Here is a 144,179-nt window from a genome sequence, read left to right as displayed (position 1 = left end):
TGTTCAGACACATCCTGGTTGGCTAATTTTGATTATAAATAAGTGTCAAGTAGAAATATAGCAGTATTACAAACATGTCAGATGTTGTAAAGAACGCTGTAACTATTAATGAAAACTCGATTTTTCTGTTTGAAACCTTAACTTCTTTATTTAATCTTTTAAGTTTGACTAAGAGTTATTTTTTTAAAATTAAAATTTGAATAAAGATAACAATAAATAACTGGACAGACCTAAAATGACATCATGATGGCTTCAGCAGCATTTTTAACATGCATAGCGTCGGTTTGATTAAGATGTGGTTGGCATTAATTCAGTAAATACCTTGGTATATAGCACAACTAATGTAAGGAATTGATTATTGATGATATGTGAGATAAATATGCAGTTCATAAGAAATTCCTTGCCTAACCCTCCAATAATCACCTATTTCGTATCGTACGTGGGTTATTGTGAGATGATGTTTGTAGACTGGGCTACAGAAGATCATTAATGATTCAAAAGTTACAAGCCTCGCTGTCCCTAGGCTATATTAATAACGTAAGAAAAAGGCATTATTATTTTTGGTAACAGAAGCAAGAGTTATTCTTGTTGTTGTTGTTGTAGGGTTTAACGCCATTTCCCAGCACACGATAGGCTATACATGGCCGCCAGTATTAATGTAGTAGGTAGAACCCGCGAAAAACCCAGAAAGAACCACCGACCCACGGGAATGCTACTGGCAAGCTTTCTCACATACCCACATTGGCTGCATCCGAGACATGAACCCACGCAGAGAGAGGTGAGATGGCAATGATTCGTAACGGAGAGCGCTTTAGACCACTCGGCCACTCGGGGCCGCAGAAGCAATAGTTGATTTGTTTAACTTATTTGGATATTTAAGGGAATTGATGAATTTTGAAATATTTGGACAAGAGATGAGAAGCGAAAGATGACGTTTGATTTGTTGTTGTTGTAGGGTTAAAACGCACATTTTTCAGCACAAGATAAGATAAATAGATAAAATAAGGTAAAAGACAGTTCACTCCAGCACTCCTCAGTCACATAATATGTCATTGTAATAAGATAATAGTTCACTCCACCACTCCTCAATCACACAATATGCTATCACACATACCGGTTTCATTGAAATAAGATAATTGACAGTTCACTCCACTACTCCTCAGCCACACAATACCTGTTGAAGTGAGACCCGCATACATGATACAGGATATAAAAACGAAACAACATGGTTAAGCTAGAAACATGATTTAAAAAAGAACTCAATTTCGTTATTGTGCATGTTTTGATGAAAATCAGACTCGAAACAAGACTCATATCTGACCTACATTTTTGTTCCTTTTTAACTCAGATATTAAGTGTTACTTAGTTCCTTAGCATTATGCAGTGTTATAATTGAAAGAGTTATGTTCCACTTAGATTTATTTCCCCTTGATATGACTCTCCACCTGGTTTTAGTGAACCATCTGTAACAATACGTGTGATTCATATAAAATATTATTAAACGTTTTAACACCATGTCAAACAAAATAAATTTATTTTGCGTACATTATTCATGACACGCATTGAATCATTTTCACAAAGACCTCTTCAAAATCATGACATATTTTAAGAAATACATTTTGGTGCTAAAGTTCTTGTGGCATCTTGACCTACAAGACGTCAGACAGCAATTCAAATGAAGTTAGCAAGGGTCTATGGTGTCGTTGGAAATTATCTACAAACTCTTTTTAGAAGAGTATTTTAATGCTTATATATCGAACCAAAGCAATAGCTACTCCTAAATACATGGTATACAATTTTTTCGCATTTCTCCTAACTTCAAAAATATAAAATATCATCATTTACAAGTATGCACATTTTCATAACAGCTGGAGATACATGTACATTAAGTTTATATTAACATCATTGTGTCAAACAAATAGTTTAAAACCCATTGATCATAACACCAGCATGGAATTTTTTCAAACTTTATGAGACAGTAACTGCGACATAAATAGAATTTTGCCATTTGTTGAACAGAAAAGTTAATTTCCAAAAGGTTATGCTTGACTTCTAGCGAAAATGAATTAAAGGCTTAATCTGTAAAATTTGGCAAGGCCAATCATAGAAAGTAAAGACGTTAGCCTCGAAAACAAGTTTCAATTAGATGATACATCTATTGTAGTTAAAGAACGTAAGTTTCATTTATTATATGGATACAAAATCAGTAATCAACATGTATCTGGTGCATCTTACATTAATTCCCTTTCTCAAAAAACAACTTCAACAAAAATAACTTTTGTTGAACTGCTGTTCTTAGTTGTTGTTATACATGCAAGGGAGTAAAACTGCCATTGAATAACGATGTCAATGGGTAATACAGCTTTTGCTATACAAATATTGTATTCAAGTAAGCGATTAATTCACTATGAACGAACGTTTAATTTTTTCACAGCCGAAACCCCCCAAATTCCTAATAAAGACAAAAATATCTGAATTGTAACGCAGATGTCGTTATAAATCATCATAATCTGGGGTACTGACCTAAATTCTCAATGTAAACAACAAAGTGTGTTAACGTACTTTCAAAATATATTCTACCACAGGCAGAATAAATGAAGTTGATCACACTCGGCTGAAGTAATGGGAAATTGATTACCAGCTCTATTTAAATAAATACTCTAGGGATATGTGGGTACATTGCTGATGATGATATGCATAAGAAATCCATTGGGTGAAATTTGATGTACATTTGGAGACTGGTTGCCTGTGACAGAGACTTTTATCGTACCTGTTAAGAGCTACACCACAGGGATTCTTCATATCATTAGAACTGTACATGAATCTTTCTTTGCCTGTTAAATCTAAGCAAAAGAAGCCACTCTGCACAGAAATATAGACAAAGGTATTAGACGGATCCACAGCGATACAGTCATAAACCGACACATTTCCTACAGTAAAATTGCACGAATCCTCTTTTCCTTCAAATGACATCATGCTCCAGTATGCGTCTTTGTAATGGATAGAACCGCACATGATAAGATCACCATTCCTATAGGTGCAAGACCTGGGCACTCATATCTGGTTTGAACTTTCCTTGTGATGTTGATCGTATCCTCTTTGACAGACAAAAATATGATTATGCTTTCCAACGGTGTATTAATTAACACTTCATCCTCGCCAATCGCACTTATGCATGGTGTAACTTAGTTTGTAGTTGTACAAGGAATCCAGCAGCCACACTCGACTATTGTCACCATTGTCTGCTAGCATTATTTAGCCTGAAGGTAGGTAAATGGCGCTTGAGTACCGAGGGACATTATTATATGCATATTTTAATTTTATAGTTTCAGTTTTCTGTACCAGACGTTTACTCATTGGCCATCTCACTCCTGTCAAGTCTAGACATTTTGTTTCTTTTATCGCTAAAAACTTTGTGAGTGTATCTTTGGATAAAGACAGCAAGGATATATATTTTTCATTTTCTGTTGTTGTTGGTACTTTATTTAATATAAAATTTCAAGTTTTTAGTAAAATCCCGTTCTATATAGAAATTAGACCAAAGTTGAATATATCTGCAAATAATTTGTACAAATTTATTGTCAAATTAGGAGAAATAATTTAGCCATATTGAAAACCATTAAGCTTCTTTGCATCATGCATTGAATTTATTGACGGCTCTTACAGCCTCCTTGTATCATGCATTGAATTTATTGAAGGCCCTTACAGCGTCTCTGTATCATGCACTGAATTTATTGAAGGCCCTTACAGCGTCTCTGTATCATGCATTGAATTTATTGAAGGCCCTTACAGCGTCTCTGTATCATGCATTGAATTTATTGAAAACCCTTACAGCGTCTCTGTATCATGCATTGAATTTATTGAAGGCCCTTACAGCGTCTCTGTATCATGCATTGAATTTACTGAAGGCCCTTACAGCGTCTCTGTATCACGCATTTAATTTACTGAAGGCCATTATAACCTCCTTAAATGGCCAAATATAGCTAGATTACTTGACAAAATAGGATAGCAGTAATGAACTGTCTTTGCCATTGTACAATTATGTAAATTTAACTTCATTACATCGATAAATATATAGATAAAGGTTTATCGTCAAGATGTTTATTCTAAAAAAGAATTCATTACTGAAATATGTCTTTCTTAATAACAATGGTAAAACTTGCTATATGCTATGCATTCAATTTACTTTTACACGCATACTTCCATTATTTACTCGATGAACATTCATCCATATTGCTAATGTTCAAGAATTCTCATTAAGACAATACACAATATATAAACGCACCGACCCACCCCCTCCACTATCATTCAACAGGTCCAGTGGTGTAGATCAGTTAGACAATAATTGCCTTCCAAAATTTAAAGAGTTAATTTTTGTGTTAGCCAAAACTTACAAAATGATCTACTGTACTTGTATTAGACATGTCCAATTATATAGTCCACGTTTCAAACTACGTTTTACACAGAATATGACTAACTGATCAGAAACATGTCCAAAGGTTCTTTGTCTCCCCTAAACAATAACGATTTAAAGAACTATCGCCCATTTTCTAATCTCCCATTCATATCAAATATCTTAGAAAAGGTTGTTCTATCCCAGCTTGTATCTCACATGAATTTAAACAGTCTTTTTAGTAATGTACAATCTGAATCTCGCCCTTGCCACAGTACTGAAACTACTCTTCTAAAAGTAGCTAATGACATTCTCTCTGCGTTGGATAGCGGGAAGAGTACAGTCCTCACAATCCTTGATTTGTCATGCAGCATTTGACACAATAGACCATGACATATTACTTCACCGTCTCCAGCATGTATTTGGCATTCATGATACAGCCTTACTGTGGTTCAAGTCCTACTTGGTCCACAGGACACAAATTGTGTCTGCAAATGGAATACTCTCCAGCCCAGTTGATCTATGTTGTGGTGTTCCACAGGGGTTTGTTTTTGGACCTGTTCTCTTCATTCTATACACTCAGCCGCTCTCAGCTGCAGACATGTGGCACGATGTCCCACCCAGTCACATTATCCTGACACCAGGCCGACCAGTCCTAACACTAACATGTTAATGCATGGCGCCAAGCGAGGCAGCGTTAATATCATTTTTGTAAGTCTTTGGTACGACTTGGCCAGGGATCGAACCCACAACCCCCCCGCATCCGAGGCGGACGCTCTAATCACTATGCCATCGGAGAAATCCCAGTCAAGAGTTACACCACAGGGATTCTTCAAATCATCTGAACTGTACATAAACCTTCTTTACCTTTTAGATTATAGCAAAAGAGGCCATTCTGCACAGAAGTACAGGTATAACGCGAATCTACAGCGATACAGGAATACGATGATACTCTTGGAAGATAGTGGCGTGACTCCTCTTCACCTTCAACTGAAATGATGCTCCAATATTTTTGATTGTAATCAAATGAACCACATACAATAAGATCACCGTTATTTTGCAGGTGCACGATCTGGGCATTCATATCTGGTGAACGTTCTTTGTGAGGGTGATGGAGTCCTTTTTGACTGACAAACATATGATTATCCTTTCCCCCGATGCATTTACTGCCTCTTCCTCCTCACCAATCACGCAGATATTCAATGGGCCTTCTGGTATGGTGTAACTTGATTTGTAGTTGTACGAGGAGTTCAGCAGGCACATCGGATTATTATCGCCACTGTCTACTAGCACTGAATGGCCCGAAGGTAGGTAAACGGCGCTTGAGTATCGAGGATCCTTTTCGTAAGTATATTTTTATTTCAAAGTTTCCGTTTTCTGTACCAAACGTTTACTCATTGTTTGCTGTCTCACTCCTGTTAAGTCAAGACATTTTGTTTCTTTTATCGCTACCAACTTTGCGAGTATATCATTGCATTTTGTATTGATGTGCGTTTTAGTGAGATGAATTATGTTTGTCCATACTTATCTTTGATGGCTTCATATTATGAGGTAAACTGTGCCCTCATCTTGTCTGCCATAATAAACATTTTCGTGTCGTCGAAATTCGTTTGACTACCTCCATCAGAGTATGAGAATTTCTTATGGCATTTAAGAGTGAATGCCATTTTTGATTTTCGTCCTGTCTCCTGATCATCTCTTCCTTGTAGATTATATCTCCTTCCAGTTTCATCCTTTTCTAAAACTCATCCAGAACAGACCTCAATTTCTTTTCAATTCTCTAATCCTATTGGCGATATCTTTCGCCTGGGATTCAAGGTGAATGATATTAGACTCATTAGCCTTAGTCGACGTTTAAACATGAATCTCCAGTTTCTTCAAACGATCAACGATCTGTTCGGGGTCTTTTTGTTTCCAGAAGACTGGAAAATTCTTTCTTTGGATCAGACACAGTCACACGGTTTATGTGGTTTACAATGCACCACATCCCACAGAAAACACTATTATGATCCTTACATTAAGGTTTCATTTCGTTCCCATCGTAATATGGGCAGTAGAATCCTCTGCAAATGTCATTATGGTTTTCGCATTACCTACGAATTCTTTTACTGTAATTATGGAGCGATTTCTATATAGCTTTCGTCAACACATCCTCTCTTCGCAAGCAACAAGGAAACCTTTTGTTCGCCTCAATATACCCCCAGCGTTGCACGTGTCTTAGGGTGGGTTTAACATTTCTTTCTTTCCACTCAGAAAACATTCTAAGATTGTGTTGTACGGAAAAAAGGATGCCCAAGCACTCCTTGGTTGATTTTGTGATGAAGGGCGCGAAGGATTCCTCTTCATTGGGCACATGATCTATTTTACTTGCGTTTCCTGTTTCGCATTTGCTGATATATAATCTTGATGCCATTTCTGACAAAATGTGTGCATACAATGCAATTCTCTGAGGACATCGAATTCCTCCAGCTATATCGAACAATATGAATATTCTTCGTTTGTCATATCCGGCACAGAATTTGCCATTGTTAGGAAAATTAAAATACATTGCCTGTAGTGAAATCATGTCTCGCAACTATGCCCACCACGACATACTATTCGACGACATTCTCAAGAGTTTGCTTTAGTGACTGATATACATTGCTGGCAGAAAATCAATAATATGGGGCAACTATTAAATATCTTTCAGCATCCGCAACAAGTCATAGTCATGTAAAGTTTTATAAAGACAATGGTTTGTCTGTTTTATTTGTTTGTCTTGTCTATGTTTTGTATTTGCCTTTGAAAAAGACAGTACGAGTCGAAAGCGTTTAGTCTAGCTAGATACTACTTTTGCACTGTTCGTAGTTAGTTTATATATATATATATATATATATATATATATATATATATATATATATATATATATATATATATATATATATATATATCACGCTTTAAGTATCTTCTCTATCTATCTATCTTTATATATATATATATATATATATATATATATATATATATATATATATATATATAAGTATACACACAGTCAGACAGACAGACAGACATAAACAGATAGATAGATAGATAGATAGATACCTGTACCAAAATTCATATCTTAAATCTATTCATGGCTGCAGACAATTTATCTATGTGTACCACGTTTTGCTTTTCTTATTTAAAACGTCATCTGTTTCGGAGCCATTGATCACAGTGCAACTAGCGGCCTTCGTTATAGTAAAGATTAGTTTTGATGAGAGAGGTTAAACAAATGTGTACCATGACAATCACAGAACTTTTACATAAAGCATTGATTTTCATTATTTTATGAATGCTCTTTACAAACAGAACAGGAACAATTGGTATAAACTGTTTCTAAGTATTACAAACTCTCAAAACACGCATCTTTATCAAAGAGAAAAAGCGCACCTTTCCATAACTTTTTATATTGTCACTAAATTATCGATCAAAGGTGCAAGAGATGACCGTCTATATGAAAAGTAAAATATTTATATACATCCTGTTTGGCATAATTTTGAGTATGTGTATGATTCAATTAATAATAATATAGTTATATTCATGTCTTATGACCAATAGTTGTCCTGACTTTTCTGTCGCGTAGAAAAAACACAGCAATATCTTAAACCTGTCAAATCCTGTAATGAAAGGTGTTACTGTTAAATGAAAACGCGATTATTCTATATTAAACTTTAATCAGACATTTAACTGCCCTTTCTAATTACATGATCCAGTATGAGTGTTTGCCTAATGTATATAGATGTGGGATGATTATACCGATATGCAAACAAAATGGTAAAGATAGAATGGCTCCGGTGAATTATCGTGGTATAACATTTACATCTTTTCTGGGAAAATTGTTTGAGACAATATTGATGACCAGAATTCAAAAGCATTTAGACAAAATAAGCTTTCCACATCCTTATCAATTTGGATTTCGTAAGGAGGCTGGAGCTATCTCCTATGCATTTACTCATCAAGAATGTTTGATGAACTTAAATAATCATAATTCTAACGTATATGCTGTTTTTCTGGATAATGAAAAGGCGTTCGATAGACTATGGCATTGTGGACTACTAAGAAAACTAAAAATATTAGGAATTAATGCAAAAATATTGGAGAATAATCGCCCATTCCTACACACAGTCAACTGCCTGTGTAGCGGATATATATCGAACACATTTACATTACGGAGAGGAGTTGGTCAACGGCGTGTAATGTCGGCTTTTTTATTTCTCGTGTACATAAATGACCTATTGAATGAACTAGTAATGACTAATTGCGGGATAACAGTGAATCAGATGAACATACATGGCATGCTTTTGGCAGACGACACTACTCTACTAAGCTCTACGCTGAATGGATTACAAATAACGTGAATAAAGCTTATAAGTATGCACAGAAGTGGAAATTTAAATATAACTCTAACAAGAGTAATTGGAACCATTATAAATGTAAACCAAGCCTGTGGTGCAGAAGGTAGAGACATACAGAATAATATTCTGAACATTAAAACAATTATAGACTATATAAACGAAACAGAGCAAAAAGGTGCCATGGTACATTTTTGATCAAGAAAAGCGTTTGACAGATTATAACACAACATTATACAAAAAGTGCGAGATAGGTTTAGTTTTGGAAACAACTTCCAAAAGTGGAATAAAATCCTGTATAGTAAAATAACCTCAAGGATACAGGTAAACGGAGCCATGACAGATAAATCTGATATTGAAAGATCAGTGAGGCAAGGCTGCCCACTATCTATGTTATTATATGTAATAGCAATTGAAACCCTAAGCATTAGTATAAAACTGAATAAAAACATTGAAGGTATTAAAGTTCCAAATATAAAAGAAGAGGTAAAAATGTTACAACACGCAGATGATTGCACCAATTTCATAAAGGACCCGAGCTCCTTTAAACACCTGACAAAAGAATTTGGAAAGTTTGGGAAAGCATCAGAATCTCAAATTAACCGTGAGAAAACCGAAATCCTTAATATATGTAACTGGCGGGGAAATCACTCTGGATTGCCCCCACACTTAATCCGAGACAAAGTAAAAGCCCTAGGGGTTTATTTTGGACAAGAAGAGGAAAATGAAAACTGTAAAAAATTTAAAGAAGGAATCGAGAAAAATGTGAAAATCTGGGCTCTAACGCCACTATGCCTCATGGAACGAGCCCAAGTGGCCAAATACTATATGTACACCCATATAAATTACTTTCTCAAATCTATAGAGATTAGTAACAACACGTTAAATAAAATTGATAATAGGGTAATATATTATATCTGGGATTTTAAGACACACTATGTCAATAAAGAAACTCTATATAGGACCAGAGAAGGGGGGGGGGTAGCCATAACTAGTCTGATACTTTTAAAATGTTCGAATATTCTAAATAGGTTCAAAAAAGTAAATGCAGAGCCAAAGGTACAGTGGGAAGGGATTTACGTCTACTGGTTTGGGTTTAGTCTAAGAAACAGACCAGAAATAAACAAAAAAAGACAGATTAATTAAAAAATTGGAAGTACCACGAAAATTTAAAAGCATAAAAGATTTGTTAAATAAATATAGAGATAAAAAAAAGAATTGTGGGACCTAGATGTCAAACTATCATATAAATGGATAAGAGAAGAGATCACAATGAAGATTAAAAGCAAAATTGAAGAAGAAAATATACACATTAATTGGAAAAGAGCATGGGGGCACTGGGTGAAACTAGGGTCCCTAAAAATTCAAAGCCTCTGCTTCAAATACATGCACAATGTGTGGTTGACAGGAGAGGTAGCAGTGAGACGGCACATGGTCAGAGTACCGCCAAAGTGTCCACTGTGTAAAATAGGTCCTTTTAGCAAACTACACACGATGACGCAATGCGAAAAATCGAAAGGAAATAGGTTGAAAATCATACAAGTAATATGCAAAAACGATAGATATAAGAAAGAAAACATTTTGTTTCTTTATGGAAACTTTACCAAAAATACCCTTTATATGATAACAAGATACATCGCAGTAACAATGAGAGCATGTGGACAAATTATAACAATAGGGAGATAGTAAAAGAAGGAAAAGGAGGTGAAGCTATGATTATATCCCGTTGGGATAATACCTTAAAAGGACAGAGCCGAGCCTCCTAAAGGTTTCTTCCCCCTTTGAGAGTCCTTTTTGTTTTCCTTTTTTTTTTCTTCTTCTTTTTTTCCAATTAACATCTCTTTCTCTCTCTGCACCAATTAGTAGCACAACAATAGAACGTCACTATACATATTAACTACATGGGAAAGTACAAGACGAGGAATTCCTGGGGCTATAATATTAACTACATGGGAAAGTACAAGACGAGGAATTCCTGGGGCTATACCACATGGTACTACGCGAAGTGGAAAGGTTCAGGAAAGAGTCTTGGAAATACCTCATGTAGGACATGCGCAGACCAAGCACATATACAAAAAACCAAACACTATTATCCAAATCTCTAACTATGTCTCTCTATCTAAACATCCATACAGCTCCAACTGTATTTTGAAGTAGTTCACGCTATAAGTGGCAAGTAACAAAACTCTTTAGACTTTCTGGACAATATTAACTAAATAAAGGGAGGTCTAGTTCGATCCATGTAAAACACAGCTAAATAAAAAGAGTGTGGATCCTGACTCGAATACAACCTACCAAACTGCTTGCAATACGTTATAACGATGAAACGACACACCTGAACACGCATTAAAAAAAATAGGATGTGTTTTTTTCTTTAAAAATAGTGCACCGTTTCATCGGCAAAATTTAAAACAGAAGCAAAATAACTATTTTTAAAAAAAATTAAAAAAGGAAAAGAAAAAGGGAGAAAAAAACTGGACAAAATTTGGAATAGAAGGCTATCCCAACAAATATGCCATTTAGCATACAAACAATATAGCATCATACATAATAGCATACACGGGATGTAGGAGACCTCCAGCCAAGGTCAACTAGAAAATCGGGGATGAAATTTCGAAGACGATGAATGAAACCGATTAGGAAAATCTAACCTGTAGAAAACACTTGGACTAAAGAACAAATACCCCGATAAAAATACTCCCCAAAAAAAATTTGCTCGGAATCCTTTTCGAAAGAATACAAACAACATATCAGGGGGTTAAATCACATACATAAAACAACTTTATTATTTTGGTTAAGTGGGGGGGTGATCCGTCTGGTGCCCCCCCCCCCCAAAAAAAAATAACAAGAGTAATTAGATGATATTTAGTTTTAAAAATCAGGTGCACTCATCAAATGGAATTACTCTGGGATCACAGAATATTCCTAAAGCAAAGAAAGTGAAATATGCAGGAGTTACCTTTTCACAACCAATGAAAACTAATGATCGTATAGTTTATTCCTACGATAAAGCTAAACGTGTAACAAACTCACTATACTCAATTGGATTAAATGCAAATGTGATGAATCATTTAGTTTCTGTCAAAGTCTGGGAAAGAATTATATTACCGTCTGCTTTGTATGGCTCAGAACTCTGGTTTAATATGTCATATCAGGGCACTGAATCAAAGGAGAAAATACAACGATGTTTCGCCCCGAGAGTACAAGGTTTCCTTCAAAGATCGCCTATTGGATCTACGACATCATGCTTGGGGATGATATCAATGATAAGCAAAAACTCGTATTCCTTGGTCGCATGTGTAGAACATCAGCAAACTTAACTGCTAAAAAAGTTTTCCTCTGGGTTGTTGGAAATTAGATTTTTGACCCACAACGTAGCTACAATTCTTTTATATCATATAAATATTGTACTCAAAAAGTATGATTTAGAAGACTATCTCAACGACTTTATTTTCGCTGGAAATTTTCAGACAAAATAACATTGTACAACTTAATTGGGACAAGAATACGGATATTTGAGGAGAGAAAACATGAAATGAATATCATAAATCCATCAGAGGGATTCGGTAGATTTTTAAAAATTAATCCAGGACTAAAAATGGAAAATAGCTTACACTGACTCAAGCAGAAAAATAGAATATGGGACATTAATTCGTATTGGAGGAATGCAAGCAAGACCTGGACTGTGTCCCCTATGTGGCAAAATGAGTCACGACCGTATTTTGCACATTTCGATGAATTGTGCCTTAACCTTAGACGACAGAAACCACTTGATGGAAAGTCTATTTTCGTATATGCCTCCAGTGAGTTACCGTGATTTATCTGATCAGGTCGATGATGTTATATTGATTATACTAATTGGTGGTTTAAATGACATATCAGAACGTTTAGAACTTGAGGCATGGATAAATATGATCAGACTATCTACCAAGTATTTCATTAAGATAAAGGATATTATACATTCGATTCAATAGAGAACTCACACAGAATATAAGGAAAGAAATAATTGTACTGGATTGCAAAGCGATTAGGACACTAACTATTTTGTTGTGAGGATACATTTTCATATTTTCTATCGTATATATATATATATAGGTTAGTAATGATAATAATATATTTATTCGTTAGCTATTGGAAATAAGTCAGAGGACTTCATAAGTAACGAATCCACTATTTTTGTGATTTTATGTATTTCATTGCATTTCTATACTTTGTCTTAAAATCTTCAGAAAATGGGGGAATAAAAGAATATCGTCATTATCTCTCTCTCTGTTTCTCGTGTTAGTATAACACTTCGAGAAACTGTATCCATCAAAATTATGTTTGATAAATAATAATCAACTGAAACTGTTCATTTCTATTTGTGATAAAAGAACTTAACACTCAGTTTGTATTGCCAGGTTACTATTTACTGTTACGTAAACCCTATTTTTGGCACGTAACAAACATGTAACAAAAAATTTATTGTGCTAGGTGAATTGCAACTGCGGGATGAAAACCATAAACGTCTTCGGTATAACAAAAGGTAGTATACAATAATGGACTAATTGCATCGAATCTCCTTAAGATTTTTAAAAACAATATTTCCCAATATTATACAGCACTCTGACAATGAGTGTACCATGCCTGATGTGGATGGGAACATGAGATGCCTAACATAATACACTGAAGTGTCAATCATAATATCAGCATGGAATGTTTTCAAACTTTATGAGATATTAACAGCGAACAGTTTGCGAGTTTTGCCATTTTTTGCACAAACAAATTAGTTTATTATCCAAAATGTTATGTTTGATTTCTAAAGAAAATTAATGCATGGCCTATTCCGTAAAATATGGCAATACCAATCATCGAATGTAAAGATGTTACCTGCGGAAATACCTTCGAATCAGATGATATGGCTTTTGTAATTAAAGTAAATTTTTGTTGTTGCTGTGGGGTTTAACGCCATTTTTCAGCACACGATAGGCTATGCATGGCGGCCAGTACTAATGGTGGAGGAAGAACCCGGGAAAACCCCGGGAAGAACCACCGACCCACGAGAAGCTACTGGCGAGCTTTCTCACATACCCACATTAGCCGAATCCTAGACTCGAACCCACGAAGAAAGAGGTGAGATGGCAGTGATCCGTAACGGAGAGCGCTTTAGACCACTCGGCCACTCGGGGCCCCAATTAAAGTAAAAGATTCGTTTTTTTATTATATGGATACGAACACGATGATAAACATGCTGTGTCTGGTGTATCCTACGGTAATTGCCTTTCTCAACGAACAAGTTTAATAATAAATATTTGTTGAATTGCTATGTTTAGTTGTTGTTGATGCATATAAACGAGTAGAACTGTCATTGCATAATGATGTTAAAGGATGATACATCTTTTGTTTTAATGAGTATTAAAGTAAACAATGAATTTACTATGAAGGTGTTAGTACTAAATTTGTCACGATCAAGCATACATAAAAGCCTCTAAGTACATAATCAAGAAAATAATATCCAAAGTGTTATACCGTTTTCAGTATGAATCACCACAAATTGGAGCAATGATCAAACATAACAGTGTAACAAAGAATGTATACTAACTTCTTATGTAAGTATATTCTACCACAAGCAGTATAAATGAAGTTGATCACTCTCAGATGAAATGATCAGAAATTGATTACCATCCCTACAGAAACAAATGCTCAAGGGATTTGGGGGTACTTTGCTGATGATGCTTATAAGACACCCATCTGGTGAAATTTGATGTATATTTTGAGACTGGTTACCTACGACATACACGTTGTCATAACGGTCAAGAGCTACGCCACAGGGATTCTTCATATCATCTGAACTGTACATAAACCTTTCTTTGCCCTTTAGATCTGAGCAAAATAGGCCATTCTCCACAGAAATATAGACATAGGTATTAGACGAATCCACAGCGATAAAGCAATCAGCCAACACATTCCCTGGAAGACGATGGCATGACTCTTCTTTGCCTTCAACTGAGATGATGCTCCAATATGCGTCATCATAATGGGTAGAACCGCACACGATAAGATTACCATTTCTTGTAGATGCAAGACCTGGACACTCATATCTGGTGCGAATACTTCTTGTGAAGGTAATGGTGTCGTCTTTGACAGACAAAAATATGATTATATGTTCCCAAGGTGCATTTACTGCCACTTCATCCTCACCAATTGCGCAGAGTTTCCATGGGCCTTCTGGTATGGTGTAACCTGCTTCGTAGTTGTACGAGGAATCCAGCAGGCACACTAGACTATTATCGCCACTGTCTGTTAGCATTACTTGGCCTGAAGGTAGGTAAATGGCGCTTGAGTACCGGGGAACATTCTCCTGCGCATAATTTAATTTCATAGTTTCAGTTTTCTGTACTAGACGTTTACTCATTGGCCATCTCACTCCTGTCAGGTCTAAACATTTTGTTTCTTTTGTCGCTACCAACTTTGCGAGTGTATCATTGGATAAAGACAGTAATGCCGAGAACTTTGTATTGATGTTCAGTTTAAGTGAGATGAATTCTGTTTGTCCGTACTTATCTCTTATCTCGTCATAATATGACGTAACCTGTATCCTCATCTTCTCCGCCATTATAAACATCTGCGTGTCGTTGCCGTATTCTTTGACTGCCTCCATCTGAGTACGGGAATTCCTGATGGCATTTATGAGTGACTGACATTTTTGATTTTCTTCCTGTTTTCTGATCATCTCTTCCTTATACAGTTTATCTCCTTCCATTTTTACCCTTTTCTCTAGCTCATCAAGGACAGAATTCAATTTCTTTCTCAATTCTCTGATCCGATTGGAGACATCTTTCACCTGGGATTCAAGGAGACTGACATTCGAGTCATTGGCCTCGGTCAACGTTTCAACATGAACCTGCAATGTCTTCAAGCGATCAATGATCTCTTCTGGGTCTATTTCTTTCAGGAGACTGGGTAATTCATTCTTTAGATCAGACACGTGATCACAGTTTCTGTGGTTTACAATGCAGCAGATTCCACAGCAGGCGATGCTATGATCCTTACAGTAAAATTTAATTTCTTCCGCATTATGATCTGGGCAGGAGAATCCCTCTGCAAACTTCACAATGCATTGCCGATTACCGACGAATTCATCTCCTGTAATTATGGCGTGATTCCTGGATACCTTTTGTCGGTGATGAAAGCTTAAGCATTCTTCACACATCCTCTCTTCACAAGTAGTACAGAAACCCTGGGCTGTTCTCATCGTGCCCCCAGCGTTGCACGTGTCGCAGGGTTGGTCTAACCTTGCTTCATTTCCTTTTAGAAAAGATTGCAAAATTGTAGTCAACGGAAACAAGGTTGCCCAGACACTTGTGGGTTGATTTGGTAATGAAGGGCGCGAAGGTTTCCTACATATCGGGCACGCGATGTGTGTTAGTTGTTTCTCCTGTTTCGCTTTTGTTGAGATATAGTCCTGAAGACATTTCTGGCAAAAGGCGTGCATACAATGTAATTGTCTAGGCATATTGAATTCCTGCAAACATATCGGACAATAAAGATAGTCTTTGCTCATTTCACCATGCACACAATTTGCCATATTTATGGAAAATAAAATGAATTGTCTAGAATGAGCTGTCTGAAAGCAATGGCCTGCGTTGTTCACAGGAACGCCCTCCAAACCACGATAATGTACGTCATGCCTTATCCTGATAAAGGTGTTATCTGTTTGTGCTACTTCATGTTTAACCGTCTGATAAGGGCAGAGAGCTTATAGCACAGTAAGACCTTGAAAGATCAATAATCTTGAATTACTAGCTCGTGTGGTGTATGAGCTTGCTTTTGTCTTAGATGTCCAGAAATGGTTTATTTTATCAATGGTGAGCCTTTCTTCTTTACTTACAAACTGAGGGTTCCTTTTTGCAGAAATGAATAGGCAATAAATACATGGCTTTGAACGTCGTTATTTGTAATTTCTGGGTGAGACTGAGAATTTAGCTTGAAAAAAGAAGTAGTAGGAACATGGCAGCTGATGAGCTGGTCGAGATTTACAAAGTTTTATAATAACTGACATAACTGAGATGAAACTTTGTTAGTTAAGTTTTGTTTGTGCGTCTAACATTAATAAAAGAGATAAAAAGGTTCGATCCTTGAAGTATGCATTTCTTGTACAGTCCCACAAAAGATATTGTCCGATTCTGTATATATTTTTAATCGTTCCGTGTGTTCGTTTCCATGACATTCAGAATAAATAGTTACGTTCTTTACGAGACTTATATCGGTCAAGGTGCATGATGCCCCTCACCAGCCTTGCTGGCCTGAACATTATACCATGTGAAGTGTATCTCTGATCTTTGTCCAAACTGACCTAGATTCATTTGGATGCACTTGCCATTTGACTTGTATCAAGCACGGCAGGTATGGACTTGCCATTTGGACCCCATCGGTGACCTAGTGGTTAGAACGTCTACCGCTCCTTAGAGAGGACACGGGTTTGAACCCCGGCCGAGTCATACCAAAGACTAATACAAAATTGGTACCAACAGCTGCCTTGCTTGGCGCTCGGCATCAGGAGGTTAATGTTATGACTGATCAGCCTGGTGTCAGGATAATGTGACTATGCTAGATATCACTATCAACTGCTACACTGCAGAGTAGTTAAGTGGGGCACCCTAGGGACAATGGGACTTAGCATTAAAAAGACCCCTGGGCAACTCTAGGGACAATGGAAATTTAACATGGAGAAAAATCGTGGGCAACTCTAGGGACAATGGGAATTTAACATAGAGTTTGGGCTTGTCTAGGGACAAGGGAAATTGAACATGGGGGGAATAGAGTTTGGGCTTGTCTAGGGACAAGGGGAATTTAACATGGGAATAAATCGTGGGACTGTCTAGCGTCAAGGGGAATTGAATATGGAGAAAAATCGTGGGACTGTCTAGCGTCAAGGGAAATTGAACATGGTGGGATTGTCTAGGGACAATGATGGTAGAGGGTCAAACACAACAGAGACAGAGACATACATACACTAGTACAAGCGTGAGATTTATATATAAAGCATTACCAAGACCTGAAATCTTGCTGGGGTGTTCAAAAATTTGCATAATTGTAATGATGCTATAAATAGCTATAATCAAGGAAATGCTCAACGACAAAATGGATGTGACTAAAAGTAACGCTAAAATGACGAAATTGTCCCAGAATTTAAAGGAAAATAAACATATCCCCGAAAATTAAGTTACAATGGTTTAGACTAAAATGGATAAAATTAGTAACTACTTACAATATCAACTTCTGTGACGATCGTGAATAAATACCTATGTATCTATAATCAGCTGAAATTCCTATGAAATCCCACTATCTATTTATAGCTCCAACTTGTGGGTTTTTCCTTTGGAAAATCCCACTATCTTTTTATAGCCTCAGCTTGAGTGACGTTCCTGTTTATGAATTCTAGTATATATGTATAGCTACAAAATGTGGAAATCCCCAAGTCGATATTTATAGTCTCAAAATTTCCAGCGTCAGTGACGTCACTGTACTGAACACTAGGGGATAAATGTCAACAGTGTTGCAAGTGGCTGACCTGAATACACGCTACTGCAGGTAGGTAGGTAGAGTGTATCTGATAGGGATAAAGTGAGTTTTTATAGGGACAAACAGAGACCAATACACACACACACACACACAACGTACGCGCGCAGACATACGCACACACACACACATACACACACACACACACACACACACACACACACACACACAGAGGGAAGAGGAAAAAACAAACCCCAAATATACTATCAATACAGAAGGGAGATAACACAAACCCCAAATAAACTATCCACACAAACGTACGCGAACGCATACAAACCCCAAATATACTATTCACACAACGTCGCTAACGCATACAAACCCCAAATATGCTATCCACACTCGGGAGGAAGAAGAAAAAACAACCAAATATACGATCTACACAACGTACGCGAACACACACACACACACACACAAACACACACACACACACACACACACAGAGGGAAGAGGAAAAAACAAACCCCAAATATACTATCAACACAGAAGGGAGATAATACAAACCCCAAATAAACTATCCACACAAACGTACGCGAACGCATACAAACCCCAAATATACTATTCACACAACGTGGCTAACGCATACAAACCCCAAATATGCTATCCACACTCGGGAGGAAGAAGAAAAAAACAACCAAATATACGATCTACACAACGTACGCGAACAAACACACACACACATACACACACACACACACAGAGGGAAGAGTCAAAAACAAACCCCAAATATACTATCAACATAGAAGGGAGAAAATACAAACCCCAAATAAACTATCAACACAAACGGACGCGAACGCATACAAACCCCAAATATACCATTCACACACCGTCGCTAACGCATACAAACCCCAAATATGCTATCCACACTCGGGAGGAAGAAGAAAAAACAACCAAATATACGATCTACACAACGTACGCGAACACACACACACACACACACACACACACAGAGGGAAGAGGAAAAAACAAACCCCAAATATACTATCAACACAGAAGGGAGATAATACAAACCCCAAATAAACTATCTACACAAACGTACGCGAACGCATACAAACCCCAAATACACTATCAACACAGAAGGGAGATAATACAAACCCCAAATAAACTATCCACACAAACGTACGCGAACGCATACAAACCCCAAATATACTATCAACACAGAAGGCAGATAATATAAACCCCAAATAAACTATCCACACAAAAGTACGCGAACGCATACAAACCCCAAATATGCTATCCACACTCGGGAGGAAGAAGAAAAAAAACAACCAAATATACGATCTACACAACGTACGCGAACAAATACACACACACACACATACACACACACACAGAGGGAAGAGTCAAAAACAAACCCCAAATATACTATCAACACAGAAGGGAGATAATACAAACCCCAAATAAACTATCCACACAAACGTACGCGAACGCATACAAACCCCAAATATACTATTCACATAACGTCGCTAACGCATACAAACCCCAAATATGCTATCCACACTCGGGAGGAAGAAGAAAAAACACAACCAAATATACGATCTACACAACGTACGCGAACAAACACACACACACACACACATACACACACACACAGAGGGAAGAGGAAAAAACAAACCCCAAATATACTATCAACACAGAAGGGAGATAATACAAACCCCAAATAAACTATCCACACAAACGTACGCGAACGCATACAAACCCCAAATATACTATCAACACAGAGTGAAGAAGAAAAAGTTTTTTGAAAGCACCTAAGCCCTCACCTGCAATGACCAACTCTGCCAAACACCTACACCCCACCCCCACTCCCAACACTACAAAACCCATTTAACCCGTTATTTTATGGCATCAGTGTGTGATTTAGGAAACATCAAGACACAAAATGATGGATGAATAGACTGACTATTGTTTACCGACTTGCATGCCTAAAGAGCGTGCGTGAAGGAAAACATCCTTCCATTTCAATTCTAACTAAAACATGATCCAGAGGGATAGAGAGAGGTGAAAGAGCACAATTTCATAAAGTGTGAGTAAAAACAAAACACGCCATCCTTATTATACAATGTCAAGACCAAGAGACACTTACGTTTTCTTTCTGGTCTATTCTCTTTTAGAAGGTAGTATGAAATTTCACATCAGGGCCAACGCATCGGCTCACATTGTCAATTTTTCCATTTCCATGTCTTTACTGGCACAAGTTCTTCATCATCTTCAATTTCTTCTTCTTCTGAATCCCTCTTCTCTGTTTCGTCTTGTTTTTGTTTCTTCTCTTTTCTCGTAGGGCACTCTGAATTCCAGTGTCCTTTCTCCTGACAACGATATTAGGTATCTTGACTTTTGTCTCTCTTTCTTAGACGAAGCAGGTATTCTGGAGACAAATACCCATTTACCTTTGCAGATATAGCAAACTTCGTTAGCACTTACACACTTTCGTATGACTCTCATCAAATCAACGATCAAAAGAGTAAGTTTTGTTGCCACTTTCGCATGTGAATTATGCTTTCGTATGACTTTTAGCAAATATTTGACCAGCAGGTCGATCTGTGCTGACTCTTCCATCTTCTTGATCGTTTGAGAGCGGAATGAATACTCTGACGCTAAGACACTCTCCTTATATACAGAGACCTGCTGCGTATGAAACCTAGTCAAATGTAATTTTGCAATAAGATGAAACGATTTCATTGAGGAAGTAAAATGCAATGATGTACCGTATCGCCTCACACAAAACCTGAAGTGTTAGTTCAAATCCGTGTCAGCGATTTCGAAGACGACATAACTGAGCTTTAATCAATGCTCTCCAATTATGCCACAAAACCACGAGTCCTGATTCACGCCAAAAGAAATTTCGTTCGGTCCATAAAAAATAGTATCATATCTGAGAAACGCAAAAAGGAACTTCCAGAAAACTGAGAAAGACGGCTTACACCTACAACGTAAATGTATGAGTTCAAGTAGTGCGTAAAACTTAGTCAAATTAAATTTTTATAGTCAAGACGAAACGATCTCTTTTCGAAGAAGAAAGCAGACACCAAGCGACAATGGCGATCCGTGTCACACAACACTTTCAAAATGTATATTATCAGAGGTTTGTTCTAGCGATCTGCACGGTTAAATTAAATGTTGATGTATTTTGCAATAAGACGGACACAATTTCCATGGGATCGCCCATGGTACGAATGTTCGTGCATTAGTTTAATTTTTAAAAATATTTTTTTTATATAAATCGCCTATAGGATAGACCCAGTAAAGCATGGCCATTCTCGTCACTGTCTGAATAGCTACTCAAGTCAATTCGAAGCGAACGCGGTAAGAAAATAAGTATAGCCAATGAAATGGCTTACAACGGGTGATGCATTGTTTTGTTCTAGGACTGTGTGGCATAATAATCCCTATGTTCTTGCGTTGTTACCATTACAGTGCAGACAGACTGAAATGTGAACTTACAAGCCCTCTTTGTGTGTGTTGTACCATTTCCTCTTACCACATCAAAATACTGAGCGTCACAGTATTGGTTCGCGTTTTCAAACTGACCATTTTTTTTATATCTCACTTAAACATTTCGACATAAACACTCACACTCACATCGGTAGAGTCAGAACAGACGTGTTACAGTATTGAGGGGCATGTTATCTTTTCGTTTTCAAACTAATACATTTGGGGCTTGTATGAAGTAAAGAACCGAAAGTACAGTGAAACTCAAGGATGATGACCCAATCTGTCTGTCTATTGATGCGTGTATTTACTTAAGAAGAAATATGACCTCTAAAACACAAAGAGATACGGCAAGCATGATTAGATCAAACACAACGATGTTTTCCTTCACGCCCGTGTAATTTAGAGTTTCAATCGTCTTTGAAGACAAACTTGGTCTCCTTTTGTAGGGCTTGAAATAATAAAAGAAACTGAAAAATCTTAAGCACTTTGCTATAGATAATTTCATCAACAGACTAAACAACATAAATACCGTTACAACAATAGAAAGCCTTAAATCTTCTATCAAAAAGAAATGCATGAAAAAAATTAAAGATTAACGATAACTAACCAATGAAACCGAATTTAACAAAGGCAATGACATGTGAAGAAATGCCTCTCACTTTGGAAAGGTAGGCGAATGTACTCTGTCATGCACCATCAACTTGAAAAAAATTATAAACATAGATAAACCTGAATTCAAAATTCAGTTGTTTCTTTTTCTTCAAAATTGTTTCGTTTCTTTTTTCTTTTTTTTGTGGAACAAATCTAAGCACTAATATAGAGTGGAAAAGGGAAAATGCACATACAAGCTTTGATATTTCTGAAAAAATGAGGGGATATTCCTAACGTTCATAACCACCTATATATGCATGGACTTTGCTGTGACTTATCCACAAAACAAGATGTACATATTTCTGGTCAAGCTGCAAGTGTGTGCGTGTTTTTGAAAATGGTAAAAATGGGATATACAATTTTCTCGTGACACTTATAAAGTGAAGAGTCTGTGCAAGTGTCAAAAGCCAAAGTCATATAAGTTTTTACCATTTTCAAAAACACGCACACACTTGCAGCTTGACCAGAAATATGTACATCTTGTTTTGTGGATAAGTCACAGACAAGTCCAAGCATATATAGGTGGTTATGAACGTTAGGAATATCCCCTCATTTTTTCAGAAATATCAAAGCTTGTATGTGCATTTTCCCTTTTCCACTCTATATTAGTGCTTAGATTTGTTCCAAAAAAAAAGAAAAAAGAAACGAAACAATTTTGAAGAAAAAGAAACAACTGAATTTAGAATTCAGGTTTCTCTCTGTTTATAATTTTTTTCAAGTTGATGGTGCATGACAGAGTACATTCGCCTACCTTTCCAAAGTGAGAGGCATTTCTTCACATGTCATTGCCTTTGTTAAATTCGGTTTCATTGGTTAGTTATCGTTAATCTTTAATTTTTTTCATGCATTTCTTTTTGATAGAAGATTTAAGGCTTTCTATTGTTGTAACGGTATTTATGTTGTTTAGTCTGTTGATGAAATTATCTATAGCAAAGTGCTTAAGATTTTTCAGTTTCTTTTATTATTTCAAGCCCTACAAAAGGAGACCAAGTTTGTCTTCAAAGACGATTGAAACTCTAAATTACACGGGCGTGAAGGAAAACATCGTTGTGTTTGATCTAATCATGCTTGCCGTATCTCTTTGTGTTTTAGAGGTCATATTTCTTCTTAAGTAAATACACGCATCAATAGACAGACAGATTGGGTCATCATCCTTGAGTTTCACTGTACTTTCGGTTCTTTACTTCATACAAGCCCCAAATGTATTAGTTTGAAAACGAAAAGATAACATGCCCCTCAATACTGTAACACGTCTGTTCTGACTCTACCGATGTGAGTGTGAGTGTTTATGTCGAAATGTTTAAGTGAGATATAAAAAAAATGGTCAGTTTGAAAACGCGAACCAATACTGTGACGCTCAGTATTTTGATGTGGTAAGAGGAAATGGTACAACACACACAAAGAGGGCTTGTAAGTTCACATTTCAGTCTGTCTGCACTGTAATGGTAACAACGCAAGAACATAGGGATTATTATGCCACACAGTCCTAGAACAAAACAATGCATCACCCGTTGTAAGCCATTTCATTGGCTATACTTATTTTCTTACCGCGTTCGCTTCGAATTGACTTGAGTAGCTATTCAGACAGTGACGAGAATGGCCATGCTTTACTGGGTCTATCCTATAGGCGATTTATATAAAAAAAATATTTTTAAAAATTAAACTAATGCACGAACATTCGTACCATGGGCGATCCCATGGAAATTGTGTCCGTCTTATTGCAAAATACATCAACATTTAATTTAACCGTGCAGATCGCTAGAACAAACCTCTGATAATATACATTTTGAAAGTGTTGTGTGACACGGATCGCCATTGTCGCTTGGTGTCTGCTTTCTTCTTCGAAAAGAGATCGTTTCGTCTTGACTATAAAAATTTAATTTGACTAAGTTTTACGCACTACTTGAACTCATACATTTACGTTGTAGGTGTAAGCCGTCTTTCTCAGTTTTCTGGAAGTTCCTTTTTGCGTTTCTCAGATATGATACTATTTTTTATGGACCGAACGAAATTTCTTTTGGCGTGAATCAGGACTCGTGGTTTTGTGGCATAATTGGAGAGCATTGATTAAAGCTCAGTTATGTCGTCTTCGAAATCGCTGACACGGATTTGAACTAACACTTCAGGTTTTGTGTGAGGCGATACGGTACATCATTGCATTTTACTTCCTCAATGAAATCGTTTCATCTTATTGCAAAATTACATTTGACTAGGTTTCATACGCAGCAGGTCTCTGTATATAAGGAGAGTGTCTTAGCGTCAGAGTATTCATTCCGCTCTCAAACGATCAAGAAGATGGAAGAGTCAGCACAGATCGACCTGCTGGTCAAATATTTGCTAAAAGTCATACGAAAGCATAATTCACATGCGAAAGTGGCAACAAAACTTACTCTTTTGATCGTTGATTTGATGAGAGTCATACGAAAGTGTGTAAGTGCTAACGAAGTTTGCTATATCTGCAAAGGTAAATGGGTATTTGTCTCCAGAATACCTGCTTCGTCTAAGAAAGAGAGACAAAAGTCAAGATACCTAATATCGTTGTCAGGAGAAAGGACACTGGAATTCAGAGTGCCCTACGAGAAAAGAGAAGAAACAAAAACAAGACGAAACAGAGAAGAGGGATTCAGAAGAAGAAGAAATTGAAGATGATGAAGAACTTGTGCCAGTAAAGACATGGAAATGGAAAAATTGACAATGTGAGCCGATGCGTTGGCCCTGATGTGAAATTTCATACTACCTTCTAAAAGAGAATAGACCAGAAAGAAAACGTAAGTGTCTCTTGGTCTTGACATTGTATAATAAGGATGGCGTGTTTTGTTTTTACTCACACTTTATGAAATTGTGCTCTTTCACCTCTCTCTATCCCTCTGGATCATGTTTTAGTTAGAATTGAAATGGAAGGATGTTTTCCTTCACGCACGCTCTTTAGGCATGCAAGTCGGTAAACAATAGTCAGTCTATTCATCCATCATTTTGTGTCTTGATGTTTCCTAAATCACACACTGATGCCATAAAATAACGGGTTAAATGGGTTTTGTAGTGTTGGGAGTGGGGGTGGGGTGTAGGTGTTTGGCAGAGTTGGTCATTGCAGGTGAGGGCTTAGGTGCTTTCAAAAAACTTTTTCTTCTTCACTCTGTGTTGATAGTATATTTGGGGTTTGTATGCGTTCGCGTACGTTTGTGTGGATAGTTTATTTGGGGTTTGTATTATCTCCCTTCTGTGTTGATAGTATATTTGGGGTTTGTTTTTGCCTCTTCCCTCTGTGTGTGTGTGTATCTGTGTGTGTGTGTGTTTGTTCGCGTACGTTGTGTAGATCGTATATTTGGTGGTTTTTTTTCTTCTTCCTCCCGAGTGTGGATAGCATATTTGGGGTTTGTATGCGTTAGCGACGTTGTGTGAATAGTATATTTGGAGTTTGTATGCGTTCGCGTACGTTTGTGTGGATAGTTTATTTGGGGTTTGTATTATCTCCCTTCTGTGTTGATAGTATATTTGTGGTTTGTATGCGTTCGCGTACGTTTGTGTGGATAGTTTATTTGGGGTTTGTATTATCTCCCTTCTGTGTTGATAGTATATTTGGGGTTTGCATGCGTTCGCGTACGTTTGTGTGGATAGTTTATTTGGGGTTTGTATTATCTCCCTTCTGTGTTGATAGTATATTTGTGGTTTGTATGCGTTCGCGTACTTTTATGTGGATAGTTTATTTGGGGTTTGTATTATCTCCCTTCTGTGTTGATAGTATATTTGGGGTTTGTTTTTGACTCTTCCCTCTGTGTGTGTGTGTGTATGTGTGTGTGTGTTTGTTCGCGTACGTTGTGTAGATAGTATATTTGGTTGTTTTTTTCTTCTTCCTCCCGAGTGTGGATAGCATATTTGGGGTTTGTATGCGTTCGCGTACGTTTGTGTGGATAGTTTATTTGGGGTTTGTATTATCTCCCTTCTGTGTTGATAGTATATTTGGGGTTTGCATGCGTTCGCGTACGTTTGTGTGGATAGTTTATTTGGGGTTTGTATTATCTCCCTTCTGTGTTGATAGTATATTTGTGGTTTGTATGCGTTCGCGTACTTTTATGTGGATAGTTTATTTGGGGTTTGTATTATCTCCCTTCTGTGTTGATAGTATATTTGGGGTTTGTTTTTCCTCTTCCCTCTGTGTGTGAGTGTGTGTGTGTGTGTGTGTGTGTGTGTTCGCGTACGTTGTGTAGATCGTATATTTGGTTGTTTTTTTCTTCTTCCTCCCGAGTGTGGATTGCATATTTGGGGTTTGTATGCGTTCGCGTACGTTTGTGTGGATAGTTTATTTGGGGTTTGTATTATCTCCCTTCTGTATTGATAGTATATTTGGGGTTTGTTTTTTCCTCTTCCCTCTGTGTGTGTGTGTGTGTGTGTGTGCGTATGTCTGCGCGCGTACGTTGTGTGTGTGTGTGTATTGGTCTCTGTTTGTCCCTATAAAAACTCACTTTATCCCTGTCAGATACACTCTACCTACCTACCTGCAGTAGCGTGTATTCAGGTCAGCCACTTGCAACACTGTTGACATTTATCCCCTAGTGTTCAGTACAGTGACGTCACTGACGCTGGAAATTTTGAGACTATAAATATCGACTTGGGGATTTCCACATTTTGTAGCTATACATATATACTAGAATTCATAAACAGGAACGTCACTCAAGCTGAGGCTATAAAAAGATAGTGGGATTTTCCAAAGGAAAAACCCACAAGTTGGAGCTATAAATAGATAGTGGGATTTCATAGGAATTTCAGCTGATTATAGATACATAGGTATTTATTCACGATCGTCACAGAAGTTGATATTGTAAGTAGTTACTAATTTTATCCATTTTAGTCTAAACCATTGTAACTTAATTTTCGGGGATATGTTTATTTTCCTTTAAATTCTGGGACAATTTCGTCATTTTAGCGTTACTTTTAGTCACATCCATTTTGTCGTTGAGCATTTCCTTGATTATAGCTATTTATAGCATCATTACAATTATGCAAATTTTTGAACACCCCAGCAAGATTTCAGGTCTTGGTAATGCTTTATATATAAATCTCACGCTTGTACTAGTGTATGTATGTCTCTGTCTCTGTTGTGTTTGACCCTCTACCATCATTGTCCCTAGACAATCCCACCATGTTCAATTTCCCTTGACGCTAGACAGTCCCACGATTTTTCTCCATATTCAATTCCCCTTGACGCTAGACAGTCCCACGATTTATTCCCATGTTAAATTCCCCTTGTCCCTAGACAAGCCCAAACTCTATTCCCCCCATGTTCAATTTCCCTTGTCCCTAGACAAGCCCAAACTCTATGTTAAATTCCCATTGTCCCTAGAGTTGCCCACGATTTTTCTCCATGTTAAATTTCCATTGTCCCTAGAGTTGCCCAGGGGTCTTTTTAATGCTAAGTCCCATTGTCCCTAGGGTGCCCCACTTAACTACTCTGCAGTCATCGTAGCGATATGACAGGAAAATTAATAAAGCTACGTTAAAAATCCAAAACATGCACATACATACACAGATACACGCTCACTAAAAAACTTGCTATTTGAATGATATCAAACTCCTCAAATATTACAACAAATTGTTTATTCTTATCGGGATGATCAACCATTTAAATTTCTCTAGAAGATATAAACGATTCTACCAATGTTGGAGGCGGGGTAGTGGATAAATGTTAAGGATAAATGCAGTGTTTCCCTTTACGCACATTTGTGCGTCAGGGACGCACGCTAGAGAAAATGTACCCACACATTTTGTTACCGTGCGTTTTTTTTTTTTTGTTTTTTTTTTGACGCCAAGGATTTTCATAATATGATCATCATTTATTTAATATCCAATACATTGGATGATGGATGGCATCGTATATACTTCGCGTATAGGCATTGACTGGTTCCCCACTGTGTTTGCTCCCTGCCTTGCGCTCCTCTCTTCGTATAGCAAAGTGCAACGCAGGGAACATATAAAACAATGAACCAGACTAGCATATGCAATGTTATAACGGAGTAGCTTCCCCTAATCTCGCGAGCTTCTCGCGATTTCCATCGAGCTCAGGAAGCTGTTCTAGATATTTAACATCAAGGCTCGTTGCACTAGAAAGTGATCGCCAGATTAAAACGTCATGCACTAAAAAGCATTAGCGGAGAAAGTGAAAGAAGCAGAACACAAAAGAGTAACTGTGGATCTAACTTTAATGAAAAATGGAGAAAATTATTCCCTTGACTGGAATATTCATTATGATTACCGGTGTGACTTCTGATCGCGTGATTGCAAAGACTGCAAAAGTGAATAATCCTTTCCTGACAGGATTTTATAATTTTTAAAAATAGGCCCTCGTTCGCCATATGATATCTGGAGAACACATTATAACCTAAGACATTATTTCACAACATAGAAATCAGTACACTTGCAGAGACAAATGCGTTATTTGGATTACAAAGTCAGCGGGTCATTGCAGATTTTGTTGGTTTTTAACTTTTACTGCAATGAAAGAAAGATCTTAAAGTTCAAGTGTAACTTATTAGAAAGAAGATGAGTCAGTATCTTCCTTGATATTTGGATAAATGTGTTCTAGGACGAAGTACAATGAAACCTATGATAGTATACATTTGATGAAAGGCATTAAATTAACTCCCATTTGGTTAAAAAGATTTATTTGGCTTTTTGTATTGGCTTATATGTAATGTGTTGGGCTATAATGTTGTTGAGGAGACTGTTAAAAGTACGACTTTAAAAGAAACATGAGCTAATAAAATTATTCTTTGAACGGACAATGAATTTGTCTGTTAATTGTGCATGTTGGTGTATTTGTATGTTTAGAGAGAGAGAGAGAGAGAGAGAGAGAGTATGTTGTGCAAGTTGCAATATCCTATTTCAAGCTGAAAAAGTACGAGTCGTATGAAAATTTCTCAGTACATTTTTGACCCCCACATTTTTTATTTGACCCCTAGTTTTGACACCTAGGGGTTTTTTGTACCCTCAATTTTACACCCCTGAGGGATACACTGGATAAATGTTAACCACTTTATATTACAAAACTTGTCCTAAAATTGTTTTAAAAATAAGTCAGACTCACATTTTACATTAAGTGCATCGTAAGCCACAAACAAATGACAGATCTAAATTCACCAGTTTATTTTCGTTTCATCCTCTATTCAGTAATATTGTGGCCTAGAGGTTAGAGCGTCCGTCTTGGATGCGGGAGGTCGTGGGTTCGATCACCGGCTGAGTCATACCATCGACTTGCAAAAATGGTACTAACAGCTTCATCGCTTGGCGCTCAGCATTAAGGGGTTAGTATTATGACTGATTTTTAGATCTTGAGAAAATCAAGTGCATACTGACTTTTATTGAACCTTTATACTTTATTGAGGCCTTGGATTTACAGGTCTTAATTATGTGGAGTATCAACCTTAATCGAATTAGTAATCCAACATAAAATGTTATTATCAAATTGCTAGCTTTTTCTAACCAAACAAACATGTTTCATACTGATTAAAATAAATGTATACACTAAATTTATATGACATGTATAGATGGAGTGTAACGCTGTGAGTAGGAGCAATAAATATTTACTGCCTGATAGTAAGACTACATTATGTACATTTCGCTGTGCATTTTAATGGCGTTTTGATGAATTATCTTCCTGAGGAAATGGGAAGTAGCAGTTTTTTTTAAGGACATGCCAAGGCATCTGACCTGTGCAGGTTGTTGTTGTGTTTAATGCCATTTTTCAGCACACAATATGCTATATATGGCAACTGGTTGAGAATGAAACCGGAAAAAGCCACTGACCCGCAGGAAGCTACTGACAAGTTTTCTCACATATTCTTCATGCGGACAAAGGTGACGTGTCAGCGATCTGTATTGGTGAGCACCTTACACCAGCTGGTCAAGCTGGTCAACTGGGGACCCATCTTTGCAGGAATAAAAAAATATGATCATTGAATTATGAATCAGATGCTCTTTGAGCTGAGATACCACAGTTCCTTCATAAAGTACGCTGTACATACACTTTTAATGCTACATGGTGAGATGGGTCAAAAGGCTGCATTTTGAAATATTAAAAGCTTCCTTGACCACATATTGAAGTTTTTCCTTAAACATGTTATTTCATGGCCTTTAAATCATTTACTGCATTGCTCTAAATATATGAAAATGAATAAAGTGTACTTAATCCTGGTGTTTATCAGATATCAGAAATATCTTTGTTGAAAAGTAAACCAGGAAGTTCTAGCTGATATAATAAATGCCTGTGTCACCTGAACACTTACCTGTGGCTCACACCTGACCTCACCTATAGGAGTAGAAAGATAATAACTAACATAGCAAATAGCTTAGGTTTTATTCTTACATACAGTTATTATTTCGTTGTACTTGTGAATGCCTAAGTGAAATTAAATTTTTCATTTTGGTAAAAGGAAATTCCACATCTGCACATGAGCAATATATCACAGCCGGGTTTGAAGGTTTAATTCTTTATACAGTTTCCAGATTACAGGAGGGGCTGTAAATCTTTAAAGAAAATGTTTAAAAATGTATGTCACATATACATAATTTTAATTTTTATAACCATTAAGTAGACATTTCAGGCTATATGTCATTAACTTAGTTAAAACTGTAGTAACTATGTAGGTGGCATTAGTGGTTAGAGTATCTGCATCGGATGTGAGTAGTGAAGGGGGGCATTATAGGGACAATGGGAATTAGCATTACAGACCCCCCCCCCCCGGGTCACTATATGGACTATGTAAATTTAACATGGGGAAAATTCCTGGGTCACTATAGGGACAAGGGAATTTAACAAAGGGAATAGAGTTTGGGTTTGTTTAGGGACAAGGGGAATTTAACATGGGGAATAGAGTTTGTGTTTGTTTAGGGACAAGGGGAATTTAACATGGGAGAAAAAAAACTACTTTAAGGACAAGGGGAATTTAACATGGGATTTTTTTTTAAAAAAAAATTAAAAAAAAGGGGTAGGCAATGGAAAGTCAATCTCTTTTCGAGACCTATGAGTGGCCCTGAAAAGGGCCTTTGGGTTTCTTCTGCTTCTAATTTCTTCTATTTCTCCACCAATTTCTTATTTTCTGTCCTACACTCTTTCTCTTCTTTTCTTTCTTTTCTTCCTTTTTTTCTCTTCTTTCTTCTTCTCCTCCTCTTCTTTCTTCCTCTTCTCATTTTCTTCTTCTTTTTCAATTTTTTCATTCCATGCTCTTATCCTTATCCTTTCCTCTTCATCCTCCTTCTTCTCCTGTATTTCTTTCATCACAGCACTTATCATTTCCTTTGCTTTTCTTAAGTTGTTAATCTCCATCTTCACTCGATGTGGGCTATAAGAATAGTGATCCTCGTTTAACCTCACTAACATTTGCTCCATCATACCCAAATTGTCCAGGACGTCTTGCAATGTTTTCATTTTATCAAGCTGGTTCGAAGCCATCTTCTTTTTTATTCTTTGTAGAATGGTTTGAACGACGAATACTGTGGGTTCTTATAGTGAAAGCGCGGACGTGATGGAAAACATCCCCCTAAAACATAAAATTGATATTACCTAGATCATAACCGAACAACGCACGGACGTGAAGGAAAACATCCCCTACTTTTCTCATTTCATATGATCTACTATCCACATACGTGAAGCATCAATAAACTAACCCCTAATCTACTATTTACACACGCAAAGCATTAAAATGAAACCCAAATCTACTATCCACACAAACCTACGTCAGCGCTTACAAACACAAACACAAACACTATAAAAAAAGAGTCAGTGTTTATATTCACACTACTCTACCTACACACATTGGCAAATCGATTGTTATTTCGTTTCTAAAGGTTTGGGTAGCCCTGAAAAGGGCTGTTTGTTTTGAACTCCAGGGCACCTGGCTAATGATGGCACCTTCCAGGCCTGGCACCACACACACATTTTCTTCCCCAGTCTTTTTTCACTTTTTTGGGGGGAAAGAGCAGAGGCGGGATAAGTGGCTTCAGAATCCCAATTTTCTGTCTCTGGGATTCTGAAATTTCCTCTCTCCTCTTCTTTGTTTCTTCTCTCCTCCTCTTCTTTGTTTCTTCTCTCCTCCTCTTTCATCCTTCCCTCTTCTACTAGGGCCTCTGCAGCCAGCTCATTCACTATTCGCCTGGCATATTCCAGGTGTACATGAAGTTCAAGCAGTTTTGCTAGTCTGGTGTTCATTCTCTTGATCAATCAACAAGGGTAGCTAGACTGCCGAACGAGTTTCAATTTATACTAAAAGCGCGGACGTGATGGAAAACATCCCCTAAAATAAAATTGATCTTACCTAGATCATAACCGAACAAACGCGCGGACCTAAAAGAAACATTCACTCACTTTTTTATACTGCCCATCACTATTCTAAAAAAAAAATTATTAAACTAATAATATACTATTCACATACGCAAAGCAATCCAATCAAACCCCAAATCTACTCTCCCCACACCTCAAACAGCAAAACAACATGATCTTAATCTACTATCCACACAAACTTACGTGAGCACTTACAAACACACAATCCTATACACAAACACATACACTCACACTATAAAAAAGAGTCAGTGTTTATATTCACACTACTCTACCTACACACATTGGCAAATCGATTGTTATTTCTTTTCTAGAGTTGGCAATCTTTTAGTTTCTACGAATGCGACGTCCTCTGAGGATAGACTTTCTAACAATAGGTCTGCTTCTTCGGAAAGAGAAGAAGAACTCTTTGGTGACGATACGACAATCGACAAAGCCTCTGTCAGGTTCAGGTTCCTGCTGCTGCTGCTGCTGCTGCTGCTGTTGCTGTTGCTGCTGCTGCTGTCTCTGAAGCTTGTACTTCTCTGTCCATTCTTCTTTCTCCCTGTTCACTTCTTCTCTGAAGAGCTCTTCTATCAGGTATTCAGTGACTTTTAACATTCTCACATTCTCTATCTCTTCTGGCTTCGGTATCAGACTGTGTCTGACCCTATGCAAATTCACGTAGGCTTCGTTTAGCTTCGCTAGTTTGGAGCACATCTTCGTAGGAGGATGAGTCGACAATGGATGGTTAGACTGGAAACTACCCCCGGTTCTTAAATTCAAAGCGCGGACGTGAAGGAAAACATCCTTCTACGGTTTTCGAGCCGGAACGTTCAATGAGTGTCATGAGAGGGATAGTAAGAAGTCAAAGAGCATGAATCAACATTCTTATAGTCAAACAAACCACAAAGGCATTTTTTCAAAACACAACATTTTTTATTCAAAAATCACTTAACACTAACAAACAACTCTAACATTTTTAACACTAATCCAACAATATAACATCAAACATTTTTTTTCAAATGACAAACAATTTTTTCAATTCACACTCTATTTTAAACAGGGTTGACAACGTTGTGAATGAAATTGTGATTTCCATTGTTGGAAGTCATTAGGCCATTGATGGACACTACGTTTCCTAGCTTGAGACAAAAGATAAGCATAATGGTCACAAAATCATCGATCTACTTTCACATCGTTTCTAGAAGAAGAACGAGGATCAAAATGAGTCACTAAATATTCTAAGGAATAGCCCAGGCTGCGATGATGCAGAAAATACCCACAATATTGTCCACACACCAAGGAATCTGTGCCTTGTAATTTCACATTATTGAATCGGGTGGTCTGAGCATTTCTTCGCATAAAGTCGATGATATCGTCTTCCAAAGGGGGCAATCCGTACGAATCGAAATATTCCACACATTCTTCTTGAGGAAAGTAGACGGTTACCCAGTGGGTTCCTGGGAGATGACTGTCGTCCGTGTTGATGACATAAGCTTGATGGTCTTGAGGTTTGCGATGAGGGAGTTCATCTTTAGCACAGACGACAGGATTCCAAGAAGCCGTGTACGAACTGTGGTTCAAAAGGTAATAAAGTTCCTAGGTATCCATTGATTTGTGTGGGTTTTTTTTTTCTTCTTCACAGGTAATAATAAGTCATCAATTCGATCCTGACTTTTTGCTTGAAAATGTCTGACAAATAACCGTTTCTTCGTTTCGTCTCCTCACTCTGATTCAGGAGAGCTTCGATACGATCGATCTCTTGAGTGGTTAATGGTGGACAAGAATGTTCACGCAAGTCTTTATACCACTGATGCAACACGACTTCGTCCGAGATGAGACTCCAAGCTTCGTCCAGATACTCGTTCAATTTTTTTTCTTGACTCAGCATCAGGCATTTATCGTGTTGAATTTGACTGGGATGATCGTTTTGACATCCATAGCAATCTTTCTTGATCAGTTCCGTCATTTTTTCGACCAAGTGTCTGGCAAAACAGGAGACTAAATGGGCTTCTTGTTCTGGCCATCGGGACTTCATCATTATAACTTCTTCTTTTTCCACGGTCTCCTCACATTCCATGTCCAACGTTTCTCCACTAGGTAAAGAGGGATAACAGTCTTCCATGGCTTCTAATAGTCTAGAATGACTTCTCTCAAACTGTTGATTTCTATCATATTATCGAATTCTGCATACAGGATGACGTTCAACGTTACATCAGGGTCTCGGTCTTTAAACTGAATTTTCACACGAATCTGGCCGGATTTTATAGGGTGGAAATGTCCCTCGTCGCTGCCTTGGTCTGGAGTGAAATCAAAAGCCCACAAAGCATAACCTCCTGCATAATCCTCGTACGTAATACCGTGACTGGTGTTGGTTCCTAACTGACCGGTTGCTTCGTACAAGGACAAGTACGATCTCAAGTAATTCTTCTTGTCAAGGTTGGGTTCGAAAGGTCGGGTACACAAGGTCTTGCCATCGCGACTGACTTCGACCTTGGACACGCCAAAGTGTCGAAAGTAGAAAGGATTTTTAGCGATAGCTCCGTTGAAGGCTTCATTCTCGACCATACCAACGATTAAACGTTTGGGTAGTTGTCCTTTTAACAGATGATCTTCGATCATGGATCGTTGCCCCTTGGGAATAGTGAAAGTTTTCACTTCCACGCGTCGGATCGGATACTTGGCGGTCGTTCTGCTCAACGTCTGACTGATGTCGTTTCCCACTTTAGGTAACACTTCCACGCGTCGTACGTAGAGTCTAGCTTCTTGGATTTCGGTTTTGTAATCGTCAGCACCAGCCATTAAATGGAAAGCGGTACTGCTACGATTCAGTCTCAGGCGGACATCCACCCCGTTCAGCAAATACTTTTCTTGCAACCACATGTCCATGCAAACGATCCATCAGTTCTAAACTTGTGTCGACTCCCATGATTCTGTTTCTTCGTTCTAGAAATCCCTCATTTGTTGATTGATTTTTATCCTTTGTATCAGTTTCGAATGCTTCAAACTCGTTAGCTTCGTCAGCTTCCCATACCACAGAGGCATTGAGATGAGTGTTCTTGGCGTCTATTCCGTACGTCAAGAGATTTTCCAGGTAGGCGCGATAAGGGTAAGTGTCCATGCTGCTACTGACTAGTTTGTTATTCAAGTACAAGTCCACTCCACTAAACAAGGAATGCATGAAATTGTTGACGGGAGCTACAGCTTCAGTGTCTATATCACCTCCTGTCTTATCTAGAACTTTGACATTCAGGTACAAGTAACTGCTATTCAGATCGATGTAATCTTCGGGCTGTCCTCTGATTTCAAACTCGATGGGAGCGGAATCCGTCAATGAGGAGACGGGATGAAATTCCACCCATTGGGATTCTTGCATGGTCATCATGGTGGGTGGCATGGCAAACAGATCCAGTTCCGACTTGGAACAGGCGCAAGACTCTCGGTGCATCATTTTTGTCTCTTTCTCAATAATCGAAAACGTCTAAGTCTCGAACGGTTCTTCTTTTCTTTGCCTTTCTAGCTTTAGACGTGTGAAATCTGGTGAAAGGGTGTTTTCTTCGTCGTCTCCTTCTGCCTTGTCCTTGCTGAATACCTGACTCGTTAGCATGCAGGGCATTTGTAGGTGTTTCTCGTCGACCCAAAATGTCTTTGCCCGTTTGCAGCAAGACATTTTTGCCTGCCCTCATGAAGGCTTCTTTAGGATTTTGTTTGTCGATGATGACATTTTGGAGAAATTCTTTGCCTTCTGTCAGTGCCGCATCTTTCAAGGCGTGCAATCCGCGTGTCACCATCGGTTTCAACACCGGGGCCACCGAACGAAAGGCAGATTTTAATATATCTCCTAAACTGTCTCCTCGCTATCGAGCAACCCCTCGGTACACTGGATACATGACTTACGAGTCGTGAGAGAACCGTTTTCGAAAATGGAGTTTCACCGTGACTTTTCCTTTGGTGAATGGAATATTTTGTACCAGATCTCCTTTTATAGCAATGTTGACCGTGTCCAAATACGACTTACTGACGGGCAAATAGTGAGGATGTACAAATTCGCGATGGACGTGATTGGTGTTTCCACCTTCCTGGTCACTGGTCGTGGTACTATCCACTTTGAAAGGAATGACACGCAGTAACGGCACAGAGGTGTGTCCCACCACGTTGTACTCCACCACATCGGAATACACAAAGATCAAATTCAGTCCTTGGTTCAGCTCTACAGGGAATCGAAAAAACTTGTAAAATTCCGTATTGCTGTTGATCCTCGGTTTAAAATTTAGAGCCATCTTTGTGTCTCCACCTAAAATATCAAACAAGTCACGAATAAAACTGATGGACAACGTTTGGGTATCCTGAAATTTCATCAGTAAGCGACGAGCCACTTTATGGTACTCCAGGGTGACACTTCTTTTGATTCTGTTCAGGGCTTTGCCAAAGGCTAACTCGAACCTGGAAGCAATGGTGTCCACCAAATGTTGGCCACTAAAATAAAACCCTGACGAAATTTTCAAGGTGTAGATACTGAAGAGTGGATTGTTGGCTGGTTTTACGTCGCCTGAAAACCCGATGTCATTCATGGTTTCTTGCAATTGTTGGTTCAGGATTTCGACCTCAAAAGTGTTTTGCTGTTCAGTGATGTTTTGGATTTGTGTATGGTGAATCATTTCTACGAAAGCCACTTCCCAATGGGCTTCGTGATCTAATGGGATGGCCTGAGGTAATTTGGCCGTGTAACAGCACAACGTGTTGTGGGGAAACACCTCCATGGAACTGTCACTGGGTAAGGTTAAGTAAAATTGGTTTTGGTGATTCATAATTCCAGAGTTATGTGGCTGTCCGAGGGGTTACTGGACGTCAGAGGCGTGTCTCCGCCCAAAATGGGGTTCTGGTTGTGGTTGGAGTGGTGACTGGCACTGGCACTGGCAATGGACACAAGGTTCCCGTGGTTCCCGTTCGAGGTGAATTTCAGGGAGGGATTGGGAAGCAGGTAACCGATGCAACTGCTCAATAAAATGGTCCACAATTGTTTGTCTCCTTGTTGCAAACTCAAATTGGCAATGGCTGCCCCGATGACACAATACACCACGAAGATTTGGCAGAAAAAGACGATTTGCGTTTTAGGCACACGTTCTCCACACCACACCCACAAGGGTTGTTTTTGTAAATCTTGCACAGAAGAACTAGGTGAAGGAGTGGTCGACGTAGCTGCGTCTGTGTGAAAGGGCATGATGGTCACTTCTTTTTATAGTCGATGACTTGCGAAGCGTCGATCCAAGAATCAAAACTGCGTGGATATCCTTTCCAACGTACTTTGACTTCTTTGACACGTCGTTTGCCCACTTTACGGGTTCTGCGTTCGAGAATGCTTTCGATGTCGTACACGTCGTCTTCTTTTTTGGTGACACGTTGTAACTCGGGCAAGTAAAACGTTCCTTTGAGCACTTCTCCGTTCATGTCTTCCAATTTATAGACGGCAGGATGACGGCCATGCACTCGTCCAGTGACACGAAACAATTCGGTCGACCAGTTAGGTAAGTAACCTTTGTCGAAAGTGCGTTTGGTTTTGCCAATGCGCACCCAATCTCCTACGACCAACACTCCACTTTTCTTGGGGACAGCCCTCGTCGGGGACGTACCAAACAGACGCTCAAACACTAGCACTTCGTTGTCGGGAGTCACTTCTTGCGGGGCACGTCCAATGCTTCGATGGTAAGATTGGATGTACGCTTGCACCAGGTGCGGTAAGATGTCGATGTACTTCAGAGTGTGGTGATGCGCAAAATATTTCCACATGCGTTCTTTCAAAGTGCGTTGAAAACGTTCCACGATGCTGGCTTTGGTTTCGGGATTCTCGGTGGTAAAAAAAAATGAATGTCACGTTTCTTTAATTCGTTTTGGAAAGCTTGGTTCAGAAATTCGGTGCCTTTATCCGTTTGCCATCGAAGAGGGTGACGACCGCTTTGTTTCAACACTCGTTGCAGGGCTCGCACTAACTCACTGCTCGATTTGGAAGTCAAGGGCACGACCCAGGCAAATTTGGAAAAGACGTCGATGACACAAAACAAATATTTGTAGCCACGATTGTAGCTGGCCAAATGAGAGACATCGGCTAAATCGGCTTGCCATTGATGATCGATGCCTTCCACTCGGGTGCGACTTCTGGAAAACTTGCGTCGAATGGGTTTGTGTAAAGTGTAGGTAGTTTGTTCCTGTAACCATCGTTGCACTTGAGGTAAACGGAGACTTTTCACTCGAGTTTTGGCAGCACGATACAACCTGCAGGATGGGAGGGATCGTACTAAATGCTGCCTAAGACTTTTTCCATTTTTTGTGTTTGCGTGTTAATAAGTCACCCACTCTTCGGTGATGCTACTTTGGGTGGGTCGAAAGGGTGGTTTAGAAACGGATTTACGTGTTCGATGGGCTACGGGAGTAGAAGTCGAAGGTAGTGGTGGTGGAGGTGGCAATGGAATGGCTTTGGTCTTCTTTCCTTTTTTTACTTCTGGTTTCCCTTCTTTCTTTTTCACTTCTGTCGAAGGAGGAGTGGACATCATCTTTTTAACCCAAGCTTTCATTTCTTCTCGTTGGGATGTGGGGGACGGGGTCAACAGGGATGCTGCAATCTTACTTGAAATGGGAGCTGCTGACGGTGTTTGAAACACTTCTCTCATCTCTTCTTCCTCAGGTCTTCGTGGAGTAGCATCTCTGGTGCCCCTGGGGATGGTAGTAGTAGTGGTGGTGGTACTGGTGTTGGTGCTGAACTTTTCATCAAGGTCTTAAAATCTTTCAGAGTGGGTAGAGCTGTTTCGTCTGAGGCTTTTTGGTGAAAGAGTTGCAGTCGTTGCAAGAGTTGACCGTACTTTTGTGATTTTTCTGTTTCGGACAAATCTTGGTGATCCATCAAGGACTGCAATTCGTGTTGTAACTGGGACATCTCGCTTAAATTGGGATTGGGAGGTAAATGCGGGGTGCGTTGTTCTTGCCAACGATGGTATTCCATCCATCGTTTGTAAGGCACTAAAGCTAGTTTTCGTCCTTCCATGGGGTTGTCAGGGGTCGATTCTGAGATCGTGGGACTTCCGAGGGCCTTTTTATCTTGCTCCCACCAGTCCTCCCAACATGGTTCCCAAGACTCCTTTCAGTAAGGGGCCTAACAAGAGGGGTAAAATGCCTCCACGTTGGACCAACATCTTCTTCTTTTGACGAATGGGAATTTTCTTTTGAACCATTTGGCGCAGAACGTGACGATGTTTGTCTAAGCATTGCTTCTGGTGTTTGGACAAAGGGATCGTGCCTTTCAAGACGTTCAAAAAACATTAGCACACGGTATCGATGACCTCTTTGGAGGCTGATTGAATGAGTTTTTTTCGTAGAGGTGGAGAAGCTTTGGACAGGACAGATAACATGTCCCCATGTTTGACTAAACGATGAGGCAGTCCTTTTCTTTTCTTTCCTTGAGGCTGTTTAGAAGAGGGATGTTTTCTGGAGGGTGACATCTTTGAGTCTTCAGCACCAAAAACACTGATACCCCCGACTTGGTCACAGGCCTTTTTTATACTGGAACGCGTCGCCACTGATTGTCTTTACGTCGTATCAGCTTCAGGACAGGCATGACACGTCGTGTAGGGGTAGGTAACGGACTAAATCGAGCCAGTTCTTGCTTGGACAAATCCAGTAAACTTTGTAACATGCCCGATCTTTCTTGGACTTTGATTTTGGGAGAAGGTACTTTGTGAGCAGCAGCCACTGCCACTACATTGGAGGGTCCTGCCACTGGGAAAGTTCTTGGGGTCATCAACAGAGAAGTTCTTGGTGTGATCAACGTCTCCAAGTACTCTTCAGTTCTTGGTGTCATCAACGGAGAAGTGGATGAACGTGAGGCTGCCGGAGACGCAGTCACCGTCGTGGCAGGTCGTGGTTCGCGAGTGTAAGGTTGCGTCCTGGCCGAAGTGCCTCTCTTGCGACTATTTTTTTGTGGACTTTTCTTTTTCTGGGGACTTTTTCTCCGTTTCTTTTTCTGGGGGCTTCTTTCCTTTTTCCGGGGTGGTGTCTGGTAAGAGGAGGGTCCCGCCACTGGAGAAGTTCTCCTTGGGGACCTGGTCTTTCTCATCTTCTTGGAGCTTCGTTTGACTTTTTTCTTGGGGAGAAGTTTGGGGGCATTAGGATCCCATCTTAAGAGAGAGCGAATGATGACCCCTCCTAGAGTACCGCTCCCTCCAGGTTTCAAAATGATTTGTTTTTTGGTTTGAGTGTCGATGCGGGGATCGGCCAGTTGGGTCAAAGCGACGTTGTTTCGATCAAAAAAGCGTTTGGTTTGATGAGGAATCTGAATGATCCCTTGGAGTAATTGACGTGCCGTCACCGTGAACCATCGTAAGACTTCTTTGAGACTAGCTTCTAAGACACGAGCTCGTGTTTGTGGATTTTTTTCTCGACTGATGCCATACAAGGCACGAATCAATTTGACGGGAAGATGCGACTGAAAGGACGTCATGTTGACGTTGTGTGAGACAGACGAAAAGGGTCTAAGGTTTATATAGATTTTTTTGTGGAGTGAAATTAAGTCGAGGACGGAGACGTGTACAGGACAGGCCCTCCGTCTTGGCACCAGTGGTGAAACAAGTGGGTACGAAATCGCAAATCATCGGGGGTGGTATGTTTCAAATCGACGAGTAAATAGGCGTGTGGAGTTTGAGTGGCATCGTCGTACGCCTGAGTCAGCCAAGGCGTTCCTAACTGTTTGGCTAAGACTTGCACTTGCGATTTATCTCGAGGGCTTTTAAACAAGACCACGTAATGCGCATTGAGACTGATGGTGCGATGGGCTTTACTTTGTTGAAACAAATTTTGGGTGATGTAAACGACACTGGCATTACGGTGATGCCCTTTGCGCGTGAACCACAGTTTAATTTCTTCTTCGTCCTCTCCTAGCATGTCGTCAACAATGACCAAATGGGTTTGACGGGAGTCAGAGACGATGCCGTCGTCTTCTTTAGGAATGCCTTCCACAAACACAATGGAATCGCCTTGACTTTCTCGCAAGAGGCTGTACGCTGATTGCCACTCTTTGTAACACCACATGATCCGCTGAGGTGACCGATCGATCAAATGATGTTTATGTTCGATCAAACGTTTGACGAATTCGGTTTTTCCTGAACCGCTAGGTCCAGCAATGAGCATGTTAAAGGGATGGCGAAGATACAAAGCCTCCGAACTGGCACGATCTAAGTGTTCGTCGATGACTTTGACAGTAGAGGAAGAGGGAGCAGAGACAGCAGAGGTAGCCATAGTGTTTGGAATGTCACTTGTGACACGAAAACAAACAAGACAAGAGTTTATATACTCTTTTTCAGAACACGTTTATTGAATGTTTTAAACATGAATACGAAAGACAAAAATACATAAAAGCCAAAGGCTTAAGTACAAGGATAAAAGGCACATGATAACCATTAACGTGGAATAAAAACAAGTGTCTGTACAACATGTTTTGGGTAAAGTTCAGACCAGTTCTATAGGGGGTAAGGTCACACAAGTGTCCTCCCGAAAGTGTCTTTCAGGCCTGTCCACGACAGTCCTGTCCTGGGTGACAGGTTCTTCTGGAACCGTCACTAACACAGTTTGAAAAGTAACTTTTTTCCTTGAACAACTCTCGTGCATACTGGGCCACTTCTTGGGTCCAAGCCTCAAAATCCCATTCTTTCCAGGCACGGACATCTGTCCAATGGGGGTGTAAGTGACAAGCTACACACACATCGTCATACACGTCTTGGGTAGCTAAAAGTTGACGAATCTTTTTTTTCCCGTAGAGGTCGAGAAGTATCCAGATGAAACCGCAAGGCTTTGAGCAAAATGAGTCTTTCGTGACCATTTAAGGCCATGGGTGTGTGGTAAGTACTGATCGTAAAGAGTCCACAAGGAATCGGCTGGTAAACTAAATCCTAGAAAACAAGTCACTAAAACACACACCACTTGTCGACCCAAATTGAATGGATACAGTTCTTGTAATAATCGATGGCAATGATCCACGGTTTGAATATGGTCATTGAGTTCCTTCCACGGAATCTGTTGGATTACATGCGATAAAAGTCGTGGCATGGCAGCCTGTTTTTATAGTCTCTTTGTTTCGGAAACAATACACGTACTTTCTAGCCAGAGATCTTCGTTCTCCAGTGGGGAATTTAAATGTTGCATACTGTAACCGAAACGTCAGACTTCGTTTAGAAGTTTCCTCTTCCGCTAAGTAGATTCCACGTAAAATATGTCGGTAATCCTTTACCTTGTCTTCCTCAATGTGTTGTACTAGGTGAATCTCGAAGTAACCAAAATGATCAACACGTTGATCATCGGGGGCTTGGAAGTATTGAACAAGGTCTGACCACTGAAACAATTTCTGACGAATCAGTTCTCTTATACCATTCAGGTACCAGTGGTTACAGATCTGGTAACGTAACGGATGCAACTGTACTTTACGTTTGACTTGTATTTTCACCAGCTCTCGATAAATGCGTTCTCTCAACTCCACAGGCAAAGCACGAATGTTCTCTTGTAAAGTATCCATAAATAGGTCATACTAAATCCTCTTTTGTCTGACAGAAGAAATGTACCGTTTTCACAGACATGGTTTTACTTCAGTGCCAAATTTAAATCTTTTAGTCACTAATTTACACATTGCAATTCGTTCAGAAGTTTCCTCTTTCACTAAGTTGACATTGTGTAAAAGATGTCGGTAATTCGTTAACTCTTCCTCTGGAATTCGATGCAGTACGTTTACATTGTAGTAGATAGAATCGTCAATAACAAACCAATCCTTTTTAAAACCAGGGGGTTGTTGATCAATGTCTGTCCAATGGAACACTTTCAATTGAATCAGTCCTTTTATAGCATTCAGGTACCAGTGATTAAACATCTGGTGACGTAACGGATGCAATTGTTCTTTACGTTTGACTTGTATTTTGACCAGCTCTCGGTAAATGCGTTCTCTCAACTCCACAGGCAAAGCACGAATGTTCTCGTGCAAAGTATCCATGAACAGATTATGGTAAGTTACTTCAATGTCTCGGTCCCACTAAGGGTAAGTAATGACAATTCGGTGACCATCGAGCATGTTCTACGTAGGCCGAATCTTGCGGTTCCCAGTGGTGAAGTGACACACCGCAACTGAAGCACTTGACTTTATCTCCTTCGCCCAAGTAGAAAAATCCGGCTCTGGCTAATTCTTCGGGGGTCGGGCCTCCCAGATACTTAGGCCATTTTCCTTTGAACGATTGAAGAAGATTTTCAAAGTCGCAGTATTCCGACAAACGCACAGGAAACGTATATTCGTCTTTCACAGGTTCGTTTCGATGAGGGTTGAGTGACATGGGCAGGAGTTTGCTCAGGGCTGGATGATATCCGTAGCGGGGTAGACGTGAAGGTGAACATCCACCTTTAAAACGAAACCCAGTAAAATGTCCAAGAGGACGAGTGGCATCGCTTTCGCATCCCTCAGGTTTGACACGCACAGCATCACTTTCCATGATAGGGGTAGTGAGAACAAAGTTCCCATGATGCTTTACGGCATCGCTAAGGTCACAACGTACAGCATCGTACCCATCGCAAGGCTTACAATCGCATTCTACTTCCGAAGCCCCACACTTGAATTGTGCCTGTCTAAACTTGTTTTGTGTTTCTCTGAAAGTATTCATCTTGTTCGCTCGGTCTTGGTAGTCCCAATGAATTATCGATCTTGACCATAGCCCCTTTTTATACTAGTCGCAATGCAGTCTCAAGGTTGTACATCGTTCCCTTTTTATGTTTTTTATGTCTTGTTTTGAAAGGTACCGTCTCTAAGGTACCGTCATCATTGTACCGTAATGTCATGGGTGGAAAGGCCATAGAAAGGAAATGGCAGTGCGGAGACCATCGAGTATGTTCCAGAATAGCTGAATCTTTATAGATACATAGATCCATTCGTAACTTCAGGCCACAAGCGAAACATTGTACTTCATATCCCAATCCTGACTCAGGTCCCAAGTAGACAAATCCTGTTCTAGCTAAAATATGCGAAGAAGGTAATCCTTTCCTATCCGTAGGCCATGCTTGAAACGTGTCCAATCGACGGGCACAATCACAATAGTCAGGCAAGAAAACCGGAAAATGGTACGGTTTGAACTTGGAGTTCTCATCGGGTTTCTCACTCGATTTTGCTGTGGCGAAGTCATCCTTCTGGTGGGTGGCTATCCGCTTACAACCAAAGTTTTATACCAACATGTCCATACGGCAAAGTGAAATGATTGGGAAGTCGCACTCGCTTCTGGTACACGATTTGATAGACTTTTTCCAAGGGTCGACTGACGATGTGGTGAGTGGGTAAACGTACAATCTTGTTCGGTTGATAGATGGTCACTTTAAAATGTTCATCCTCTCCGGATTGCAAGGCTTCTTTCAATACCCCAAAGTTGACCACACGACTGGTACGATAATTCAGAGTCAATCCTTTCACTTTGCACGTCGTGCGCACTTCTCCTTGTGGGTCCCGGTATTCGTAGCCGTAAGTTTTGGGACCGCCACTGGCGAAACTTAGAATCTTTTCGTCGGATGCACGTCTGTCCAGGCTCCTAAACGGTCTCCTTCGATGTCTGGGTGCTGCTGACTCAGGTGATGGATGTAAATGCAACTGTCCGTGTCAAAGTACAGGACGCGTTCCCCTAACAGTTCTAAAGCTTCGTACAATTTTAAGCGAGCATGGGCTGTCACGTAAGCTGCAATGATGACATTTCCAAAGGGGTCGTCTTGTACAAAGTCCAGATCTTCTTCGTAATTGACCAAGATCAAATCCTCGCGAACGACGTCCACGTGTTTCATGTATTTGGTTTTGTCGTGAATCATCTGGAAGTAGCGGGAAGGTTCTGTCAAATAGCCCGTCTTTGGTAAACACCGACATTGTGCTATTTTACCCCACAAGCAATTTAACATCACTTTGGCAAACGATCGCCTGCCTTCGTTTTTCTCGATGTGATCTAAAGAGATGCCTTCTTGTTCATAGTATTTCTCTTTGAATTTTATTTGGTCTTCGGGAGTGTGACACCAGGAAGGATAGCCACTGGCTTCTTGCTTCAGTTTCAAAAAGGCATCCACGTAGTCGGCGAAAATGCCTTTCTGACTGGGGTCACCCTTGTGGTATTGTTGTGTCTTGGGAAATTGGCAAATTTCGTACACTTCTAACAGTTGGTATCCCATGTCCAGAGCTTTGAACAATTTTACGCTGACCCAGGTTCCCGTCAAGGCCCGTTCTTCCTGGGTGTGCTGACAAGGTTGGTCTTGGTTGCACGTTTCGGCACAAGTACGGCACAAAGGAAACATCAGTTTTCTTGGCTATGGTGAGGTAAGACGGGATGGTACAAGTCCTTGGGAGGCAAAACTTTGCACTTGATCAGACCTTCGTATTGTCGAATGTTTTTCAGGTCAATGTGTTCCGTCAACAACTGTGGGTGCCCTACAGGAAAGCGACAATATTTGCACACGTAGGGATACAGCGAACACACGTCCAAGTATTTGATTTCTTCTCCTTTCTCTTCGTCGGCTTGGTACAGCAAACAGGTGGCATTGGTCCTTCCTCCGTGCAAACTGTCCCTCGGGTTCAGTGGGTCCATGAACTGGTAACTTTCCACGAGGCGTTTAAACTCGGGATCCGTTTTCAAACGGTGATCGTACTCGTGTTCCCACATTTCCACCACTTGGTATCCTTGCTGTTCTAACTTTAGGCCTCGCTGACAAGTGTCCTGGTACAAGTCTTCCATGGTCCGTTATACCAACTGATTTTTAGTGCCACGGTCAGGGTAACAGACGGGACATCCGTGAAATAAGCAACCGTTAAACTCGTACACGATCTTGGGGTTTTCTAAGTCCCAGCCATCGACCGAATGCGTTCCGATGGTCTTTTCGCCTCCTCCGTTGCGGGCATGCTGAATCCATTTGTCTTCCTTGTCGCACAAGTAATGTAACCAACGTAGGGCTTTGACCGAGTATTCACGTTTGACATAGTTGGTCGTTTGAGGACTGATGACAGCCACGGTGTTTTCAGGCATGAATCGTTGTCGATACACTAAGGAACACGCTTTGGCAATGGTGCAAGCTTCTTTCAAAGGATCGACCCCTCCGTGTTCCATGAACAGTTCTCGAAATTTTCCACAGCAACGCCGTAAAATGTCCACGTCGGAAGGACAATACTTTAACATTTCTTCCTGAAAGTCGAAGGGGTCGGAGGCATGAGCCTGGTACCATGTGTAGAAAGCTTCTCGTTGTTCGGTACGCATGTTGTCGGGGTCGTAATAGTGAGCCTCAGGTAAATGGGGTAGAACGGCGTGTTGATTGGCTTCCGTATTGAAAAAGTGTGGAAAGTACCCTTTAGCCATTTCTGTCATTCCAAACGTTTTAGGCATTCGACTCAAAGGCATGGCCAAGTAAATGATCGAATCTTTAAACTGCACTTGTCCCACTTGCATGAAAATGATTTTGGCTCCGTTCAAAGTGACTTTAGGACGTTCGGTGCCTTGTTCCGTATAGTATCTCAAAAGAAACTGTCCATCGTATCCGGAGAAATTGTGAGCCATCACCGTGGCATGACGATGACAATCTCCGTAACGTTCGATGTCCTCTTGGCTCCACGTCTTGTCGATGGGGTCTAAGACCCATTGGACAAAATCGGCTAACGTGTTCGGTCCTCGAAAGGTTTTTTCACGCCCCCCGGGAATCTTACTGCAGTGAGGGCAATGACTGAAGATAGGTTCTTGAATGCACTTCTCGCACGCTCGATGAGCCACGAAGAAATTAGGAATGTGAATACCGGTCTCTTGCATGCACTCGAAATCAAAAAAGATGAAATTGCCTTTCTTCTTGCGACCGTCCTCTTTCTCTGGTGGGGGTTGGTATTTTTGCACGTAGCATTGGTGTTCCAAGTCCACGATGTGGTGACAAATGTGACATTTTTTCTTTCCTGAACATACGTGTGCCTTGGCATTATTCGCACAATCTCAGCAGTTGACAAGCACATTTCTGCTGTGAACCTTGCGTCTTCAAATGTTGTTGGTAACAGGTAGGGCTGACAAACGTGCGCAGACAAGTTGAACAATGCACTGGTCCTTCGCTCAGACAGGGTGGAGAGGCCAAACATCCTGAGCATTTCAATCCGCAATGCTTGTGTTGCTCTCGATTATTATAACCATGGTCACATTTCTCACAATAATAAACATATCCCAGGAATCCGGTGATACTGGTAATGGTATCGAAATGGTCATCGTAATAATAGACATGAATGTATTTTCCATCCTTAAAGTCTTTCCCTCGAAACAACAGAGGCCCGCGCACTTCTTGAGGGTACCCCTTTAAGGTGTATCGTGGAGCTAGGACATCTTGCAATTTTTGCATCTCAGGAATGCCACAGGGTGTGTCTTTGGACAGTCCGGCTTGTTGCAACAGGAGTTCTGCTTCACTTCGCTGTTGGCTCGGTCCGATTTTCGAATATTCTCCCAGGTTCTTTTCCATTCTACCGTGTCGTTTTTGTTGGCATAGGTTCGTCCCACCACGATAGCCCTGGCTAAACACATCTGGTCTTGAGGGTTGTAAATTTGGACGAGGCTACGCTTAATGCTGCGAAGCTCGTTCACCAATAACATCTTTCTGCGTCCAGTCCCTTGAGGAGGAGAGACGTGGGTCATGTCCAGTGTGGCTTTTCCATCGGTGATGTCAAACTGGTCATTGGATTGTTGTACGTGTTGAATTTTGTCCATGACTTTGGAAGCGGTCAATTCTGCAGGGGTGCTAAACTCGATCCAAACAAGGGATTTCAAACCGTCGTGTTGTATAGAAAGTCTCAAGCGATCGTCTTCTTTGGGTTGACATTGTCGCTTGAGTGCGGTGAGCAAAGAATCTCACACCCCGGTGATGAACCCTTCTGCTTTCTCTAACGGTACTTCAGCCTTGAAATCTTTAAACTTCACCGTGTATTTGTAAGCCGTGGTTCTAAATTTTCTAGAGGAGCGCTTTTCCGTCTCTCGAATGGAATAGTACTTTTCAGGGTTGACTAAGGGTGGTGAACTTTGTTTAGAGGGTTAGGATTCTGGTTCACTCATGTCCTCTTCAAAATCACTGGCATGAATTTGTGCCAAGACTTCAGCCCTGGTACGAGGCGATAGATCACGTTTCTGCCTCTTACTTTCTTCTTCTTTCTTCTCGAATGAATAGGATCGTTTCATCTTAAGTGAAAAACGTCAAATGACTAAAGCTTAAACACCATGGGCTAATTTATAGTCATGGCAGACCAGCGTATATAAAAGGGTGTGTGTCTTGTCCTTTCACTATTCATTTCACTCTCTAACCGAGCACAACGATGAAAGAGACTAGCCAAATCGAACGTTTCATCAGAGCTTTGCGAGGGGTCATTAGAAAATTCTCTTCAGACCAGCCGACGGACTACTCTCCTCCCTTTCGAGATAAAAGTCAAGATACTTGCTATATCTGTCAGAAGAAAGGGCATTGGTCTTCAGAGTGTCCAGACCATCAAAAAAGAAAAAAGGGGCTAGAAAAGACAAAAGTCAAGACACCTATTATTATTGCAAAGAAAAAGGACATTGGTCTCCAGATTGCCCAAAAAAGAAACAAGAGAAGTCAGAAGAAAAGAGGGATTCTTCAGAAGAAGAGAGGGATTCTTCAGAGAAAGAGAGGGATTCTTCAGAGGAAGAAAGCAGCCAGGTAAAGAAAAAAAAACAGGAGAAGAAAAGAAGAAGGAAAGAAAGTGAGGAGGAAGATGTGGAGGAAAAGACTGTGACGGTGAAGAAATTTAAAAAACAGAGAGACTAAACAATGAGACAGAAGGAGTGTAAGAACTTTTTAAAGTGCTCTGTTGTGAATTGTGAATTGGATTGTAACTATTGATAAAAGAATACATTAATTATATAAGGTAAGTGTCTTTGAGTTTTGATTTTAAAATAAGAACGTACACTCACGCACTCATATACACGTACTATAGGGGGAAAATGTTTTTATTTTTTTGGGGTTATTTTTGTTGAGTTATTGGCAATTGAAAGTCTATCTCTTTTCGAGAGACCTGGGTGGCCCTGAAAAGGGCCTTTTTGGCGTAGGGGTGAGTTTAAGCAATCAACTTTAACTGCCATAAGCCTTTGCCACGGCCGAGGCCTACTTCTGGACTGCGTACTGTTGATGATGATGATTTGGTTGAAATCACTAAGGGTGGTACGGTAGGCTTAGTGACAGGGTTGACGTGTTTAGCTCGGGAAGGTCGTATTCTCTTCGGTCATGATAAAGAAGTCTGATACATTTGTTTCAGACTTCTTAACTCCGCTAAAATGTCCAACAGTACCGTGACCGTTTGATTTTCACCCTCTTGTTTCTTTGCTGCTACTTCTTCTTGTTGTTGTGTTTTTCTTACCTCTTCTTCTTGCTGCTGTTGCTGTAGGAGAAAAGCTTGTTCCGCTTCCTTTTGTCATTGTATAAATTTCTCCAATTCTTCTTTCTGTCTCTGTCTAAAATTCTCCAATTGCGGTAATGAATGTGACGAAGGTTCCGGAACAAATTCTTGCGAGGTAAGAAAATCCACAAAATCCCAATTTACCTCTTCTGAAAGTAAGTCCGGGTTCCCTTGGGCGGTCTCCACTGCTGGTGCACCCCAATGGATCGTTTTCTGAGTTTCCTTCATGTTGAATCACTGTCGCATAGACTGACTGCACACAGGCGCTAGCGAATCTATATAGACCACGTGACGTCACAGACTGCTCTCTTCGGATTGGATGCGGGCTGACTGAATTTTGTAACGCGTGTTTGTATTGGTCAACAAACTCAATCCGTTTCAATCCTACCTCTACCTATAAATAAGTGCAGTTCACTGCATTGATTCACTTGTTCTCGGTGCCTCAAGATGTGGACCGATGTGCAATCTTCTACGCTTGTGTCTTCAATGATGTTCCGGACGGACATACCCATGTATGTCCGATCCAAGTGGACAGTTGTCCACAGGACAGACACCAGTCTGTGGATACGTAGGATCTACGTAGAAAGACAAGGATGCCTCAAAAGAGTCCTGATTTACGGTCCTACAGTGAGACGCAGCCTAAGGACAAGAAGACCAATGCGGTGCCCTTTATGTTAATGGATACATTAACATAAACCCAAAGGCCCTTTTCAGGGCCACTCATAGGTCTCGAAAAGAGATTGACTTTCCATTGCCTACCCCTTTTTTAATTTTTTTTTAAAAAAAATCCCATGTTAAATTCCCCTTGTCCCTAAAGTAGTTTTTTTTTCTCCCATGTTAAATTCCCCTTGTCCCTAAACAAACCCAAACTCTATTCCCCATGTTAAATTCCCCTTGTCCCTAAACAAACCCAAACTCTATTCCCCATGTTAAATTCCCTTGTCCCTATGGTGACCCAGCAATTTTCCCCATGTTAAATTTACATAGTCCCTATAGTGACCCGGGGGGGGGGATCTGTAATGCTAATTCCCATTGTCCCAATAATGTCCCCCTTCACTACTGATGTGTGAGGTCTCGGGTTCATAGCCTGGCTGAAGACTTATAAAAATAGTACTAGCAGCTCTCTCATTTGGCACTCAGCACTAAGAGGTTTGTGTTCGGACTGGTCAGCCTGGTGTCAGGATAATGTGACTGGATGGGACATCATGCTACATGTCTGCGGCATGATGCCTCAGTGCTAGACATCACTATAAACTACCACACTAGAGACGTCGTACCGATATGACTGCAACATTGTTAAAACTTCGTTAAATATCCAAATCACACACACACACTTTTCAGTGATATCAATCTTTCATTAAAATGTCTAGAGAAAGAAATACAAGATCGTCTTTCTGACAATGTCGAAGTCGTTTGTATTGTTGCCATGAGTAACTCCACACGTGTAATCACGATAGAAATGCCTTCTTTGCATTTATGGCATATGTAATCACAATATTCATAAGCACGTTCTCGCATATCAATGTACGTGCGCTTAAATGCAAGTATAGGACCACCCTTTATTTCCCAACTGCAAAACAATTCTTCTGGTGGGGGATATAACAAACAGGGTACTTAATATACATTTCCTCAATTATATATTTCAAAAACTTAAATCTTAGTTCTTTGACTAACAATAAAATATTTGTGTGGGTGTGTGGTTTAGATTTTAAACGTATCTTAAACAATACGTTTTTGTATCCTGTATCTGATTTCCTACTGAAAGATAGCAGATGGACTTTTTGGTGCGGAGCCATGTTTTTGGGTGCATACCATGGAGCCCCCGTTCTTTAGCAGCATTCATTCAGATCACAATTACTTTTCTTATATAATATCTATATTTGTGTCTTAGTACCAAATGTTCCATTGTGTCCAAATCCCAACCAATCATATGTTAATCTAAAATACCTTCAAAGATGAACTCAAGGTAAAGTTCTTGCCATAGGTTATTGAGTTTGTTTGAGAGGCTGGACTGTAAACAAGGAACTGTGCAATGGGCCACAGATTTCACTTCCGAATCATCATTAATACCTGGTTACTCATTGTGCGCTGTTGCCGAAATACACACAGCGAACGATACCATTATGCTCATATTCTGACCAATAACCAATGACTTTTAAATCAATACACAGAATGATTAAATCTTGTATCACCACCAAAATGAGAGTGAAAAAAAGGGTTCAAATAATAGACCGGGTCTACATTTGCCGTAACTAGACCGGAAGTAATAATTGTGACCTAAGTCCATGAGGCCTAACAAATACTCATGATAGCACTTTCTGATTTAGTCAGAGTTGATTTCGATATGTTATGACTGTTTCTTAACATTGGTAACAGAAAGAAAGTGAAACCAACAATTTAAGCATCATCAACAAGTTATTTTTCGAAACTAATGCTCCATCTGTAGTCCAGTATTATGGGTTGTTCCGTGTGAATCCCAATAGTGACGAATGTTCTGAAGTTCCGAATTAATTCATATATTCAAGAATGTCCTGATGTGCCACAATGAGGTAATGAGTCTTCAATATCAACATTAAGTAGTGTGCATAAACCCAAGTGGTGAAAGAGCACTTTGTAATTCCAAGGAATATTTCAATAATTCATAGGCACTTTTGTAGTTTCAAAGAATGATGAAAAGTATTCGTCTCGAATTATATTTTATCAAGACGACAAAAGATTTTATAGACCGGTCATAAAACGGGAATACATATTTGTTTGTAAAACATCTTTTTTATACAGTCGCAATAGAATGTTCTGGAATTACCTAGATGTGGGTCATTTTAAATTGCAAACGTTCACCATATTATTTATAGAATATTCTGAACTCGTAAAGTTATATCAAAATCTCTTTTACAAATTATTATCATTGACAAAAGTTAGGTATATAAACATGTCCACAAATGAACATTAGCCCAAAGTACAATCTATACTCATGGACAAAAAGTAAGCATACAATATAGATATATGAAATAAAGAAATGAATGGGAAGCTTAATATAATAGTTGAAGTTTAACATAATGACTCATTTCTAAATTAAAACTTATTATTAGTAGATAAATATGAGCTGGAAGAGTATGCCGGGTCGACCAAAAGGTCTTACTGACAAGGCCGGTTCGTCCAAAAGACGTCATTGACAACTCATTAACCAGACTGGTTTGTGCAAGAGGACCTATTAACAATACACAATGTTTTAGGTCTGTTAACAGCACTTTGACATTGATAGTAGCCTAGCTTCACTAATGTTAAAACACTTCAAGTTATTTTTAACTAGTGAATCGTTTTCAAACTGGTAAACGTTGAGCATTATTTACCCTAAGGCGTCTACGCTCCGTAAAAGGTCAGCAAAATTGTACTAAAATCAAAATAAACATAATACGTAGACTAGTCAGATTAGTCTGAGAATAAGAGTTGGATTAATTTCATTTAATGTTACTTATCTATTTCATAGCTTTATGTAGCCCCAGAATTTTCTCACCTCACCACTGCGCGAGCCAATATCGAACATTACCAACAAGCGTCCACGCAAGAGAACAGAAGACTTCAGCTTAGATCAAAGAAACCTCTCTATCAATATACTACTATCTTTTGATTGCGGAATCATACGAGTGTTTATTAAGGTTCAAAAGCCTGAACCATAATTGCACTGGCACACATGCAAACATTTACTCGATATTTACTTCCTTTAAATCAGCTATACCCTTGTTGTATATATGTGATCAGATTCTTCGATGGTTTTCCAGTTCCGACAACATGGTGTCGACCTCAGCACGCCAATCGTATTATCTTCGATAGGCATCGAGTACAGTTTACTTATCCTACTGAGACTGATTTGTTCTGCTGCGAGAATTTCTGAATAGACACGCATTCGTGAACGCAGCCGCAGCGAAATTACTTCAAAGCATTTACTGAGACACCAGTTGCTATTACTATGACTCGGACAATAAGTCATATTCGTGCACCTACGATAATTGCTGTGGTCAGAATTCCCGCAACACCAAGACCAATAGTGGTCGCATGTGTGATTCCGCAAAACATATCAGCAATCAAGCACACACAAACAAAACATACATACACAAACACGTATGTACTTACGAGCTGAGCGGATCTCAGTGATTTCATCTAGCAGTTTCTTGCTCTTGTTAAATTATTTTACTCATTGTCATAGTTTTTTTATTACTGGTCTAAAGATGAATCCGCAAAAACACACGTCAAACCAAGCATTTTCTTCACTTGAACAACACTCGTGCCATCATAAAATATATATTCTTGAAACATATTTAAAATTCATCAATTGCCCGTTCCTGGGACATGTGTGACAAAGCTTGCGCACAAAACTTTCAAGATTTAAGTGTAATGATTATATCGTCTTTAGTAAGTGTGTTTCGCAAAGATATCCATAGAAACGTTTCGTAGGTACACGAACAAATTTTTACTATAGCTAGTATTTTGTATCGGAGGTAGATCATAGTTGGGTAAAATATGACAGTGTATATGGAAAATACTTTTAGGAAACTGCGATGAAGATGATGACAAAAACAGTAGCAGCAAAACAGTGACCAAAATATATCAGGATAAAATAGTCGTTATCTATGAGGTTAATCGCCTAAGAACCTTTGGCAGATTAATTTCCTGGAGGAGAATTCATTAAAAGCCTTAATTCCGTTTGGAAACACACGCACCCTTGTTTAGATTATCCAATCAGGAGTACTTTCTTTACCCGCCAAAATTTGTATCGCTCCCATCGAAATCAGAATCGTCATCCCTAGTCCGCATTAGTAATAACTATCCTGGAAAATGTAATTGTATGACGCGTGTTTCAATTGACCCAAGACTTTCTAAAATCCCCTGGTTTGTCTCAACTGTTGTCATTTTCCGCTATTACCTTGGCATCTTCCATGTATCTCACCGCTATCGATCTGACCCTAATTAAAATTTAACTCATGCCTCCAAGTAGAAGAGGTTTAAATATTACATGCTGCCAAGGTATTGAGAGCCTACCTAATACATCAATCAATGGTTTCTTGTTACGCTGACCACGACAGAAACATCTACGTGAGGGTAGTGCTTTGTAAATAAATATTTCGTTGATTATAATCACGCTGCCTATTCTTATCCCGTATACATGTTATTCTTACCATTCACTCACGTGTCGAATCAATATCAATTCCGGCTGTTTGAATTTGCTCAGATGAATCCCTAGCGTGCCAAAGGACAGACTAGAAAGACTGAGGTTGTTTCAAAGCAAATTTTGTCTCAATGAAGGACGTGTCATAGTTCTTGTAATTGGCAGCTACCTTACGTCGTCTGATTGACCTTCATTTTCATGAACCACCAACCTAACCTTCGACATTTGGTCGACTTTTATTAAAATATTTTTTCAACCGCTAATGCTTTTTGAACCAGCAGTGTCAAAAGTATATCACTGGTACTGACTAGCCCACTGATACATTCAAAAAGTAAATGAAAGCACTCATACTTGAAGTTAACTGGCTTTTAAAGAGACATGCTGCCACACCACCTCAGCCAATGTGAAACTAAGCCATTTTGAATTACAACTCTATAACATTTTATATGGCCCAGTGTAATGGAATACCAATTATAGATTCTCAGGTGCTGATTTCACCTCCATCAGCAACAAATGGCTAACACATTGGCAGTTATCAATTTTGCCGAATGTTTGATCAAGAAATAAAAAACATACAGTTTGTGCTGAGAAATAGGCATGCCAGAATTCTCCATTTCATGGTAAAGTCAAGAAACATTTATTTCTCTTTGAGATGCTGAAAGGCAAGCGTAAGAAAAACAATCGTGTATATGTTCATGTACGTGAACGTGCTTGTGATTGTGTACGTGCTGGCTTCTGGTCTAGGTTGAAGTATTCTAGACTTCATGACAATCCTATTGCATGGGCACCTGTTGGTAACATTAGGGCTCGCTTACGTGTGTCTATATTGTGAGGAAGGCTTTGACCTAGAGAAATAACATTAATTCAAAATTACCTAACCCATCCCCCGATCCTCATACTACTGTCACGGTAGGAAAGACACGTTTAATTAAATTACATCAAAATATTTGCATAATATAAATCAATAAACACAAGACAGTTACAAAGCGTTCCTTAACATTTTAGACTAAAACACTATTTTGGGATTATTGTGAATTCATTAAAAGGCATTTTGGATTATATCATTGTGACACATCATGACTGCTAGCATATCGACACTATCAAGACAATGGACACATCAGCACATTCTTATCTATATAGAAAGTTGTATATACATAAAGATTAAAAAGGCTGTGCTTCCGTCAAATAATGATAGCGCTGTTTCAGTATATATATATATATATAAATTAGTTTAACCTTCAAATTAAATTTGCATACGTAAGTAAATTGTCCCTAATCCCTTAGTAAGCTTATTTGGGTTTGGAATTTAAGTATCTTGCGTACCTGTGCCAGATCTGTATTCTTATTCTTTTTATATTTCATTATGCTTCAAAGCAAATCAAACAAATACTAACAAGGAAGCTGTTCAATGCCACACAAATATTACTATTGAATCGGTAGATGCAGTTACATTCTTGCAGAATCCCATTTAGACTTTTCTTGAAGTTTGCGATAAGAAGGTTTTTTCCTCGAATAATATCACCATTTGGAGAACATTGCTGTATGCAAAGGTAGCGTGTGTGTGTGTTTGTGTGTGTGTGTGTGAAGTTTGTCTGTAATAATCACTGCATCACCTGCTAGAGTTGCTGTGAGTTATAGACCTGTTACTGGCTTGCACAAATATGTGCAACAAGAGATCGTTTATCTAACCGCAATCAACATCTCACGCTCACAATCTGCATGTGCCAGCTACTTCCTCTTTGCATTTGCCGATATCGACACACTTGACACGTCAAACTAAGAGCATCTGTTCTTTGTATTCAAGATAATCCGAGGCCCAGATAGTGTCTTCGTGCGATGTTACTGAGCTTGACATTAAAGTGGTATCAATAGGCCTAGATATTTCCTGCATTAAACAAGAACGACTTTTCTTCGCCCAACACATCTCAGACTAGAACCCTGCAATGAAGCAATGGCATTATTCATTAAAGCTCTACGTCCCAGATTCTAATTTTGTATGGCTTTGTTTGTTTGCCAAAATATTAAATGCATAGTTGTAGGAAAATAAACATGTTTACGGGCCAGTACACCAATGAGACAGACAGGATGAAGACTCGGTCTGAGAGTCTGTTAAAGCTGCCTTCAGATTATTGATCAATACTTTCTCTACTTGAACATATCACAGGCTACAACCTCCACCCCATTCCCAAAGGCAATTTATACCAGCCCAGAGCTTCACCCCATTCCCAAAGACAATTTATACCAGCCCAGACCTCCACCCCATTCCCAAAGGCAATTTATACCAGCCCAGAGCTCCACCTCATTCCCAAAAGCAATGTATAAAATTCCAGTCTCTTTCTCGAAAACTTGCTACGGAAAGTTTCTTACGCATAAGCAGTAAAAAATATTATTGAATTTTCTGGCAAAGCAGCAAAATACATTGTTTCTCTGCCTATGTGTGTGAGTGTGTGTGTGTGTGTGTGTGTGTGTGTGATTTGGATTTTTAACGTAGCTTTTAACAATTTTTTCAGTCATACTGCTACAATGTCTGCAGTGTGACAGTTTATAGTGATGTCTAGCACTGGGACATCATGCTGCAGACATGTAGCATGATGTTCCACCCAGTCACATTATCCTGACATCAGGCCGACCAGTCCGAATACTAACCTCTTAATGCTGAGCGCCAAGCGAGGCAGCTGTTAGTACCATTTTGATAAGTCTGTAGTATGACTGGGCCGAAGATCGAACCCACGACCTCCCTCATCCGCAGCGTACGCTCTAACCACTAGGCCACCGGAGCGGTACTTTTCTCTGCCTATTCGATACCGACTATCGGAAGGGTGGTTCTATTAGCCACGTTTCAATAAGACAGATTAAAATTATGGGATGGATATGCACATGTAAAATCACCCAGTTATTTCCATATGTTTAAACTCGCTATTTTCAAAGTACAAGAGGATTTGTCCGTCATGAAGCACGGGCTGTTGCGCGCAGGGACAAAGGTCAAGTTCACACAATCATGACGAATTCTTCCAAAACCAAGAGCTCATCAATGTAACCTGCTCATACATGATAACCAAATCCCCTTTCTCTCGACATTATTGCGATTTGCTTGATGTACCAGCCTTGCATTTTGCTTTTGGACATTTGTAAAAGAAATTAATATATAATTCAATTGTTCCAATTATTAGACGTTGTACTTTTAAAATTTATGAATATATCACAACAAATGCTTCCTTCAAATAATGTATCTTTATGAATTAACGATGTATGGAACTCTTAGGAAAGAATTACCGGTATATGACACTGTTTGGAACGAATTAACATTACATGACAGTATTATGAAAGAATTAACGGTACGTGGTACTGTTAGGAAATAGTTAACAGTACAAGGCACTGTTAGGAAAGAATTAACGGTACATGGCACTGGTAGGAAAGAACTAACGGTACTTGGCACAGTTAGGGAATAAATACAAAGTACGGTCGGTTTCACGAGCGTCGAATCACAATGTAGTTCAATGAAGCTGTTCTCTCTAATAGAACTCTACAAAATCATTGAAAAATTATTCCCAAAAGCATTTTTCAAGCTCTAACTGAAGTAAGGAAACGGTTAATCCTGTTTCAAAAACGAACCTTCCTAACCTAGTCTCTCAGTGAATTACGTGGATAGAGCGTCCGTCTTGAATACGGGAGGTCGCGGGTTCGAACACCTACCGGACATTTCAAAGACTTATTTTACAAAAATGGTATTAACAGCTGTCTCGCTTTGTGCTCAGCATTACGAGGCTAGTGCTAGGACTGGTCGGCCTCGTATCAAGATAATGTTACTGGATGGGTCACCATGCTACTTGTCTGCCACATGGTTCCCCAGTGCTAGACATCACTATAAACTGCCACACTGCAGACGTTGCAGCGATATGACAGAAAAGGTTTTAAAGCAACGTTAAAATTCCATATCACACACACACACACACACACACACACACACACACATAACTTTCAGTAACCTTGTAGCAACGGGGTTTCTCTACAACTTCGTCTTGGTAATGACAAGCCAAAATGATTCCTGCAATTGTCTGAGAATACATTTATTAATACAGACAAGCTACAATATTTTAAACATTTCAATTTATGAAAATCAACATACCATATTTTGCAATGCGCATTATTACCTGATGATAATATTTCACTTCCTTTCTACATACTAATTCAAAACCAACGACAAAATTTAAAAATTTGTTTAGAATATACATCTTATTTATTTTAATTAAATATTTTTCAGACTTATTTTGAGGCACTCCATAACATAGTGTTTTAACAATGCTAACATCCAGCTTTTATTCCCAAATAATATTGCTCATTATACCGCAAAATGTGTGATGTGAACAACATCAGTGAAAAGATACGCAATGAAATATGTAGACCTCCCATTGGTCCTTTTCAACCAGTGGAATTAAGGAGTAAAGAGACGTACAGCTCAGTGTACTCCTTAAACAGGGAAAGCATAGAAAAATGCTTAGACTATAATATGTTCTAAAAATACCATTCCACTGCCTTAGCCACCTACACTAACGTACGATAAGTCATGATTTTCGTGTGGAAAAGTTTTGTGATTTCGATTATAGTCTGCACAGAATAAAAAAATTACCATATTCAAAACTTCAGTTTGATATCCTCGTTATTGATTCCTATCAGAGGTAATTAGTTTGATAGTATATATGCATAAAATAGACTATTCGAAGCAAACATACATTAAATTTAAATTTAATAGCTTTGTTTCATAATCCGGATTTAGATTTCTTTCAACGTTGGATCACAATATCGTTAGAAATGCATTTTGTGGGCCACATTTACGCCATGTACTGCACTGGATCACTTTAGAATGATAATAAGCTGGGTGTGATGTACACGACTGAGATATTGTATTAACAGCAAGATCAAAGTCTACTGAATTAAATGGCTAATAACGACAGAGGTACCCAGAAGTTGGAGGGATGTGCCAGCACGTGCTTGGTATGTTATAATTAGGTCATCGTCTACCCAGATTAAAGTTATCATGAGTGATACACGATTACTTTACCCTACGATATTGAGTTATTTGCTTTTTTGTCAAGTTGTTGGTTACAATACAGGTTATTAAATAACGTCTAGTACACTTGCTAATCAATTTGTATTATTTACGTCAATTAACATAACATATTATATATATATATATATATATATATATATATATATATATATATATATATATATATATATATATAAAGAACTAAACATGGTCACGACTGAGCACAGTTCACCGTGCTAAATCTTCGCTTCCCTGCTTATGTTTCCCTCCACCGGCCACAAATGTCGGTGGGGCGCTATGAAAACGTGTACTTTCACATTCCTGTCTCTATCTTGACTGCTTTATATTCTCGTAACACATCGATGTATGTATGACAGCTTGCTTTCCACGTAGCACGGGCATCTTGCAGGAACACGGTTATCCTTAAAATCGCAACGTCATTGCATCTTATGAGTATAACCTCTGTTCACTTTTGGCAACATGTTTTGCCCAAACTGTTAATTTGACTGGTTTGTTTGACAGTGTATGCACTATTGCAATAAAGTTCTCATTTTATTTTCACTGTAGAATTTGCCTTCATGACTGGTTGAATGTGCAACTAAAACAAGTCGGGATTGTAGGCGTGTCCCAAAACAATAGTACGAACTCAAGCATTTGATGACTCGCTTGTGTAGTTCACTGTAACACATTTCTAGTCAAACGAAACATAACTTTTTATTCATGCCATCAATGAACATTGAACTCAGCACAGAACCACTTAAAGCACCTCAAATGCATCGATGTTCAAAATTTTACCTTGTTTTCATTATCTCTGTTTCATTCAAAATGTCGAAAGGGTTCGTAATTACGGGCTACTAGTAATGTACAATTCAACGTAGATGTGTGGGGGGGACGGTACTATGTGAATAAATGGCTACAACTTAAGGTAATAGTCTAATTCTTTCTTAAAAAAAAAGTATCAAGCACCATTTAGCAGTGCGTGTGTGAAATAATATTTTCTAATAAAATGTCCACATACATTGATGCAGTGTACAACAATATGGAGAATGTACGTGGTGAAAATGAAATGTCAGTGACACTTATGAATAATCCGTTTAGTGGCAAAAAGAAGTTTATTTTGCATAAAACGTAAAGAAATTAAACATGCACTCTTTTTCTGTACCCTATGTTTGTAAATAAGCATCATTTTCTGGTGAAAACCATAGCACCCTTCTTCATGTATTTCGATGATGATGATGATGATGATGATGATGATGCTTAAGCTCATCATCATCATCATCATCATCATCTAATTGTAGTCAAGAACATTATGATGTTCCCAAAAATCAAGAGTCTGGAATATTCATATTCTCTGCAGATATGTCTTTCTGTCCATGCTTATCTATCCCTTGCACGGCAATTGGTAATTCAGTTTTCCAAATTCATTAATTAATGAATTTTGAGTTTAAATCTCTAACCACTTTCTTGGCATCCTAATAACGGGTTCAAGGCAAAATGTACGAAATCTAAAACTTTTGTCGAATATTTTCCATTTATTTATACCACCGGCTAGATTAAACTGACTCGTCGTATCATGGTTTATGAAGCAGCCATGTCGTTGGAAGTGGCTACAATGTACAACGATAAAAGCTAGTTTATCCAGGCCAGTGATCAAATGAGATACAACAAACAAAACAAATAACTTGTTATTCAAAATACTACAAAATAAATCAACACTATGTAAACATAATTGTACATATAAGTGTAAACTGCTTTCCTATACGTGGCCCATTGGACACACCGTACAAAATAATGTAAAAACAAAAAAAATAATTAGCAATTGGTTATATTCATGTTCATGAATACAAGTCAAAATTCACCGTCATTAAATATGTTGCATTATACTTCGTGTAACCTTAACGATTAATTATAAAACTGACAGCCACAAGAACTGAACGAAATCACATTTTGCAAAGTATGCAGCTGTTGATATATCTTACCTGATCAGTTTGTAAATTTGTTTAAAGTTGTCTTTATCTTAATTTGATTCACACTCTTTTTTTAAGGAAAGTGCCATCTGACACTGTCAGTCAAGGGATCGGGTTGAATCCGTGAAGACCAATATGGCAGACCCCATTTCTTGGCATCTTGATTTTTGCCACGTGCATTGTTCGTAATGCCCAGTGTAAACGAAAACTGTAACGCTCGTTGCGTCTTGATTAGGCTTCATGCAACAATATAATTACAATGATAATTAGAAAGATAATTACAAAGCAATATCTCAATAGTATCTTAATGTCTTGATGTATTGTGTGAATAATGCAGTATCATATTTCCTATTTTAGCTCAAACAAATACATTTTCTGCATAACCGACTGTGCCTGAACATTTACATAACATTTTGTTTAAATTAATAATATATAACTTTAAACTCAGTACGTATGATACGTAATTGTTACTATATCACACCCACCCAACCGTTAAACCAGTTCGTATGGCCAATAGCTCTTAAGCCTGTGTTCAATCTACTAAGGCTGAGAATTGTATTATAGACGAACAAAGTTGGACATACTTAGGGCCATACTCGTCTAAAAATAGAGCTTGACAATACAAGGATGATTAGATGAAAATTATATGTAGTACACTAAGAAGTAAACAGCGAGAGGATGGATGTTGATGCTTTCACATTAATGCATGTCATATTGTAAGACTATACACTACTGTAGTCGATACGATGAATTAGTTTTGCGCTTTATAATGTACTCCCATTGAATTAAATCAGTTTCATGTATAGTGTTAGATCAGTGAATGAAGCGATTGAAAGTTTACGTTATTATCTCTCTCTCTCTCTCTCTCTCTCTCTCTCTCTCTCTTAAAATAAGTGCATATAAGGATGAGCCTTCGATCTTTTTTGTATGGTATACTCACATACCCATCCCGATTTCCAATTTAATCCATTTTGTAAGTTTAATTTTATTGCGTGAAGATATTTTTAACAAGTCATAACTCTTGACTCCTTTCCAAAAAACTAAAGTGAATTATCAAGGGATCAAATAAACATTCCTTAAAAGAACAGGATATCGCACACTGGGCTTAGACTGAAATAACTTTAAATATAATAGTATTCTGCAGGTCACACTTGGTTCTGATATTTGTTATCCTGGTTTCATTCAGCTCATGGACTCCCAATTTAATTTTTTTTTTTGGGGGGGGGGGGCTGGGATGCTTGAACCCCCAAGCTACAACTTTACAACCTTCAGATAATGTTTAAAAATCTCGCTCTAATTTGTTTTAGAAAACATATTTTATATAATTATATTAGCTTAATAGACATAAGAATATTGGGGTAATAGAGAATACAATACTTCTGATTTGTAATTAAATCTAAGGTGCCCCTCTCCCACTGCCAAACTAATTGGTTGATCTCTTAGCGGATAATTTCTAGTTCTCCATACGTATACATCCGCTTGCCCTCTGATCGCTCCGGTAGCCTAGTGGTTATAGCGTCCGCCTCGGATGCGAGAGGTAGTGGGTTCGATCCCCGGCTAAGTCATACCAAACACTTACAAAAATGGTACTAACAGCTTCCTCGCTTGGCGCTCAGCATTATGAGGTTAGTGTTAGGACTGGTCGGCCTGGTCTCAGGAAAATGTGACATGATGCCTCAGTGCATGACATCACTATAAACTGCCACACTGCAGACATAGTAGTGATATGACTGAAAAATTGTTAAAGCTACGTTAAAAGTCCAAATCACACACACACACACACACACTCACACACACACACACACACACACACACACTCACACACACACACACACACACACACACACACACACCGCTTGCCCTCTGAGCTGACATAAACGCATCAACATTTTACATTCTTCCAAAGTCAAGCCTACTTTGTTAGTGTTTTATTCCTTCCGAGTAACATGCTTTACATTTGCCAGATGCTCGGTACTTACACTTAATATACATATATTACAGAATTGTACAGTATCTTAAAACAACTAATAGGTTTTCAATCAAATTAAGTATGTGAATAGTCAATCAAATTAAGTATGTGAATAGGCAATCTAATTCACTATATGAATAGGCAATCAAATTTAGTATGTGAATAGGCAATCAAATTTAGTATGTGAATAGGCAATCTAATTCAGTATATGAATAGTCGTTTTAAGAAATACAATAGTCTTTTAACTCTTTTAAGTCTTTTAATATTTGTCGAGTATTTATTACAATACTGTTGTGAAAGGGGGGGGGGGGTATAAAGCTACGTAACTCGTGCATCGTTTTTAATCTCTCAAAAGGTTCTCTCCCATTCATTTTAACTGCTAAGCGTAGGTAAGAAGTCGGTCAGGCCCAATATACCGTAATATCTGCCATCGTTTTTGTTTACGACCAATAACCTGTATGGATAAATCTTGATTTAATGGACCGCTCATGTGGCCTAATGGTTAGTGTCCGCCTCGGAAGCGTAAGTTAGTGGGTTCGATCCCCGGCCGAGTCAAACCAAAGACTTACAAAAATGCCAATAACAGCTGTCTCGCTTGGCGCTCTGTATTAAGAGGTTAGTGTTAGGACTGGTCGGCCTGGTGTCAGGATAATGTGATTTGATGTGATTTTGATTTTTAACGTAGCTTTAACAATTTTTCAGTCATATCGCTACGATGTCTGCAGTGTGGCAGTTTATAGTGATGTCTAGCACTGGGGCATCATGCCGCAGACATGTGGCATGATGTCCCACCCATTCACATTATCCTGACACCTGGCCGACCAGTCCTAACACTAACCTCTTAATGCTGAGCGCCAAGCGAGGCAGCTGTTAGTACCATTTTTGTAGGGCTCAGTCTCTCTGCTGCTTCTTTGGTATGACTCGGCCGGGGATCGAACCCACGAACTCCCGCATCAAGGCGGACGCTGTAACCACTAGGCCACCGGAGCGGTGGTCAGGATAATGTGACAGGAGTGGGACATCATGCTACATGTCTGCGGCATGATGCCCCAGTGCTAGGCATAACTATAAACTGCCACACTGTAGACATTGTAGTGATATGACTGAAAACTTGTTAAAGCTGCGTTAAAGTTCCACATCACAATCACAACCACACACAAGATAGGATAGAAATGAAACTTAACGCAATTGTGATAACCAATAATTATGTTAAAAATGATATACGTTGAGGGGGGAGTTGCAATGATAATTAGAAATAGGAGAGGTATAGTTTGGGAGAGGAATGAAAAATTATTTAAAGAGAGAATGATTCATATAATAGTTGAAAAATATCATTTTATAAGTATATACCTCCCAGCTAAAAGAAATAAGAAAAAACGTTTAATAGAAAACCTGAATAAGTACTTAACTATTCAATGGAAAATTTAATAATAGGCGGGGACTTCAAGGGGGTGGGAGATAATGTAGACAGAAAAATGGAGCTAACACCCAGTGATAAAGATGCTAAACTGGAGATGGAAAACCTTCTAACAAAAAATAAATTAGTCGACATATATAGAAAATTGAATATGCTAAGAACAGAGTTTACGTACGAGTACAAGAAAAAACAGACCAGTAGACTGCACAGGTTCTATGTGATTGATAATCTGTATCAAAACGCAGAAATAACCGACGTTAAAATTTCAGACCATAAATTAATAAACAGAAATAAATATAAAAAGTTGAAATAAACGGGTAACAGGAAAATGGAAACTTAATAACAGGATCTTGAAGGAATCGGAGTTTACAGATATGATAAAAAGAGACATTTTTGAAATTTAAGGATGAGAATAGGAGCATTGTTAAAGAATGGGATATTTTTAAAAATAAAATAAAACAGGCGATCAATTACTATAGGAAGAGGAAAGAATTACAAAAAGTGGCAAAACTGGCATTAATACAGCAACTTGAAAAGAAAATACACAAGAAAGAAGGGAGGAAATAAAGAAACGTTTAAGCCAAATAAAGGAAGACGAATTAAAAGGAAGACAGAGAAGAGCGGGACAATTTACTGAACTGTATTTTAAAAAAAAGCTGAAGGCCTATACAAGAGGGAGGAGATTAGGAAAGGAGGAAACAAGATATTGAACAAAATAAGGGATAAAAATAAGGAACTAACAGAGACACAAGAAATCATGGAGTGTATTTTCGACTTTTACAAAGAATTATATATATCTCAAAGAATAGAAGAGAATACCATAAATATACATTTAGAGGACGTACAGTGCGAGATGATATCGACAGAACATAGGAACATATGTGACGGTTTCATCTCGACAGACGAAAGTAAAATAACTATTAAACAGTTAGCCAAAGAGAAATCGCCAGGCGGAGATGGACTCACCGCTGAATTCTATAAAAAGTTCAGTGGTGAGATAGCCCCGATCCTTGAGTTATTTATCTTACAATATCATTTTATTAAAAAAAAAAGAAACTATGCCGACATCAATGTGGGAGGGAATAATCACATTAATATATAAAGGGAAGAGAGATAGGGAAGAACTAAAAAAAACTGGAGACCCATCTCCTTCCTCAATATTGATTACAAGGTACTGAGCAGAATTTTAGCTAATAGGGTTAAAAAGGAATTAGAGCAATAATAAGCGTAAATCAAACTTGTGGGGGCAAAGAGAGGGACACTCAGAGCAATATATTAAACACAAGAACAATAATTGCCTTGTTAAATGAAACAAGTCAAAAACGTGCTGTGGTACTCTTCGACCAAGAAAAAGCATTTGACAAATTAGAATACAACCATACCCTGAAAGTATTAGAAAAATTTGGCTTTGGAAATAATTTCCGCAGCTGGACCGAAATCATGTAAAACAAAATATCTTCGAGAGTACATGTAAATGGTGGGTACACGAAAGAAATTGAAATACAGAGATCAGCGAGGCCAGGGTGCCCACTATATATGCTATTATATGTAACAGCAATCGAAATCTTAAGTCATAAGTTAAGAAACATCCAGAATATAGAGGGGATAAAAAGTCTCCAGCTTAAGGCAAGAAATTAAAATGCTCCAACATACCGATGATTGTACAAACTTTATAAATGATACGGGATCTTTTAAGCGTCTGGAGAAAGAATTTAATAGTTTTGGAAAAGCCTCCGGATCCCAAATTAATCATGACAAAAGAGAGATATTACAGATAGTAAAATGGCGAGGGAATCACCCGGGTATTCCACCACACCTAGTACAAAATAGGGTCAAAGCGCTAGGGATTTATTTTGGAAAGAATGCGATAGAAAACTATAAAAGCATGATTAAAAAAATCAAAGATAATGTCAATATCTGGGTACTAACGCCACTTTGTATTATAAAGCAGGTCCATGTGGCCAAAACTTATCATCTATATTCGAATATTAATTATTTACTAAAATCAGTAGATATGGACAATACAAGGATAGCAAAAATTGACAATGAGATTATAGATTATATTTGGGGTTTTAAAACGCATTATATAGTAAAAGAAACTTTGTATATAACCAATACAAAGGGAGGACTAGCACTGTTTAGCCCATTACTTCTAAAATGTTCTAATATAATTAATATAATTAAGACATTAAATTTAGAGCCAAAACACCTGGGGGATCTCTTTATATATATTGGTTTGATTTTATAAATACAAAGAAACCGGGCATATATAAGAACAACATGCTAACTAAAAATCTAGAACTATCTAGAAAATTCAACACCATAAAAGACATACTGGTAAAATACAGAGATAAAAAAAAGAGTTATGGGAAAAACCAAGGGGTGGGACATATGATTGGATAAGGGAGGAAGTAACGAACTGCACAAGGTGCAAAGGAAAGCAAGAAAACTAGGGGATAAACTGTAGAGAACATGGGGGTACTGGTCCCAAATGAAATAATAAAAATACAACGTTTTATTTTGAAGTATTTACTCAACGTTTGGTTACCGGGAAAAGTGGCTATAAGAAGGTACATGATAATAATATTGCCCAAATGCCCGTTATGCAAAAATGCGAACGTTACAAAAAGCCATGTCATCGCCCAGTGCGATAAAATGAAAAATGCGAGGTTAAGACTGATTATGGAAATAAGTAGGGGGAATAAGTACCGAAGGAACAACATACTCTTCTTGGATGGAGACTTTGATAAGAACCTACTTATGAATATTATAGATTATATTATAAAAATCATGATGGCCTGTGGACAGGTTATACAGACAAGCAAAACTAAAGTTCCAATAACAACATACTAATACTCTATGAAATCTTCGTGTAGCTTTTATCTTTTATCTCTAATAGGGCCCGGGGTGGAGATGGGGGTGGAGATCCGGTTTACCTCCCGCATATGGGAGTGTACCGTCAAGCACGGGCTGGATCTGTGACCGCATCTCTCACCTCATGGAGAAAGAAGAAGAAAAAAATGTACATTTTAGCGCTAATCTTCAATAGTGACCGGGGGTGGGGGTGAGGTGGAGATCCGGTTTACATCCCACATAATGGGGTGTACCGTCAAAAACGGGCTGGATTTTTGACCTGATCTCTCACCTCATAAAGAAAGAGAAAAAGAACATACAGAGTTAAGCAAACCCCTCCGGTGCCTCGAAATTACCCAACGACCTGGAATCATTAATAACAATCCCACTCCCTTTTTTTTATAAAGATGGAACAGTGAACCTGCTTGTTAGCAAAGTATGGGGAACATACATCCCGGGGCTATGTCACAAGGCGCTATGCGAAGTGAACAGGTCTGGGAAAGAGTCCCAGAAAACCTCACATGCAGAACATGGACAGACAATACATAAACACGGGGATAAGAATCTAAATACTATGTTCAACCTACCCGTCAATAATAGAGAATTACCCTTTCACTTCCGTCTACCTCTTTGCTTTTCTTTTTATTAAATAAACCCATCTGGAACATTTATCTTTGGCGATAATAATTAAAATAAGGAAATGGCATAAGCTTATGGCAAGAGAAGCATATTTTAATAACGAAAATGCGGCTACTTACTCAGATGAGCCCACCGTACATTTCAATACTAAAATTAAATGAGAAACGACACACATGATCACACACTTAAAACACTAAGGATTTATTTAACTTTTATACAACACACCGTTTCTCAGCCAAATTCAAAATTGGCAAATAAATAAAATCAAGCTGGACAGTGTAAAGAGTCCTTATATAATATTATGACAGGACAACTGGGGATCTATTTTGGGCGAACATGCCGTCCTTACACACAAATCTATAGCACACATACAACATAGCATAGACACAGATAGCACACATTGCACATAGGAGACCCTCTTCAAAAGTCACTAATAAAAACAAGGGTAGATGGCCTGACTAGGAATAAAACCTAGATCAGAGGAATTACCCTTTAGATAACACTAGGGCATACATGCCCCACAAAACAATACAGACATACACACATACGAGGGATACAAACACATTAAAAACACTTTTATTTCTTTTGGCAATGTGGTGGTGGTGGGGGTGATGTGATGTGATGTGATGTGATTTTTATTTTTAACGTAGCTTTAACAATTTTTTTAGTCATATCGCTACGATGTCTGCAATGTGGCAGTTTATAGTGATGTCTAGCACTGGGGCATCATGCCGCAGACATGTAACATGATGTCCCACCCAGTCACATTATACTGACACCAGGCCGACCAGTCCTAACACTAATCTCTTAATGCTGAACGCCAAGCGAGGCAGCTGTTAGTACCATTTTTTAAGTCTCTGGTATGACTCGGCCGGGGATCGAAGTGGGGAGGGGGTCTGTCTAGTGCCCCTCAAGAAAATGTAAAAGATAGATAGTTGATATGGTGGCTATAATGAACCATTTACTAAAAGACATCAGATGAAACATTTCCTGAAAGTTTGAAAACATTAAACAATGTGTTTTTGTATTGTTGTTGTTGTTGTTGTTGTAGGGTTTGAAGATGTAAAAATTATGTTTCTCACTTGGCTTTCATTGAGACCAAAATGACGCACATTAATTTGTTTATTATGTCATGATAAATATTTCCTTCAATTCTTTGTTTACAATTTTACCGGTACATTTGCTCGAGATGTAAAAAGGTGTTTCTAAATGATTGCTATGGAGCTAGAATGGTTCTAATGGTAGCCATCAAAAACAAAATTTTCCTAAAAATAATCCTGGAGAGTTTGACCAAATATGGCTCCTTTTTAGATTTCAAAATATATGTTTGATCTGGTTGTTATGGGAATTAAGATTCTGTCACTCCCTAAGTTCATGCAGGTAAGATAATAAATGAATATCATATAATATTGTTTGTGTTATTTATCACTTTCTATGAAGTTACTTGAAGCTAAAACAACGATCGTCATCTTAACCTAAATATGTTCATGTGAGGAATAAATATTTCAGACTGTATGTATTATAGACCATGTAAGGTATCATAATATCACGTCGTCAGAAGTCTGAACTTTATATAAATGCACTGTATATGTAGGCAGAACGCTAATATATGTCATCCTTGTGGGAAGAACACTATGTATAGTATTTCGTATTCAGTATTCAAAGGTCAAATCTGCCCACAATATGTATATATCTGCCCACTAAGTAAAATATTAATAGGGTTACAAAATAAGTATATATACTGAATTTGAACATATATATAGTCACTATATGAGAAAAGACACTTATATAAATAACTTTTGATTTTGAAATGTATGCTAGATCACTGCCTTCCCGTAACCCCACCTTAGGGATGAAATCCCACAACCCACGTAAAACTAGTATATATATATATATATATATATATATATATATATATATATATATATATATATATATATATATATATATATATATATATATATATATATAAAACGTGTGTGTGTGTGTGTGTGTGTGTGTGTGTTTGTGTGTGTGTGTGTCTTGTCACAGATTGGAATCCCCTAACAGGAATTGTACAAGTTCGTTTTATGACCTTTCTTGTTCCAAACTGCGAAAAAGGTCAACTGGAGCAATTCTGCAAACATGTTTTCGGACGTTTATCCTTCAGTGTAACATATCTGTCCGACTCTGAAGGATCTCAGACAAACCCGTCAGGACTGCATCCCAATGCCGGCCATGCATTGTTGGACGAAGATCCATTTTTCACAAACTTTACTGCAGGAAGTCTAACCATGATAAGAGCTAGAAAATATTTCTAAGCTGATCTTTATTTTCATTCCCATATATCACGTCTATTTAATCATTTCTACATATCATGTCTATGTGATCATGTCTATATATAATGTCTATTTGATCATGTCTATATATCATGTCTATCTGATCATGTATATATGATCATGTATATTTGATCATGTCTATATGATCATGTATATTTGATCATGTCTAGATATCATGTCTATATGATCATGTCTATATGATCATGTCTATATATAATGTCCATATATCATGTATGTATGATCATTTATATATATCGTGTCTATTTTATTGTCTATATGATCATGTCTCTATATCATGTCTATATGATCATGTATATTTGATCGTCTATATGATCATGTATATTTGATTATGTCTATATGATCATGTATATTTGATCATGTCTAGATATCATGTCTATATGATCATGTATATATGATCACATGGCTATATATAATGTCCATATATCATGTCTATATGATCATTTATATATATCATGTCTATTTGATTGACTATATGATCATTTCTATATATCATGTCTATTTGATCATGTCTATATGATCATTTCTATATATCATGTCTATATGATCATGTATATATGATTCATGTCTATATGACTGTTTCTATATATCATGTCTATATGATCATGTCTATATCATTTCTATATATCATGTCTATTTGATCATGTATATATCATGTCTATATGATCATGTATATGATCATGTCTATATATCATGTCTATATGATCATTTCTATATATCATATCTGTATGATCATGTATATATATCATGTCTATCTGATCATGTCTATATGATCATTTCTATATATCATGTTTATATGATCATGCATATATCATGTCTATATAATCATGTCTATATGATCATTTCTATGTATCATATCTATATGATCATTTCTATATATCATGTCTATATGATCATGTCTATATGATAATTTCTATATATCATGTTTATATAATGTCTAAATATCATGTATATGATCATGTCTATATATCATGTCCGGGGGGGGGGGGCAGGGATTTGTATGAATTTAAATCCCAAATATAAGTACTGATATTATTCTTATGTTGTAGTCTTGAAATTTTTCTAATGTAGCATCATAAAATTGTGATTTTAACAGACTACCAGGATTGTTAACCTGTTTAGCTGTTGGTGAGGTATCTCAGTGCCATCTACTTATCTTCGATTATCTACAGTCCGACTGTAACTCTCTACCTGGAATCATACATGCATCTAAATTGTACTGTTTACATTCCTCCTGTAGGTGTTTAAAAAAGGTTGAAACAAGAGTTGTCAGAATTACATTGCGTTCATCAGAAACTTCATAGTTTTACGACTCTTGTGATCATAAACTAGTAATAGAAAGAATCAAAACCAACAAAATGTTTTTGTAAAACTTAACAAATCATCTAATTATCAAAGTTGTAAATGAAAATGTGAGAAAAACTTACAGTATTATGAAGAGTATCCAAAATAACCCTGAGAAGGTTATATTGAAGTCCAAAAGAATGTAAAGTTCCGTATTAACTTCAAAACCGGAAATGTACTGGTTCGCCAAGAACCTCGACGTTGTCAAAATGACATCTTCCAGAACTCCTCCGAATAATTCACAATAGTTCCAGAATAATAGTATAGTTAAAAAATGAGCACTTTCTATTTCCACTGAACAGTCAAAACAAATACTTTTCCTCTCGAATAATATCGAGGTACAACATTAAACACGTCAGCATCATTGATGTTACAGCAAAAACACAATAATAAGAATTACTCCGAAATAGGAATGAAATTTGATTGCTCAATTGTCTCCTTATAGACACCTACTATTAGGACTGTATTTCACAAAATACCTCCACGTGACAGATCATCCTACCCATTCTAATATTTCAAAATAACTATTTATGCGACCTACTTCATCCAGTAAGAATTAACTTAATTTTCCTAAGACACCACCTGACCGATCTGTCCAATGGAAAAAAGGCCGAATCTCATAAACATGATTACTAGTAATTTTATTATTAGTAACTGTCAATATGTGCATACTCATCTATTTATAGATCCTATGCAATTCTGCGTTCTTTATATAGCTAAAACAGACCTCAATATATTTAGGCAAATTCCAAGCAAAGTAAATCAAGACAATTTATAGCTATGAAAACATTTACAACATTTAGATAAAATTAGGTAGCAGGAGTTAGAAAAATACATAAATATGCCTAACAATAATTTGAATCATACTTGTAATCGAAAAGGATTTCCCACACCGATTTTTGACTGTCCTAACTGTGCCGTGTTTTAGAGAACAAGCAAAGTCGCTTAATTTCTCTTCATTAGCTTTTCTTAAGCTTTCAGGCTTGGAACCAAAATCAAAGGGTCCGTTCTTCTTTGTATGATGAGCATTTTGTATCAGTGACTTCGCTTGGATCTGTGTTGTCTCCCTTTGCTTTCTTCCATTCGCATGGTTTAGCTGCAGTACTGAATTATATCCAAACTCAGTGTTCATCTAACGCAAGCAGTACGGCTGCAACGTTACCATATTATCAAAGTGTTGATCCTAGACAAGTACAGATTGCATTTTGCACAGTTCCACTAATGGATGATAATGTACATTGAAGCCCCTCCACTTTAATTCGGTGACCCAAGGACAGTGGCGTCACGGGGGGGGGGGGGGGGGGGGGCAGGAGAGAGCGGGGACCGCATCGAATGACACCATCAGAGGGGGTGACACCAAAATGACTGTCTGTACAATTTTTGAATTTTTGTGCAGGAAGGAGGTTCATGGGGGTTACACAATGACTTACCGCACATGACTGTCTATAAAACGTTTTAAGTTTAGTGCAGGATGGAGGTCCATGGGGGTGACACCATCCCCAGTGACGCCACATCCCAAGGAAATAACCACGCCTTTTTAAAACCCAAGATACACATTCACATAGACGTATAATCGTATGTAATAGTTATATACATCCACGACAGTACGTTCATTTGTCCCCTTTTCAATCCGTTTGACCTTGGCTTGTTGACATCAACATTCGACAAAGATGTATTTTCTAATTTATATTTTGGCTAACACAAGTCGAGTCACGTTTTACGTTAATACTTCCTTGACACACTGTTGTGAACTGACCGATTGAGACTGAATTTATGTCGCGTGCGGCCATTCAGCAATATGTAACTAGATTAGTTGATAGTCTGTCGGTCATTTCAATATTTGTTACACCTCTCTTTCAACTGCCAATCTTTGACTTAATCAGTGATTACTTAGTTCAGTCAAGGTCTATTGACATAGGACGTTGGCTTTACTCTGTACTTACTGGCCTTTGCAGTAAGTCAGACCGATTTCCAACTTTCTAAAATCGGTCAATTCTAACCATCTTAGGTAGTCATCAAATTCATCAGTGATGATTTTAGTACGCGGAACAGCTTCACAAGTTAAATTAATTGCTTGGAAAGCTTGAGTGGACACTATAGATTTGTTCGTACGAGGCGGGGTCACATGACACAAATATGAGTAATCAGGAGATCACTGTGACGTAACGTTCTACCCGGGATATTTATTTAGTGGTTGCAAAGTTTGTGTCTTTTCTTAGATGGTACAGGTTTCATCGAATGTGACACTCAGTCCCCATGTGGGTCGTATTTTCCGGTAGCCAAATATTAGTCGTACACCTGCCAGTCGCTGTCTAGCATTCCTGAATCTGAAGTACGTGCCATGCGGCGGAGCGATATCGTTGGAAAAGGATATGCCCTAATTTACAGTGAGATACATGTATGTAGGCATTTGCAGTTAATTTCATTCACTGGTTGAACAAGCTTGAAAGCAACTTCCGGGAGTGGAGAGCAGCCCGTTAAAATTAAATCTACCATATAGGTAAGTACAATAGTGTATGACAATTATTAGTACTAAGTTTAGTACCCCTACTCCTACCTCGCGGACGGGATACTAACATGAGCATATACGAGTCAATGGAGCATGCCAGTTGTGATTCACACCCGGCGTTCTTTAAGCCTAATATCAATAGTTTGAATGTATTCCTTGCATATAGTGCAATAAATTGAGTAGTCCTCTTATTCAATGACGGAAGTATCGCAAATTGTTTTAGAAATAGTTGTAAAATCTCGTTTACCTTTTTTATCCGATATTTTCGTTTAGATCGTCCGCCATATTAGTTCAAATAATTACTTCCGTTCTCAGACTCGTTTTTTTGTGTGCCATATAAGGACATTAGGGCCTTATTTGGAAACATAAACAAAATCGTAGTAAAAATATGGCGCGGTTTGAATCAGAAATTATGTGCATTAAAAGTAAATATGGTTTATCGGTAACTTTGAAATTCCACCATGTAGCCATTATTCGCCACTTGATTGATAATAACATAGTATAGAATATCCAAATATGGTCTGGCAAGCCTTATATAGAAAAGGGGTCGCAGCGAGAGTCTCGCGTTGTCTGTCATAGCGGACACTGTGAGGTTAGTGTAACCATGCCAGTTTATTTTACCGTGTAAGTGCTTAATAAATTCAAAATAAGCGAAACTTCTTTCACAGCATGATTATACTTATGTAGTAGATTTCTACACTATTTGTTTTTCTGACTTTAGTGATGATTTTTTTTCTTCCTCTATTACATAATATGGGATCAGTTCGTAACCTCAACCCCAACCAATCAAGCTGAGGCTACGACATCGACAATGGTTTGCTGTGACTATAACCAGCGCTCCTTAATACACTCATGCCTAGTCCTACTGCATAAGACATATCGCATGATAATTTTGTTTTGGTTCGACAAAACAGATATAACAGGTGCTAGGTCTTACATTGTAGGCGTAATGCATGTCGTAATCTGACAATGGCTTAGTCCTACATGTAAGACCTCGACGCTGATAAGCACTAAAACAAAACTAACATGTGCTATGTCTTATATTGTAGGACTAACAATGGTTCAACCGGTAAGACAATACAGGTACATTGTAGAGGTACTGGTAATTTATGAAAGACGGCTTAAAAGATGTGCCGAAATCCTTGATAATGCAAGTATTTGTATTTATATATAAAAAAAGTAATTTTTTTTTAAATTGATTTAAAGGGAAAGCTGGAAAATAGTTTTAATTGCCTTTCGGAATAGTATCCTGATATAGAACTTTTTATATAGGAGAAATCTTGTGACATATTGGAGTCTGTCAATATATACATTAGAACTTGCGTCTGAAATGTTAACATTACATGTATGTTCGAATTTATCGTAGACGACACGGTTCGTATAGTTTTACTTTAATTTAGAATAGTTATCGATGCCAAATATAAATGCAGAAGTTAAGAGCACCTCACGATTGGGGCTTCTTTTCTGAAGGCTTAGTGTCGCTGTTTTTCAATATCTTTAGTTTGTTTTGTTGTTTTATGGTTTAGCGCCATTTTTCAGTAGGCCTACAAGATAGGCTATACATGGCGGCCAGCATAACTGGTGGAGGAAGAACCCTGGAAAACTCGGGGAAAAAACACCAACCCACGATAAGCTACAGGCGGGCTTTCCCACGTACCTACACTGAGACTCGAACCCACGCAGACAGAGGTGAGATGGCAGTGATCCGGAACGGTGAGCGCTCTAGACCACTCGGCCACTCTGGACCCCCATAGTTTGTTACAAACTGTGTCATGTTTTCCTGAAAGAAAGCTTCAAGCAGACTAGATAAGTTAACAATCACACTGTTGAAAGCATGCAGATTAATTACTAAAATAGCTCTCAGATAAATGGATGGATGGATGTTACTCTTTATCTTTTATGATTTGTTGTCATCAATGCGAATAAATAGCGATTTACAAATATTCGACATTTTTTTGTTCTGCACTCCCTACTACTATGAATACGTATCGGTGTCACCGCGGATACAATAAATGTTGGGAAGAACCTCTGTTTTTCAGGAAACGTTGTTCTTGGTGAATAAAGTATGAACCAAGAGACTAAAACACATCAGCGCCAGATGGCCGCGTGGTCTAATGTAAGCGCTCGCCTTTACCGATCACTGCTATCTCATTTGCGCGCGTGTTTAGTCTTCGGTTCGGCCAATGTGGATAGGTAATAAAGCTTGGTAGTAGCTTCCCGTGTGTTGGTAGTTCTTGCCGGGGTTTTCCCGGAGGCATTCTCCACCCGTTATACTGGCCGCCATGTATTGCTTAGCTTGGGTGGACAATGACTTTAAATCCCAAACAACAACAACAACGAAAGACCGATTTGAATTATTGCACGACTTTTGTACTGTTACATATGTTGTCTATATTATTATGTGTAAAAATATACATTGTTAGTAAAAAAATAAAGTCAGTATTAAAATTCCAGTCCGTTTAATGTTTTATTCCTCTTCGTACTTCACAGTAGGCCTACTATGGTACCCCACTTTCATACACTATTTTTTACCGACGTGTACCGAATGAATCTGTTGGTGGCTGCGTGGCAGGTTTAAGCTCGACCAAGGAAAGATAAGCAAATCAGCACAAATTTCATTGAAACCAGAAAGGTATTTTATTACCTGAAAAGTCTCGTTGCGATCAAATCAAGGATGTGAAAGACATTATCAAGACACAGTCCTAGCTAGTAAAGATAAGGACACACAGATCGCATACACGATACAAGTAAATCCTCAACACGATGGTGCACGTGCCGCATATCTGAGATGTTCGTTTCTCTCGGATTGCCCCCGTTTGTGATACACGTGCATCGGTACTTTGCATTTTGTTTTACGTCTTTGCAAATCTGTTACTGTTTAGGTCTGTCCGAGTAACATGCTTTATTTAAGTTAGCTGTTTGGTACTTACACTTATAGTAAACGGATATTTCTCATTGGACCTTTCAATGGTATGTTTTCAGTTGAATTTAGTTTGACGATAAACATTTTAAGAAATGTCTAAAATGGTCCTGTAATTTTCCTTATTATGTAACAATGCACCACATGTATAGCTTTGTGAACAGATATAGAGATATGGAAGCAGAAACTATATAGACAAAGCGATCGATCGTTGCTGAGGAAAGCATATTTCGTTACTATTTATTACAGTACCGTTGTGTGTGTGTGTGAAGAGAGAGAGAGAGAGAGAGAGAGAGAGAGTTAGTCGACTATCGTTAATAACTCTTCCAGAGTATGAGGGCTCTAAAGGTTGCCTTCCATCTTTTTCAGAAGCAGAGTGGGTACTTAACTTTTTTAGTGAACAACAAAGGCAGCCTATACAGACAAATATACAAATGCATATCTGATTTTTGAGGGTCAAGGGTAATAATAGTGAAACGTCAGCACAACTGCATTGTACTGTTTTGGCGCAAATAATAGAACAGGAAATTTAAGCTACCATTTGTTCGTTAATTCTTCAACGAAGACCATACATGTGCAGATCAGTTTATGAATCAGAATAAAACAGGTTTTCATTGGTTTTATTTTCATAAGGAATGATTGTTGTTGTTTTGTGCTGAACGCCATTTCTCAGAGGAGCATAGGCTGTACATTGTATAACTGATGGAGGAGGAACTCGGGAAAACACCGGGAAGAACCAACAACCCATGGGAAGCTACGGACAGCTTTCGCACATAGCACCATTGTTCGAGCCTGAGACTTGAACCCACGTAGACAGAGGTTATAAGGAATGATACCGGTTTCTATAAGCATATAACCAGTTCATACAGCTATTTGTTCACGCATATACGTGTATAAATAGATCACGTGTGTATGTGTGGTTTTTTTTTTTTTTAACGTAGCTTTAACAATTTGAGACATCTCTACGATGGCTGCAGTGTGAATATATATATATATATATATATATATATATATATATATATATATATATATATATATATATATATAAAAGGAAAAACGATGACGAAGATAAAACCGGGAACCATCAACAGCTCTCGCCACAAGCCAGACATTTCTCTACAGCCTCTGTGGACGGACGTGCATGTCACGTATTGGGCTCTTCAGCCACCAGCGCACGTGCAATAAACGTGGAGATTCTCCTTCCTAAATCTTCGCAATCGAAAGCGCTCTCCGTTACGGATCACTGCCATCTCACCTCTGTCTGCGCCGGTTCGAGTCTAGGATTCAGCTAGTGTGGGTATGTGAGAAAGCTTGCCGGTGGCTTCTCGTGGGTCGGTGGTTCTTTCCACTGTTTTCCCGGGTTCTTCCTCCGCCATTAATACTGGCCGCCATTTATAGCCTATCGTGTGCTGAAAAAATGGCGTTAAACCTCACAACAACAACAATATATATAATAATAATAAATAAAATACAAAGAAATGCATGTTAGGTTGATTTTATTTTGAACTATGTATACTTATGAATCATATATAAGTATACATAGTTCATAATAAAAGCACCCTACCATGCATTTCTTTGTATTTTATTTTTAGTGCAGAATTTTTTTTAATCTCGCACGTCTCATTCAGGTCGTCAAAAATGCAGCATATTTACATCAATATTTACCTGGATACACTTTTCCCTTCGTGGGTTGTTTATCAAGCGCGTAGCTGCCCATACGTAAATATGAAATTTTTGACACGAAAAAAGTAATGCACATAAAACCAATTGTTTTGATGATTTGTTAATATTGCAAACAACCTTGATATGAGAAAAATCCCTCCATGATTTCATGAACAGTATTTAGATTGAATATACGCAACCACCCTGAACCGCCACTAGCGGGAGGACCTAACTGATTCCCAGGGGCCCCGAGTGGCCAAGTGGTCTAAAGCGCTCTTCGTTACGGATCAATGCCATCTCACCTCTGTCTGCGTGGGTTAGAGTCTCGGATTCGGCTAATGTGGATATGTGAGACAGCTTGCCAGTAGCTTCTCGTGGGTCGGTGGTTCTTTCCGGGGTTTTCGTGGGTTCTTCCTCCACCATTAATACTGGCCGCCATGTATAGCCTAGCGCGTGCTGAAAAATGGCGTTAAACCCTACAACAACAACGATTCCCACACTCTCAGACTTCCGTCGCTACTCTGCGAGGGAATGCCTTCGTCATTACATAATCGCGTATGACGATACTTGGCCTAGCTACCCACCGGTTTATTGTCGCACTTGGCCGACTTTTCGTCTTGGACATGGCTGTTGTCGAACATTCCCGAATCTAAAGTACATTTCACGTGGGAGAATGATATCATTTGGGATAGATTACGGCTTCGTTTACAAAGGCATATTACCTGTAGGTATGTTTGTTTTCAGTTCAACTAGTTTGAAAACAACATCCTGGTGTGAAGTGCAACCAGTTGAATTCCCTATTTAGATGTGTACAATCGTGTATGGCAGTTATTTGCGTTAACTTCTTGTGAATGCATATTATAATCTGATCGGGACGTCTCCATTAAAATAACGCATACGGGTCTTCGCTATTAAAATAACGCAGACGGTACTTCGCTATTAAAATAACACAGAAACGGCATGAAGGTACTGCTAATTTATGAAAAATAGTTGGGACAAAATTGTGGAAAAATTATAGCAATGCAAGTACCGGCAATATATAAAATATTCATTCTGGGAAAATTTGGAGAAAGAAGTTTAATTATCTTTACGGAATGATAATTTGATATTGATTTTTTTTATTTTAAACTTGGGGGAAGTGATGTAACAGATTACACATTTATATAAACATCAGCGTCATTGATTTAAATATTTACGGTATGCGTTCATAGACGACACGGCTCGCACATTCTTAAGTTGGACAAGTTATTGTACTTGGACTGTTGTTGTTGTTGTTGTAGGGTTTAACGCCATTTTTCAGCACACAATAGGCTATACATGGCGGCCAGTATTAATGGTGGAGGAAGAACCCGGGAAAAACCCCGGAAAGAACCACCGACCCAAGCGAAGCCACTGGCAGGCTTTCTCACATACCCACATTGGCCGAATCTGAGACTCGAACCCACGCAGACAGATAAGATGGCAGTGATCCGTAACGGAGAGCGCTTTAGACCACTCGGCCACTCGTGGCCCCGTACTTGGACAGAATGTATAGAAGCAAGTTCTGAACACAAAGTGCTCATTTCCTAACCGTTTTTTAAACTCGTAATTTTCTTGTATGTGAGACGCACATGAAAATGAGCACATGTTGATATACTATCATAAATAATCGTTGTAAGTTTCCTTTGCATAGTTGATATACTATCTTAAATAATCGGTGTATGTTTTTTTTGCATAGTTGATATACTATCTTAAATAATCGCTGTAAGTTTCCTTTGCATAGTTGATATACTATCGTAAATAATCGGTGTATGTTTTCTTTGCATAGTTGATATACCATCTTAAATAATCGGTGTATGTTTTCTTTGCATAGTTGATATACTATCTTAAATAATCGCTGTAAGTTTCCTTTGCATAGTTGATATACTATCGTAAATAATCGGTGTATGTTTTCTTTGCATAGTTGATATACTATCTTAAATAATCGGTGTATGTTTTCTTTGCGTTGTTGATATACTATCTTAAATAATCGGTGTATGTTTCCTTTGCATAGTTGATATACTATCTTAAATAATCGGTGTATGTTTTCTTTGCATAGTTGATATACTATCTTAAATAATCGGTGTATGTTTTCTTTGCGTAGTTGATATACTATCTTAAATAATCGGTGTATGTTTCCTTTGCATAGTTGATATACTATCTTAAATAATCGGTGTATGTTTTTTTTGCATAGTTGATATACTATCTTAAATAATCGGTGTATGTTTTCTTTGCATAGTTACTTAATTATTAGCATTAACTGCGGTTAGGAGATTTTTAAGTCACAAAAATAGTGTATGTACTTACAGGTGTGATAGAAGCAACGTTTAAAAGATAGATGTATCCATTAAATAGGAAAAAGATAGAATTGTGATAAATAAAGCACATGTGTAACTATCTTCAATATAAGATTATGTGTTCAGATCAGATTTGTCATGGGAAACTGTATATATATATATATATATATATATATATATATATATATATATATATATATATATATATATATACATATATGTGTGTGTATTTGTGTGTGTGTGTGTTCCAAAGAAATTAGTAAATGTTCCATCTACATTTTGCAATCCCGAAACTATGACACACTCTCTTTTGGAGTACTATCAGTAATTTCAAATCCATTTAGTAATTTAAATTGATTTTCTAACCAGAAATTAACGCTAACATGAATGTCTAAAATTCAGTGTCGATATAATAGAGCTGTGTCTCATATGACAGGAAACATACATGAGATGGCCCACGCCATTTACCAGTATATTGCATGTCACACCTCCGTTGTTATTTTCTTCTACTAACACATGTGAAGTTCGACTTAATCACAGTTTAGAATCAGTTCAGACATAATGTGAATCTTAATCACAGTTCAGAATCAGTTTAGACATAATTTGACTCTTAATCAGTTTAGAATCATTTTGACATAATTTGAATTTTAATCAGTTTAGAATCAGTTTAGACATAATATGAATCTTAATCAGTTTAGAATCAGTTTAGACATAATTTGACTCTTAATCACAGTTTAGAATCATTTTGACATAATTTGAATCTTAATCACAGTTTAGAATCATTTAGACATAATTTGAATCTTAATCACAGTTTAGAATCATTTTGACATAATTTTAATTTTAATCACAGTTTAGAATCACTTTAGACATATTTGAATCTTAATCACAGTTTAGAATCATTTTGACATAATTTGAATCTTAATCACAGTTTAGAATCATTTTGACATAATTTGAATCTTAATCACAGTTTAGAATCATTTTGACATAATTTGAATTTTAATCACAGTTTAGAATCACTTTAAACGTATTTGACTCTTAATTACAGTTTAGAATCATTTTGACATAATTTGAATCTTAATCACAGTTTAGAATCAGTTTAGACATAATTTGGTTATCTGTAGTCAAGAAGTGAATTAAACTCTAGTATATTCGCAGTAATTAACAAATAGACACAAACACGTGTATGTTTACATTTTGGATGTCGATGTTAACAACAGCCCGATATTTAACAACACCCCAGGAATTATGCAATTTTTCTTTGTTCGACTGTTCTTCGTTCTTCTGAAAAACTTAAAGCATGGACAAGAAAAGTAAATAACCACACTGTTGTTAACACAATTATAAAAAAGCATACTTTTAATTAAAATGTATGCATAACGGGTCCTACATATGAAGAACACCAATGACCTCGATTAAAATATACATCATAGATACAAATATTGGTCTTTGTTGTAACCATTTTCAGACATAAATGCGGATAAACGTCGATTTGCAAATATCGGGAATGTTTTTCTCTAATAATATGCATATATATCCGCGTTACTGATTATAAAATAACCTGTACAGACATTACCGCGGTATTCTCCGTCTTTTTTATATATAAAAATACGTTTTTGTTTTTATATTTTAGAGTCATGTCTTGGAAGGATATATTCTTCCCCAGTAAAAAAGGAAAAGGAGAAGAAATCGCTAGATTGAGTGGCAAACTATATGTCCTTGTGGACAACTGTTTCTTGACGACAAACAAGATAGTTGATTGCATCCAAAAGTATCTACCAAGACAGAAATATGACAAACTTGAATTAGATACATCCAAAAGCATCCGAGACAATTGCAACCTGATCATTCAAAGGCTTGGCGAACTGGAGAGTTACCTAGAAGAAACAAAACTAAATGTTGAAAAGCAAATGAACCCTGAAATCTTCAGGAAGCTTGTATCGCCTGGTACGAGTTTTATGGAGAAAATCAAGATTGCTAAATTATCTTCCACAACTATTATTGGTATTACTGGATCTGTGGAAGGGATCGTGTTATGTGGAGTGTTAAATTCGGGAAATGTATTTGTTAATATCACTAGAGCACTACGTGTTATTGAAAACTCTGCAATCGGAAATATTTCTTTGCGAAATCTTTCTCTTGGACTGTACAAGACTACGTCTGTCGTCCTAGAGCCTTTGAATGATTATGACCTAGCCGTGGCAGGAGTCGTTTTATACGGGGCGATATTTGCTGTACACGTGTTTGCTAGTGTCACGAGAGTCCTAGATGACCCCCAATCCCATGCCGTGACAACGAGTTTTATCGGAGTTCTTGCCGTTGGGCTTTATGTTTTCGCGTCTTCCGCCATTAAAAGAACAACTGAAAGGGACCGACAGGAAAGGGTTTTTAATGATTGTCAACGCGTAGTGCAAGAGCTCCAACCACCAATAGATGAGTTATATGACAACATCAGTGTATTAAGAGCAAGGATAGAGTTGACGGTATAGATAAAGTGTTCATTGTTGTTGGAAGAAAGAAAAAGGAGGTGTGCATTTTACAAAAAAAACCAAATCTTTACAGAGATCTGATATCTTTCAAAGAGCTGTAGAAAGCGTAGAAATCTTCGCATTTTGAAAATACTTAACATTCAAAATCTCAATAAAGTAATCCCTTAACTCTATGATAATTTTCATTACATACACGTTCTCGTATTTTGTGATAACCATCTCCATCGTATGCCAATAAGGAACACTTTGTACTAAAACTTGACGAGTTCATGAAACGAGCCATAAATATACATCATAGCCAAACTGGAATGTAATATTTGTAAATAAATTAAATACATCTTTGTACATATGTCAAATTAAAAACTAATATTATAAGAAGTACGTTATATATACTACTTCTTATAATATATATATATATATATATATATATATATATATATATATATATATATATATAACGTACTTCTTATAATAATAGTTTTAGTTATAGTAGTTATTATAATAGAAACCCCGAGACCCCGGGGCGGTGCAGTTTTAGTTTCCAAAGGGGCGGTGGGTACATTTATTACAATACCATTATCATTAATAACGTCGTCCTAAAACTCATGTAGAAAACATACGTAGTGGCTGAAAACATTGGTAAATAATGTTGTTTTGATTTTATCTGAAAGTCGTGGGATTGCTCTAGTTCTATTTTAATTATTTGGACATACAAGTAATGTGTTAATTATTTAGGTATACGTGTACTGTTTTAGTTATTGGGACGTAGCATAATGGACATATATGGATCTATAAACCTAGATATGGTTAGAATTTTTTTGGTGGAAAAAAGGGTGTGGTGCGCTTTTAGAAGGGGGCTTGTATTAGAATAACAAGGATATATATATATATATATATATATATATATATATATATATGCTCTCGCATAAATACACGTGCTCAGGTATTAGTATTAGCGTCGAAGTGGGGCTATTGATAAATAAGTATACATGAAGCTTCGGGTCGCATGTGCTCGATTATAATAGTGTCTGCATTATGTCAGATATAAAATATGGCCTTCTAAAATTAGATACACTCTCTACTTTCAAGATGTTGTTTATACTATATAAGATACTACTTCCTGAAATTTTTAATTCTGGAAATTTGGGAGCCCGAAGTCGGTGATCATATTATAGCATCTCACACGTGAAATTTATTTTCGTAAACAAATACTTTTAATTTGTTCATGAAAGTAAATCATCGTAGAACATACTCGAATAAAGAAATCCGTAACTCTTAACGCGCTGAATGATATGCAAGACGAGTTAATTGAGACGTTTATACAAGCGTGTCACTTCGACAAGGCTCGTGCTAACACTGACCAGCCTGCTAACGGTCAAAATGTCCGTTATTTTCATCTTTTTGCATATTTTCATGATTAAAAAAAAGTCTGTTTTGGTCATTTTCTCATCGTCTCGACAAGGGATCCCATTTAACGTTTCATAGCCTCGTGGAAAGTCGTGGTTTTATTGTCATTAATATATGTACATGTGATTATTAGACAATACTAACACGTCTTCTCAAATACCCCAATTAACACTGAGCAATTAATATAAAATGAACGTTATATACGTGTAAAATCTAGTTTATTGACAATGCGTACCACTCACTGCATAATAATAAGATAAAAATGTATTGCATCATAATATAATGATGATAATAATAATAATATAAATTAACGTTTTCATTTTGATTTTATTGACGATACCAATGTTTCTTAAACATTATAATTATTATTATTATTATTATTATTATTATACACGTATGGGAATATTAAAATAGCATATTTTCTTTGTGGTGCATATAATAAAGTAAATATCATGCACATTTATATTTATTCAGCGTTTGATTGGATATGCCAAAGGTGACGGTTATACTGCATTAACGGCCGTCAAAAGTCTCTCGGATTGTACTCGTATGGGCGGATCGGTCAGCATGCTACGGAACGGGTTTTGAAATTCGGTTTGTTTTGTGAATACGAACACTCTTGACAGAGGACCAGAACAAGCCGAAACCGTTCAATGGTGACTATTGTAAATGCCTCTTATTTGTATTCATTTGCAGATTTTCATGATTCACTGAACACTCGTACTCAGCAGATGGGACTAAATGTGAAACAGTGACACGGTTTTACATCAAATGTATTGCCGGAAAACTTCAAACAAATGTAACACCGGCAGCCGAAAAGTGACTTCCCATTGACGTAGGCTAAATAAAAATTTCAACACAATCGAGACAGCTGGACCGATTCGATAACAAGAATTGAATTAGCTCATAAATGTCCCTTTAAAAGTATTAACAGGTTAGTGTTAAGACTGGTCGGCCTGGTATCAACACACCAGGCCGACCAGTCTTAACACTAACCTCTTAATGCTGAACGCCAAGCAAGGCAGATGCTAGTACCATTTCTGTAAGACTTTGGTATGACTCGGCCGTGGCTTAACAGTTATCAATCACTGTGCCTGAACATTAACTGTGATGTAAAGTGTAAGCTATGAAAGAATGCTTGTACCAATGCCCAGAGTGGAAATCAAATTTGGTTTAACAACGATGCATGTGAAGCTGCAAAACTCAAATGTGTAAACTGTTGCCTAATTGAAAAGTGACAGGCATTGCAACAAGTGCTGTAACACCTTTACCAATGGAGTGACTTATGTCGTGCCGGGCGTTTTGGATCTACACGGGGCATCATTTTCATTAAGGAAGAACATCAGTGAAAACAGTAGGTTGCCACAGCTTTCGTTATAGAAGAAATACTATTAACATGATCTTAAACATTGACGTTATTCCTGCTATATTGTATGTCTGTCCAGCACGTTTTTCATTTAAGGAGCAACTAGACATGATAAGATATTTAGTGAAGATACTATTTCACTATGGCCAGCCATTTAGAAATAGCAATAACAAGATTTTTGGAAGCTATGTTGGCTGCTGTACCAGCAACAAGTTTCCTTTAGTACTAACCAGATGTTACAACTCTTTCTGTGAAAAATCAATGATGATACAACTAACCAGATGTTACAACTCTTTCCGTGAAAAATCAATGATGATAAAACTAACCAGATGTTACAACTCTTTCTGTGAAAGATCAATGATGATACAACCAAATGTTACAACTCTTTCTGTGAAAAATCAATGATGATACAACCAGATGTTACAACTCTCTGTGAAATATCAATGATGATACAACCAAATGTTACAACTCTTTCTGTGAAAAATCAATGATGATACAACTAACCAGATGTTACAACTCTTTCTGTGAAAAATCAATGATGATACAACCAGATGTTACAACTCTTTCTATGAAAAATCAATGATGATACAACTAACCAGATGTTACAACTCTTTCTGTGAAATATCAATGATGATACAACCAGATGTTACAACTCTTTCTGTAAAAAATCAATGATGATACAACTAACCAGATGTTACAACTCTTTCTGTGAAAAATCAATGATGATACAACCAGATGTTACAACTCTTTCTGTGAAAAATCAATGATGATACAACTAACCAGATGTTACAACTCTTTCTGTGAAAAATCAATGATGATACAACTAACCAGATGATACAACTCATTATGTGAAAAATCAATGATGATACAACCATCTGTTCAGGAAGAGTAAAAATGACAATACAACCATCTGTTGTTGTTGTGGGGTTTAACACCATTTTTCATCACACGATAGGCTATGCATGGCGGCTAGTATTAATGGTGGAGGAAGAACCCGGGAAAACCCCGGCAAGGACCACCAACCCACGGGAAGCTACTTGTAAGTTTTCTCACATACCCACATTGGCCGAATCCTAGAAAAGAATCCACTCAGACGGGAGATGGCAGTGATCCGTAACGGAGAGCGCTTTAGACCACTCGGCCACTCGGGGCCCCTACAACCATCTGTTCAGGACGAGTAAAAATGATACAGCCACCTGTTCAGAACGATTAAAAATGATGATACAACCATCTGTTCAGAACGAGTAGAAATGATGATACAACCATCTGTTCAGGACAAGTAAAAAGATTTTCAAGAGGCCATCATGGCAGTCATAATGGAAATAACCACACCACCATTTTCATGTTGGACCAACCTGACATCATAAATAGTCCTTTAGCCAAAATTTTCATGCTAATTAGACTATCTCTTTGGGATTGGTGATAACGTTTTTTTTTTCTAGCAGCAATATTAGATTTCAAGAGTTATAAAACTCTAAGGTCCAACAAGACTTGTGAAGCCTTTTAATGAAAACCACCATGTCGATACAAGAGATTTTAAACACCACGCAGATACAAGATTTTAAACACCCTGTCGATACAAGAGCTTTTAAACACCATGTCGATACAAGATATTTTAAACACCATGTCGATAAGAGATTTTAAACACCCTGTCGATACAAGAGATTTTAAACACCCTGTCAATACAAGAGCTTTTAAACACCCTGTCGATACAAGAGATTTTAAACACCATGCAGACACAAGAGATTTTAAACACCATGTTGATACAAGAGATTTTAAACACCATGCAGATACAAGAGATTTTAAACACCCTGTCGATACAAGAGATTTTAAACACCATGTCGATACAAGAGATTTTAAACACCATGCAGATACAAGAGATTTTAAACCCCCCCATGTCGATACAAGAGATTTTAAAAACCCTGTTGATACAAGAGATTCTAAACACCATGCAGATACAAGAGATTTCAAACCCTCATGTCAATACAAGATTCTAAACACCATGTCGATACAAGAGCTTTCTAAGCACCATGTCGAGTCGTTTAGTACTAACCAGATATTAAAACTTTTTCAGTGAAAACCCAATGATGATAAACCAGTAAGAATAGAAAGATGCTCAAGAGGCTATCATGTGGGCCATGCTAGATTTACAAGGGGTCATGCTAGATTTCACCTCAACATCATTTTCATTTTGAACAAACTAGAAATCATAAAAGGTTTTACTGAAAACCCCATGCCATTTTAGCTATCTTATCATGTGTCGCGATAAGAATCACGCCTAGGAAGGGTATAAAGCAGTCAAGTTGCAATATAATAGTCAGTATGATTAACTGATAATAATATAATTTTAAAATTTATTTGACAAGCGCGTTTGGATGTAAAAGGTATCCACCTGAATTTTGTTAAATTTGCACTTTATGTGCCAAGAGCCCACAATCAGTTTATCATCAAATATCATTTATAAAGCCAAGAGGTTTATCAAGCCAAGAGGGTTATCAAGCCCAAAAGAGTTATCAAACCAAGAGGTTTATCAAGCCAAGAGGTTTATCAAGCCAAAAGGGTTATCAAGCCAAGAGGTTTATCAAGCCAATAGGGTTATCAAGCCAAGAGGGTTATCAAACCAAGAGGGTTATCAAGCCAAGAGGTTTATTAGGTTTATTAGAATAACAATTGATGTGCTTAAGCCATGGTACATAATGCCTCAGGGATAATGGGTTTATTTTGTTGCACAATGCCAATTAATTTACTAATCCATACTGACCCCCTCATGTAGCATGAGTCATGGTTTCTAATCAAAGCAATTAACCTTCACACCTGCCTCAAGTGGTTTCATGTGTAATCATGTCCATACTAACAGCCAATCCAAGTTTTGTCAATTGAATCAAACTACCAGTAGCAGAAAAAATAGAGGAAAGAATCATAAATAATTATCCAATACAACTTGATAACCAACCAACCATGGAAAGATTACACGATAAAGTATAAACAGGATAGTGCCACTATCTAAAGTTCTACATTTTCTAGAAATTTAAGGCAATGGCTAAAATGAGAAATGGTGGAAATAATAGAAAGCATTATGCATTCAAACTTAAAGTTAATGAATGTACAGGAGCAAATAACTGTGTTGCAGGATTGAAATTTAACATACACAAGAGGCACAGACAGAATTGGTGGAAAAGAAAAGCGGCAATACAAGAGATACCAAGTACAAAGACATGTCAGACTGGAATTGCTTTATTCCATCAGTTTAAGAAAAAACTTGAGTTTGTAAGTGAATGTTCATAAAACGGATAATTTGTAACAAGAACTGCAATTCATCTGCATTCTATGCAAATTGCAAAAGAAGAAAAACATAAATTGGCACATTAATCAAAATTTGTATTTTTAGCCAGTTATGTTTAATGAACCGGCATGGTTTCTGTCTCAGACAGGAAATGAATATCGCATAAAAACTACCAGAAGACTTGGACAAAAATATCAAATTTATTCAGAAGCTTATGATCCATCATAGAAAGGAGTGCTCATTCAAAATATCGCAAATTGGGAACATGGATAAGATGTCAATGACCTTTGACCTTCCAAGCAAAACAGTCAATGCTGTTGATAAGAAAACTACATTGATAAAAATGTCCAGTTGTGGAAAACACTTTTCATGGTTGTATTGGCCTGTTTAGCAGACAGCTCAAAGCTGCCTCCCTTAATGGAAGACTTTGAAAAAGCATGAAATTTAATACTTGTGTCATCGTTGGATGGCTGGACAGAAGTGGAATGGTTGGAGTTATTCATTTTCTTAAGGCTTGAAAATAATATTTTATTATTTAAGTGGTTTGCCTAAATAATTGCATTTAGGACATTATATGATGTTGTCTTAGACTTAGGGGACAGCTTATATGTGGGTCATGCACTTTTTAATGTTTTACCGAGTTGGGAGAATAGGTTTATTTAATTTCGGACCAACTAGATCTGACCAGGAGTCTATTAGTAAAAGACCCATAACAATAAGACAATAATCTGAGGAAACAATACAAAATTGTTAAGATTGCTGTTTGCCGAGACATTTTAGATTGTATAGGGGCATATTAACACCACTGTGAGAAAACCGTTACCATTTTATTTTGTTAATGCTACATAAACGTCACTTAAATGCAATTTTTAAATAATTAACCTTTGATGCTTTCACCTATACAAAGTTTACATATCATATGATGCAAAACACAAAATTTAAGTTGTAAGCAATGTTTATTGCAAACAAAAGCATTGAATAATAGGTTTTTAAATCATCATATATATTTTATGCACTTCTACAAACACTGAATGAGTTCGATATGCAAAATGCAATTATAATCATAATCTTAAACTTTTATGACATGAAATAGAAACCCAAAACTGCATTTTGAAATCCATGCGCATTTCAATCAATCATCTCGTCTTGTACTATTTATTTAACATTTATCCAATTGTATACCTTTTACCTTTTCAAGAGTTCTGCATTTGTCATTCATGTCTGATGAAAACTGATTTTAATATTCATTCATTTGTCATTCATGTCTGATGAAAACTGATTTTAATATTCATTCATTTGTCATTCATGTCTGATGAAAACTGATTTTAATATTCATTCATTTGTCATTCATGTCTGATGAAAACTGATTTTAATATTCATTCATTAGGACTCGCCATTCCATTTGCGGTTCAAATAATAAATGAAGTAATGTTTCAGTCTGTATTTGCAAGATTTCAAATGTACAAATATCAAAATCAACTGTACAAAATACATTTTACTCCAGTAACTGTTTTTAATAAAGGAGAAATGTTCTCTATCCTATTTAACAAACACATGAATTTACAAAAAGAATCCTGAAGCTTCGTATTCATCTAAACTTTTCAAGAATGTGACACAAGGACTTTAACTTATTGCATTTCAGGAATAAAGACAACCTCAAATTAAGACAGGATCATATGAACAAGGAAATTGACTCCTGTGAAATCACATGATCAGCTCAGCATCACACTGCCAGGGTACAAAATGAAGACTGGGTGCATCAGGAAATCAAAGTCCTTTTGTTGGCAGTTTTCTAGCTTATCCTACAATGGAAAAAGGTGTTAAAGAAAGTTTAGGCTGACATAGGACTTAGAAATCTGCTATAACAGAAATAGTCATTTTCCTGTTAATATTTTCTCACTTGCAAATCATTCTGAGTATGATTACTGCAAAGTATTGGTGTATTTAACTTTCTGTAGCAAGCAGCTGGCCACAGCCCGCATGCCAAGTCCATCTTTAACATTTAGGTAAAATGGTCTTGTACACATGGAAATGTATCCATATATCAAGTAAACATGACTTTGTTGACACCTGTCCAAAAGAAACTGACCACATTTATCTTTATCATTCGGCTTAATCCAGCATGTGGATGGTAGGAAAGACATGATGAGATGCCAATATGTTTGCCATGTTGATCTTCTATAAGGGCAATCTTTATAAAAATGTTATAAGTTAGCTATGGCTCCAAACACTAGAAAGTAAAATTACATATGGGTGTACATTTCCTAAAAAAATACATATTGGTGTGAATTTTCTACAAATTACATGTGGGTGTACACTTCCTAAAAATTACATATGGTGTGCATTTCCTAAAAATTACATATGGTGTGCATTTCCTAAAAATTACATATTGGTGTGAATTTTCTACAAATTATATATGGGTGTGCATTTCCTAAAAATTAAATATGGGTGTGCAGTTTCTACAAATTACAATATGGTGTGCATTTCCTAAAAATGACATGGGTGTGCATTTCCTAAAAATTACGTATGTTGTGCATTTCCTAAAAATTACATATGGGTGTGCATTTTCTACAAATTACATATGGTGTGCATTTCAAAACAATTACATATTGGTGTGCATTTCCAAACAATTACATATTGGTGTGCATTTCCAAACAATTACATATTGGTGTGCATTTCCTTACTTGAGTATCTGTACAGACATTGAAAAATGGGGTTAAAAAGAAACTAATAAAAGATGCATGATAATAAGAATTTGCAAAATTCATCAAATTTGCATGGCTGAAGATCATAGACTCCTTTGACAAAAAAGACAATGAAACATTTTGACAAGTGAAGTTTCCCAATCTGACAATTATGGAGAACCCATCAGAGTTATGGTGGTCAGTGAAGATTTCCTCAAGTCTCATCATTTTGTTTGCATTGATTTTGCAATACATTTTCATTTCAATGGTAAATTTAAGCACTTTATTATCTGCAACTGCATGATTGTATGTAAATATTTAAACTAAGAACTGAGAAATAATTATAACAGCATGTATTTCAGTAACAAGAAAATATGTCTTCGAGTAATTACCAAAATGCATGAACATCGCTATAAGCACAAAATAAACCTTTTCAAATCCTAATATGCTATAATTTCTATTTACATGGATTTTTAGTTCCAACTCAAGTTGAAGAACCCATTTCAAATGGCACAGGAATACCCTTGAACCTAGCAACCCTCATCTATTCTTATGCAACAAGGTTCGATATAGGGTGCTTCTGGCGCCCGAATTAGCAATAAATTAAACTGTTTGTATGAGTATTTGTTGTGTTTATGCCATATCCACTATATATAACGAAAAGTAAGAATTAACAGTTAATATGGATCCTAAATAGGTCAGTGTTTAATTAAAGACTCAAATTTTCCAATATTTCGAAAGTTGTGGTTTAGCTTTTTATTTGCCTAAAATAGTTAATGCACTTGATATACACAGAACAATTAAACATTTATTCAAATACTATCAGCTAACTGTTCTATCCATATACACAGAGCCTGTTATAAAATGGTATATTTAATTTATATAAACTTCACTATCCGTACAAGTTCCATGTGTACTGTTAACATTTCAAGGGATAATAGTTGACTGATGAGTGAACAATCACTTGAACAGAACTATATGATCAAAAAATGCACCCTGAACGAGTCTTAGTCATTAACCATTTGAATGATCCAAAAGTTATGATTAAATTTGCGCTCTGTGTTGTTCATATACAATTTTAAAAACAGCACCAGACTTAATCTGCAGTTCTAGGTTGAATACCTGTCCGGACTGGTTACCATGCCATGTCCTTGGGAAAGGAACTTAGCTCCCATTTCCTTGGCCAGAATGCATTTATATAGTACTATTAAAAACAAACCAACCAATCATTCTTTCCAAAGACATTAAGCAAAACATTTAGTTCTGTAAATGTTTTCACTGCTTTTATTTTCTCTAAATACACAGAAATATTCTCATAGTAGTACCTAGATTTAAAAAATGTTAAAATAGAAAAAGAAAACAAAATTTCAAACATCTTTTGGAAAATAAACCCTTCCAAATAAATACATACATATACTTCAAAAAATTAAACGATACAAAGTTAACATGATGTCATAAAAATGTTCACATCTCTCACTGGTGTTTTGGTATGCATGTCCCATTATTTTAAAACAATATTGAATATAACATGGAATGAAATTCACTGTAACCCAGTTGCACTGCAAGATTTACCCACTCTGCAACAATTGAGGCAATAGGTGATAAAGTCTTGGTTTGGAGCCAGGATATACTCTGGAACAGTTAGAAAAATAGATTCTACAATCCATGTTTTGTTTATTACACATCTTCATCCCTAGATAGAGACTACACCATTTACCAAAGAGAAGTTTTCCTAAAGACCTTTCCTTGTCTTTATTATGAAAAATTATCCTACAACCACTATTTACGCCTCATCCCCACTCTAAAATCATGTAGAAAACCAGAGCGGTGCACCTTGTGCAAAAACTCATGCAGATCCTTTTATATGCATTGATATTTTGGTTTCACTGATACTGAAATGAAGTTAACAGCTTGAGTAGGGAGGGCAGATGCAAGAGACAAAAATATTACAATGACAAACCTTTTAACACAAAAGATAATATTCTTGATGGACATAAGTTCAATGAAATACAAAATTTACTGAATGACCTTTTATAAATCTGATCCACTTCTAGAGGCAATCTATCACAATTTAATATGATCTGATAGCTGGAGCTACACGTGGGCAGTCTTTTTCATCCAGTGTTCCATCGATCACTGGCCGGTATGTCAACGTGGTCTGCAATAAAAGGAGTAAAATTTAACACATCACTAGTTTCAAATTTTTTCTGACCAAGGACATATATGGAGAATTCAGTTTAAAACATCAAAAATATAAATTGTATAGTATGCAAAACCTTAATGCCTGTTATATAATTGTTGTGTTACCATGTTAATGAACAAACCCAGCACATACAAACATAAAAAGTGAGAGGAACAAATCAATATGCTGGATAATTGCAGAGATGAGCCTAGCAAAACAACTTAAAACTATTAATGGGCACCAATATGGGGCCACAACTTTTCTAAATGGTAAGCGGGGAAGTTGGAAATAAATAGGTTGCATCAGCTTGAAGCTGCATGCCATATTTTGATGAAAACCAGCAGTCCATGATAATTTAATAAAGGAGGATGTACAATCAGAGAGCATTAACACTTCTATGTGATGGGATGATAAAACATTCAATATATCATCCATATAATCTTGCAGAGATCACATCCAGCAATCTTTTGTCAAGCAATGCTGCAGAAACCACATCTTACAGTCCTTGGTCAAGCAATGTTGCAGAAACCACATCCTACAGTCCTTGGTCAAGCAATGTTGCAGAAGCCACATCCAAAAGTCTTGGTCAAGCATTGTTGCAGCAACCACATCCAACAATCTTCAGACAAGCAATGTTCCACATCTAAGCCGATCTTAAGTACATGTCTAATGTATTAGTGTATCAGGATGCAACCCTGCCTAAGCATTAAGTGACAAGGCATCTCAGTCTATCTTAATACCTGCAAGTATTCAGTTGTATTCATGTTATATATGAAAAGATACAATTAGAGAAGAAAATTTCATACTTTTCCAGTTTCACAGTTGACATATGCCATTGTGTGTTTCCTCCAGTGCTGTTCCAATGGTTTTTTCTGTTGACCCTCCAGTGGCTTACTGAAGTCATACTCATCAATCCTCACCTGAAATTCACAAGCATTATGCATCAGAACAAATTTTAGGCCACTATCATGGCTAGCCATAAGAAATCAATCTTAAGGATTTGCTAATTGCTACATTATATCTTAAACCTTAGAAATCACATGATATCCTGCTTGAAACTTGTACTGACAAATATGGGTGATTAATGCTAAATGATTTGTACAGCAATATGTGTTGACATGTACTACTAACATTCTGATTATTTTAAAAACTGATCTGACACACTGTATGCATGATTTGCTAAGCCTTTAAGTTCTTATTATTATAAATTACCATGTACAATCACGTATAAACCTGTTCGCATATAAGCCCCCCCTCTCCAGGTATAAACTCTGAAAAGTGCATGACCTGTGTATAAGCCCACCCACAAGTCTGAAACGACATCAAAAGATGCAAGCATCAAGTTCTAGATGCACTGAAGACTTATATTAGCTAAAATTACATGTGTACCTCTTGTCAGATTGGCATCTATGATTATTACATAGAAATGGTAAAAGTTCATAAATTTGTTTTGAAAGCAAAGAAATTTATTCATTATTTCTGTTTTCTTATTGTTTCTAATTCAGATTTGGACAATGACAAGAAGTGAACATACACAGGTACCACCTGACCCTTTTGACTCAAGTTCATTATTTTTTTTGGTATTGCTTTTTTGCTTTACACTTTTTATATCAATGCACCATTAATCATGTTTTTATTTTGCCTTGAAATTGTAAATACCTAACTCTTTAAAATGTAATCCTGATATGATATCAATGAGCAGCAATAGTGTTTGTTTCAATGCTCACATTTAAACTAGTGAGGGTATTTATGTAATGGTGCCACCACATGTACATTGTTGGTCTGAACATGTGCTGAATGAAGTACATTCTGTTAAACGGAGTACATCCCTTGTATTCAAATCATGGGCAACACTGCACTTAACTTTAATTATATTTCCAAAATACAGTAATGAAGTTTGAGAAATAATGCTTCAAAAATTATGTTAATACTGTAAAAACTCAGTTGTAGTTTACTTTTATGTAAGTCGCCTTATACCCATTTTACTAGACTAAAGCAACTATGCTAATATTGTGGAGTGAAAGGCAATTATAAATTAAAGCACTGGACCAGGTATAGTTTCCAGTCAAACTTTTCTCTTAACCAAAGCCAGTTTCAGGGTTTGAATGATTAACTGGCCTGTATTGCTGTCAGTAAACAAAAGACAAATCGGCCAATTATAATACCAAAACATCCAGCTTTCCACTGTATAATTTTATTCATCCAAAACACAAAACTAAAATAGATTGAAGATGATTTTAGTTAATCTATATACAGAATTTTAGCCTTTAGTATTGTCCTTCTTTCAGTTATACTGGTTATGTGTCTTGAATAAATAAACCTGTGTATCTTTTTATAAATATTATCTCAATTTGTAGGATCGCTTATATCACTAAAGAGTAATTTGTGAGGGCATGAATCAACGTAAATGAAATAACTAGATGAAATGTTATCTAAAAGAAAGCACTTTGGTTGAAACATTGAATAAAGCAAAATCTGCATCTAATATGTTGGGAATAAACAAGGATTAAAGTGAAGCTAAATATGATTTGCACCGTGTACATTATAGTACAGACTGGTCTCCTGGATAAACTCGAACTAGCCCATGAATTAATAAGTCTTTATTTACCTTTCTGTGGTCTAAGGTTGACATTGCCCGGGGTGGGAGTGGGAGACAAGCGCCCCAATCCTCCAAAATGCCCCATACGGCCTGCGTCTCCTACTGCCTCTGTCAACTAAAATCCAGCTCCTGGCCTTCGCGAGTGGCTTAGATTTGAAGCCCGGCAGACCATGTTTTCTACTAACAGGAGAAGGGGTGAAGGCGGCCCACTGGCGCCTTAAAACCAGTTGCTTCGGGTAGATGGGACTCGTAAACCTTGGATGGTAGCTCATCTAGGAGAAGGAAAACTCCGATTCCAAACCTCTGCTGCCTTGTGGCTATACCCACTCATGGGAAAGGCTAAGGGAGTAAACCCCGACAGAAAATCCGGAGATGGAGTCCCTAAGGCGGTATGACATTGACTTCAACGTCATTCCGGCAACTCCTGCGACACCGTTGGTGCCAAGCTGTATCGGCATTCGTCGTTCCCTTGGGCACACCAGCTGCGTGGAGAGGGGGAATCTGCTGCATGGGCAACAGCTGATTCTCCATACCACCCTGCCCAGGCTTCATAGCTCCACTGGAGAGGACACTCCAGCGTCGTCGTACGGCGTCGGCACAACACGAGAAGTAGCAGTTTACCGGTTCTAAATCAAAGCTCGATTGGCGTAGAGCTTGGCGCCAGGGGTTACTTCTGACGGTGGGAGAGATCATCAGGTCTCACTGGACAGCTACCGCCCGCCTCAAGCTGGGCAGCCCCCAGTCAGTAAGGTGCTGCCCGCCATGGCCTGCCTGCTTCACTGGGTGCGTGGAGCTTAGAGAACCATCTCGACAAGTGGGCCACAAAACTCTGCACCAGGAAAGACTAAAAGAAGAAATAAACAGACTCCAACTCTTCGTTTTGCAACCTGGAACATCAGGACCATGTGTCCTGGATTGACCACTGACCTACAGCAGATCGACGATGCACGGAAGACTGCCGTCATTGACAGAGAACTCTCCCGACTGAACATCGACATTGCCTGCCTCCAGGAGACCCGACTGGCTGACAGCGGCACCATCAGGGAAGCCAATTACACATTCTTTTGGCAGGGGAAGCCCTTGGATGAACCTAGGCAGCATGGTGTAGGCTTTGCCGTCAAGAACACGCTAATCGCCTTCATTGAACCTCCATCATCAGGTACTGAGAGAATCCTTGCCCTCCGGCTGTCAACATCCTTAGGCCCGGTCAACATCTTCAGTGTGTAGGCCCCAACCCTCTACTCCACCTACGAGGAGAAAGACAAGTTTTATGAGGCTCTGGATCAGGCAATATCCAGTATCCCCAACAATGAAAGCCTTTACTTACTAGGAGACTTCAATGCTAGAGTGGGAGCTGACCATGAGGCCTGGTCCACCTGTCTCGGTTTTTACGGCAAGATCAACGAGAATGGTCAGCGACTGCTGGAGATGTGCTGCTCCCACAGCCTATGTGTGACAAACACTTTCTTCAAATGCAAGGAGATCCACCAGGTGTCCTGGAGACACCCACGTTCACGCCACTGGCACCAGCTAGACCTCGTCATCACCAGGAGTGCAGAACTGGCCAGTGTCCTCCTTACCCGCAGCTACCACAGTGCCGATTGTGACACGGACCATTCCCTGGTGGCCAGCAAGGTGCGAATATTACCCAAGAAGCTGCACCACGCCAAGAAGAAGGGTCACCCACGTATCAACACCTACTGTGCAAGCAACCCAGAGAAAACACAGCAGTTCATCAGCAAACTGAAGGAAGCCCTCACCAAAGTGACACCTGATGACACCATTGATTCCAAGTGGTCCCATATCCGTGACTCTGTGTACAAATCAGCCATCACAGCTTACGGGAAGAGGGAGCGAAAGAATGTCGACTGGTATGAGGCAAACTGGGAGGAGATGGAGCCCGTGACTGAGGCAAAGAGGAAAGCCCTTCTGGCATACAAGGCTGCACCTAGCCCCAGAACACTACAAGCCCTCAGGATTGCAAGGAATAACGCCCAGAAGACCACCCGCCGCTGTGCCAACACCTACTGGCTGAACCTTTGCAACAGTATACAGACAGCTGCTGACACCGGGGATACAAGAGGAATGTATGAGGGTATCAAAAAAGCGACAGGCCCCCCCAGCTACAAGACCGCCCCCCTCAAGTCCAAGACGGGCGAAGTCATCACAGACCAGGGGAAACAACTGCAGCGATGGGTTGAGCACTATCTTGAGCTATATGCAACCCAAAACAATGTCACTGGAACTGCCCTGGACGCCATTCCAGACCTGCCTGTCATGGAGGAGCTAGACACACAGCCCACCCTGGAAGAGCTCGGAAAAGCCATCGATTGCCTTGCCTGTGGGAAGGCTCCTGGAAGCGACGGCATTCCGCCTGAAGTCCTCAAGAGCGGAAAACCAGCACTGCTCCAGCCCCTACACACACTCCTCTGCCTTTGCTGGGAACAGGGATACATCTCACAGGACATGCGTGATGCCAACATCGTCACTTTGTACAAAAACAAAGGAGACCGTAGCGATTGCAACAACTATCGGGGCATCTCCCTCCTCAGCATCATCGGAAAGGCCTTCGCCCGTGTTGCCTTGGCACGCTTGCAGATCCTAGCCTCCCGCGTCTACCCAGAATCCCAGTGTGGATTTCGAGCCGGCAGGTCAACTGTAGACATGATCTTCTCACTACGTCAGCTGCAGGAGAAGTGTCGCGAGCAGCGGATGCCCCTCTACATTGCCTTCATAGACCTGACGAAGGCATTTGACATGGTTAGTCGGAGTGGACTCTTCAGACTCCTGCAGAAGATTGGCTGCCCCCCACGTCTGCTTGCTGTCATTATGTCGTTCCACGAGAACATGCACAGCACAGTGTGCTTCAATGGCGCAACATCTGAAGCATTCCCAGTCGTTAGCGGAGTCAAACAAGGCTGTGTCCTTGCACCGACGCTCTTTGCCATCTTCTTCTCCATGCTTCTCCAGTACGCATTCAAGGACTGCAGCGAGGGAGTGTACATCCATACCAGGGCTGACGGCAAGCTGTTCAACATCGCCCGTCTCCGTGCTAAGACTAAAGTCACAGAGGTACTCATCCGTGAATTGCTCTTTGCCGACGATGCAGCCTTGACATCACACATGGAAGATGGACTCCAGCAGCTGGTATGCTGCCTCTCCCATGCATGTAAGGAATTTGGACTGACCATCATTTTGAAGAAAACAAATGTCATGGCACAGGACACAGACTCCCCTCCCTCTGTCTCCATCGATGGGTACAATTTGGAAGTTGTCGAGAACTTCACATACCTCGGGTCTAACATCTCCAGCTCACTCTCCATTGATTCTGAGGTGGGCGGCAGGATTGCCAAGGCAGTAGCAGTGATGGCCAGACTTAACCAGAGGGTCTGGAACAACCCCAACCTCACAGAGAAGACCAAACTGCGTGTCTACCAAGCATGCGTGCTCAGCTCACTTCTCTACAGCAGCGAAACATGGACCACCTATGCAAGACACGAGAGGAAACTCAACAGCTTCCACCTGAGATGTCTGCGGCGCATTCTGCACATCCAGTGGCAGGACAAAGTACCCAACACAGAGGTTCTAGAACGCGCCAACATGAACAGCATGTTCTCCATACTCAGCGAGAGGCGCCTTCGCTGGCTCGGCCAGGTCAAGAGAATGGACCCAAGTCGCATTCCCAAGGACCTGTTATATGGGGAGTTAGCAGAAGGTGCACGACCAACTGGATGACCACATCTGCGCTACAAAGATGTTTGCAAGAAGGATATGAAGACAGCAAACATCAATGTCAACGACTGGGAGAGCTGTGCAAACAACCGTTCCAGCTGGCGTCTAGCTGTCAGGCAGGGAGTTCAAAACGCAGAGGAAAAGAGAAGAATAAAGCAAGCTGAAAAGAGAGCTAAAAAGAAGGATAAGCAAAAGCGTACTTTGGAGCTATGCCATCGTCTCTCGTAGACGGACGGATGCCAAGATGAGATGACAAGATGAAGATTTACCTTTCTTTAATTTCATGTTGGAGAAATTGGAAAATATGCATATTCAAAATAATAACAAAAGCAATCACAGTCCAGTAGTCCCCATCTTGAACAGCCCCCCCTGACAAGCAGCCTCCCACTTCTTATGGCCAGAATCCCTTTGCACCGACGAGTTTGTATTCAAAAGTACCCCTCAAGAACGGTCACCCCTCTAATGCAACTAGCCACCAGCATATAGTACAAAAATATAAAATACTCCCCAAACAGGCGGCCACTTTTTATTGAAAATGTATCCAGAACCAATAATTATTTCACATCGCGATGTAAGGTAAGTAATCACATTATCTTTATCATCGATACATGCATCCCAATGTCAAGTTTCCCTTACTGAAAGAAGTGTTGACTGAAGTACATGTAACAGTAAGATAAAACAATTTTATGTTGAAAAGACTTGAATAAACAACGCCATAACCGATAAGGAGGTTATTCGGCAGCAGTGAGTAAAATTTAGCAAATGGAAAGAGAATTATGTATGTACCAAGATTTAAAGGATGTTTCTGAATGGTTTTGCAATGTGCATGACAACAATACCCATTTGATTTGTTTATTTATTATATGACTTGTGATGGTGTTTGCAATCAGCTATTATTAAAGCCAACTTGTGACACAGAATATATGAGAAACTTGTCCCCCAAAACACGAATCAGTTAGAATTTAAACTGACATTAGGAAATGCATACCTGCCAGTTATACCTTGAGAGACCTGGTAGATTTTAGGGTTGAATGGGGATGAGGGTTCAGTCTCAAATGGAGATGGGGCTCATATAGGGAATAGTTTACATATGTATAAGTAGCTGACTTTCACTAATTTAATTTTTTAATTCCTATAATGACAGGCTTTATATTTTAAAGCTGCAAATCCATTATTCAAAATTTGTCTTTTTGAACTTTTATGCATCATTTCCAATTGATTTCACTTTGTTGCATTTTTTAGAAAATGGCCAAAAATGTTTAGCACAACTTTTATTTCCCGATTTTTTGTCAGTCTATTTTTCTAAGACTGTGTTCGAAACTGTTCTTTGCCATAAATAAAAGAATCCTATCCGTTACCTCCCTGTCAGATTTCTATATTATTCACCAAATGAAACTTCAGTGGTATTATACTCTGCATTTTACTGGATATCACATATCACATGCTTGGTTATAACTTACTAAATAAGTAAATAACAAATAAGCTCAAAGTTTAAAGCTCAAAGTCTTCAGAAGAAGACATCTGCAGCAGCAACGAACAATATGTCTGCACTAATCTTATCATGATCGATTTAAATTTGGAATACTGTCTTGGGGAAATTATTAAATGTGTCTACAATTGCATTTTTTCATGTTGCACGTATCAACATGGCAGGTGTGCAAGTGATAAATTTCTCACAACTAAATTTTTGCATCTAGTATTCAGAATTATAAATCATAAAATGTCTTATTCAAATGTTAAAGAATTAATAAGCCAGTTTAAGAGACTAAGTAGTCTGGATGACTAATCAGTCTAGATGACTAAGCAGTCTGGATGACTAAGTAGATTAGATGAATAAACAGTTTAGATGACTAAGCAGTTTCAAGCTAGATAAGTATTCTGTACTGGGAATTAAAATCACAGTTGGGCACGTAAGAAGACCAATGTATTTCTTAAGACTTTTTTGTGTTCAAATTGCATTTGCTGGGCTACAAGGTACATACTGGAATTTTCAATCCCTATGATGTACTTTTTAATAAATCCAACATTTTGTCAATGCCTCCTCTACCAACCTTGAAATCTTCTCTGAAATGAGCTCCCCTGCTTTCCTTCCTGGCCTCGGCACCAACAATGGTCTGTACGGCATTAATCATCAGATTCTGCAGCTCCAAAGTTTCAATGAGATCTGTGTTCCACACCATGCCACGGTCTGTCACCTGCAACAAAGAAAATATAACAATAATGTCTCTTTGAAATCTGTGCTCCACATCATGCCATGGCCTGTCACCTGTAACAGGGAAAATGAATCAGCTCAATGAGAACAGTATTCCTCACAATGCCAAAGTCTGTCAACTGGAGCAGAGAAAATGCACTATAATGTAACGCATTTGACTAATATACAGACAATATCACTTTTATTGTGTTGATCATAAAATCCTGTGGCTTCAGGATGAGACGTACATCTCATACCTATAATGGGGGCCCCAAGTGGCAGAGTGGTCTAAAGTGCTCACCATTACGGATCACTGCCATCTCACCTCTTCTGCGTGGGTTCACGTCTCAGATTTGGCTAATGTGGTTATGTGAGAAAGCTTGTCAGTAGCTTCTTGTGGGTCGGTGGTTCTTTCCGAGGTTTTCACTGGTTCTTCCTCCACCATTTATACTGGCCACCATGTATAGCCCATCTTGTGCTGAAAATGGCGTTAAACTCCACTACAACAACAACAACATACCTTTAATACTGCTAATGTCTCCTGCATCTGGACAAGGTTCAACCTGTGTATAATATGATGTTCCAACCATTGCATTTGTACAATCTTTTTGTTGCGAAGCAACTTTCATTATTAATCAGGAGATACATTTCATACTAGTATTTAAGATTGGTATTAAATACCACATGCCAACACATTGGTAACAATAATATCAAAAAATACTAGTAATGATGATAATTATTATCCATAGCTTGCCATGGAGAATCCTATGTTCATCTTTTATCTACAACCCACCCCACTCCCATCTTGTACACTGTGGCTATTGACCCAAGTATCAAAAACCAATTTCCATTACATGTTTCATCCTGAAATAACTTAATGTATACTGTTAGGTAAAGAAATATTAAATTTCCTTATCATACAATTTTAGTACTGATCTAAAATGTCTGAGAATGGATATAATGGGAAATAACTCTTATGTTAGTGGGCACTTTTTATATGGGATCACAAACTACTGCTAACAAGTTATCATTGGATTGAGGTAAATATACCCATTGTAATTCTTGCATCTCTGTTCAATCAAGGTTCCAGAATTGGTCAAATTAAAGGATCAGCATTTGTTGTATGCTTTAATGAATTGAAAGCTATATGGTACCAACGATTTTGAAGAAAACATAGGACAGTAAATCCCCACCTCGACCCCATTAAGTGTGTGTGTGATTTGGATTTTTAAAAGTAGCTTTAACAATTTTTCATTCATATCGCTATGATGTCTGCTGTGCGGCAGTTTATAGTGATGTCTAGCACTGGGACATCATGCCGCAGACATTTAGCATGATGTCCCATCCAGTCACATTATCCTGACACCAATCATAACACTAACCTCTTAATGCAGAGCGCCAAGCGAGGCAGCTGTTATTGGCATTTTTGTAAGTCTTTGGCATGACTCAACCGGGGGTCAAACCCACGACCTCCCGCATCCGAGACAGATGCTCTAACCACTAGGCCACCGGAGCGGTCCCCATTAAGAAATAAATGCAAGTTAAAAGCTAAACAAGTTAAAATTAAGTAAAAGGTATATAAAATAAAAATATTAAAAAAGCATTAAATGTAACAAAAATTAAAATGTATAGTCAAAATCTCTTATATAATGAAATCAACATCATAATTTATTTGTGAAACATGAACACTCTATGCTATGCTCTATGCAAAAATGTAACATTATTAAGATGAAATATGTTGCAATATTAATCATTTTCTCTGTTTGCCATTTTTTTGTTTTTTAAATCAGAGAGCACATTGCAATGATTATGACCATAACCTATCTGCACATAAGTGAATACACTAATACCATCTGAATGTTGGAAATAGTACAATCTCTTTAACATGTAATATAACACAAATAAATTAAGTAAAACAGTGAATATAAAAATGAAATCAATTTTTTTTATGTGGCATATGATCAATGCAACATACATAATTCAGATGAGGCGCATGGCATTGCAATGTGTGCATTTAAACGGGATCAAGAAAGGGACATAACAAGCCTAATATCTGTAATGCTCAACACCCTGAAAAATTAGAACTGGACAGGGGGGGGGAGAGAAAGAGAGATTCTATCACTTTATGTTATCAATAAATTTGTCCAGATATTCCAATCAGTGCCAACCATCTAATGAGATAAAAACAGAGAGGAATCATATCTTTAGGCTAATGCTTTGTTTGTTAAAGACATACCAATCTGTGCAGACCTTTTTCAAATGAGAGAGAGAGAGAGAGAGAACCATACTTTTACGTCATCCATTTGCTTGTAGAGAGATTCCAGTTTCCTCACACCTTCCTGAAGAGTTGGTCCATCTCTGAACACAGCAGCATGTGCCTGCATAGCCTGTGGGGGAAGAAATATTCTCTATAAGGCAAGCTGCAACATTTACACTAATTCATATTCATTTACATGGTATGCAATAACTAAAAAGATGCCATTCAACTAAAACCTCAAACTTCTCCATGATCTGATGACTTTTATTAATATGTAAAACACTGACATGTCCATAAAGTACCTTGCCAAAGTTGTCACTGTTTTACTGCTGTACACTCTTCATCTCTTAATACAAGACAATTCAGTTCTTAAGACATGTCTTTGTCTAATGCATCTGTAACTCTGGAAAACATACTTATGATGGCCATGATAGTATCTAAATGATAAATATATCTACATGATGTAAAAATCTATAATGCAACTGGATGCACCGCCTGGACATGATGTAAGAATCAAAAACACAACTGGATGTACTGCCTGGACACGATGTAAGAATCAGTAATGCAACTGTATGTACTTCCTGGACACGATGTAAGAATCGATAACACAACTCAATGTACTGCCTAGACACGATGTAAGAATCGGTAATGCAACTGTATGTACTGCCTGGACATGATGTAAGAATCGGTAATGCAACTGTATGTACTGCCTGGACACGATGTAACAATCGGTAACGCAACTCAATGTACTGCCTAGACACGATGCAAGAATCGGTAATGCAACTGTATGTACTGCCTGGACACGATGTAAGAATTGATAACGAAACTGGATGTACTGCCTAGACACGATATAAGAATCGGTAATGCAACTGGATGTACTGCCTGGAAACGATGTAAGAATCGATAACGCAACTCGATGTACTGCCTAGACACGATGTAAGAATCGGTAATGCAATTTGGTGTACTGCCTAGACACAATGTAAGAATCGATAACGCAACTTGATGTACTGCCTGGACACAATGTAAGAATCGATAACACAACTGGATGTACTGCATAGACACGATGTAAGAATGGGTAATGCAACTGGATGTACTGCCTGGACACGATGTAAGAATCGATAACGCAACTGTATGTCCTGCCTGGACACGATGTAAGATTCGATAACACAACTCGATGTACTGCCTGGACACGATGTAAGAATCGATAACGCAACTCGATGTACTGCCTGGAAATGCATTCTCAAGGCTTTTGTAGAATCTACCATGGCTAAGAAACTGCAGTGGCTTACAAATCTGTTTCTTTAAAATAAAACTTTACTCATGAAAGGTTCTGTCATCAATCAAGTTGTTAGAAGGCAAATATTTAGTTTTAATGACTTTTTTGTCAGCATTACCAGCTAATCAACTAATGATAATTGGTTATAATGTGAAGTATCACCAATTTTCAACAACATAAAGATGTCTTTTTCCTAGAAATGCTACAAAGTGAAAATGATCCACGCTTTAAGACATTAGCAGCGATGTGGATATGTATCATTTAATCTGAATGGGTAATGCCTGCCTTAATAATAGTCAGGTATTAGTTCATTGAAACTTGTACAAACTTTATAAATGTTTACAAGCAGTATATTAAACCTGGTGATTTACAGGTGCTTATAAGGCGACTGAATGTCAGTCATTCATTCAATAAAAACAAAATTAAATACAGTCAGGCATCTACAGCATACAAATACCTGTATTCAGTTTTCTGGAAAGTTTTTTTAATGAAGAAATGTGAAGTGATGTGTGATTTTGATTTTTAACGTAGCTTTAACAATTTTTCAGTCATATCACTACAATGTCTGCAATGTGGCAGTTTATAGTGATGTCTAGCACTGGGGCATCATGCCGCAGACATGTAGCATGATGTCCCACCCAGTCACATTATCCTGACACTAGGACGACCAGTCCTAACACTAACCTCTTAATGCTGAACGCCAAGGGAGGCAGCTGTTAGTACCATTTTTTAAGTCTCTGGTATGACTCGGCCGGGGATCGAACCCACGACCTCCCGCATCCGAGGTGGACGCTCTAACCACTAGGCCACCAGTGCGGTAAAGAAATGTGAAACACCTGTACCTAAAATTATCTTGCTAACCTGTCATGATGTGGAACATTTCAATGAGGATAATAAAAAAACTCCATTGGTAATATGGATGATGAAATTTTCTCCATCTCTTACTTGATACACAAAAAAACAAATTAAAACTGAAATACAGATTAGAAAGTTCAACCTACCTTCTGCATTTCCAGTCGCAGTACAGCAGTGGGTATGCTGCCTTTAGCATGTCTTACTTTGTCTATGTTGGCTACAGACTGTTCACCAGAATTCTGGAAATATATGTAGTTTATTTTTTTTATGAAGGCTTTTATAAATATGAATCCATTTAACTTCACGTGTATGACTTTAAAGGTCTTATGATGACAGTGTTTCTCCACTTTTTAGGAAGAAAACACAAAATTCATGAAAAAGGTCCATACAAATGGTGAATTCAGTGTTCTGATTATTCAATTAACTGTTCAGTTGGACAAAAATTGATTTTTTTGAAAAATATTCAAAGAACAAAAAGAAAGGATCCATCCCAGATGCTGGCCAACCCTTGACATATTCGCATGACAAGGAGCAGGAAATTTTATCCTGTTTGCTCTGTAAGTGTGACCATCGCCTGCCTGCAACAACTGAGAATGTTACAAAATTATGCCACTACTGTTATTTAGGAGGAAAAGTTCCAGGGCTGCAGAGGCTGGATTGATAAGTGTTTTCAAGCAAAACGGAATTGCACTGAGATGCAGACCTCATTTCTCAAAAACTACCAAAAAATAGACTCTTTCACCAAATAAATGAGAAAGCTGCAGAAGAAATCTCATGGACATTTAATGGGATTTCGACTTGGTAATTGATAGTTGGAACAAGAGAGGTGCATGTCAGAGGTACTGGCAGTGACAAGCGGTGTTTAATTTGTGCATTGACATGCCTGATATCTGATGACTCATTACCAACCAGGATAATCTTTTGGGGAAAAATCTAAAGATCTCAATCTGAGTGGTATCAAAAACTAAGCTAAAATCCTGGATGGTCAAACACCTAATGTTGGAATATAATCATGAAATATGGAAAGAAAACACAAAAGCATACCTTCTCTCCTAGTGCTGGATTCATTTTGTGGTTATTTGACTGATGGAGATAAAAAATCCATGAAAAAAATCAAGAACAACAATGGCAGTAATCCCCCAGTGGATGCTCAAGTAAACTGCAGCCACTGGACCTATATCTAAATAAAGCTTTCAAGGGACTGCTGTGGAAAAAATGGTCAACCTACATGATGGAACAGACTTCGAAAAGTGTTGCAACCTGGAAGGCTGGTGAAGAGACAACCAACAATAATTCCAGAACAATCAAAGAATTCTGAAGCCAAAGAAAAAGGAAAAAGCTAACGATCTCAGTGGGAGTTATACTGAAAGTTAGGCAAAAAGCCTGGATGGTCAGATACCTAATGTTGGAATATAATCATGAAATATGGAAAGAAAACACAAGCATACCTTCTCTCCTAGTGCTGGATTCATTTTGTAGTCATTTGACTGACAAAGTTAAAAAATCCATGAAACAAATTTACAACAACAATGGCAGTAATCCCCCAGTGAATGTGCTCAAGTAAACTGCAACCACTGGATGTATATCTAAATAAAGCTTTCAAGGGACTGCTATGAAAAAAATGTTCAACCTACATTATGGAACAGACTTCCAAAAGTGTTGCAACCTGGGAGGCTGGTGAAGAAACAACCAACAATAATTCCAGAACAATTAAAGAATTTTGAAGCCAAAGAAAAAGGAAATGATTAATCAGTAGTTTCATAGTATCTGGCCATTTAAACGCAACTAATGGTAGGGATGACCGCTGTATAAGGGGAGAAAATGCAGCTCCATTGGAAAGTCTCTCTAGCAACAAAGATGGTAAATGGTTTAGAGAGCTATGACATGGAAGATTTGTAGAACTCTTGCAAATTCTGAATTTTTCTGTACCTATTTTCATTGCACTTTGTTTTTGTTCATTCATTTAATGCTGGATCACAAATTATATGATTATAAATAACTATGTGTTTAAAAATATAAATACTTTCACATACTGTTCTATGTCTTCATTGTCTTCTCTCTCTCTCTATTAAATCCATTTGACAGTCATAATTATATTTTTGACTGGCTTTAATCCATCAGTCTTTAAACCATGTGGAACACAACTGTGTATACCATGTATCAGTATGTCAATATTGTTGCTGATAATGGCCTTGTCAGAAAATGTTAATACCCTATGGGTAGCCTCATTTCCCTACTGAGACCCTCATTAATTGTATCCGTCAATGCGAATCTGGTCTTCATTCCAGTGTTTACTGGAAATGACCAAGCTTAAGGTCAAAGCATATTTAATTAGCATGTAATACCTCTGTATAGCCATGTGGATTTTGTGACAAGGGATATCATAATTACAGCGATTGACTTATTTAGGCAATAATTGCCAATGGAATATAATACTGCCCTTGTACCTGTGTACATAAGGAATATAATACTGCCCTTGTACCTGGGCACATAAGGAAGACCACAATCATCAGTAACTGAACAACAACAATAATCACCTTGTAACCCTATTCCCTCTTCAAAAAGTAAATATAAACTAAAGCTCTAATACATTACTTTTTCATATCTCTCTCTCTTTCATAGGCATATTCATTAAAACAAAAAAGTCTATTCTAGTTGATTTATGGTAATTTGCTGCAAGAAAACAACAGACAGTACATGTATTATTTACAGTACCTCAAGTGCAAATAATGATATGAGCCCTTTCGACTTTGATCATCTTCATAACACTGCAAGCTACAGCATTACAAGAAATTTTTAAAAAAATATGCACCCAGCAGCCATATAATTTTACACACTGACAATGTAGTCTTCTCTCACTCCTTCCCTCTCTCTCTCTGACACATGTACAGATATTTATTTATGACAATTAACCTATCTTTTTGAGAACTTATAAGAAAATAATTAGGTTGAGAGCAAAACAGAAGTTATTTTTTTATGTTAGTGCTGTTGGGTTGCTGTCAGATGTTGCATGAGCCTCATTATTTTTCATAAAGTCAGTACTCCAAAAGAATATTTTTTACACACAACTCTTTTTTCTACCCTGAAACACAAAAATTATTTTTTCATGTATGCCAAATTACATGAAATACTGTACTCCATATCAGGCAAAAATTCTTCTGAGCATTCAGATCAGTGTATAATCAAGTATGATACTATAACATGCAAATGGAATTCTGGCCATTGAAATCATTGTAAAACAACAATACAAGTGAAACTTGCAAAATGCCAATTCAATTTACATGTTTTCTTTTTAATGCCAATTATAATGAGAAAAAAACATTCAATCTGCACCACTGTGCTCATTTTTATGCCATCATTGGTGTCTGGTACTGCAATTCGTATGCAGCTCACCTATGTGCATTTCTTCACTCATCAACAGAGTACAATTACTTGTGATTTAAGCCATAACCTTAAGAATGCATGCATGACATAAATTGAGCATCACCTGTACTCCAAAATCAATTTTTTTTAAAAGTCTCAATACTTCATATCATGCAAAAATTCAAGTTACAACCGAAATGAAATTGTCACATAAAATGACTTCTGTCCACTGAAAATTATGAGCAGCCTTAAAGACACTGATTTTTAAAACAATCCATTATGTTTTCATTCACCATCCATCACTCTGACTATGCACCCTCTGTGTTCTACAAAATGTACTTATCATTTTGTTTACAGTGGATTGGTTGCATTCATTCTGTACTCCATGTCATGCAAAAGGGTTAGTTACAACAGAAATCAATTTAAAAAGTCTGTCACGCAAAAGGACTTCTGGCTACTGAAATTTATTTTCAGCATTAAAGACACTGATTTTTAAATCAATCCATTATGTTTTCATTCAGGATCCATCATTCTAACTACAGTGCATTGGTTGCATTCATTCTGCATTCTGTTTTCATTTTAATGGAGAAATGACTCGTTACAGGGTCTGTATTTGCCCTTTATATCCGGTCATTTCAAGGTATCAAATTCAAGGGAAGATAATTACCGGTTTGATGGGTCCAATAGTTTCTCCAGGTTTATTCTCCTCTGCAATGGTGTTAGCACATGCTCTTCCAAACACGACCAGGTCAAGCAAAGAGTTGGCACCCAGCCTGTTGGCACCATGAACAGAAGCACAAGCTCCCTCACCGCAAGCATAAAGACCAGGCACAATGTGGTCACGCCCATTCTTATATTCAAGAACCTGGAAGCAACAGTAAATATAGGAGTAATCCAAATGACTATAAGAGCTGAGTAATGACAATATTTGATCTACATCATGGATATTTTACAAAAAGGCATCAAATAATATACATGTCACTTAAAGAGAAATCATGAGAATAATTAACGTATTTATCAATTAATGACCATCAAGCATATCAAACATCACATATGTAGACTGATCACACTTTTGACGTGATAATGCATAAGCAAGTCATATAATACACCAATATAGGAAACAGAAGACTACTGTTTGGGCAGGGTACCAGTCTCCAAAATGGGAACATTGGACCAATGCTGTTATTTTGACCAGTCTCCAAAGGGGGGAACATTGGACCAATGCTGCTATCTTGATCAGCCCTTAACGGGATAAAAGTTATTTTATTCCTAAATTAAGCCGATTAAGAATTTTGGAATTCTTGATTTTTTCATGCGAAGTGAATCCATCAATTGCTATCAAGAATTGTGAAATTCCCACCAAAATCGTGTGGGTTGGCAGGTCTGTATCTCTCATCAATACAATATAGGTATTGTGCTCAGTGTTTGCAATGGATGAAATCAATATCCATGTCTTTAGATGTAAATCTCATCCTCTTTTATATATGCTCAATTCTGGAAGATAGGAATAACAAGATGTTCAAGATGGCTGCTGTAGCAGGCAAAGTGAATGTCTCAGTGGCGCCATTTTCATGTATGGGCAATTATGATTGTGGATATAAAGTTTCATAGCAAACCTCCAAGCAGTTTAGGAGGAGTAGCTGTAACAAAATTGTTCTAACAGACATTCCATAAAATCTTTTGTCTTCAACCAACAGAGCTAAAAATCTGACAATTAGTGAAGCAAAAATAAGACCCGTATCCTATCTTGATCTTTTCATTAAATAAGCACTACATTTTTTCTTCTATATTTTGTTCACACAAAGCTTACTGAATTTTAAAAACCTTAATTACTTACTTATGCATTTATTCCTTTATTCAATACATTAACAGTGTTACTGACTCATCAGCATGTCTAATAGCAATCCCAGCATCAATTTTCTCTTGAAATTAGAAAATCCATCCAGATGAGGTAAAATAATCATTAAATGTCACAAATGTCTAAATACAATACTGCATATCCTATCAGCCTAAACTGTACACAATAAATTTTAAGCAAAATGGTTTAATAATTCCTATAATTCGTGAACCCTGAAATTAATTATCCAAATTTTCTGCATCTTCCTTTTCTCATCTCCGTTTCCATCTAGCACTAATTTGCAAACTAACTGATTGGTTTCTTGTTATTTACATTCTGTTATAACACTGAGAACTTCTCTTTAACAACTGATCATATTGATAAAGGAGTACTTTTTTCCCAGTGTTCACACAGAAATGTCCTGTTCAAAACTGTATCCCCCATCCCCAATTCTGACTTCTGGAATTTCATCAACATAATTTGGAATGTAGAAGTTATATTAAAATTCATAATAAAGCAAAATCCTGAATAAATGGCATCTGTGTACCAACCTGCCCCTTGTAGTTAGTGGGTACACCACCCATATTGTAGTGGACCGTGGGCAGTACTGGGATGGGATCACGTGTAACATCCACTCCAGCAAAAATCATGGCAGTTTCTGAGATTCCTGGCAGTCGGGTTTTCAGAATCTCTGGAGGGAGATGAGTCAGCTGTAGGTAGATATGGTCTTTCTCGGGGCCACAACCACTATAAATAAACAGCAGGACTGGTTAGTATAACGGGGTACAACAATCTTGTGCCTAGATATGTGAGCTACCGGAATGCTTAGTGTCTGTGTGTGTGTAATTTGGATTTTTAACGTAGCTCTAACAAAAATTCTGTCATACTGCTACCATGTCTGCAGTGTGACAGTTTACAGTGATGTCTAGCACTGAAGCATCATTCTGCAGACATGTAGCATGATGTCCAACACAGTCACATTATTCTGACACCAGTCCGACCAGTCCTAACACTAACCTCTTAATGCTGAGCACCAAGTGAGGCACCTGTTAGTACCATTTTTATGAAAGCTTAGTATGGGATACAATAATGTTGAATCCAGATAACCAGTAGGCAGCTACAAGATACTGACTTGTTCTAGATTTCTTAAACGAGGACCATAATTGAGTTGTAACATGGAGAAACTGACATCCTGTTGATAACAAAATACAGAAAACTATTTTCTGATAATTTTTCAGCAGATTGCCAAGCTCTTTTCTTTGTAGTCAAGTTCAGGGGTTTCTAACTCAAATTACCTTAATGGCCACACAAAGACTAGTACATTGGCCAGAGGACTGCATCATTGAAACCTTTTCATTTGCATCATCAGTTTACAAAATTCAAGTAGTCTTTCTCTACCACATGAAACAATTTCATAGGCCCTCAGGCCACATGTAGCAGACCCCTATTTAGTTAGTCTGTCAGTCTATCATTTGACCTTGAATTATGTTAGGCACCGGCAAATTTAAAATAGAATTGTCACCAAAAATATGGGTTTCTATTTAACATTATGCCCCATCTCATATCTTAAATGTCCTTCAGAATCTTGAATACAAGCTGTTATAGCTGTAGCCCATTTCATCATCATTAAGCTACCTCTTGCTGTCACAGCATGGCAAACATGCGCATGTTTATTATTAACAGCTTTTGGCTCCACTATCCATGTTACGCGTCAACATACAATTTTTGATTGTGTATCTGATATGCATTTGACCCACATCTTTCAACAAGACACAATAATCATTAATTAATTTACATGAATGAGCCCCACACATCAAAATGACATGTTTGTAAATAAGATGTACCCAAATTTAGCATTCAGGAATATATGCCAAGAGCATAGGCAGTCTGCCTGGCTATATAAGCTAACAAAATGGTCCACATATAAAGTTTTATCTTCATTGACCCTATTCTGGTTATTCAAGTCCATAAGTAATAAGCATCTCTCATAAAAAAGAAGCCCAAGTTGGCCTAAGATCACTCATCTTCCGATACATGTCCAATAGTCAAATGTAGGAGCACATGGCTAAGAAATCTGGATCAGCAGAGGCTTTCTGTAGAAATTTCCTCCAATGCTGTTGATCGCACATGATGTGAAAACAACTTTTTCAATGTTATTCTGTGTTTATGATGGCAGATCGGCACATCACTTACCCAATATTGCAAGGACTCTATGCCATGATACTTCCCATCAAACCTGGTCGAATTAGACTGAGCATTATTTTATTTTTTTACATGACATTGTTTAAATGGTTGTATTATCTATAGGCAGTGTGGCCATTACTGATGATGATTAATAATAATCTGCACAAATCTAAAACTGAAAAATAATATTTCCATGATCTTTACATTTTTGTAACAAGCTTGCATGGATACTTACATAAAAAAAATTGTTTCATTTGCTTCATGTTCTAGAATAAAAAGTAGAAAAATAGGCATAAGTAATCAAAAGTTGACACATGCCTGATGTTGAGCACTGCTGAACTTCTGCACTTGAAGAAAATGCACACCAATTCACTTCCAAAGTAAACATCTGAATTAACTGATGGATGAGTAAGTAATAAAATCTCAATCAGTGCAGCCATTTATTTCCCCCACATGATAAATGGACGTATTATTTTCCTGAACCCTGAACATTGCAGGAATAACCCTGTATTAAGCAAGCACATGTTTTTTCAATGAAGCTACTCTGGAAATATGTGCATACATAATCACTTAAAGAGGTAAAGAAACCATTTATGAATCTAACCAAGGAAAATCTCAAATTGGAAAAAAAATTTAAAACCAACTGTTACAGACCTGCTTACCATTTCCCAGCTCAAAACTGGTCTATCCATAATTTTCAACAGCTGCCTGTAGTATAACTAACAGTTCAACAATAAAAAGCAGAAAACTTCATCCAGAAATACATTTATTGTCTTTAATGACAATGAAAAAATACATAATTATCTGTTTCTAACTATATTCTTAAATAGTGTACCTTCCCTGTTGTGATTTTGTTGTCCAGAAATTTTCATTACATATGGGTTTAATGAATCTGCTGCTTTCAACAGCAAGTTTAACTTTGCCAAAAGCTGACTTGTCATCACATCATCCCTGTTGAACACTGTGCTTTACAGAAAGAGGACAGGGACTTATTTACGTCATTTATTTTGGCACATACCTTTTGCACATGTCTTTTTATGTAAATTCTATGACAATGTGCGAAAGCAAAATCCAGTTCACAGATACCACAGTAAACATGATTAACTCCTTAAGTCAGACAGTTTTATAAATGGTCAAATACCTGTATAAATCTGGAGAAACTTCTGTCTAGCATTTGGCTGTTAGACTTCTTCCAATTATCTTTTCCAAAGATGCTTGTCTGCCATTTTCAAAATAACAAAACAAATAAAAATAATATCCACCTTGGAACCATGTCCATTAAAGAAGGATTACATTACATGGACTGGCACTGCAGTGGCAGTAAGTGACATGTACTTTAACATGGTTTGTAGTCAGCAGCATAGTAAGTGACATGTACTTTAACATGGTTTGTAGTCATCAGCATAGTGATTTGTACTTTAACATGGTTTGCAGAAAGTAGCACAGTGACATGTATTTAGCATGGTTTGCACAGAGTAGCACAGTGACATGTATTTAGCATGGTTTGCAGTCAGCAGCTCAGTTAGTGACATGTACTACAGCATGGTTAACACATCTGCATTCCTGCCCCAGACTATCCTCAATGATTATGGTTACAAAAGATTAAATAAAGATCAGCAGTGTTTATAGTGAGCTTGTGATGCTCAAATTTCTAAAACAACAGCTATATTCTGAGGGTGTTCATGCAAAACAGTGCTTTTGAGATAAACTTCATATGTGCACAATGATTTGGCCATAAATAACAAGTAGTCACTCACAGCAGAAGCTGTTTAAATGAGGTTTTACATAACTAACTTACCGCCCTTCTCTGATTTCAATAGTGCTTGCCCTAGAGACAACATCTCGGGAAGCCAGATCCTTGGCAGTGGGGGCGTATCTTTCCATGAACCGCTCTCCTTTGGAGTTCAAGAGGATGCCACCCTCTCCTCTGCATCCCTCTGTGATCAGGCATCCTGCTCCATAAATACCTGAAAGAAACAGACAAACGTCTCATTTTTCATTGCAATGGAATGCATGATTACAAATTATCCTCAAATAAAGAGTAATTTCAATATAAACAGTGTTGTTTGCTAAGGGGCCCTGTGTGAATAGTGGTCTAAAAGTGTTTGCCTTTACTGATCCCTGTCAATTCACCTCTGTCCGCCCGAGTTTGAGTATGTGAGAAAGCGTTCCAGTAGCTTCCTGTGTGTTGGTGGTTCTTACCCGAATTTTCCTGGGTTCTTCCTCCGCCAGTTAAATTGGCCACTATATATAGCCTTTCACTTGCTGAAACATTGTATTAAGACCACAACAACAGCAATCTCTACAAAGAAAACACTGACAAGAAAATGACCAAGATACCTGCATATTCAGGCAAAATATATTTTTTCCATTTTCATTTTTATGATGCAATTAGTTTTTTCTGTATTGATGGCTGCAAGAAAGAGCTAAGTATGATGACACCAAGGGACTTTAAAAAAACTCTGCCTGAAAGGTTACATATATTTTATTAATTCATCTATGCTAAACAACTATGCCTATTTCAGTTGCGCATGCCAATCCCTTTTCCATTTAAAGCAAAATTCTCGAAAATACCTGATGTACTTGGCAGCCCATACTGAGAGAACTGTACAGCTTTGACAAAGTAATTGCTTTAGTCAAATGACATGGGAACAATCATCCACCCATGGGAAGCTGCTAGCAAACTTTCTTACATACCCTAAATGGTTGAGCCTGGACTCAAACCCACAAGGACAGAGTTGAAATCAAAGCAATGTGTAAATGTGAGCACCTCTGAGAAACATGAGACAGAAGTGGAGGATGGAAATGCAGATTTCATGTCCTCATGCAGCAGTCTCAACTAGCAGACAGACAGACAAAACAAAAATATATGTACGAAGAGATAGTACATATCATCATTAGGCAGTCCAACTCTACCGACATAGGTTGTCCCCTCTCCTAATCAGGTGTAAAGTAAAGTGCAGCAGAAATAAAAACATTTTAGGGTGTTGAACTGCAGATATTCCATGTCAGTCCAGCTCTACTGACAATGACCACTCCATCCCCTGTAAAGGTGTGAGGTGAGGTTCAGATCTAAGCATACTGACAAACATACAGGTAGGATGGAAATATAAAAACTCAGTGTCCTTATTAGGCCATCTACTTCTACCGGCTATGACTGGTCCATCTCATTTGCAGGTAAGAGTAGAATAGTGAAAAAGCAAACAGACAGACAGACTGACAGACAAACAAAGAAACAGACATACCTGTGGGATGAAACTGTACAAACTCCATGTCCTCATTGGGCAGCCCTGCTCTACTGATCATGGCAGTTCCATCTCCTGTACATGTGTGTGCAGAGGTACATGAGAAATATGTCCTGCCATAGCCTCTGTAAATAGATATTTAAAAAACTGAATCTTATTGTTCACTCTCACTCTTCTGTCTGCATTTTCGACAAAAATAAAAATAAATTCAGTATTTCCATTATACACCTTTTATAGTGTTTACTTAGTTTTGACAACCTCTTCATAAGAGAATTAACATCTTTTACAGTTAGAGTAGTGATGCTAAAGAAATGTCTATACTAAACTCTGCAACAACAAAATTCCAACCAAAACTGTACATGTTCTAATTACTCAAGCATTATCTTAATCTCTGCTAAAATCTCAAAAAAAATGTTTTTTTAAATTAAGCTCAATGGGGAACTTATGTCATAAATCTTGTACTGCATGTATGACGTAAGATATATTATCTATGGATATAACTGTGTGCATGTCTCGAGGCCAATTACCTACGGGGATAGCTGTGGGCATGACTCGAGCCCAATTACTTACAGGAATAGCTGTGTGCATGACTGGAGTCCAATTATCTACAAGGGCAGCTACGCAGATGACTGGAATCCAATTACCTATGGGGATAGCAGCATGCATTGAGTCCAATTAACTATGGGGATAACTGTATGTATGACGAGAACAATTAATTACAGGGTAGCTGCATGTATGACTCAAGCCCAAGTACCTACCAGGATAGCTACATATATAAATCAAGTCAAATTACCTATGAGGATAACTGACCCGATGTTTACTTATGGGGATAACTGACACGATGTTTACCTATGGGGATAACTGACCCAATTTAGGCTTATGAATAGTCTGCTCATTAACACACATCATGAAGCTGTACCTACTTCTGAGCTCTGTAACATTAACATCATTTACAATACACCAAAGCGATTCGTATTACAGAAAAATATAAAAATGTTGTTTTGTAATAATACCAAATAAAACAGACTTTCAACTAGCATTAAAACTACAGTGGAAAAACATACTTTAGGTACCTGAATTTTTGTAACATCAGAAGGTACCATTTTCTGAACCGTAGTTTATGTCTGGGTAATAGGTTTTTTAGGCCTTAGCTCTAAAGCGGACCAATCCAAATAGCACAGATCAGCCCTTGCATAAGGTAGTTTAAGTTTGAGATTTAGAGTGAAATGGGGTCATGACATGAAAATCATGGCTCTAATGTGCTGGGGAAATAGCCAATCAAATCCAGTGTCATTTATACCCCTAATCATCTGGCTCAAAGAAAATCTTTTGGAAAATGAATTTTTTAAAAGCAAATTATGTTTTTCTTGTAATACTTCACTGATCACATTAAATTAGGATATCCTTTTTTACTAACTCCGAATCCAGTCCTCCCAGACATCAATTTGCTACTTTCTTATGATTCGCCTGGGAAACTTTTGATGGTGAGACAATAAAGTTTGGAATTCACACAGGTCTCCCACAAATAATATAATTGTTTCTTGTTATGCTGAACTAGCACTAGAAGTTCATCCTCCTAGTAGAGCAATCAAGTGCCTACTGGGTAGCACAGGCCAAGGTAGTATGTTCAGTATTTCCTCCTTCTCATTACCTATTTTCTTCAATAAGAATGGGTAACGTATCTGCTGAAGAAAACAATTTTTTTTATAGGAATTACTGTTTCTTCTATAATTTTTACCTGACCTCATTACAAATACTCTTTCCCCTGCACTTCTCTGCAAGGCAAGTAATCAACAAGGTGTTGCTCAAGTAAAAAATATAGTTAAAGCCAGATACATCAGTAGCCGCATGGTGGGTGAAAGGGGTGGTAATCTGTAGGAGTTGCTTCCCTTTGTCCATATTCAAAAGACAGCAAGATATATCTTTCAGGAAAGGCTGGATTCAGATGTAGCAAATAATGCTATGTGAGCAGGTAACTATTTGTTTTGATGCATTATTAAGTACCTAAACACACTCCCATTTCACATGAAGATTACAAGAATCTCCAGGGGACAACAGCTTCATATCTGGGGTGATTTCTATGATACAATCATTGCTAAACATCATGTATCAGAACTTAACCTCTTTTCCATATTTGCCTGGTTAATATAATTTCTTTACACAAACTACACAATAAGCATGCTGTAAGAAAACGAACCCTGTGGCTAGCACTGTGTTTTTGGCCTTGAATCTGTGAATGGTGCCATCTTCAAGGCAGAGTGCAGTCACTCCACGGCACTCTCCATCCTCCATGATCAAATCCTGTGCAAAGTACTCAACAAAATACTGGGTATCATATTTCAGGGACTGAAATGGACACAAAAAATTAGACCTGCAGTGCTTTTTTAATAGTCCATTATCCATAACCTATTCAAATTTTAAGGTGAAAGGCTTCTCTTTCCTTTCAATGATGGGGAAAATAGTAATTCGTGAGTAGAGGTCATTCTTTTCATTGTTCAAAATAAAATATTTTTGTCTACAACTTGTCTTTACTAATTAAGTTAAATGACGTGAAAAGAATGAAAATGCTCATTTCACTGAACAAAAGTAAGTATAAATGATGTCTGTAATTCGTCTCTTTCTACTTTAACAAAATGTTGGATAAATTATCTATTTTATTATTAAGCCTCTATTGACATGTGTATAATGACAAGGCTAAAAAGGCATGATATTTCTCTTACTGCATAGAGGTTCATTTCCTACAGGTTTCATTTACCTAAAGCAAATGTAAGTTTGGATGAAATGTCGTTTAAAATAAGAAACTGACCCACGACCTAATTCCTACCTGTCACAGAATGTGCAAAGGAGAAAATGTCCAATCCTGCTGATACACAACAGAACAGTCCCTTTCTGCCAACCCTTTCTTGTCCAAAGGAAGAGCAGACTCATTTTACCAAATACTTATCATTAATCTAGTACTCATCAAACTTTGGCCCATATTATAGTACCTACCAAACAATGACCGCTGATCTAGCACTCACCAAACACTGGCCACTGATCTAGGACATCACCAAACACTGGCTATTTATCTAGGACATCAAACTCTGGCCCATATTATAGTACCTACCAAACAATGACCACTGAGCTAGCACTCACCAAACACTGACCACTGATTAAGCACTCACCAAACTTTGGCCCATAACATAGCACCCACCAAACACTGACCACCGATCTAGAATTCATAACATAGTACCCACCAAGTATACTGACTATGGTCCAGCACTCACCATACTCTGGCCCATAACCGGGTACCCATCAAACACTGATCTAGCACTCACCAAACACTGACCACTGATCTAGCACTCACCAAACTATGGCCCATAACCCATCACTGACCACTGACCAAATTATGACCCATAACCTAGTACCCACCAGTTACTGACCACTGATCTAGCACTCACCAAATTATGGTCCATAACCAAGTACCCACCAAACATTGTTTAATGATCTAGCACCCACCAAATTATAGCCCATTACCTAGTACCCATAAAACTCTGACCACTGACCTATCACTCATCAAATTATGGTCCATAACCAAGTACCCATCAAACACTGATTAATGATCTAGCACCCACCAAAGTATAGCCCATAACCTAGTACCCATCAAACTCTGACCATTGACCTATCACTCACCAAATTATGGTCCATAACCAAGCACCCATCAAACATTGACCAATGATCTAGCACTCACCAAATTATAGCCCATAACCTAGTACCCATCAAACATTGACCACTGATTTAGTGCTCAATAAACTCTGATCCATAACGCTGTAGTCATCAAATTTACTACTCTAGTACTTAGCTGGCTACAGTGTGCATGGATGATGGAAGGACAATGTCCAATCCTGTCTGATACACCAAAATACCTATGTACCTACCCTTTCTTGCCATGCAGCAAACTGACTGCTAGTCTTGAACTTACCAATACTTATTTCCCCATCCCTTACAAACCTTACTTATCTCCCCTTGTACTCAACAAGCCCTGAATTTTTCTTAGTACTCACCACACACTGAGCATTAAACTCGCTTTTGCTGAAATGACCACCATTATATTTACTCACCCTGCCATACAGTGTGTGGAGAAGAGAGTGTCCAGTCCTGTCAGCTACACAACAACATCTGTGTGCCTGCCCTCCCTTGCCATATTTCAAACTCTGACCACCAAATGCTCGCTGGTAAATCTTGCCATTCTCCAGACGGCTAAAAGGCATTCCATAGTTCTCCAACTAGAAGGTAAATTGAAGCATCATTCACCAGTAAGTTTTTATGATGCAAGGAAATGGAAATAAACTTTCAGCAATGTTTTTCAAACTGCAAATGAAACTGACGTGCAACTCAGTTAGATCACAGAATAAGCAAGTGGTTTTTCCAATCATGAAAATAAGGTTTTCACCAAATGTTATGAACCCTGTAAGCACCAAATTTAAAATCAAAGAGAAAATTGTTTTTTGTGGCATGAAAATCTATTCAAGACACCTATATATGCATATAAACACGCATACTGATTTCATCTATCAAAACCAAGCAGGTGGCAAAAGATCATCCATCTCGAAAGCAGGAGGTTGTGGGTTTGAACCCGGACTGTCCGAGTCATAGCAAAGATGTATAAAAATTGTATCAGCAGCTGCCTCGCTTTGCACTCAGCACTAAGTGGTCAGTTTAGGACTGATCTGTCTGGTGTCGGGATAGACGGACTGGGTAGGACATGATGCCACATTTCTGTGGAATGATGCCCCAAGTGTCGGGCATCACTATAAACTGCCACACTGCAGACACCATAGCAATATGACTCGAATTGTTAAAGCTACATTAAAAAACAAACACACACACTTGTCTATCAACATCAAGCAGATTTTGTGTGATTGAGCCAAAGAATTTTTGAAGACAAGTCAACATCAAATCAAGTTGCAACAAACTGTTCAAGATATGTTTCTTAAGACAACTCAACATCATTATGATGGCCACATCAAAAGCAAGATGTCCTTGATGCATGTAGTGGCGATACAATCAAATCTTTATACAAATTCTGACTAGAGTAGTGATAAAGGAATCAACAAAAGTTACACAAGACTTGAAAACTATATCTTATAGAAAATATGAGGCCAAAATTGGACAGATCACTTGCCAAACTGACAGCCAAATGCAAAAGCAGCTAAGAAATCTTGGTTTGCAGGATGTTTTCTGTATAAATTTCCTCAAAGACTGTTGACTGCATATAATAAAAATGATGGTTCCAAGGTTTCAATAGATTTTACATCTTCATCCATATTGGATAGCATATCACATAATTTGTCCAATCCTGAAAGGCCTTTATGCAGGAATAATCACAAAGTTGGTCAAATTCTGTTCAGAACATTTAAAAATAATTCTGTGCACACGTCCTATTTTTATGGTAGCCATATTTAAGGTACATTGGTATATTTTCTATAGATCTGAAAGGCTTTACGCTAGGGCACTCTCTGCCAAATCAGCACAAATTAAGTTTTATATAAATTTAGAAACAGCAACTATATCAAACGACAGATTTGTGTAATTTTTACAAACTTTAAAGCCTTTCTGGATGCTTTCTGTCAAATTTTGTGTTTTTCCATCTAATGTCTTTTGGAGTTGAAATCATTAAAGGACTTTCTGTTTTAGGCAGTCATGTAGGACAGTGACATTTTCAGAAATTTTAAAGCTTTTAATACTGCCCAAAATATTTAGTCAAATTCCAATTAATGTTTTTAGGAATTATCTTAATATTAACTTTTATTGTTTTTTAAGCAATGGCAGCTATATCTGATGATAGATCAGCATCCTGTGAACAGTCTGAAAGCCACTGATACCATGTGACTTTCTGTCAAAGCTGTTAACATTCTGATAGCATAGCTGCCAACCCAAGAGAACAAAAATAATGGCCGATTATGACAAAAACATTGATTTTCAGGAACAAATACTGATTTTTTTAAATTTTAAGGCATATGTAACTATTTACAACATCTACAACTGGTAGTAAAGTAGGACAGTACCTTCCCAAATTATTTAATATCAAAGATGCATGTGTTGCACTCTTTAACAGACTTTAAAATCCATTCAGGTGCCCATTTAGAAGGTGCAAGAGTACAACACATTCAGGCACAGGCTGTTTATATGAGCCTTTAACACACCTTGTATTTTTCAATCATTATCAATTCCAAAGCACCATCTTTCAATGATGATCTGAATTATGTGTGATTTTCTTTCTGAACTTTTTCGTTATAGCACATGAGTAATCCTTTTCAATTTTACTGTCTTGATAACGTGTGTGAAATAAATCACCAGCAACAATAGTAACTGAAAGAGGAAGGTTCATTTCTAAAATAAATTTAATAAAACCAATTGGGATCAAAATTACATCATGGTTCTCTCCGGTACTTATATACGTCGTTAAGTTCAGTCCGAGTTGTTGATGATGAAGCAGCAAGCTGACATTTTTAGCATTTTCATGTTCTTATATGTCATAGGTGCTTCCATGCCCAATAGCAAAAAATTACATTACAAAATTTGCAAAACGTAAAGTTTTCTCCTTTACTAAACGTTTTCACAAATCTAAACAAGAGAATATATTACGAAGATGAGATACAGTTATAGTGGTTGTTGTTGTTGTAGGTTTTAATGCCACTTTTCAGCACAAGATAGGGTATACACGGCGGCCAGTATAAATGGTGGAGGAAGAACCTGGGAAAGAACCACCGATGCACAAGAAGCTACTGGCAAGCTTTCTCACGTACCCGCACTGGCCAAGCCCGATACTTAAACCCACGCAGATAGAAGTGAGATGCCAGTGATCTGTAATGTTGAGCGCTTTAGACCACTTGGCCCCACAGTGATAGTGGTAACTGTTTGTGAAATCCAATATGGCAGAAAAGACAGGCATAATACCTTGATTTTGAATGAACCAATTATATTTTAGAACTCTATTCCTACATATATGCAATACATTTTTATCAGAATGGAACAGAGTGCCTGTTCTAAACAGAAAATTGCATGGAAATTTTTAATTCTATTTCATTTTAAAAAAGATATTTTTAGCAAGAAAAATGTAGCTCCCCTATTCAGGTCCAAAATACGGGACAAATACAGGAAAAATGGGACACGTGGCAGCTATGTGACAGATCAAGGGAGCAGCGGTGCTCAGTTTCTCAAGTACAACAACTGACCAGGGCTAGCTCCTTCTGCATGTCCTTAGAAAAGATTTGGTTTGGTTAGCTTTGCTTTTGGTTCTTTACAGCACAGTAACACAAGAAGGTTACTTAGTGCTGAGGCAACTGGAATAAGGTGCCTTACCCATGAACACACCATGGAAGCTGACCAAGGCTGGTCCAATGGTAGGATTCAAACCTGCATCATTTGTCTGCGAGTCTGGCAAGCTAACCACTGAGCCACTGTGGTTCCTCCTTGGAAAAGACACTTAGATCATAAAAGTGAAGTGGCTAAATAAAGTGCTGAAATTGCAGTTAGAACCAAAAATTGTTGCACAGTTTTAGACAAAGACATTAAAAAGTTTTTCCACAGTAATTGCATCCACATAATATGGCAGATCGGCATCATTTTTTGTATATATTTAAAAGCTTTCTATGCATGAATGCTTACTTTCAAATTGGCACAAAAATTTTACTTGTCTGCTGGTACTTACGAGTGACAGGTGAGGTAGGGCAAATGTTTTTTCAAGATGCCAACTCACAAGGACAAGTGCAATTTTAAGCCAGTTAGCAAGTAAAAATGGAGAAAAATGTTTCTGATCTTTGACATCCTTTATTAAAAAACGTGTCACCAAACATAATCACCAGAAATATCATTATCTGTTGGTATCTGCTCGCAAATATTTCCATCTGTAACGAGTCTCTATCAACCTTAAACTTACTAATCTAATATTATTAAAAAGTTTTCTTATATTTAGTATTGGTGGTAATATTGGATGGAAGATCAGCATCCATTGTGAAAGGCTCTTAAAAACAAAAATTGGTCAAGCAGTTTTAAAGAAATTGTAAATAATTGTGAAATGGATGATGAATGCATGATGCAGAAAGGATAGATGTGTGATGTTGAGATGTGTGCATGTTTTGGGATTTCTAACATAGCTTTAACAACTGTAGTCGTAGCACTATGATGTATGCAATGTGGCAGTTTATAGTGATGTCTAGCACTGAGGCAACATGGAGTAGAAAGAAAGAAGGAATGCACAATGCATGAATAATCATAACAATTAAACAAATCAGCTATACTACCTCAATGACAGATTTGGGGGCCTCCTCGCACATGTAGTGTATGGCATCCTGGTCTCCCAGCCAATCAGATCCCTTCACTGTGTCATAAAAATGATACCGCCAGTCATCCTCTTCCATGTGCCCCAGGGCAGCATTGATACCACCCTGAAAAAGCGAAACATCTGATGAACACAAATCTCCACACCAACCACTGGCCCACCCCTCCATTTATAAGTGTAATTATTGCTATTATAAGTGGCAAAACAGTATAATTTGGGTGTAAAAAGTGTCATGCCTGAATTACAGCACATGTGAATAAGATACAATTTTGCTACTAACCTGGTTCTACAGCTCGTCAAAATTTGTGTCACAAAAGGCAAAATCCATATGGATTAGAACCAGAATACAAGCACAAAATATACTGAAACATTATTTATATTCAGCACTCATTAACTAGTCAATACGTCTAAATGAATGACTGGAAACTGGAAAACTACTATGAGGGCAGGTGCTCAGAGTACTGTATTACATTACTCATGTATACTTCTTTCAAAGTTTGTAAGCCATTGTTGATTTGTCTTTATTTCTGATCCTGCATGTTTTGAAGTGTGAGAAGATCCATCTGCTCTAACATTTTATATTACATAACATCCACAACTCATACTATAAAGCATTTCACTTAACATCTGGCAGCATTTTCTTTAAAAGTGCAGACTAGTTCACAACTAGCTTATCAATAAAACGAATCTGTGAGGCAAAGTTCACATTTGATGAAACCCATGTTTTCTTGGATACTGTTACTATGAATAGCAAATATGAAAAGTACATTATGCTATTTTTATGCAGTAGTCACCATTTTAAGAAAATTATCAGACTTATGAGTGAAATTAAAGAGATGATAATAAAAATGTCAAAAATAACTTTTTATTGCTTTATTTTTGTTAGATTTTCTAATGTACCAAAACAGAATAATCAATTTACACTCTAGCATAATAGGTAATTTGGTGGAAAAAAAGTGTAATAATGTAAGGTCAGAAATGGATCAAATGTATTTTTGAAAAATAACGTTAAGAAAATTTCAATAAAAACTGGCAAATAAAACTGATATATCACTTGTTTTAACCTCAAAAATGGCAACTACTGCCAAGAAATTGGAATACAAACCATAAATTGCATAACTTTCTATATAAATTTTCCTTAAAAATAAAAAAAATCTGAGTACACTGTAAATCAAAATATATGAGGAAACTAATGATTAATTAAAATGTCAGTAATGCCTACTGATGGCAATACTTAAAGAAATGTGTGTGTGTGTGTGTGATTTAGATTTTTATTCATCTATTCAGGAAGGGGTGTGTGTGTTTGATTTTTAAAGTAGCTTTAACATTTTTCCAGTCGTACAGATATCATGTCTGCAGTGTGGCAGTTTAAGGTGATGTTTAGCACTGGAGCATCATGCCACAGACATGTAACATGATGTCCCACCCAGTCACATTTATCCTGACACCAGGCTGACCAGTCCTAACACTAACCTATTAATCCTAATTGCCTAGCGAGGCAGCAGTTAGTGACATTTTTATAATGTCTTTGGCATGTCTTGGTTGGGTTTCAAACCCACGACTTCCCGCATCCAAGCCAAATGCTCTAACCACTATGCCACCAGATTGGTCCTTAGTGAAATAAATACTAGAAAGTCATATCAAGTCTTAGGAAGTGAAATTGTATTTCAGGTTTACCTTTTAACACAGTTTCAATGTAATCATCATAAATATAATAGGTCCTATTGAATCCAAATGAGATCCAATAACTACCACAGATATACATGTGAGCATATGTGAAAACCTAATTAAATACAGACTGTTTTATCTCTATTTTACATGTAAGGGTATGCAACACGGAATCTAGTATTAATCAGTAGTTTATCTCACTCAATAGCAGATGTGATCAAAGACTGGAACCAAGCAAAATGCATACATGAAAAGCTTTGTTTTCCAGACAGTGTTCATTATGGAGATCTGAAGCAGTAAGTTCCAAAGTTAAATATGAACTTAAAATTCCAAATTGGCACTCAAAGATTTGTTCAATGATCATAAAATTCTACAACATCCAATGAAATCATAGCATCAGTGTTTTACAAACATCAGAATTTTTATAGGTTTCAATGTTATGGTCTCAGAATAAACGACACTCTCTTCTTAAATTAAGACTTTATTATGAATCTAAACAGCCTGGTTCCAGGTACCTGAATGTGTCTACATGCACATGCAAAAAGCAATTACGTAATAAACCACATATATTGAAAGCACAGGAGTAATGTTTTAAATGATCTTTCAGAGATTGAAAATATTGAAAATAAAGGTAATTTTATACAGAAAAATTAAGAACATCATTAGAAACAACTATTTATTGCCTCCACGCTTTCTGTTCACTGATGATGTCCATTTCTTTCTTAATTTTTCAAAGGTACATCAGTAACTTGCACTCTCTCTTATCCAGTAGTCTATATCTTTAGACCCAGTTGCATGCAAGTTATATAGGGTCCAGATGAACCATATATAAATGACTTTTGATTTATAAGGAACATTGATAATAAAATTTGCAAGATGGCTGCCATGGGGCAGACATAGCCATATAACAATTTTCATGATGGCAGCCATACTGGAGGTCACATACACACCATTTTCCTTTAGGATTAATATACATCATAGTAAGCATTCTGGTCAAAACCCCCATGTTAATATGATGGTAGATAGAAACAGTATTATGGATCCCTGGACTACTGACACTGGATTTCCAGGCCCTGCAGAATTACCTGGGCAGCGACTGTGTGAGATCTGGTTGGGAAGAGCTTGGTGATACATGCAGTACGGAATCCAGCATTTGCCAATCCAAAAGCAGCTCGAAGTCCAGCCCCTCCTGCACCTACAACCACGGCATCATAGGTGTGGTCTATTACTGGGTAGTCTGTGGAAATCTTTAAATAAAATGGAAGAACTCTGTATATCAGCATTCTTATAGCATGAACTAGATTTTCATATGTGTCTTTTAGCATGAATTATTAATGAATAAATTTTCTTACCTGGCTTTTAGGTCTTTTAAAATGACCTATTCTAACATGTACAGAACTAACAGTAGGGGCAAAATGATTCACTGATAGTTCAATCCACTGATACCTTTGCTGTACTGATATACACATCAAAATGTAAGCGGTGGAAAATGTATATAAAACAATACTTACCAATGATACCATGTTATTTTAACCTTCAGCAGTTGTCAGTAATTAGTAGTCATTTGCCTTGTTATTCTTTAAACTGATAATTGACTCGAGGCACAGGCACTCCTATTGGTTAGTTAAAACTCTACAAATTCGCACCAAATGACATGGTTCATAATAGTGCCACTTACCCCCCACCACCACATACACACACACACACACAATTTCGTTTTAATTTTTGTATCCCAACAGCTTCTTTGGCATATAAGTAGTTCTTGTTTCCCTTGACCCTTGCCACCCCATATCTGATATTTGCACATTTTAAATTTGAGTGTAGGGTCAGACCCTATTCCCTATTGAAAAGTTGGATTTTGCTATCACAGTAGCTGCTTAATAGCTGGCCTAGCAAATTTGAATTCCCTCACATCGGGCCATACCTGCATGAAATTGATATTAGATTCATTTCCTCAGAAACTGCGGGCATAACATTTGGGATGTTTAAAGCATTGATGAATTTTGACCTGAAACTCACAATTAGGATTGCTAGTTCCTAGACATGAATTGATGTTAAACTAATTTGACTGGAACATTGTGCCTTAAAACAGGCATTAGGTCATAGTATGAACTTGCATCAAGGAAGTTTTGTAAATGCCTGTTTAAAATATGGGCTACCTTGAAAACCCAAAACGGATGATTGCCAGTGTGGTTTAATCCTCCCATGACAATTTCATTCAGCAATTACTGGCCGATGATAGTCATGATGACGTTACTTTGTTTTAAAGTTTTGAAATATATAAGATTATTGGAATTGGGAAAAGTGTTAATGGAGATACCAGTGGGTGATTTGGACCCTGAAAATGGTGTTAAATACAAGTCTGATATACATGCTGGATGGAAAAAAACAGCCTGCCAGCCAATCACTCTTTCGGCAAATGTAGAAAAGCAGAATACCAAGCCAAATTAAAATACAAACAGTTTAAAAGTTGTTGTTGTTGTAGGGTTTAACGCCATTTTTCAGCACAAGATAGGCTATACATGGCGGCCAGTATAATTGGTGGAGGAAGAACCCTGGAAAACCCAGGGAAGAACCACCGACCCACGAGAAGCTACTGGCAGGCTTTCTCACGTACCAACGTTAGCCGAGATTGAGACTTGAACTCACGCAGACAGAGGTGAGATGGCAGTGATCCGTCAGTTTAAAAGTAGAATGCCGCTTTCTTTTCTATTTTAAACAATTTAGCCCTGTGGGATGATGAGCTACAAAACTATATTTCCCTATCGGGGTTGACATAAACTGAAAAATAAGAATGAAAATGATTAAATCAAAAAGTACAGATCTTTATTTGGCCAAAATACCTTTGTCTGGTGGCTAAAGTGATTCCTGCATCTGATTAAATGGCCTAATGTATTGAATACAAATCACCAAAACTAAGATGCACTTGGTTTCAAAGTATTTTTGTCATCCTGTCAGGCATGAGAAGAGCATACAAATAGATGCCTACTATATGTCTGTCTGTAATCTGCACAATGGAAATACAAAATTTAAGAAAAGAAATAAAAAATGTACTCTGCCTTTAAATTGCCTGTATATTATATAGTAGACAGTCTGCCTTTTCTACATTTCATTTCCGCCGAACTGGGGATTGACTGGAATACAGCTGGTCTTAAGCTGAATTGGGGATTGACTGGAATACAGCTGGTCTTAAGCTGAATTGGGGATTGACTGGAATACAGTTGGTCTTAATTTAGCATGTACAGCAGACCTTGTATTCAATATCATTTTTGGGTTCAACATCACCCACTAACATTTCCAGGAACACTTTCCCAGCTCCATTATAATTCAAAACTTTAAAAGTCATTGTCATCATCATTATCATCAGCAGCTATCTGCTGAATGAATTTGCCATCTGAATATGAACCATTTTGGACGTCGGTCATTTGGGATTTTCTAGGTAGCCCGTATTTTAAAACAGTTGTAAAACTTCTTTGTTGAATGCAAGGTTCAAGCTACAATAGAATGCTAGTTCCAGGGCCCAAATGTACCAAAGAAATGTAGCCAGTCTGAAGTATTTATATGAGTAAACAGTTGTCGACATGAAAAAAGGCAACGCTATGAGATCTATGCCTTCAATGCAACATATGTTATAACAACTACTTTAAGATTTAAAAGTTAAAGAATAATTACAAACTGTGCTGAGTACATTTTTCTATGTACGACTTAAAATTAATTTGCAGTAATTCTCATGCATAACTGCTTCCCAAAAGCATTAATTTGCAGGAGTTCTTGTAAACTGGTAAAAATTTTGCACAATTTGAGCACTTGCTCACCCTTGTGGCATCTGTGAAGAAGTCTTGTTACCGACCCTGAAAACTTATTTCCCTTCTCAACTGCTTCTTTGCAAAGAAACAAGATAATATACTGATTGCCCACATGTGTGGATGAAATATACCATGTAAAGAATAACACAAGACTGCTGATATTTTCAACTATAAATGACTGAAGGATACTGGTGATAAACTCATTGATGACAAGATTATGACAAAAACAATAATAATAATAATAACAACAGTAGCATGATTATGATCATCACCTCATTAATAACAAACTCCAACAGACATGACCTATAGCACACTACAGAATGGTGCTAACAAACATGAATCATAGCAAAAAATCCAAGGTCAAAGGTTGGAAAGTCAAAACCAGTATGTTTTTTGGAAATAGGACAGCTGTTATAAATAGAACATATATGTACTTTTAGGAAAGTGCATACAAGTCTTTGGACAAGCATACTCTTATACTGTAGTTACGGAGAAACTGTCTTTTTTAGAGTATGATCTATGACGTTAATGGGATGTTAATAAAAATGAGAAATCAAAGTAATAATTTTTTGGGGGGAGGGGGATATACTGAAAAGGGCATAATCCATATACATTCACACGAAAGGCTTAATTTAGTGAAAATTGATTCCCCTGAGCAATTTCACCTGCAAATAGATGATTTATGAATAATAAAGAATACAATAAAAATGTATGCAACCAAAGAAATCAATGCATACTCCATCATATAGGTAGTTTTTGCAGAACCAGCACATCTGGACCATACATAAAATATGCCAATATGCATACTAAATGGAGTCCTTCTTTCGTTTTGATAACATACCTTATTACCAGATGAAACCTTGCTACTGTTGTCTATTCCAGAAATTCGAAAACTGAAATTTCTCAAGGATGCTGCCAGAGGTTTACCGGAGCTGACCAGCTGCAATAAAATAAGATGCATGTACTACAAAATTCTGGGTATTCTTCCCATTTTTTGTTTATGGATGTCAACATGATTTTCAGTTTTTTCCCGCAAACTTTAGACTGACATAGTTTGTACTGATAGATATCCCCCACTATAAATATCTCAGAGAAAAATGAATTTGACATATATGGCATTTATAAAGGTCCCTCACTATGAATCAAATTGATAAAGTAACTCATTATAAATCTGTCAGTGTAACATTAGTCTGACAGATATACTGATAAAGTCCCTCATTATCTGTCAGTGTAACATTAGTCTGACATATACTGATAAAGTACTTCATTATCTGTCAGTGAAACATTAGTCCGAAGTATACTGATAAAGTCCCTCATTATCTGTCAGTGTAACATTAGTCTGACAGATACAGTGATAAAGTCCCTCATTATCCGTCAGTGTAACATCAGTCTGACAGATATGTGGTACTAATAGAGGTCTCACACTAAATCCCTCAGTGTACAGTAATCCTCCTATAAAATGACCACCCCTATCCAATTTGCTGATGTTAACAATTTCTTTTAATCATTTCAATGAAAAAAAGCCCAAACTGAATTTGATTCCACAAGCCCTCTGGGATTTGTGTTACTAACTCTGATTCCACAAGCCCTCTGGGATTTGTTAGTCCTGTAGGATTGGATATGCGTACATGTATCTTATCCAGGGTTCATACTGAACTATGAATGATAAATTCAAAGACTTTTCCCAAACTTTCAAAGACCACAAACAGAGATTTCCAAGACCTATTTTTGCGAACATTGTGTATAGAAGGTTATATGAGAAAACAACGAATGCCAAATACTACAATATTGTTTACTGATTAAAGTCAAACTATAATTAATTTCCTAAAATAGCATTATAATGATCTGGAAGATAGGTTAATATTTGTTATTTTTTCAGAAATATGTAACATACGTGTCAGATTTAATACAAAATAAATTGTTCTCTTAACAGACATCAGCACTGCTTTAAATGCATTATTTGCTTTTTTTTTTCTCTTCAGTCATTTTGGAAAGAGATGCCACCACTGTCACCTTTTCCTCTGCTCTTCTCCTAAGAGCATTTGACTCTGTGACAAGCACAGTGAGTCCTTTTAACTCTGCCTCTTCTGCTTTCTGTACAGAGGAAGCATGTAGGCTGGCAATGTCAGCTTCAAGACGCAGCTTTTTGGCTTTAAGTTCTTCCACTTCATCCAAGGCTAACACCCATTTCTTTCCTTTATGGTTTTTCTTCTCATCCTTCTCCTCTGCTTTCTTCTTATCCAGACAGGCATGGTACTTATGTCTTGCAGAGAAGGCATATGTCATCATTTCATTGCTAATGATGATTTCCAAAGGTCCACCTGCATTTCTCATTGTGTCAATGATTAGCCTTTGAGCTCTGAGGCTTTCTCTGCTGAGGTTCTCAACAAATACCTGTTTGTTGACAGAAAATCCTCTCTCCACTGTTGCCTGCCCATGTGACAACAACAACATTTTCTGGAGAACATTCCAAAGTTCAACATATTCCTTTCTTTTAGAAAGGACAGAATAAAACACTTCATCAAGGCTGTCATCTGTTCTATTGAAGCATTTCAAGGGATGATTGTCCGATTGGATAACTTCATCCACGCTATTTAGACACAAATTACCATTTAAAAAATGGCTCTGAAAAAGTGAAGTAAAATATAGGGGTACAAACAAACGGGGATGTATAGTCAGACTACAGTATAGATACACAAATCAATTTCGGCAATGTGATTTAAAAAAAAAAAAATGATACCACTGGGGAAAAAGGTCGAGGGTTGGCAATGAGAAACGGGGACATTTCGTCAACTGGAAACACATTTTTAATTCTTTTTTTTTTTATTTGCCTAATCAAATGACTTGACTTCATACAGTTAAAGCTTCACAACACACGTTATCGCCAAATTCTTTTTATACTCGCAATTCAAGAACAACAACTCTTGCTTAACTCTACTATAGTGTACGCATGTGCACTTTGAAGCTGTTTATCCGTGAATTGAATTTATTACAATGGATGTTTCTATATTAAACCAAGGAACATTATTATGTAGAACAAAATTTTCGAAAATGATTTTTGTCCCTCAAACGTGTTAAATAAACCGACGGTATAAGTAAATTTAAACGGGCCCTCTTTTGCCTTATCTCCCAAATCATCAAACTAAACAATATCTTATTTTATACCCGAAAAGTAATGAGTTACCATTATTTTGCCCAAAACTACCAATAGCTTATACTTCTGCATCTTTGTTCCACTAAATGAACAGTATGTAGTTACTAATTTGCAACTTACCTTTGGCATGACTTGGACGACTCCTTCTCCCATTGAAGCCAAGTTGATCGTCTTTTTACACAACGTACAAAACGCCTTTCGTTTACATAATTTATCCTTTTGCAGCCATTCCTTGTATTTCTCTTGTTCAAGCCAGATATCGTTGAAAGAGCAAAGACCTGACATTTTTAAACACATAAGATGTAAATCGACTGAACAAATTTTGAATCCTCAAGCGTAATAATTTCGCGCACTTTCTACGTAGAGTGAATTTGTGCAATAAACATTTTGATTGGCCAAAGCTGATGGACTCGTCCAATCAAATTGAACGATTCATCAAAAGAAAGAAGCCAGGAAAACCAGCTACATCGGAAGCTAGCGACCTTAGGCAATTTTATTTGTGACTTCCTTTGATGAAGTGTGTAGCCGTCTTGCTTTGATGAAGAGTGCATGTGTTATTGAAGTCGCCGCCGAGGCCAACTTTGGATGGCCAAACAAAGCCTCTTTTGTTATTGCGGTGGCAATGAAACTGAATGGGTCATCAAAAGAACGAAACCAGGATAACTAGATTTCATCCGAATCTAATATGTTACCTCGGATAATTTTATTTGTGATTCTGGAAAGAAATTACAAATTTTTGGGTTTATTTCAATTTTCGAAGACTTTTAAAGACCTCAGGGTAATATGCTCAATTTTCCCAAACTTTCAAGGCCTTGAAAATGCTACCTCATTTTTCCCAAACTCTCAAAGACCTTCAAAGACCGTACGGACCCTGTTATCATGTTTTATTTTTTTAAAGTTCTCAATGACCAGCAGATAGGTTAGTCCTACAATGTAAGACATAACGTCATTTTTGTTTTAGTACTATGTCTTACTACCCAAATAACGGCCTTGTATAGCGTGTTCCAATGTCGGTTGACATCGGAACGAGTCCTCAAAGTTTCAAGAATATCTCACACACTTGGCAGTCTATACTGACTTTTCCACTAATTTATGTGTAATTAATATACTTACTGTGCTGTTTTTATCCTGGTGGAATCAAAATCGGATACTAGAAAATTTAAACATTTTCATGTTCCGTTGACATGCATTTGAATTTACTGAAATGCGATGGTAGTCAAGTTATGGTGAAGTATGTTCATATGGGGGATATGTTTCTTGAACGAAACGAAACACTGCTTACAGTTCCAATAGGCATAATATATTTTTAGTCTTTTTACTCTGGTGATGACAACCTTGCCATGAAAAAAGTGACAAATCTCACATTCGTCTTCCCAAACCAATTTTAAAACTTCCATATTGCCATTCAGCATGTCTACAAACTAACAGCTGTTGAAATGCCTATTACCCAGCATGTGTTTGTGATGTCAGGTTCAGTTTACCCCCCACCCTCCATCACCCCAAGGTCACGAGTTGGGTTCACTTTGAACTACCAATGTTTCACTAAATTGTGTCAATTGTGTGTATTACCCATGAAAACTTCCTCAAAATGACACTAATTTTAAATGTATTAAGACATCACGTGCTGTCATGTTATTATGTGACGGTTATTCATTAAATCGTAAGAAAGCTCTCGAAGCCAAACCCGGCCTTGACATTCAATGCCCGGTCATTATAAAACAATCCGTGGTCTTCTACTGTACAAAAGTGTACTAAATAATTAAAACGTCCGAAACGCGGTGACCAGACAAAAGCATGCAAGATACATAGTTATTTTTCCTAGTTTGTTAAAAAAATGCATCATTCTTACCAGATTTCTGAGGTTAACTGTTTGAGCCACTTGCTGTGACAGCCTAGCAAGCGAGGCCATTCTGTATTTCTGCTAAAATCGGAACCAGAATTGCGCATGACCGTATGGTCCTGCGTTCATATTTTTACTACGTTCGTAACGGGTGCATAAAACACCGGAATGCACCGAAACGCCGGAACGCAATAGAAACACCGAAACGCACTTCAATTATATCGTATATACCATAGTGTATATTGGTTGTAAATGTATAATTCATATCTGTGACATTTATTAAATATATAATAAATTAATATGTACTTTCTTTTCTGCAAGTGATGCAACATTGAATTAAAAAGAAGCTGGAAACTGCGCATTTTGAAGACAGTTCGTAAAGGAACAAAATTTAATATTAACAGCGTGTACTGCAATTTATAGACGAGTTTAATGCTTTAGCTATTAATAATAAACACATATTAATATTGATTTCTTAAGCTGATTAATATATTGTGGTTATTAATAATTACATTTTTCTTATTATCTTAGCCACACAACTGAAGTTGATGCTACCATCCAAGGTGTACAGAGGTGCATTTCTGATGTGAAATAATGGATGACATTTCTGATGTGAAATAATGGATGACATGTAACAAGCTGCATATGAATGATGATAAAAATGATGCCAATCCTTTACCTCAAACAATAAATATCAACAACACCAACATTAGATTCACACAATCAGTACGAAACCTAGGTGTTACTCTGACAGTACTTTCACACTGCATCAACATGTCATGAACATATGCAAGGCTGCATATCTTGAGCTGAGACACATCAGCTCGATTCCCAAATATCTTTCAGCTGATGCCACTAAAACATTTGTGTGTTCATTAGCACTTTCAAGACTGGACTATTGTAACTCAATTATGTCTGGTTCATCTCAATATCTACTCCAAAAACTTCAAACAGTTAAAAATACAGCTGCTCGGATCATAATTAGAGTACCACGATCAAAGCACCCCCACCCCACCCACCCCACCCCACCCCCGCTGCTCTGTACCCTACACTGGCTATCCATTCGATCCAGAATCAAACACAAAATATGTTCTCTGTGCTACGTGTCACTGACAGACTCTAGTCCAACATACCTATCTGACCGCACCCATGCTTACACACAAGCAAGATACTTACGCTCCTCTTCTGACAATCGTATACTCATTATTCCCACTATGAAAACAAAGTCATATGGACAGCGTTCTTTTGCATACCAGGGTCCAGCAACGTGGAATAAATTGCCCACTGAACTTAGACACAAAGACACAGTGATCCCACTCAAGAGTACTCTCAAAACTCACTTATTTCGACGCAAGAACAAATTTAAAGACCTAATAATGTTTCCTTCCTTAAATATTATAAAGAAAATAACATTTACTATTAAATAGTATCTAATACAATTTTTACATAAGTTTAATGCTTAATCTATTACTAATAAATATATATTAGTAACGATTTATTATTAATGCCGGGCTGAATAAACTTCGTGAAAATCAGCAATTGAAATAGCCGTACAGTGGAAGTGTATCAAGATTTATGCGCGGACAATTATTTTAGTGATCTAAATACAAAGATAGATGCAAAAATGGCATGCCAAATCATTTCCGTATTTATTTTGGAATTTAGATCGCAAAAAATTCTTGGTCCCGTGATTCAGAGTAGTTACAATTTCCATATCAATTGTTCAATGATAATAATAATAAAAAGTACACGCCGTTTTCCTTTCATGAAAACTTTTCTTCAATACCCAAATGTATTCACTTGTTTTGCCAATGGCATTATTTGCATATATTGCTAAAACATTAAGCTGCAAAAAATGAAGCACTGGTCATTGAAGATTAACACCAAGATTCCAGTGAACCACTGATAGCAAACGTCAGACCTTTGCAGATTATCCAGATTGCAGTGTCGGTATCAGGAAAGAATCAGTGATCACATTGTGAATTTCAAACTTCCTTTACATATTGTCTGTATAATTAGTATTTATTACGTAACAACAATTTGATAATCCCATTTGAGATGCGAATACAAGTCTCTGCAATCACATCGCTTTCCCATGCATCCAGTCTCAAAAGAGCTTGATGTGTCATACGATTTTTAAAGTTATTGACTGAACTACCCAAAGCGATAATCGGTAAACTTGAGATATATGATACTTGTGCCGCTTTCTTCCCTTCTCAACGTTTTATCCGTCATCATTTATACTTTTATTTCAAATTCATATTTCTTTTAATGAACTATTATTTTCCATTTTCAGATTTTATGAGTAACTTCTACATGGATAATTTATGTATCTTTCTAATTACTGTTCGTACTGAAAAAATTCCACATGTCATCTAAAGATGAAGATACTGAAAATAAATACCTTGAATTACTTACTTATATGATGAACACTTGGCCATAATGGTTCAACATAAATAATTGGTGTTTAAAATATCAAACCTGTCTAAATGAGTTATTTATTTTTTTGGAACAAAGAAAATGTATGCTGCTTGATGAATGCACATTATTCATAGATCTCACGTTATGGTTTTTGGACCAAATGTAGAAAGTTAGATTGTTTTTCGTGTAATTTTCTTACAGATGTTACATTTCTGTAACATTTCTCGATTCCATAATGTTGACTTGTCTTTATGCATGTAATTTAAGATTTGTATGTGACTGTTTTATTTTTTGAACATCCAATAAAATCTTCTGATCTTATAAGCCTTTCTGACAGGCCACATATTTAATCTCGAGTTGTAACACTGTTTCAACATTCTTGCCTACCCAGCTTTTTGTACGTCTTTTGATCTACACTAGAGAAACACCGACTTGGAAATTATGAATAAAGGTGTGCAGATTATTATTAATGTTTGCGTTTATAATGCACTAGAAATGAACATCGTTGAATTATTTACATTAATCATTAAGTTTTGAGTATGAAATTTATTGTTGCCATATAGGTAATCAACACATGTTCCTAATAAAATAAATAAATGACCATTTTGTATTCGTAAGCACAAAAGGCCAAAATGATTAAAGCCTGTAGAACCATATTCTTTATAAACTTATAACAGAGATGTTATTGATTCGCTTTACTTCAAATGTTTTCTGTCTCAGTTGTGCCTTCTTTTAACTTTCTCACATTCAGTAACTTGCGTTATTTTCTTTTTGGTACCGGTCCATTTTTGCACTATTCACCTCTCCCATACACATTTCTAGTGTACTGGTATGAAGGCATATCCAGATGAAATTGCGGGGGGATAATATGGCCGTATTAGCATGTTTACTTTGCAGTCGGGGCATATGTATGTGCTATTTCAGAATACCAATTGATGACAATGGCATGTTTCTTCGTATAAAAGTGTCTGAACTCCGTAAATCTTTGGAATGTTGGCTATGTTATGGCTGAATTTCCCTGTGGCAAGTGTAAATTGGAATTTGACCATAATACCATTCAGTGCTCAGATTGTTGTAAATGGTACCATAGGATATGTATTGATATGTCTCAGCAAGAACTTAAATCTTGGTCTATAATATCACTACAATTCCTCTGCAAATCCTGTGCATTTGAAGGTGATGAGTATCAAGGTAAGAGGATTTAAATAATTGTATTAAGTATATTATTGGTCTTCATTTTAGTAAATATTTTCAATGAAGTTAACTTTCAAACTATTTTGAATGTAGTTTGCATTAAAAATTATTGTCTTCATTTATACAAAATAACATTTTCCTCAAACTAAGTCAGTAACAACTGCTTCTTTAATTCAAGCAATAAACGAAATTAAACTATATTCTTATTTTTAAAAAATCAGTCAACATAAATAATAACGCTTTTGTCATTGCGTTTTCATTCTTATAATGTATAGGAGCCCGTGTGCGTCTTTTTATTCAAATACACTCAAATATATTGAGCTACACTCAAACATGTTCAATGACGTCATTTTTAATATTGAAAGTCTACCTTACTATCATAGAAATCGTGGACCTAAAGAAAAGACCGATCATATAATGGGGCTAGTACGTGATGCAGCATACTGTCCAGTAGTCTCAACAATGGCAACATCTCTGTCCATTAAACCGTCCACGCGCGTGACTCGCTTTCTATACGATGGTTAACGTTTTAATGCTGTCTAGTTCCCGTCAAATTTCTTTATTAGTTAATTTTGCACAAAGTTGTAAAAAAAAAAAAAATGCATAATGTAAAAAAGATGTATAATTTCAATTCGCTACTTTTTTACATTAAGCATAACGAACGTCAATTTCTTTACATAAATGTATAGATGCATGCAAATATGTACAAATAATAAAAAATTATACAGACTTTGTCTAACATTTTGGTGTTTAGTAGGACCGACATGCAAATGACGCTATGGATCTACAACAGGGAAAGTGCACTATTTAAATTCATCAAGTACTGGAAGAAACAAAACCATACCACCAAAGGTATATTGAATGGATATATGTTTGAGTATGTTCTAGTGTATTTGAGTAAAACGACGCGCAGTACAAATCCTCATGATTAGCGGATTAAATACGTATGATAGTGTATTGAACTCCAATGGCTACTGGTTAAATAATCTTTATTTCAATGCAGGAAGGCAAGAATGAATACTGGTTGATTTTTAAAGGTTGAATTTCCGCGATTAGTGGAAGAAAGCGAACATAATATAGGATTTATCAACAGTCATTTCTTGTACTACGTGAAAGACACGCTTTTTTAGATGTAGGTTTTGTTGGACACTTAGTGTTTAATAAACTATTCATGATTAAGATACATTCTCATAAATCTAACAAGCATTTTCATATTCTGACTGATACTCTCTCTCTCTCTCTCTCTCTCTTACACGACTAGACAACACCTATAAGATAAACAAAACATATAATAATATTATTACAAAAACAAACACCATCAAATTTTTTAAAAAGACATTAAAAAATAAAAAACATGCTGAGAATATTTCAGGTAGGAAACATTACTAGGTCTTTAAGTTTGTTCTTGCAGTCGAAATAAGTGAGTTTTGAGAACCTCTTGAATGTGATCACTGTGCCTTTGTGTCTAAGTTCAGTGGGCAATTCACTCCACGTTGCTGGGCACTGACATGCAAAAGAACGCTGTCCATATGACGTTGTTTTCATAGTGGGAATAATGAGTATACGAGAGCGGCTGTGTGTATAGATTGAAGAGAACAGGCCCAAGAACAGACCCCTATGGAACACCACTACATAGATCAACTGGGCTGGAGTGTATTCCATGCAGACACAATTTATGTCCTGTTGATCAAGTAGAACTTGAACCACAGTAAGGCTGTATCATGAATGCCAAATACATGCTGGAGACGGTGAAGTAATATATCATGGTCTATTGTGTCAAATGCTCCATATCACAAAGTTTATCTCGGAATTATTGTTTTTATTGACCGATGTGCTTAAAGCGTTTGAGTGATCATGCCGTTTTCTGCGACCCTATTATGGATTTCTCACCCAAAAGAATGACGAGTTCCTACAACAACAAAAACAACAAATTCGTTTTGACTTCGCGGTGCAGGACTAAATATCCTCCTCCACCCACCCCCCGAAATATAACTTTAAAAAGTTTTGCAGGAGATGGAAGCTCCTCGCACAAAAGGGAGCCCCAAACAAAACGAGTTAAGTTTATAATTATTTCCAGTAAAACACTCACATTTCAAGAAGCTTCACTCTGGGACGCATTAGGGCTTCTTTCCCACAGACCTCGCGACTACTTGTTTACGCTCCGGCCACTAAACAATATTTTCTTTTCCGATCCGACAATAAAAAATAATTATTTTTTTGTATAATGCAACGAAGGAATGTATGCAATTATATTGGAATTTCAATGAGGTTATTTTTACAGGATTCCTGCAATCTTGAAAAAAAAATGCAGTTCGATGACTCTTCCGAAACTTTTCCAAGACCTCTACACCAATTTCAGGAGTACCTAATAGGCAAATGTATGAACTCTAATCCTTGCCTAACACGCAAATTTAACACCAAAAAACATTTGATGGCTTGTTTTGGGCATGCTATATCCTATCAGATGATTATTTAACTTCTGCTCAAAACAATCAGATTTAGGACCG

The 144,179-nt window shown here is 37.7% G+C and overlaps 4 protein-coding genes across 5 annotated transcripts; 1 reads left to right on the top strand and 3 right to left on the bottom strand.

Moving 5' to 3' along the window:
* Window positions 1-12,817: 12,817 nt before the first annotated feature.
* On the bottom strand, window positions 12,818-16,406 carry LOC149788770 (uncharacterized). Its single transcript, XM_089975775.1, has one exon. The coding sequence runs from the start codon at window positions 16,331-16,333 to the stop codon at window positions 14,366-14,368; it is 1,968 nt and encodes a 655-aa protein (XP_089831901.1). The 5' UTR covers window positions 16,334-16,406; the 3' UTR covers window positions 12,818-14,365.
* Window positions 16,407-74,660: 58,254 nt separating this feature from the next.
* LOC149788769 (single-pass membrane and coiled-coil domain-containing protein 3-like) lies at window positions 74,661-84,978 on the top strand. Of its 2 annotated transcripts, XM_089974864.1 has the most exons (3): window positions 74,661-75,413; window positions 76,962-77,135; window positions 83,950-84,978. In XM_089974864.1, the coding sequence occupies exon 3, from the start codon at window positions 83,954-83,956 to the stop codon at window positions 84,803-84,805; it is 852 nt and encodes a 283-aa protein (XP_089830990.1). In that variant the 5' UTR covers window positions 74,661-75,413; window positions 76,962-77,135; window positions 83,950-83,953; the 3' UTR covers window positions 84,806-84,978. The 2 variants fall into 2 exon arrangements, with proteins under 2 accessions (XP_089830990.1, XP_089830989.1); XM_089974863.1 differs by lacking the exon at window positions 76,962-77,135 and having other exon boundaries at window positions 74,664-75,413.
* A 6,820-nt stretch (window positions 84,979-91,798) lies between these two features.
* LOC149788767 (succinate dehydrogenase [ubiquinone] flavoprotein subunit, mitochondrial-like) lies at window positions 91,799-138,186 on the bottom strand. The gene is made up of 16 exons (XM_089974862.1): window positions 138,067-138,186; window positions 133,905-134,003; window positions 130,343-130,504; window positions 127,552-127,695; window positions 123,367-123,531; window positions 121,464-121,612; window positions 119,267-119,391; window positions 117,820-117,988; window positions 114,389-114,584; window positions 112,668-112,865; window positions 108,784-108,876; window positions 106,538-106,636; window positions 104,110-104,253; window positions 96,534-96,647; window positions 95,574-95,703; window positions 91,799-92,663 (listed from the first exon to the last, which is right to left on the bottom strand). Exons 1-15 carry the CDS (start codon window positions 138,124-138,126, stop codon window positions 95,617-95,619), a joined length of 2,004 nt encoding a protein of 667 aa, XP_089830988.1. The 5' UTR covers window positions 138,127-138,186; the 3' UTR covers window positions 91,799-92,663; window positions 95,574-95,616.
* On the bottom strand, window positions 134,010-138,056 carry LOC149788768 (uncharacterized). The gene is made up of 2 exons (XM_089974865.1): window positions 137,787-138,056; window positions 134,010-136,495 (listed from the first exon to the last, which is right to left on the bottom strand). Exon 2 carries the CDS (start codon window positions 135,515-135,517, stop codon window positions 135,020-135,022), a length of 498 nt encoding a protein of 165 aa, XP_089830991.1. The 5' UTR covers window positions 135,518-136,495; window positions 137,787-138,056; the 3' UTR covers window positions 134,010-135,019.
* Window positions 138,187-144,179: the final 5,993 nt, after the last annotated feature.

This window comes from Sinohyriopsis cumingii, chromosome 11 (genome assembly GCF_028554795.1).
Source record: "Sinohyriopsis cumingii isolate HCF-2022 chromosome 11, ASM2855479v2, whole genome shotgun sequence".
NCBI lineage: Eukaryota > Metazoa > Mollusca > Bivalvia > Unionida > Unionidae > Sinohyriopsis > Sinohyriopsis cumingii.
The sequence above is the reverse complement of the archived record's forward strand: the minus strand, read 5'-3'. Positions and strand labels throughout refer to the sequence as shown.

Bases quoted from the DNA above. Each gene is read 5' to 3' on its own strand.
- LOC149788770 (XM_089975775.1), bottom strand. From the start codon at position 16,333: ATGGCAAATTGTGTGCATGGTGAAATGAGCAAAGACTATCTTTATTGT.
- LOC149788769 (XM_089974864.1), top strand. From the start codon at position 83,954: ATGTCTTGGAAGGATATATTCTTCCCCAGTAAAAAAGGAAAAGGAGAA.
- LOC149788768 (XM_089974865.1), bottom strand. From the start codon at position 135,517: ATGTTGTTGTTGTCACATGGGCAGGCAACAGTGGAGAGAGGATTTTCT.
- LOC149788767 (XM_089974862.1), bottom strand. From the start codon at position 138,126: ATGGCCTCGCTTGCTAGGCTGTCACAGCAAGTGGCTCAAACAGTTAAC. The intron at 134,004-138,066 runs GTAAGAATGATG...ATTTTATTGCAG, and splicing joins CAGTTAACCTCAGAAATCTG to CTGGTCAGCTCCGGTAAACC. The intron at 104,254-106,537 runs GTATGGTTCTCT...TCTTTGTTGCAG, and splicing joins AGCAAATGGATGACGTAAAA to GTGACAGACCGTGGCATGGT.